The sequence below is a fragment of the Barbatula barbatula genome (genome assembly GCF_947034865.1).
Source record: "Barbatula barbatula genome assembly, chromosome: 13".
Classification (NCBI taxonomy): Eukaryota; Metazoa; Chordata; class Actinopteri; order Cypriniformes; family Nemacheilidae; genus Barbatula; species Barbatula barbatula.
Genome location: NC_136776.1, coordinates 11,159,357 through 11,303,535, shown reverse-complemented (window position 1 = coordinate 11,303,535; position 144,179 = coordinate 11,159,357). Strand labels below are relative to the sequence as shown.

General features: G+C 37.1%; 7 protein-coding genes across 13 annotated transcripts; 4 read left to right on the top strand and 3 right to left on the bottom strand.

The window, feature by feature from the left end:
- Window positions 1-14,381: 14,381 nt before the first annotated feature.
- On the top strand, window positions 14,382-27,863 carry armh3 (armadillo like helical domain containing 3). 3 transcript variants are annotated; one of them, XM_079471406.1, is made up of 26 exons: window positions 14,382-14,480; window positions 15,108-15,233; window positions 15,933-15,989; window positions 16,129-16,275; window positions 16,792-16,899; window positions 16,972-17,064; window positions 18,159-18,233; window positions 18,306-18,392; window positions 18,634-18,690; window positions 18,784-18,827; window positions 18,906-18,966; window positions 19,444-19,490; window positions 19,801-19,876; window positions 19,952-20,045; window positions 20,675-20,776; window positions 21,269-21,327; window positions 21,407-21,472; window positions 21,566-21,635; window positions 21,715-21,775; window positions 21,870-21,958; window positions 22,758-22,840; window positions 22,958-23,084; window positions 23,179-23,254; window positions 24,683-24,761; window positions 26,143-26,259; window positions 26,343-27,863. In XM_079471406.1, exons 2-26 carry the CDS (start codon window positions 15,132-15,134, stop codon window positions 26,433-26,435), a joined length of 2,070 nt encoding a protein of 689 aa, XP_079327532.1. In that variant the 5' UTR covers window positions 14,382-14,480; window positions 15,108-15,131; the 3' UTR covers window positions 26,436-27,863. The 3 variants fall into 3 exon arrangements, with proteins under 3 accessions (XP_079327532.1, XP_079327531.1, XP_079327533.1); XM_079471405.1 differs by having other exon boundaries at window positions 14,397-14,476; window positions 15,123-15,233; XM_079471407.1 differs by having other exon boundaries at window positions 14,398-14,480; window positions 15,123-15,233.
- A 1,664-nt stretch (window positions 27,864-29,527) lies between these two features.
- On the top strand, window positions 29,528-36,562 carry kcnip2 (Kv channel interacting protein 2). Its single transcript, XM_079472055.1, has 9 exons — window positions 29,528-29,838; window positions 33,590-33,688; window positions 33,775-33,899; window positions 34,310-34,379; window positions 35,059-35,129; window positions 35,307-35,414; window positions 35,564-35,668; window positions 35,739-35,801; window positions 36,196-36,562. The coding sequence occupies exons 1-9, from the start codon at window positions 29,766-29,768 to the stop codon at window positions 36,241-36,243; spliced, it is 762 nt and encodes a 253-aa protein (XP_079328181.1). The 5' UTR covers window positions 29,528-29,765; the 3' UTR covers window positions 36,244-36,562.
- Window positions 36,563-37,253: 691 nt separating this feature from the next.
- Window positions 37,254-46,570, top strand: arhgap19 (Rho GTPase activating protein 19). The gene is made up of 11 exons (XM_079471212.1): window positions 37,254-37,440; window positions 38,768-39,045; window positions 39,452-39,532; window positions 41,320-41,529; window positions 41,686-41,912; window positions 42,019-42,105; window positions 42,792-42,857; window positions 42,945-43,121; window positions 43,306-43,404; window positions 44,796-44,929; window positions 45,001-46,570. Exons 1-10 carry the CDS (start codon window positions 37,397-37,399, stop codon window positions 44,913-44,915), a joined length of 1,389 nt encoding a protein of 462 aa, XP_079327338.1. The 5' UTR covers window positions 37,254-37,396; the 3' UTR covers window positions 44,916-44,929; window positions 45,001-46,570.
- Window positions 46,571-47,577: 1,007 nt separating this feature from the next.
- On the top strand, window positions 47,578-80,000 carry slit1b (slit homolog 1b). The gene is made up of 37 exons (XM_079472069.1): window positions 47,578-47,999; window positions 53,865-53,936; window positions 55,040-55,111; window positions 56,067-56,138; window positions 62,021-62,092; window positions 62,170-62,241; window positions 62,734-62,805; window positions 63,087-63,250; window positions 63,359-63,503; window positions 63,816-63,887; window positions 64,384-64,455; window positions 67,125-67,196; window positions 67,393-67,536; window positions 67,689-67,852; window positions 68,471-68,494; window positions 68,609-68,753; window positions 69,791-69,865; window positions 69,971-70,114; window positions 70,235-70,378; window positions 70,483-70,649; window positions 70,885-71,023; window positions 71,140-71,208; window positions 71,523-71,594; window positions 71,777-71,848; window positions 72,230-72,301; window positions 73,712-73,875; window positions 73,949-74,073; window positions 74,173-74,267; window positions 74,349-74,488; window positions 74,638-74,734; window positions 75,041-75,178; window positions 75,852-76,077; window positions 77,023-77,153; window positions 77,235-77,389; window positions 77,467-77,767; window positions 78,733-78,944; window positions 79,213-80,000. Exons 1-37 carry the CDS (start codon window positions 47,830-47,832, stop codon window positions 79,455-79,457), a joined length of 4,587 nt encoding a protein of 1,528 aa, XP_079328195.1. The 5' UTR covers window positions 47,578-47,829; the 3' UTR covers window positions 79,458-80,000.
- A 14,749-nt stretch (window positions 80,001-94,749) lies between these two features.
- lcor (ligand dependent nuclear receptor corepressor) lies at window positions 94,750-123,509 on the bottom strand. Of its 2 annotated transcripts, none has more exons than XM_079471838.1 (7): window positions 123,389-123,509; window positions 104,654-104,719; window positions 102,298-102,377; window positions 101,253-101,376; window positions 100,075-100,407; window positions 99,860-99,956; window positions 94,750-97,263 (listed from the first exon to the last, which is right to left on the bottom strand). In XM_079471838.1, the coding sequence occupies exons 1-7, from the start codon at window positions 123,483-123,485 to the stop codon at window positions 96,228-96,230; spliced, it is 1,833 nt and encodes a 610-aa protein (XP_079327964.1). In that variant the 5' UTR covers window positions 123,486-123,509; the 3' UTR covers window positions 94,750-96,227. The 2 variants fall into 2 exon arrangements, with proteins under 2 accessions (XP_079327964.1, XP_079327963.1); XM_079471837.1 differs by having other exon boundaries at window positions 100,075-100,410; window positions 123,389-123,501.
- An 8,912-nt stretch (window positions 123,510-132,421) lies between these two features.
- Window positions 132,422-138,899, bottom strand: hoga1 (4-hydroxy-2-oxoglutarate aldolase 1). 4 transcript variants are annotated; one of them, XM_079471315.1, is made up of 8 exons: window positions 138,703-138,899; window positions 138,067-138,287; window positions 137,549-137,677; window positions 135,321-135,448; window positions 135,095-135,229; window positions 134,375-134,471; window positions 133,014-133,147; window positions 132,422-132,708 (listed from the first exon to the last, which is right to left on the bottom strand). In XM_079471315.1, the coding sequence occupies exons 2-8, from the start codon at window positions 138,266-138,268 to the stop codon at window positions 132,559-132,561; spliced, it is 975 nt and encodes a 324-aa protein (XP_079327441.1). In that variant the 5' UTR covers window positions 138,269-138,287; window positions 138,703-138,899; the 3' UTR covers window positions 132,422-132,558. The 4 variants fall into 4 exon arrangements, with proteins under 4 accessions (XP_079327441.1, XP_079327444.1, XP_079327443.1 ...); XM_079471318.1 differs by having other exon boundaries at window positions 134,379-134,471; XM_079471317.1 differs by having other exon boundaries at window positions 134,375-134,436.
- Window positions 138,900-139,278: 379 nt separating this feature from the next.
- On the bottom strand, window positions 139,279-141,241 carry atpv0e2 (ATPase H+ transporting V0 subunit e2). The gene is made up of 4 exons (XM_079471509.1): window positions 141,024-141,241; window positions 140,830-140,877; window positions 140,448-140,546; window positions 139,279-140,363 (listed from the first exon to the last, which is right to left on the bottom strand). Exons 1-3 carry the CDS (start codon window positions 141,125-141,127, stop codon window positions 140,453-140,455), a joined length of 246 nt encoding a protein of 81 aa, XP_079327635.1. The 5' UTR covers window positions 141,128-141,241; the 3' UTR covers window positions 139,279-140,363; window positions 140,448-140,452.
- Window positions 141,242-144,179: the final 2,938 nt, after the last annotated feature.

The window sequence follows — 144,179 nt, the reverse complement described above, 5'->3', positions numbered from 1 at the left end:
GCAGAAAAATAAATCCTCTCACAACCTCAGTCACTTTACTCTCGTCTACTGTGTGTGTGCCTCTCTGTGACACAGTGGCGGCTGGTGAAAAATATTCTCGGTGGGGCTGTGCCATACTTTTTTGTTTCCGTAACCATCGCAATAAAATTTAACACAAACTGCAGGACAGCAGTGCTCAGTGAAATAGTCAGTAATTATTTAATGCCAATATTAAAAAGTTGAGGCATTCGTACACAAAAACATAAACATCATGATGCACAAACACAAGCCTTTTATTTGCATTTAAACTGAACTTGTAAACAATTGACTATTTCTACATATAAGTAACATCTTTTGGAAAGGCTGTTGGTGCCATTGGTAGTAAATAGGCAACACAATATGCATGCTGTCAGAACAGAGTGGAAAGTGGACAATAACATTAAATTATTATAAAGTTTATAGGAATTCTTACACTGTATAAAGGATGTATAATATAGAAATGGATATCAAGTGGCTGAACTCAAACCTTTGACTGGAAGAATAGCATAAAGTATTTTATGATCAAACTAAATGTAACTAATTGTTAATGTGCTCCAGAACTGCAACAATTAATTGATACAAAACATATATACAGTAATATTAGCAAACACACTATTAACATTTTTTAGAGTACCATATATAACTGAATGATTTTTATGCTAAGGTCAACTATATACAAAGAAACGTGTGTGTGTGTGTGTGTGTGTGTGTGTGTGTGTGTGTGTGTGTGTGTGTGTGTGTGTGTGTGTGTGTGTGTGTGTGTGTGTGTGTGTGTGTGTGTGTGTGTGTGTGTGTGTGTGTGTGTGTGTGTGTGTGTGTGTGTGTGTGTGTGTGTGTGTGTGTGTGTGTGTGTGTGTGTGTGTGTGTGTGTGTGTGTGTGTGTGTGTGTGTGTGTGTGTGTGTGTGTGTGTGTGTGTGTGTGTGTGTGTGTGTGTGTGTGTGTGTGTGTGTGTGTGTGTGTGTGTGTGTGTGTGTGTGTGTGTGTGTGTGTGTGTGTGTGTGTGTGTGTGTGTGTGTGTGTGTGTGTGTGTGTGTGTGTGTGTGTGTGTGTGTGTGTGTGTGTGTGTGTGTGTGTGTGTGTGTGTGTGTGTGTGTGTGTGTGTGTGTGTGTGTGTGTGTGTGTGTGTGTGTGTGTGTGTGTGTGTGTGTGTGTGTGTGTGTGTGTGTGTGTGTGTGTGTGTGTGTGTGTGTGTGTGTGTGTGTGTGTGTGTGTGTGTGTGTGTGTGTGTGTGTGTGTGTGTGTGTGTGTGTGTGTGTGTGTGTGTGTGTGTGTGTGTGTGTGTGTGTGTGTGTGTGTGTGTGTGTGTGTGTGTGTGTGTGTGTGTGTGTGTGTGTGTGTGTGTGTGTGTGTGTGTGTGTGTGTGTGTGTGTGTGTGTGTGTGTGTGTGTGTGTGTGTGTGTGTGTGTGTGTGTGTGTGTGTGTGTGTGTGTGTGTGTGTGTGTGTGTGTGTGTGTGTGTGTGTGTGTGTGTGTGTGTGTGTGTGTGTGTGTGTGTGTGTGTGTGTGTGTGTGTGTGTGTGTGTGTGTGTGTGTGTGTGTGTGTGTGTGTGTGTGTGTGTGTGTGTGTGTGTGTGTGTGTGTGTGTGTGTGTGTGTGTGTGTGTGTGTGTGTGTGTGTGTGTGTGTGTGTGTGTGTGTGTGTGTGTGTGTGTGTGTGTGTGTGTGTGTGTGTGTGTGTGTGTGTGTACAGTGAAATAGTCAGTAATTATTTAATGCCAATATTAAAAAGTTGAGGCATTCGTACACAAAAACATAAACATCATGATGCACAAACACAAGCCTTTTATTTGCATTTAAACTGAACTTGTAAACAATTGACTATTTCTACATATAAGTAACATCTTTTGGAAAGGCTGTTGGTGCCATTGGTAGTAAATAGGCAACACAATATGCATGCTGTCAGAACAGAGTGGAAAGTGGACAATAACATTAAATTATTATAAAGTTTATAGGAATTCTTACACTGTATAAAGGATGTATAATATAGAAATGGATATCAAGTGGCTGAACTCAAACCTTTGACTGGAAGAATAGCATAAAGTATTTTATGATCAAACTAAATGTAACTAATTGTTAATGTGCTCCAGAACTGCAACAATTAATTGATACAAAACATATATACAGTAATATTAGCAAACACACTATTAACATTTTTTAGAGTACCATATATAACTGAATGATTTTTATGCTAAGGTCAACTATATACAAAGAAACGTGTGTGTGTGTGTGTGTGTGTGTGTGTGTGTGTGTGTGTGTGTGTGTGTGTGTGTGTGTGTGTGTGTGTGTGTGTGTGTGTGTGTGTGTGTGTGTGTGTGTGTGTGTGTGTGTGTGTGTGTGTGTGTGTGTGTGTGTGTGTGTGTGTGTGTGTGTGTGTGTGTGTGTGTGTGTGTGTGTGTGTGTGTGTGTGTGTGTGTGTGTGTGTGTGTGTGTGTGTGTGTGTGTGTGTGTGTGTGTGTGTGTGTGTGTGTGTGTGTGTGTGTGTGTGTGTGTGTGTGTGTGTGTGTGTGTGTGTGTGTGTGTGTGTGTGTGTGTGTGTGTGTGTGTGTGTGTGTGTGTGTGTGTGTGTGTGTGTGTGTGTGTGTGTGTGTGTGTGTGTGTGTGTGTGTGTGTGTGTGTGTGTGTGTGTGTGTGTGTGTGTGTGTGTGTGTGTGTGTGTGTGTGTGTGTGTGTGTGTGTGTGTGTGTGTGTGTGTGTGTGTGTGTGTGTGTGTGTGTGTGTGTGTGTGTGTGTGTGTGTGTGTGTGTGTGTGTGTGTGTGTGTGTGTGTGTGTGTGTGTGTGTGTGTGTGTGTGTGTGTGTGTGTGTGTGTGTGTGTGTGTGTGTGTGTGTGTGTGTGTGTGTGTGTGTGTGTGTGTGTGTGTGTGTGTGTGTGTGTGTGTGTGTGTGTGTGTGTGTGTGTGTGTGTGTGTGTGTGTGTGTGTGTGTGAAGCTACGGGAGAAGCCGCGCATATAGCCTACTGCTTCCCTTTTTCGCTAGCCTGCTGTTTGATTGAGAGGTCAGGTTGATCTGGGCCCAGCTCTTTCACCCGAACTTTCTCCGACAAAGTTCTCCTCTCAAACGGATCTTGGAGGAGAGATTTCACCGAGTTAGGGTTGGGTCTTGGAGGAGTAACGTCCGCGCTCGCCATTGTCGTTTAGTAAAAATGGCGCCCCTAGAGCCCAGTCCTTATTTTATCAGGGCTTGGGGCGATAAAATGATCGCCCTTCTTGGATTCTATTTAAGAACGCTGATTGGCTAAATTTTATGTCATACATTCATATCTTCAATTAGCAATTGGCTTAACTGCTACATAGACCCGCCTCCTTGGGGCGCTTTCTCTATCGCCCCAGAGCTGATGAAGCGGTCAGACAGGCAGAGGAAAGGTTGCAAATATGATTTTGTATCATATTTTACATGTATTACTGGGTGCATTCCATATTTAAAACACACAAATATTGACATACTGATGTTTTTCTCATTATTATTACTATTTTTGTTTTAATTGTTTTAATTTTTTTTTGTGGCTTAAGGGGGGCGGCGCCCTAGCGCCCTCTATTGGCCGGCCGCCACTGCTGTGACATAAGATAAACTAGCCTGCTAGCTCATCATGTCTCAGTCTAAATTTTGTTAATCTAGATTGTGTAAGCATTTACTTTTTAAATGTTATGGTTAAACATGTTCATATTTTACTGTGACTTGTTGTAGGCTGGTTATTAAACCAAGGCAAGTATGTGATGACATCATTTGGCGACTTTTAGGACAGCCAATAGCTACTTTCCTTACTGAGGAGTTGGCAACACTGATCATACACACCACAATAACAAAGCCATCGAACAAGAGGAGGTAGTGTGTACTCTTCTGAGCTGAGAATAAGACAATAGTACATTATACTGACCAGATGAAGTTTACATGTCATTCTCATGTCAATAAAAGCTTTTTTCATATAGGCCTACCTGTTCCTGGAATATTCCAGTTCTTGAAGACACTACTGACGGTATCGAAGTAGTTATTTTCACCTTTCCAATACGATAACTGTGGAAGACAAAGACAATCTGCAAATAATTTGATTTTGATTTGATTTGATTCAATTTATTGTCATTACACACATACAAGTACAGTGCAACGAAATGTATTATAATAAATCGGATGGATTGATTCAGCAAATGTTAGTCTGTAAAATCACATATTATATTAAATTTACAGACCTTGATCAAAAACGTGTAACAGTCAGGCAACAGTCTGCAAATTGAGTCCTTTGAGCGCAAATGTATTCTCATCAACCAGCCTGTATTTAAAAAAAAGCAACAAGAAACATGTAAAAAGCTTAATTTGTGGTGCTTATCACATTTCACAATTACACTTTTTTTGTGTCATTTACATGTTCTGTTTGTTTTAGATATCCAAACCTATAAAAGTCCCGCTCAAAAAAAAGAGCATTGTTCGCTCTCCACGTTGCTGCTGTCTTCAGAGTTAAACAAACTGGAAAACACAATAGTCTACAGTTCAGGCATAATGATAGATATAATTATAGATTAGAATACTAAAACAAACAAAAGTGTAACATTCTTTAACCTAGAGTTTTCTGTTTATGAACGGCTGCCGTAGCTTCTTCAAAGCAAATAAAGCATCGACTGGTTTCATTTTCAAGCGAAATTAGTCACCTGTTTCAAGTTGTGCTTCAATACCATGAGATCCTTCAGATGGTTTCACGGTCCCTCACCGGTAGCTTTCTTTGCAGATGACCATGGGTAGAAATTCTCCACTCTCCTCTGCATAATAGGACTCACAAACATGTTTCCTTAAAAAACATTGTCCATCCATCCATTTTCTACCGCTTATCCGGGGCCGGGTCGCGGGGGCAGCAGTCTAAGCAGAGATGCCCAGACATCCCTCACCCTAGACACTTCCTCTAGCTCTTCCGGGGGGACACCGAGGCGTTCCCAGGCCAGCCGGGAGACATAGTCCCACCAGCATGTCCTAGGTCTTCCCCGGGGTCTCCTCCCGGTCGGACGGGCCCTGAACACCTTCCGGGGAAGGCGTCCAGTCGGCATCCGTAACAGATGCCCAAGCCACCTCAGCTGACCCCTCTCGATGTGGAGGAGCAGCGGCTCTACTCCGAGCTCCTCCCGGGTGACCGAGCTTCTCACCCTATCTCTAAGGGATCGCCCAGCCACCCTGCGGAGGAAGCTCATTTCAGCCGCCTGTATCCGGGATCTTGTCCTTTCGGTCATGACCCAAAGCTCATGACAATAGGTGAGAGTAGGAACGTAGATTGACCGGTAAATTGAGAGCTTCGCCTTGCGGCTCAGCTCTTTCTTCACCACGACGGACCGGTACATCGACCGCATTACTGCAGAAGCTGCACCGATCCGTCTGTCAATCTCCCGTTCCATCCTTCCCTCACTCGTGAACAAGACCCCGAGATACTTAAACTCCTCCACTTGAGGAAGGAACTCTCCACCAACCTGAAGTGGACAAGCCACCCTTTTCCGACTGAGGACCATGGCCTCGGATTTGGAGGTACTGATTTTCATGCCAGCCGCTTACATTGTATCAATACAATTATAGTAAATTTTATAGTTGTTTTTTTATTGTGCGGCAGGTCCAGACGTCCAGCCACGCTAAGGCCTGACAAGAAACTAATGTTTAAAAAACTCTCGGGGTGCTCGATGTTTCTCTGCAGCAGGCGGCAGGTCCTGTGCTACTCTACAGCAGGTGGCGGCAGGTCTCGAATTTGCTCTACAGCAGGTGCCGGCAGGTCCTGACGTCCACCACGCCAAAGCAAGATTGCACGTTGTAAATTGTCAAGAGCCCTTCCATATATAATCACCTGAAAAAAGCAAAAGGTGAGATTGCGTCAGTGTGCTTTTTACCCTAACATATCATAAAATAAATTTGCATTAATCCTTACAAAGATGACTCCAACTATGAGCAGCACAGGAATCAGCAGAGTGACTGGTAGATCTTTCAGCAAAGCTATGATGAATTCATTGATTTCCTGTCTGATGTTCTTTAGTGGATCGATGACCATGCTGGTGATGGTGACTACGATCGCCTAAAAACAAGAAAGAGGTAAAACACAGCTCAGTGTAGGTTGTTTATTGCTGTTGTACACTGCTAATGCATTGTTAGCACGATCTAGGTGGATATTAAAATCTCTGACAATCAGTACTTTATCAACGTTAACCAATAGGTCCGATAAGAAGTCTGCCAACTCTTTCATTTATATATATATATATATACATATGCATGTTCAATGTGTCTCTTATTTAGTTTTGGAAACAGATACAAACCTTAATTGGAGATACACGTAAAAGAGTGTTGACCAGCAGGACCTCATAATACTTTTTGCATGGATCCTCTTGCACTGTCAATGTACGTCGATACCACTCTGAATCAAAATAAATCAAAGATTGAACATTGTCATTAATTATGTAAAGTTTTGTGTTGACTACCAAAACCTTGTGAAGGACTTTTGCGTGCACTTGCAATATGCAAAACGAGTTATTGTGAGCGAATGTAAACATTTACAAAGGAATGCTGTTAGACAATGTGAAAATATTGCTACATGTCCCCTAAAGGGAAAGACATAGCCTACACAAAGCATCTCACCTGACACAATTTCCAGCCAGTCTAACGGTTTCATCCCAGAACATCTCGCGTGTAAGCTTCCCATCTGCACATGGTCGTTCTGGTGCCCAGCAAGCTCGAGCTAGCAAACAAAAAAATGGATCCACCTAACTGTCATCCGTTTATGATCAATGCATAGATATAGCACATACAAAGTACAGGATCTCTTTTAACTTCTAATATAGAGAAAAACAAAAAGGATGAACTTACCATATAAAGATGGACCCAGTTCCAGATCACACTTGTAAAAAAGCCGATGCCCAACAGAGTTTTGAACCCGATCCTTCTCCAAAGACTTTTCCTTAGCGTATCCATCGCTTGATCGCTTTCGCAGCTCACAGGTCGATTTGCGGTCGATGGTGCAGATGTATATTGACAGTACACACTCTTCCAATCGTCAACACTGTCGATGTTGCAGAGTTTCTGACGGATTTGCTGAATCAACTGCAATAATCATCCCCTAGCATCGAGAGCAATAAACAGCTTGTTGAAGATTTAAATCACTTCTATTGTAGATTTGAGACCCTAGACCAGACACTTTACACCCACCCTGACCATCTCTATACACAGGCATCAACACCTCCAGACATCCCCCTCTCCTCCCACCCTGCACTTCAGATCAGTGAGGATAACGTACGCCAGATCTTTAGAAAACAAAAGAGAAGAAAAGCACCAGGCCCAGACGGTGTTTCACCAGCCTGTCTGAAGACCTGCGCTGACCAGCTGGCCTCCATCTTCTCACTGATCTTCAACAGATCACTGGAGCTGTGCAAAGTCCCTTCGTGCTTTAAACGCTCCATCATCATCCCAATCCCAAAGATACCAAAGATCACTGGACTCAATGACTACAGACCTGTGGCTTTAACATCTGTTGCCATGAAGTCATTTGAAAGACTGGTGTTGGCTTATTTGAAGGTCATCACTGACCCTTTGCTGGACCCCCTGCAGTTTGCCTACAGAGCAAACCGGTCTGTGGATGATGCAGTTAACATGGGACTGCATTACACCCTACAACATCTGGACAAACCAGGGACTTATGCGAGGATCTTGTTCTTGGACTTCAGTTCTGCCTTCAATACAATCATCCCATCACTGCTCCAGACCAAACTGACCCAACTCTCTGTCCCTAGCTCTGTCTGTCAATGGATCACCAGCTTTCTGACAGTCAGACAACAGTTAGTCAGAATGGGCAAAATCATGTCAGACAGCCGCGCCATCAGCACTGGTGCCCCACAGGGATGTGTTCTCTCCCCACTGCTCTTCTCCCTGTACACCAACGACTGCACCTCTAAAGACCCCTCCATCAAGCTCCTGAAGTTTGCAGACGAAACTACTGTTATCGGTCTCATCCGGAACGGTGAAGAGTCTGCGTACAGACAGGAGGTGGAGCAGCTGGCTCTATGGTGGAGGTACAACAATCTGGAGCTTAACACGCTCAAAACAGTGGAGATGATAGTGGACTTTAGGAGAAACCCCCCTGCACTTCCCCCACTCATAACATTGTATCAATACAATTATAGTAAATTTTACAGTTGTTTTTTATTGTGCGGCAGGTCCAGACGTCCAGCCACGCTAAGGCCTGACAAGAAACTAATGTTTAAAAAACTCTCGGGGTGCTCGATGTTTCTCTTCAGCAGGCGGCAGGTCCTGTGCTACTCTACAGCAGGTGGCGGCAGGTCTCGAATTTGCTCTACAGCAGGTGCCGGCAGGTCCTGACGTCCACCACGCCAAAGCAAGATTGCACGTTGTAAATTGTTAAGAGCCCTTCCATATATAACCACCTGAAAAAAGCAAAAGGTGAGATTGCGTCAGTGTGCTTTTTACCCTAACATATCATAAAATAAATTTGCATTAATCCTTACAAAGATGACTCCAACTATGAGCAGCACAGGAATCAGCAGAGTGACTGGTAGATCTTTCAGCAAAGCTATGATGAATTCATTGATTTCCTGTCTGATGTTCTTTAGTGGATCGATGACCATGCTGGTGATGGTGACTACGATCGCCTAAAAACAAGAAAGAGGTAAAACACAGCTCAGTGTAGGTTGTTTATTGCTGTTGTACACTGCTAATGCATTGTTAGCACGATCTAGGTGGATATTAAAATCTCTGACAATCAGTACTTTATCAACGTTAACCAATAGGTCCGATAAGAAGTCTGCCAACTCTTTCATTTATATATATATATATATACATATGCATGTTCAATGTGTCTCTTATTTAGTTTTGGAAACAGATACAAACCTTAATTGGAGATACACGTAAAAGAGTGTTGACCAGCAGGACCTCATAATACTTTTTGCATGGATCCTCTTGCACTGTCAATGTACGTCGATACCACTCTGAATCAAAATAAATCAAAGATTGAACATTGTCATTAATTATGTAAAGTTTTGTGTTGACTACCAAAACCTTGTGAAGGACTTTTGTGTGCACTTGCAATATGCAAAACGAGTTATTGTGAGCGAATGTAAACATTTACAAAGGAATGCTGTTAGACAATGTGACAATATTGCTACATTGCTACAACTTCTAATATAGAGAAAAACAAAAAGGATGAACTTACCATATAAAGATGGAACCAGTTCCAGATCACACTTGTAAAAAAGCCGATGCCCAACAGAGTTTTGAACCCGATCCTTCTCCAAAGACTTTTCCTTAGCGAATCCATCGCTTGATCGCTTTCGCAGCTCACAGGTCGATTTGCGGTCGATGGTGCAGATGTATATTGACAGTACACACTCTTCCAATCGTCAACACTGTCGATGTTGCAGAGTTTCTGACGGATTTGCTGAATCAACTGCAGTAATCATCCCCTAGCATCGAGAGCAATGAACAGCTTGTTGAAGATTTAAATCACTTCTATTGTAGATTTGAGACCCTAGACCAGACACTTTACACCCACCCTGACCATCTCCATACACAGCCATCAACACCTCCAGACATCCCCCTCTCCTCCCACCCTGCACTTCAGATCAGTGAGGATAACGTACGCCAGATCTTTAGAAAACAAAAGAGAAGAAAAGCACCAGGCCCAGACGGTGTTTCACCAGCCTGTCTGAAGACCTGCGCTGACCAGCTGGCCTCCATCTTCTCACTGATCTTCAACAGATCACTGGAGCTGTGCAAAGTCCCTTCGTGCTTTAAACGCTCCATCATCATCCCAATTCCAAAGATACCAAAGATCACTGGACTCAATGACTACAGACCTGTGGCTTTAACATCTGTTGCCATGAAGTCATTTGAAAGACTGGTGTTGGCTTATTTGAAGGTCATCACTGACCCTTTGCTGGACCCCCTGCAGTTTGCCTACAGAGCAAACCGGTCTGTGGATGATGCAGTTAACATGGGACTGCATTACACCCTACAACATCTGGACAAACCAGGGACTTATGCGAGGATCTTGTTCTTGGACTTCAGTTCTGCCTTCAATACAATCATCCCATCACTGCTCCAGACCAAACTGACCCAACTCTCTGTCCCTAGCTCTGTCTGTCAATGGATCACCAGCTTTCTGACAGTCAGACAACAGTTAGTCAGAATGGGCAAAATCATGTCAGACAGCCGCGCCATCAGCACTGGTGCCCCACAGGGATGTGTTCTCTCCCCACTGCTCTTCTCCCTGTACACCAACGACTGCACCTCTAAAGACCCCTCCATCAAGCTCCTGAAGTTTGCAGACGACACTACTGTTATCGGTCTCATCCGGAACGGTGACGAGTCTGCGTACAGACAGGAGGTGGAGCAGCTGGCTCTATAGTGGAGGTACAACAACCTGGAGCTGAACACGCTCAAAACAGTGGAGATGATAGTGGACTTTAGGAGAAACCCCCCTGCACTTCCCCCACTCACCATCATGAACAGCACTGTGATTGCAGTAGAGTCATTCAGGTTCCTGGGCACCACCATCTCTCAGGATCTGAAGTGGGACGCTCACATCGACTCTATTGTAAAAAAGCCCAGCAGAGACTTTACTTCCTCCGGCAGCTGAGGAAGTTCAACCTGCCACAGGAGCTGCTCGTACAGTTCTACTCAGCTGTCATCGAATCCATCATCTGCACCTCCATCACCGTCTGGTTCGGCTCAGCCTCCAAAACTGACCTCGGAAGACTACAGCGGATAGTCCGGACTGCAGAGCGAATCATTTGCACTACTCTTCCTACACTTAAAGAACTGTACTCATCCAGAGTGGGTAAAAGGGCTCACAAAATTACCCTGGACCCCTCACACCCAGCACACTCTCTGTTTGAACTCTTACCATCTGGTCGACGCTACAGAGCACCGAGCACTAAAACATCCAGACACAGGAAGAGCTTCTTTCCTCAGGCCATCTACCTCATGAACAGTTAAATGTTCACCTTTTGCAATAAATGTGTGCAATATTTTTGTGCCAGATTTTTCGTATATAGCACCTTAAAATGTGTATATTTTAAACACCTGTAGATATCTCATAGAATCTGTATATACATATCATACACCCTACAGTGCAATAAATGTGTGCAATACTTTCCCTCAGACATTTCACATATATAAACTCATAACTTGTATATTTTAAACAAAAATTCCGGAGCTCTTCTGTCACACTGCACTTTCACCTTTGTGTGCTTAACTTTTATTTTTATTCTGTACTTTCGTTGCCTTTGTTGATTGTTACTTGTCTTGTAACCTTACTTGTGTACTGGAAGCTTCTGTAACCAAGACAAATTCCTCGTGTGTGTAAGCACACCTGGCAATAAAGCTTGTTCTGATTCTGATTATGTAAGTCAACGGTAAGCAAACGAGTAGCAGAATGAGCAAAACAAGCGTTTGCAGAGTTTATAAGATAACATCAGTGACGTCACGTGTTTTTGTCTTGCTGAGCTAGGTGTCAGAATTCTGCTGGAAAAAACCTTTGGAGTATTACCGCCACCTTCTCTATATCTTGGGAGTTGACTTTGTATTGTTCTGTTATTGTTATTTGTAGGCGTGATGCCCCTCTCACCCAAGAGGATCCTGGCCGGGGTTTCAGATAGCGCTGCGTCTCCAGCTCCTCCATCTTCAACACTGGGCTCCTCAACCTCCAGTATAAAAAGAAGCATTCCATTCTCCAAGCACTATATCCTATCCTCCAATCCTGTACTTTTTAAAAAGTTTACTCTTTCTGTAAATGCCTTCTTTGCTAATTTATCAGCCGTTTCATTCCCTGCAATCCCTATATGTGCTGGAATCCAACAAAAGTGCACTGTAATACCCTCTGCCTTTAATCTGCACTGAACTGAGTAGGAGAAATTATATTAACAGCGTGGTATTCAAAAGAATAGTTGTTGCATAATGAAGATAAATGGGGGATATATTTTCAATTATTGTTGATAAACAAATATGTGTCTCCTCCTCGTCCATTTTGGCAGGGAGAGTGAGAGAAGTAGTAGTTTGTGGAGAGAGCAGCGGGTGTGGCTAAGTCCTCAGGACGAATCCATGTCTCAGTAAGTGTCTCACTAAAACTGGATTGAACCAGTAGATATCAGTGTTCCCTCAGAAACACAGTTAAAGTTTACAAACTTATTTAATTGTAATAAAATTAGTTAAACTAAAGTGTTTTAAATATTCAAGTAAAACATTGATATATTTCTATTAAAACTGTATCATATACTAAAAATATATAACATTTCTCAAGATAAACTCGAGAATCGTGGATCTCGTAAAATGGCATTTAAAGGCAGAATACATGATGTCTTAAGATTGGTGAAGATACGTCCTATTCTGCCCCTGATTGGGTAATACTCGCTGCCAATCTTTGGTTTGATTGGTTTGCTGGTTAATCACGTCCGGCTCTGAAAGTGGATGCAAAAATACAGACGAGAGTGGGAGGAATCGAATACTTGGCTGGAAAGTGTCAGCGGCAATGAATATCAAGTCCATTGCACAATGTGTCGGCGAGTGTTCTCTGTGGCTCACTGTGGCCTGTCAGATGTGCGACAGCATGCCTCGGGAGAGCAACATTCACGGAATGCTGGAGCTCACCGAAATCAGAGCACCGTCTCACATTTGTGTCTCAGATAGTGGCATGTTTTTTTTATCACCTACATTTTTTGATTGACTACATTAGATTTCATATGCTGCCTATTAAGAAATAATGTTAATAATGTACATTAATCATGTTATGTTATGATTTGTTTATTAAGGTTAAGTTGTACAGTCAGACACATAAGCATTACTTTAATAAGAGATAAGAGAGATATATTAAATACATATTTAATCAAAATATAGTACCTATGTGAATAAAATAAACAACTAGGCTACTTGTTATGCTTAACCAATTTAAATGGTTGCATCATTCAATACTATAGAATTAGTAAGTAGGCCTGACATGCTCCAAAACTGCACACTACTACTTCTGGTCCACTGATGTTATTATGTTCATGATGTTCATGGAAGATCCTTTGCAAGTCTTCTGCACTATATATATTTTTTCCGATATACATTTTTGAGTATCAAAGCATTTGTTTAATTTATAAATACAAAGTTATGGATCTGTTAATTTAATAAGTTAATAAAATATGGTTCACGTCACACAAGTTCCTCCAAAAGCTTATTTTTTGTGGTCTCCTCACATTTTGTTGTCATAGCTGTGTATTCAATATGACCACTTAAGTTGTGATAGTGAGAGACTGAGTGCATCTGTTCACACACTGATTTCAATAGCAAATATATTATTATAATGTCCATTGGTATCAATCTTAATATTTTTATGAAAACATGTTTTAAATTATGATATACCACCACTCGCACGCCATCAGGACTGTGGTCATCGTGGCCCCCGCTGCGGCAGGAGTCCCTAATTTTTCTGTATTGAAGGTGGCAACCCTACTACAGAGAAACTAACGCATCAAAATGCATGCGATATGACACGGTACTACATGACAAAATACACGATAACATTACCCCCTTACATTTCATTGTAAAAAATTGAAGGAAATAAAACACACTCAACGATGAGCTCAATACTTCACACATTTCTCGTGTGTAATGCACACACCACCACCTACTGACGACTCGAGGAACTTCACCGCTTCTTCTGATGAGATCATTTAAAGAAAGCAACAAATAGAAGCAACATAAGTTGCAATGGGAGAAACAAACTTTATACTTTTTTACCACTCGGCTACATAAATAACGTCATTTTTTTCCGTTTGTTATATTGAATGGAATAATCAAAACAGATGACACGCGGACCCGGGTCAACCGGTATTTCCGTGTTTTATGTGCAGGACGATAGCCTATCTAGCAAGTTCTCATTTGATTTCATTTCAGGTGTCTTAGTGATCGAAATTGCTATAGCATTTTAAATGAATTAAATGTTATGTTCACGCTCATCCCCTTTTACGCTCCATCTAGATAATTATTCCATATTCATCATGCACCCATCGTAAACAAGCATATTAATTGAGATCATTTATTGGGTATTTGTATAAAGACATTGGACCTCGTAAAAAAGTGACCATTTACAATATATATATTTTTTTATTAACCATAAGGAACAGTGCACGGACATCGACTACATGCAGCGCTGCGCGGATAGATCGGCCTATGACGTCGAAGTACAGCGAGAACGATTGAAAGGTTGAAAATAATAATGAACTTGAATCAAATAATAATAATAAATAAGATAATTTATGATTAATACATAAATAAATTAAAACAAATAACATAATAAAAGTGGGCCAATGAGGAAAAGAATAGATTATTAGCAATAATCGGAAGTGATGTGTAACCAATGGGCGTGGTTTCCGCCCACACCGGAAGTTGGGCGAACGAACGAAATTCTTCCAGTTAAGCAGAGGAGCAATGGAACAAAAACAGTAATCCCTCACGCAAGTATTAAAAAGATCACTTAATTCGTTCATTTACACCGATTACAAAAGCTAAATCAACGCGCGCTCGTGGTTATTATAACAAATTGTTATAAACAGCCATTCTTTGATCAGTTAGCACGAGTAAAACGCACATAATCTGTATTACACTTCGTTTATTTGTGGTCATGTTTGCTTAACGTTACGTGGTGCCTCGTAATTCTGTTTCTGTTCCTAAGTGAAGTATCAAGTATGTTCGTTAGTGTCTATTTAATGTAATTTAAGGCTGAGAGGCTACACGCTAAAGCCAAGCTGTCAAAACAGAGTCCAGCATGGACAAGTGAACATGGGTGGTTTCTTAAAAACCAAGTGAGCTGTCGATGTAAACAGTATTTGAGTTTATAAAATAGACCCGAAGTCTAGTGAGCTCCCCACATAGACAACAGTTTCAAAGGCCAGTGAGCCAATATCTAATCATATTGTCAAACCCTAGTTAGCTACCTACCTAGACTACATTGTAGAGAAAACATAGTGAGCGCTTTATCTACATTTATATGATCTTTAAAGCAAAGTTTGATGGTCAACATAATAAGACCAGCAATAGTCTTTCACTTAGAAATCACACTTATTATTGTCATATTAATGTGTGTAGGAATATGTTTTATAGGTGTAAGCCATGGCTCAGACTGAGAAGAAAGCAGGTCTGCTGAAAAGATCGTCCTCTTCTAAGAAGCCACTGAAGGAGAAAGTGGTGCTCATGTATGATGAGATATTTGCGGTATGTCATAGATCAATATTTCTTAATATTTGTATTACAATTTTGTATATGTACATGTCTGATTTCATATACACTTTTCCATTTGAGCCTGACCCCCAGTTAACTTCTGGTTTGTGTTGGGGTAGTGTCAAATAATATAACAATTTATTTTAATATTTATTAATATATATTTTTTATTGTATAATAATTGTATTAAATCAAGGATTTATTTGTTGAATGGTTATTTTATTAAATAAACAATTTGTTAAATGGGTCCTGTAGTTTTGTCACATTTAAAGAAACTGTATGGTACATTGACATCTGAGCTCGGTATCGGTGTCTAAATGTAAAATATTGAAGAGACAAATTTAGCCAAGTAACGGTTCTTCTCTGTGTCTTATGCTTGTTATCAGAAATAATCTACAGGCAATTTATTGTTTGTGAATATGTACCAGATTGTTAGTTGGGGTCACAAAAGTGCACATACGCAGTAACATTTGTTTATGTTGTTAAGATGAAACCGTGTATATCTACAGCGGGGAAATTAACTATTTGACACATCAGCATTTTTATCAGTAAGGTGATTTCTAAGTGGGCTATTGACACAAAACTGATAAAAATGCTGATGCGTCAAATACTTATTTTTCCCGCTGTAGATGCATTTGCACAATAAGATTAATTGTCTGAATGGTCTGATTTCTTTGTTCTTAATTCCTGCAGAAGGAAGATCCGACTAAGAACAACTCTCGCTTCTGGGATGAATTGTTTTTGATGAAGGTCAGTGGCATCTATCAATCTAAAACAGATATGTCAATTTCCACTAAGTTCACCTGTAATTCTCTCATAAGCACTTAAGATAAAACCATCCACCTGCTTAAATAAGTTAGTCTTACTGTCTCTGTACTCTTCTGACCAGGTGAATCTTGAGTATCTGGAAGGAAAGTTAGAGACTCTAGATGGAGATGAAGTGATGAAAATAAAAGACAACATCAACTGCTTGTTCCATCACTGTGTTCAGACGTTGGGTGAGGAACACCAGATCAAAGTGGTCAATGCGCTTCAGGTGAGAGGACGGGTCATGACAAGATCACAACCATCTATACCATCTATTATTAATTTGTATAGATTTTTTTTCTTGTTATAGACATTTTTGTTTTGAAATTCTGCCAAAAACAAACTTTTAAATGTGAAAATGATATTATTTTAATTATATTTTTTCATTTCTTTAATTAATTTATTTAATAAACAAATGTAAACACAAATTGTATATATAAAAACAATTATTATTTAATTATGATATACATAATATGTAATGAATAAATATAATATAAAAGTTTCACTTTTTGAATGGAATTAGTGAAATAAATCAACTTTTTGATGATATTCTAATTATTTGACCAGTACCTGTAATGTTTTGGTTTGAGGTGAAATGACCTGCATGAAACACAATATGAAATACATTGTAGCATTCTGAAAATCAGCTTTTGTGTTTGCGAAGACACACCCTGCATTGAAAAGGCAGGTGACAATGTAATGCATTGTTTACAGCAGTTGACTGTTCCTCTTTGTGTTTCTTTAGACTCTGTGTGCATTATTTCGAGGAGTTCACCAGAAGAACAAATCAGCCACAGGCTTTGACATCATCAACATGCTGATGGGCTTTGACAAGGCTGAGCTCAGAATGAAGGTCTGTCAGTGGCCCTCACATGATCTTGATGTTTGTGTTGAACGTGAAGATCTAATTAAATTCTCTTCTCAGGAGTTGATGGAGAGTTTGGACAGCCTGTTGTGTGGTGACGGATCAGAGAGTCTTAAGAGTTTATGTCTGAAACTGCTGCTGTGTTTGGTCACTGTAAGATCAGTACATTCATTACTGCATCACAATTCATTCTTATGTAGTTTTCTTGCTAGCAAATGGGTCATCGCAAAACATGATGGTGTCACATTTTTACCAATGAGTTTTATTGCAATTTTTTTATTTATTCGCAGTAGTGATTAGAGTTATTAGATGTACATTAATGGAACACAGTCATTCATTTTATTTAATGTAAAAATAAAATAGAATATTTTTTCTATGTCAACACATAGAAAATATGACAAATATTCACACTATGTTTATATACATGAGGGTTTAAACATTAAATGATTATTATTTGATTTACATAACGGAAATGAGAATGAGGAATTGCATCGCGGAAATGAGAATTAAATAATGTATTTCGGCAATGAGAATGAGATATTGCTTTGCAGAAATGACAATGAGATATTGCATCACAGAAATGAGGATGGGATATTACATCGCGGTAATGAGAATGATATATTGCATCACGGAAATGAGAATGAGATATTGAAGCGCGTAATGGGAATGAAATATTGCATTACAGTAATGAGAATGAGATATTGCATCGCAGCAATTTACATCTAGTCATTTAGCAGACGCTTTTATCCAAAGCGACTTACAAAGAGTTCAGGGAGCAGTTAGCGATATGTCATACAGAAGCAATAATACTATAGGTGCTAATACCAAGTTACTAGTTTCATCAAAAGCCAGATCAATACCTGTGGGGAGAAAGAGTTAGTGTTTTTTATTTTATAGATTTATTTATAGATAGAGAAGATAGATAGAATCGCGATAATGGAAATGACATATTGCATTGTGGTAATGATAATGAGATGTTGAATTCCGGAAATGCAAATGAGATTTACCCAAATTGTCATTTATTTTAAAATTTTGAGTCCAGGACAGTGAACTCGATACAGTAAAAATATATTAAATACATCTGAACACTTAAAATCTTAAACTTGTATTTCAAAAGCAAAGTTTTTTTTTATCTTACTTGTACATTAGTCAAGTGTCATTACATCTACAATTAATGCGTTTTAGCTCAGATCATTTTAGCAGAAATAACTGTTGTCACACATGTTTATGATGTGTTTGTTTTTTAGGTGACGGATAACATCAGTCAGAACACCATACTGGAGTATGTGATGATCAACAGTATCTTTGAGGCCATTCTACAGGTGAGATTGTGCACTGCTATATGAGGTGTATGACAAATTAACCGTATTGTCCGCTTTTACTGTCTTCTTCAGATTCTGTCTGAGGTGTCCAGTCGAGCTCAGCACGGTTATGATGCTGTGGTACTGTTAGCTCTCCTAGTCAACTACAGGAAGTATGAGGTTTGTAAGGTCTCAGCTCTTTGTCCTATGTTTGGAATTGTTATAGTGGTCTTCCTTATGTAGTGGTGGGATGTAGTCGAGAGACCGTATAAAAACACACTCAGAACACCTTAGAAACGGAATTTCAACCACCCACCCTGGCAGCATGCCACATGCTGTTTTTTACACAGATGAGCAATATTTAGGTCTGTGTTATTGGGAGTATGTTTCAGTTGAACCCATTCTGTCTTTTTAATTGTAGTCTGTGAACCCTTACATTGTGAAACTGTCAATAGTGGACGACGAGCCCACGCTGAATGTAAGTGAATGGGGCGTTCTTCAAGGTAATATTTATTAATTCAGTTCATTTATTGAGTCATATGGAAGTTTAATGTACCGTAATGTTTTTCAGGGAATGGGAATGGTCATCCACCATGCACTTGCAGATTACAACAGGTAACCAGATGCCTTTTTTTGTGTTAACAAACACTTGTACTGTACTGAAATGTCATGTCGTCTTGGTTGTTTCCACAGGCAGTATAAAGATAAAGAAGAGGAAAACCAAGGAGGCTTTTTCTCTGCTATAACCAGCATGGTATGAAGGACTGAGTAGTCTTAAAAAGTTTAAAAGAGTTGAGTCACAGAGGAAAGAAACCCTGTTATCGTTTTATCGTGTCATTTTTAGTCTAAGTTAAATTTTTAATGATGAAACACAGACCTCCAAATCTGGTTCACATACATATACATAAAGCCATCAATATATTCCTTCAGTAAATAATGACTTTGGTCACTTCCTCATAAAAAGATATTGCTTAGTTTAAGCGGACTAAAAATATATTGTTATGAGTTGCCCAGGATATTGTATTGTACTTTTTAGGTCAATTTTGAAGCAATTGGAGCCAGTCGCCGTTCACTTTTGTACTACAGTTTTTGTGACATTCTGAAGTGTCTCACATCTCTTTTTGTGTTCTTTGTAGTCATAAACGATTAAATGACATGAGGTTAATTAAGTAGGGTTATAAAATAAATAAAATAGACAGTAAATTAATTGTAATACTGCTTTCGTCCATAGGTGGGCAGTATGTTTATTGCTGATGCAGATGAAAAGCTTTCAGTGCAGTAAGTCCAAACAAATACATCTTTTAGTTGAACTGCATTTAATTTATTTTATTTGTTTTTGGCAGCTTTATTTTATAGTAGAGGGAATCAAATATTGTTTGTTTTGTTTTGTATAAAACAAAAATATGTTCTGATGTATTTGAGTAATGCCCTTGCACATATGTATTCAAGTCTGCTTTTACATTCACCATAAATCTCTTGCTAAAGGGCGTAATGGTAGTTTTATAATAAAAGCCTTTTTATTTATGGTTTAATGCTTGTGCCATTGTGTCAAATGCTCCATATGTCTGATGACTTTATTTTCCTTTAGGACGAATGAAGCCATCCTGCTGGCTCTGTATGAGGCCGTTCATCTCAACAGGAACTTCATCACAGTTCTCGCACAGGTCCGTACTTCATAAGTATTCTTATTTCTCATAATCTTGTTTGTGTCATTCATGCATCTGGTTTGTCGATTACAGAGCCATCCAGACATGGACATGAACGCAGCATCTGTGACACCCGTTCCAGCTTCACCCACGACACCGCTGGGTACCACGCCGCCATCTCTGGACTGTGAGTTTTGCTATTTTCTGAACTTGAACCTTCACTCGGTTTTAATGGTTGTACAATAAGACGAGCGGCATCGGAAGCGAGGCACTTAAGGGTTATTTTATTTCAATAATGATGTGAAGAACCGAGGCGTGTCGCTTTCTGAGACAGCTGCTGTCCATGGCCCTACAAGCTGAACTTTCAATTTGGGCTGTTATATACTACCAGCATCTTAATTGCTTACACATTCTTACTCTCTAACATGGGAGCCTTTAAAACACGAGGCTTGCCTTCTGCGTCGCTTCCTTTTGGAAATCCATTAGCTGTATGAAATATTAAATTCGCTTAGATGTGATGTGTGAACATAAAAACGAAGCTTTCGTTTTAAAGTGTCAAATTAATATCTGTGTGTTTACATTGTGTTTAATAAATAAAAGAAATGTAACTTATTAAGAAAATAAGTTTGACATTTTGAAACCTAGATTCTGTCAGAATCACCCCCTTATAATTGCAAAATTGATGTCCTTTACGTGAAATGGGATGCGGCCATGATCTTTGACTTAACTTGAAGCTCCATGTCTCCAGAAGCAGTATTGAGTAACCCTGATGTGTCCTAAGAAGCGATTAAAAAAATGCATTCTTTCTCTCCTCAGTGATGAATAATCCTGAACTTCCTCTGGACCCAAACTTGCAGACAAGTAATCTTCTTATAACGTTCCTGAAATATTCCTCCATCGTGATGCAAGACACCAAAGGCAAGATATCTCTGTTGTTCTGCTTACTGTTTCTCCTTATCCCAACCTGATGAGATGTATTTCTGTCCCCTGCCTACATAGACAGCTACCTACTAAGGCAGCATCGCAACGAAAGAAAACGAAAGACCGATGCAGAAAGTTCACGATGCAAAATATTCCACTCGCATTACAGTTTGCTATTAGCATAATGCTAAACTGTTAATTTGATACTTTTTTATCAGTGCTTCATTGATATGACAAGTGTTGTGTTAATTAACTTTTTTCTCGCTTTGTGTTCCTTCATAGAGGATTTTGCAGTGCATTTTGGGATTGTCATTAAATTGAATGTGCTGTTCAAAGAACAAAGCAGATTAGCCTTAGCATAGTCTGCATCTGAATCATGTCTTGAATGCTGCCCACTTAGGCAGTTTACTAGATTTTAGAACAGAGCTCTTATTTGTAATCTTTTAAACCATAAAAATGAATCTCAACTATTAGTTGTTATGTTTTCAGATGAACACAGACTCAACAGCGCTCGACTGTGCCTCATTATTCTGACCTGTATAGCCGAGGTAATGCTGCTTTGGAAATTTTGATGATTTTTTTACGTGTGTTCCCTACATTGATGGTCTCTCGCTGTCTGTTGAACAGGACCAGTATGCCGACGCCTTTCTCCACGATGACAACATGAACTTTAGAGTCAACTTGCATAGAATGGTAAGTAAATCAATGCTTTAATACAAAGCAGTCAACTGCCTCCTTATGTGTTCTCATCATGATTTCACCAGGCTGTTAATTCATTCATTTCAGCCAATGAGACACCGGAAGAAAGGGGCCGATAAAAATATTCCCTCTCGACCTTTAGTGTGTGCTGTCCTGGGTGAGTTCAGAACAAATGATTCACTGCACGATGTGAAATATGAGTGGTTTTGAATATCTGATCGACTTTGGTTTTGCAGATCTTATGGTGGAGTTCATCGTCACTCATATGATGAAGGAATTTCCCATGGATCTTTATACGTGAGTCTTAATGCCGCATTCAGTTTCATACACTTGTGATGCTTCTTTTACTGAGGAGGACACTGTGAGAATGAACGCATTTCTGTGTTTGTAGGCGATGTGTTCAGATTATTCACAAACTGATTTGCTACCAGAAGAAATGCAGAGTTAGACTACACTACACCTGGAGAGAACTCTGGTCAGGTGAGACTGACATTACAGTGTGCTTCTGACCATAAGACATGTTACACTGAATTCTGTTCAGTTTGTGTTCTTCTCTGTTCTGTTTTTTTGTATTTTTATGCTTTAATTGTATTCTGTCCCGTCCTATTCTATTTGTATGCTGTTTATTCTTTTTATTATATGCTTTTCCATTCTGTTCTGTTGCATTTTATTTCATATTTTTCTACAATCTGTTCTGTTTTGTTCAAATGTTTTTTATTTTGTTAATAGTTCACCCAAAAATAGAAATTCATAATTTTTCGCCATCTTGTCGTTTCAAAACTGTATGACTTTCTTTCTTCTGCAGGACACAAAAGAAGATATTTTGAAGAATGTTGGTTACCGGTACCCATTCACTTACATTGGTTTTGGGTCCATACAATAGAGGGAATGGGTTCCGCCACTGTTTGGTGACCAAAATTCTTTAAAATATCTTCTTTTGTGTCCAGCAGAAAAAAGAAAGACATACAGGTTTGAAAAGACAAGAGGGTGAGTAAATGATGACAGAATTTCAATTTAAGCTGAACTTTTACAATCAGATTTAACAATATCATTTTAATACTGACCTTCAATTCCAGAATAGTGAGTGCAGATGAACATAAAGTAAAAGAAGAGAAGTCTAAATATAGAACTGTCTCTCCATTTTCTACCCTAGTAATTGATCTGATAATACCCATTTGAATCCATGCTAACAGTTGCATAAGGTCACAGGTCTAAGGAGTGATGGTTTCCACTTTAGGAAATCAGTCTGATCAGATGGCTGTTAATTGTGTTTCTCTAGCTCTCATTAACCTTCTGAAGTTCCTGCTGTCTAATGAGACCGGCCTTCTGGCAAAGCACAATATCTTCCAGCTGGCACTCCAGGTAAAACAACACTGCCTGTGAGCAACAGTTTGTCGGGTCTTTGAGTACAAATACACTCGGGGCTCATTTGCGTTTCCAGTTTGTCACCTTACTTGACTAATAATTTCTCGTTTGTAGGTCGTGAACCTCTTTAACATGTTTATCACGTATGGAGACACGTTTCTGCCCACCCCCAGTAGTTACGATGAGCTCTATTATGAGATCATTCGCATGCATCAGGTTTTTGAGAACCTCTACTGCATGGGTAAGTCATGTGACATCAGCCGCACCACTTTAGTTTTGCCATGAATAGACGCGGGTCTGGTTTTGTCGCTAACCTGATCTTTATGACATCACAGTGCTGAGAGTCTCCACCAACACAGGTCAATGGAAAGAGCCGGCGAGTAAAGTTACACATGCGCTCATCAATGTCAGGTAGGATAAGTGATCTGACCGACTATATAAACTTCTTGACTCTGCATGTATAATGTAACTTTATGCCAGATTCATTGTTTTTTTATAAATGATTTGAAAATGCAATACGCCAAGATATTTTATACATAATTTCTTTGTTTAATCGCCGTTTAATTAAGATTTGTTTATATTTTTAATTGACATGTTTTATATATTTACATTTTGGACTTTCATTCATTGCAGTAGCAATATAAACAATGTATTATATTGTGTAATTATTATAGATTTAGTACACTTATATATGTGTATAAACATATATGTATATATTGTTATCAATAATAATCTGTACTATATAAACAATTATAACAAATATTTTACAACTGCAATATGAAAAAATATTAGATTTTTTTAAACTGCAAATTGATTTATATTTTTTATTTAATTTACATGTTGATTTTAGTTACATTTATAGCTATTTTGATATGTGATTTTGTCATTTTATTAAGTTTTTCCGTTTAAGTTACATTTAGTTTATTTTCTGTAAAATGGTTTTAGTACCCACTATATTTCACCGACAGCTCAACTCACAAATTAGTATTACAAGCTAACATTGTTTATTTGGCTTTTCATTTTATTTTATTTGTATTATGTAAGGCATAAACTTAAGGACATTATAATTATCAGTTATAATAATCATAGCAGAAAGGTATGAATCTAATTACATATGCGATTATTTATATCTATATTTCATATAAAATAGATCTGACAATACATCTGCAAATACGTCAATCTGATACATAGGTTTTCAGTATGAATTTGTATATAAACCAAACAGTATCAGATAGTCGTTAATTCCAATGCATTGTTACAAATCATAGTTTATTATTAGTCTTCTTATTCTGAATATATGTTTGTAAATTTGAGCTAATAATAAGAAAACTGTATATTAACGCTTAGATGAACCTTAAGAAATATTTGTAAAGTAAATATATAATTACATATATGTATTTTATATTTAGAAAAAATTATTTTGTCTGTGAATACAAATGAGTTCAAATCCAAGACTGAAGCGCTTAATAGCCGTGGTAAAACTTGCTGTTCCCTGCTGTTTAATTTTGGTGTGCGTGCGCCGAGGTTGTGAGGAGGACAGGGAATAAATTATTGATTTTGGAGGCTGAGGTAATGCTAAAGCATTCGCCAGCATTCATAGATGTCAGCGAGTGTTTGCGCCACACAAAAGAAGTCGAGTGCTTTTTTGAAACATACATAATGCAAAGGCTTATAGCAGAATTCAGAATATTTAAAGGAACCACACCTTTTCTATTTCGCTAAAGTGGGACAGGACGGTTGCAAACTCAGGCTTTTTTTAATGCATAACTCGCATGTTATACACAGACATGTTTAAATCCTTCTCATTTTACCAGATTTGTCTTTTTTTTGTACTTTCAGGGCGATTATTAACCATTTCAACCCTAAAATTGAGTCATATGCTGCAGTGAATCACATCTCCCAGCTGTCAGAAGAACAGGTATTCTAATTCCAAAATCAGCTTTTCTGCTTGGAAAAATGTAGCGACAAACCACAAATTGTAATTTATCAGGAACAACGGCGTTATAATATCAGACCATACACTCCACCGACTAATGTTTTATATCATGTGTGCGTCTATAGAAATATACCACACATAGCATGTTATTAGAGAAATCCTTCATTAGGTAAACACCCACAGGTGGTCGTGTAATTCCCCTTTGATCTGTAGGGTAATGAAGCCACGTTGCAGAAGTGAGGTCAGTTATACAGATGGTCACGCCAGCTGTGTCGCTCACAATCATGAATCGTCGACTCTTTCATGTCCTTATGCCAGATGCTACCTCGTGACCTCCGTCAGACCTCTATCCATGCTCTCCCACTCTTTTTTGGTGAATTCTCCATATAGATGCCCATTACTTTGCCACAGCAGACTGTTACGTGAAGCTTGTTACCTGCACGCACGAGCGTGAAGCCTCTTCAGGTATATGCGTGAAGAATAATGCCGATCGATGCCCCAGAGGGCACCAGTTAAGATGTAGACCTTAACTGCTCTACACAGATAGAGTCACAGTTAGCAGGATAGAGGTTAGTTTAACTACAGTCAAGTTACTAGCTAGAAGTTTAAAGTTTTAAAGTTGTTGGCTACTTGGGCTGCGCAAAATGTTAATATTATCGGAATTGATCGCAAATGTGCATATCGCAATGCTTTGTAGTAACTGAATGATTTGAATACTTCACTTACATAAGTAACTGAAGTTGTGTATAAGAAAATTAAATATAGTCAAAGTTTTAGGTCGTAAATGTGTTTGGTTTTCCAATTTTTAAATGAAGTTCAAATTGGTTGTTCGAACTTATAGCTGTAATTCTTAGCACTTTTTGGTTCAAATTAAACTCAACTAGTTATTGAGTAACTTCACAAAAGATCAGTGTCAAAATTGCGTGCTTACCTTTCGCAATTTATAATTGTAAGCACTAAATTATGATTCATAAATGTAGATATCACGTTTTTCAACACACGTAAAGATAAATACGTGAAGTAACCGGGAATTTTATCTTTCGAGCAGAGATGGCGATAGAGAGGCGAAAGTTACGAATTGCAGATTCAAGACTTTATTGTATCGCATTATTTACCAAATTTATATTCCACCCGGGTATTTCTCACCTACCTAATGTTTTTTGCATACTGAGGTTTCAGGCTTTTCATGATTGTTGCCTACCATATTATAGAAGTAGGCGATTTCGGACGCAGGTCAATTATAACGTATCACTTTTTTCATTAATATTGTGCAATCCTGTTTGTCCAACAATTTTTTGTATCCGTGCAGTGCCATTAGCATGGACGAAGGTCACTGACATCTACAGTTATGTTTCTCCTGTAGGTATTGGAGGTGGTACGGTCAAACTACGACACATTGACCTTGAAGCTGCAGGATGGTCTGGATCAGTTTGAGCGATACTCCGAACAGCCCAAAGAGGCCGCGTTCTTCAAAGAGCTGGTGAGGCCTGCGGTTTCTTTCAATTCTTTTTCTGTTCACGATTTTGTGTTTCTTGTGACGCGGCTGTGATTTTCGTCAACCAGGTGCGATCCATCAGTCTGAACGTGAGGAAGAACGTCTCTCTCAGCACGATGAGTCAAGACCGTCTGCTGAAGGAATTCTCCTCTATATCCTGAAGGATCTGAGACTGCTTCCAGAATGACCCCCACACTTCTGAGGCTACTTAACCTGACAGCAGACGTTACAGATGATAATACTGGATTTGTCCACAGACTGTATTAACAATGGGGAGTGTGTGCGTGCGTGTGTGTTTGGTCATGTTTCGATCAGACTTAACAAAGCAATCGGCCAAACTTTGCACAATGTGAATTTTGATTCTGACTAACCGGTATTCACTTTTCCTCTTTCCTTATTTTATTTGGCGGTCTGGTGCTGTTCATTGCCTTAGTACCAACCTGATGAAATCGATGTGCTCGCATGTTTGTCTTTTATTTTTGTTTCACATATACCTCTGTTTTGTTTCTGGCAGTAAATGCAACAAAACTGTCTGGGTCATATTTCACCCATCAAAAGGATTTGAAAATAAATTATATTTTGAAAATAAAAACATGGTTTGGTTTGCGACGGGTGGATCGAAGTATTTTCATGACAATGAAACACAATGTTAATGCAAATTACCGTCATGCAACGTTTAATCAAATAAATTAATTATACAGTCATAAATATTTGCATTATTAATTACCCTAAAATAGTCATGACGTAAAATGAACTGTTTTTTAATGTTTTTTAGCAAGGTATGATTTGTTATTGTTTTCTTATTTGGTGGTGAGATATGAGTCGGACATGTTTATGAGATGCACTAATTCTTCAATCTGACAGTCTAAGGATATTTTTCTCCTCAGTATTTCTCAGCATTGCCAGAAGTATCATGAAATGATTGTACGTGGTTGCAGTGAAAGAAAGTGAATGTTGACTTATGCAACACTGGGTACAGAACAAATGTATTCATTTGACATAAAACTGAAGCTAGTTATGATATGAGATCATAGAGCTGGCTGTTTATATTTTCATTTTGGTTTCGGTTTGTTATTTTAGCATAATAGAATCCAAGCCAGTTCAGTTAGTTAGTTAGTTAGTTCTTTGGTTGAAATCCACAGATGGATGAGAATTGTATAAACAAATCCATTTCTAAGTCGTTTTCATTGTAAGTTCTTCCTGGTTTTGGTTCATGGGTGAGAATTTCAGATTAAGCCTCGGCTCTCTTGGCCTTAGTATTCTTATTTATGGGTGTTTGTTTCTGAATTAAATCACATTTTGTACAAACCATGTAATGATGGTCAGTCTATTTGCTTTGAATAAGGTTGTTTTATTAATGGCTTAAATACACTACAAGACTTTTGCCCAGATTTTCAGTCTGGACTTGTTGCAGGAAGTCTGCGCCAGTCTGCAGGTTTGATCAGTCTGTGTGTTATGATGTCAAAAAGATCTGTTCAGATTTTTAAAGTCTTGTAGTGTCTGCAACCATAAGGCAAGCATCACTTCCCGCTGCTCATATGTATATTTAAACAAACCCCTATAAGCCAAGTTATTAAACAATTTGTGAGAAATATAAGGCTGGATAATTTTTCAGGGCAGAAGGAATTACTTTTATTTACTTTGTTTAATAATAGTCCTAAATAAGGCTGAGTAAATAGTGGATTTGTCTAACTAAATTAATATCAACATTCAGCAAAGTTTAAGAGAAGGTTTCTCCTCAGTTCTTTAGTCATTTAACGTTAGAGTCACATTATATAGCTATTTAACAAATCACTCCTATAAATCGGTTGAGGGGAGCCATTAAGAGACCACCATAAATACTGAACAACCATTTAATATCGATCACTGACTTTTTTCTTTTTTAATGTGCAGTCTGAACTGTGATTGTGAAGTCTAGGACAGAAGTTTTTTTGTGGTTTTACCCTACAGTACATTCTTATTTATGGGTGTTTACAAACTTGGGCTAACACCACATAAATTTGCCTGGAAACCATTTCTATTGTTAAAGGCGCTTTGTAAAAGCTGATTTAAATGCAATTGATTTTCCTTTTTTATTTCTTTAGGCTTATGAGATTGCAGAGCTGCTTCTGTTTATCTCACCCAACCACACTTACTTTATTTTGTGGCTCCTCTGTTTACCTGAACCCTGGCTCTCTGTTATCTTTTTCATTTGTGACTTTTTCACAAATAATTTCTAAGAATAGTATAAGCACAATATAAACCTAGATGATGTGTATGACAAAAAACATACAGGCAAACAGTGATCCAAACACACAGGCTATTGTGACATCAATGCAGCTTTCAGGAGATGAGTTTTTTATAGTGGTTTAAAAATAGTTCAAGCCAAAAACTAAATTTGAGTCTTTCATCCTTGAGTAGTGGCATGGTGTGTCTGATACATGAAATATTAAATAGATAAAAAATGTTGAAGCACAGGAAATGCATGACTTATTCACATTATTTTGATAACATTTGAAGAGAAATTGGGAAATATGAATTCAAGCTCTCGGGATCTTATGTTACAGTCTTTGCTTCAAAATGCTTTGTTTATAGAGGGAAACCAACCCAGATCACTAGGCATCCGCAGCGTTTTGGGTCAAGTGGTTATGTCACGTTAGAAAATCGGAAAAGCTTTGCAATAAGTTTCCATTCATTTTAAAAGCATTTATTAACATCCTAACTGATGTTAAGACAACACAACTAAAAACGTTCATTCTTCGTACGTGTTAGTTTGTGTATTAACTATAACTTTTGATTTAAAATGCGCATTAGGAGATGTTACATTAAGATTAGTAAATGCCATAAAAGTGCGCCTGCTACATTGTAAGTTCATCTTAGTGTTATTAAATGCGCCTTATTGTAAAGGTTCACAAAATGTGTTTTTGGAACATGTAACAAATGTTGTTGTGCTCAAATTTGCGACAAGGGTAAAAATGTTGAAATATTTTGATGTGGAACAAATTAAATGGCACAAGTTTATGTACGATGCGCGCGCAAAACGCGTTTGTTTTGGAAAGCCACAAAAATGAGCGCAGTTCGTTTGCGCGGTTTCAAAATAGCGCAATAAGCGACTACTCAGATTTGTTCATTCGGATTATATAGAAATAATATTAGCTCAAGCCCATTTAAAGTGATGATGTCCAGTTATTTGAAGCGCGTAAAACGCGTTTGATGTGGAACGCGCGCAGTGATGTCCAGCTCTAGGTGGAGACTCAGTAGTGTTTATGGCACAGAGCGCTGAAAGCTTCATTGAGATCACAGAAGCACAGCAGATGGTGTCTCGTCATAACCAACGCGAACTGATAGTGAAGTGAAAACAAGACCGCTCGTGTTTTGCGTAAATGGAGATGCTTGCGCTTCTCGTGGAAATATAACATCGCCTGTATTTGACACGCTTCATTGACTTACTACTGACCTTATACATCTGTGATTTTTTTTAATCAATCGGGATCGTTTGGTGCCAAGATAAAATGAAGATGAAATCTCGAGATGAGAGTTTTAATACTTCTGGAGAACTGGATGGATCCAATGACCTGCTCACAGGTAAGTAACATGTTTAATGACAACGATATAACTATGCGAATGGGCTGTATATGCTATTATTTATGGACATACATTTTTAAATGGGATATCATTGAGTCTGGATTGTGGATGTGGATTATACTCCCATCATACATACTATGATTTCAGTCATTCATATAACTCCGTCACTTTATAATGATGCAACTATCACGAATCCAATGAATCCATAACTCATTAGTCATTTAAGCAATGCGTTTTAACAATAGACTATTCTATGCAATGCAAAATAAATAAATCATGAATGACTTATTTCTCTCAGAATATGACCCTTACAATACATTTAAGACTGAAGTGAGGTTGATTCAGATGACATTACATTGTCCTTCTATTGTTTTGATTCATTTGATTTGGTTTTATTATGACAACTGAAACAATATTTATGAACCAGCTAACTAACTTACTAAATAAATCACTGATTAACTAACTAACTAACTAACTAACTAACTAACTTATTTATCGATTCAAATACCAAAGAATACTGTAGCTATAGATTATTGCAGTGAATATCTCTTTGCAGTGCTATATCATATAAGTGCATCATATATCACAAAGGGCCATGTAAGACAGGCCTGTTATTACATAGTCGTATCTCACACCTGTTCATAACAAACACCTTTATGATATTATGTAAATAATTTATGGAGACCAACTCTTTATCAGTGTTACGACTACCGCCATTGTTCCATCTAGCAAACAATAATGTACCATTCCTTTGATTGACCTCACACAACATTCTCTAAAAACAAACCCAACCGAAAACAAAATAAAAACACGAGACTCCATAGTGTAGGGATTGTTTCAGACAGTGATACCATGGTACTTTTTGATATTCCAAGGTACTTCATACCACAGCGTATGGTATTAAAAGGAGATCCTGGTGGTTTTGAACATTCATTTCAATTCTATTTTACTACTGTAATTCTTTTCATAAGTTTGCATTATAAATAGTACACTGTAAAAGATGTCTGTAGAAATTACAGTATTACTGGCAGTAGTTTGCCATGCAACCTACTGTAGATTTACATTTATGTAAATTTCTGGCAACAGTTTGTTCAAAGATAAATGATCATTAAACATTAACACGTTATACTTACAGAAAAAAAACTAAATAACAGCCTCATGCAAAGCATTCTGGGAACCAAAATTAGAAAAAACGATATGTGGATTTCTGGTTCCCAGATTTTCCATGAGAATGACAAATGATGGATAAGATATCTTCAATGTCTCCATGGACATCAATGTGATTAAACAGAAAGCAACAGCCTCCCAGAATGCTTTGCATGAGGCTGTTAATTTTCGTTTTGTTTCTGTAAAGATAAAGACTTATTAATGTTTAATATTCATTTATCTTTGAACAAACTGTTGCCCATCAATTAGATAAATATAAATCTACAGTAAGTTACTGGCAACTAGCTGCATAGAGAACTACAGCAAAGATGTTTACAGTGTTTAGATTGTAGAAACAGAGGAGAAATAAAAGTGTAGAAATAAGGAAAAATGTTATATGAAAACCCTGAACTATATATACATTGTTTTATTAGAACTGTTAAAATTATATCATACAGATTTAGCAATAATACCATAAAACGTAGATAATATTTCTACGTATACATATCTATAAGATCTATAAGATTGTAATGACATTTCCAATCCAGTGTTTTAGCAGCATAGTAATAACTTTATAAGGGTTTGATCAGTGCTTTGTGTTGGCGAGTTATTTAAAGTAAGTTTGGCTAATGGAGAGTGATCAGCCCTTTTCCCTTTTTGAACATTCACATCAGAAAGCCAATCTGTTGTGCCTAATTGCTTTTGCCCTTCACGGGTGTCTCCATGCCTGTCAAAACCGCACCGGCTCCCAAACACAAAGTCGAATTAACACTGAAGTATGTGAAGAAGCATATGCTATATGTCTTTCAATGAAATCAATCCAGCTCTCTATCTAAAGCTCTAATGGAAACCATTAACCTGAACCGCCCGAAGTCAGTCTGCCGTCTGGACGAACAAGCACAAATCACCAGAATAGTGGGAAAAACAAATAGTCAATGTTAACATGAAATAGGATTTCACTTCTGTTATATGATATACTTTAGATTCAGAAAGATTATAAGCAGAACATTTATGGATCTTTGTAATGCGTGTAACTTTTAATGTTATGTATTCTCACCATGTGAGCCCATTATTTTTTGTATGGGTTCAGCTGTTTATGCATTCATTTACTGTAATGTAGTTACAATACAGTAAACGGTTTGCTTGCACCTGCGCGCATGAGCTGCGTGTTCAGTATTGCATTGATTTTGTTTGTTTTTCCATCACATCAAAGCACTGGAGGAACAGGTGTACACCGTTTAGTGTTTTTAAATGCTATTTCAATCTTTATATTTTCATTATTAAGTTGCTGCTGTCCTTCTGAAACCTTGTATCTCCATATTTCGTCATTGTTTATTTTTGCCATAAATCAATATTATTAGTCACCATTGTTTGTCACTGGTTTGCAAATATATAACCAAATATTGTACCAACCGGTGTAGTATCTCCTCTTCTTTTCAAAACAGTTTGAAGATGTCTGGCCATAGAGGTTATGAGTTTCTGGAGTTTTGGTGTTGGAATTTGGTCCCGTTCTATGGGGAGTCTTTTTCGTTTAATGTTGCGCCAAATGTTCTCTATAGTTGAAAGATAAAAACTTCACATACTTCAGATTTTTCACATCTTTTTTTAAATAAAGTAAAAAAACGCCAAATTAAAGAAATAGTTAAACACGAAAACGTAATTTTACATGTTAATGTACTGTATTTAACTGGTGCCAAAACTGCCGGAATATTACCGTGCAGGATTAATTTTACAGCGCAGCCTAAACTTTGGTATTTGAACTGCTGTGTGTGAAGATATAAATATCTGTTCTCCTTTTCTCCTCTTTTGTTTGCTATTTTATCAATGACTGATGGCTTTAGAAAACCTTCCTATGGGAAACTGTAATTTTCGGCCTTGGTCATGGGAAAAGCATGGAAATATTCAATGTTGCCATCGGGGAATGTTTTGGAAATACAGCAGTAATAAAACACACATCACATCTGCTTATTAGATCCTGACAGCAGTATGTTAGAAATGTCATTTGTATATTCCCATGAGAATTAGATATCTTCAATGTCGCATGGACATCAATGTGATTAAATAGAAAGCAAATGGGAACTTTTGCATAAGTCTCGTCTCAGATATTTCTCGAGCTCAGATTTTTCAAGTTAAAAGTATTGAAGATCTCAATATGAACTCATCATATTCTAAGCCATTTTAAAACTGAGTTGATACTCAAATTAGACACAGCAGAACTCTAAAAGAGCAACTAAGGTTTCCTCTGAATTTGTAACAGTTGTATAACTTTTGGGGATGTATCGCACCCTTTCCAAGTATTGGCTGTTTTAAGTTGTTGAAGGTTTCACTGAGTTGGTGTTTCTCTTAAATAAGGTTTTAAAAGATCCTTAATTTGAAAGGAGTAATAAAATCTATACTTTTTATCTAATAAACCCATACCCTGCTAATGCGATGTACAATGTCCAAGGACAAGATGTTGTTATTCCATCATTGCTCGTTGCAGGCAAATTAATCCATTACATTTTATATGATTCAAAGCAAACTGTGCCAGCTAACTGTGACCAATTGTTGCTTTTTACATAGCTAAGCATTTTGTCCTATTGCTAATATTGTTTGTTGTTTGCAGGTAACCCTGCCTGGGGCCAGAGGAGAAGAAACATCAAACAGCGCTTTCTCAAGCTTCTGCCTTGCTGTCATACAGAGTCAACACCAACCATCAGGAAAAGCAAGTCACTGGCTGTGCTGTTAGTTTTAATCCATGCTTGTCAGTTTCTGTGTGAATGAGTTTATCTATATGTGTTTCTCATGTAGACAGCATAGAGGATGATTTTGAACTCCCCACCGTGTGCTGCAGGCCGGAGGGTTTAGAGAAACTGCTAGAACAGACAAAATTCAACAGAAATGAGCTACAGGTTCTCTACAGAGGCTTTAAAAATGTATGTTGATGTTTAATGATGTTAACTCCTGTTTTGTATTAAACTTGATGTATTTATTTGCAAAATGTTAAAAAGTGTAAAATATTAGTCCATTTGTCTTATATTTCTCTCACCTAAACTCTTTCTGTAAATTGTTTCTACCCACTCACGGTTTGGTCTAGTCTGGTCTGGTCTGGTCTAGTCTATAGTCTAGTCTAGTCTGGTCTAGTCTAGTAAACATCATAAAATACAATTCAATGCTATTTTTAAATGATAAAGCTGCAAATGTACAGAAAACATTTTAGCAAAACTTTATATAAAAATATTTTTTTTTATAATTTACATATTGATTTATTTGCATTAAACTCTCACTAAGTTGTTGGTTCTTTCTCTATGTGTGTCTGTGTGTGTGTTTTTTATTGTTTGGTCAGGAATGTCCCACTGGGCTTGTAAATGAAGACACATTTAAATTAATCTACTCTCACCTTTTTCCTCAGGGAGGTCAGTACAATACACAATACATTTGGTTTATGTTTTACTGGCTGATATGACGGTGGTCTTAGACTTTATACCGTCACCTATTGGTGGCTGTGGCATTAAACAGATGCAAACTGCACAAATACCTACCCTTGTAGAAATGTTGGCACCCATGATTTATCGGTGTCTGATAAAGAGTTTCCTGGAATAAAGTATGTTTCAACTGGTCAGATCTCAATGTCCTCCTTAGAGTGACCCACTCCAGTTACTTTAAAATATAGCCTCTTTCTAGGCAGCTGATGAGTCTTCGGCTCATTTAAGTGCATAATATTTCAAACAGATGTGTCAAACGTACAATAAATTCCTGTAGGTAGGTTTTTAATCCAATTGAATAAAAATACTTTAAGCACAGTAAGTGGAAGAAGTTAACTGGAAAAGGAAAATGACCCCATAATGTACTCACCCTCATGCCATAAATTGAATAATCATAATGCCATTGAATGAGGCTCAAGTATTTTTTCCAAAGAGCAAAAGAGCGCTTTCATCCATCAAAAAAGTAATCATGAATATGATCGGTTAATAAATGTTTTCTGAAAACAGGTTCGTGACAATACTTTTCTGTCAAAAATTCATGAAGACAATGTCACAATTTTAGTAATAAACTATTGAGGCTTTATCACTCATCGCTTTTGTTGATTTGCAGATTCAAGCATGTACGCTCATTTCCTGTTTGAGGCTTTTGATACACACAAGAATGGAGCTGTGAGTTTTGAGGTCAGTTTATGCTTAATTCTTATGCTTAACCAATTATAATGTAATCTTTTTTAATGTGAAAATATCAATTATTAACAAAACTATATTTATTAAATCGTGTTGTTATTTATAACATGTAACATGATGTTACATATTAAAATTCAATTACACTTACATCTTGTTTCTTAATGGTTTCAGGACATTGTGACTGGCATGTCAATCATTTTGCGGGGTACAGTCACTGATAGACTGTGCTGGGCTTTTAGTCTGTATGATCTCAATAAAGACGGCTGCATCACTAAAGAGGTACAGTGTCATACATATGGACCGTTTGCAATAATTAAACCCCCTCAAATTTAATCACATATGTAAATGTTATTCATGTTTATAAACCCTGATGTTTTACTATTTACTTGAAAATTGTAAGCTATTCTTTCATTTGAATGTTCTTTCAGGAGATGAACGACATTGTGAAGTCCATATATGATATGATGGGGAAATCCACATATCCATGTATGAAGGACAGCGCACCCAAAGAACACGTTGAAAGTTTCTTCCGGGTAATTTTCAAGATCTCAAGCAAAAATTATTTCGATAAATTACACTCAGTTTGATTTCCCCCATGCCTAGAAAATGGATCGAAATAATGACGGTGTTATCACCATGGAGGAATTCCTCGAGTCATGTCAAAAGGTACAATAGTTCACCCAAAAAATAAACGTCATCATGTCATCCCAAACCTGTATGACTTTCTTTCTTCTGCAGAACACAAAAGAAGATATTTTGAAGAACCAAACCAAACAACATTGGACCCTCCCATGTATAAACACAAAACCACTGAGACATTTCTCAAAATATCTTCCTTTGTCTTACAGTGAAAGAGAAAGTCATATGTTTTGGAGGTGAATAAACAATGACCATGTTTTCGATGACTATCATTATTTAGATCATTGTTTTTTTCACGTCACGTGATGCAATAATGACTCACCTCATCTATCTTAAAGATGCAAAATAAGCTGTGTGTCATATTTTTCTGTAGGCTACACGGCTATGATATATTGTTTTGTATTCTTTTTTCCCCAACCAGGATGAGGCCATCATGGAGTCCATGAACTTATTTGATCATATTATTTAGCTTCACGCAAACAGGTGTTGACAGCGTCTGTTTTGACATCAAGACAATGACTTCTTCCCTCTTGTATTTATATGAGCATGCCACATTTTTCTGCACCCTGTAAGGATGAAACTGTGTGACCTTAGGATTCTTTGCTTGTTGAGATCAAACTTAAATCACTGGCTTTATTACTGTCTTTGTATATACTGTGAATCTATAAATCACAGATGCATCAAGTTCTGGTATCATTTAACATTACACAACAAATATGCAAGTACTTTAGACTCAGCCTGTCATGACTTTTATTCATCTTTAGAAGACAATAAATAATTAGAGAATCAATTGTTTGCAAATATAATTATTTGCTCGTAAATACATGGACAATATATTTAGTTTAGTGCCTTGTCGAGTATTGTACAGTATCAAAACAATGATTGACAGTTTACTTGGTTCACAATGAAGAGCTCATATCAAAACGTGCATAGACGTGATATAAAGCATAAATATATATATATATATATATATATATATATATTTGTCAGATTTTTTCATTTATTTTATTATTCATCACAAACTGCACATTACGGTTACCTTTATCAATTAATATTGATTATTTTAATGGAATTTGACATTTAGCTTACGCACTAGCTTTTTAATGTATTAACGTATTTAAATGTATTTTATTTTTAGAATAAATGCACGATTGCTATGCACTACATGCACATCTTTATCTTTTGTCATTTCAAGTTGATCACTGCATAATGCGCTTCTTTTTTAAGAGCAACTTTTGCTGAAATCCCCTTTTGAATATAAAACCAACATTGGTCAAAATATTAGTGATCAAAGGGGGAAATTGTTTTTTTATGTCTTTTGTAAAACATCGCTGTGCAGTCCGATTAGCGTGTGACATCAAAGTACCGCTAGAACAAATCCGCGGCATAGCCCTCGCGATACATAAATGTCATGAATCGATCAATCCGCGCAACTGCGCAGCGCCGCATGAAGTGGGACACGCCTACTATTTTATCGTAACGCTGAAACATTTGAATGGACCAATCGACGCTCAGAACACCAGACGTGAGAACTATCCCCGCCTACCGTCCAGTCGTCGTCCAATCGTGAATAGGCAGCGTTCAACGCCTCAGCGGCGGCGGATTCAAACTGAAGATGAAACATGGCGGCAGAGAAAGACACCGATGTAAATAAACGAGACAGAAGGTAATAAAGATTACTTTATAACTATATTAACGCGACGCATGCGTTCTGTTTCAGAAAAAGTAACTTTTACATTCATAACGAAGCTGAATTTATGTGTCGTAGCACAAAGCGAAATGTTTGTATCTTGATTGTTGTATATTTAGGTGTGTAACGTTAAGTAAGTTACAATTACAAAGTAAGTATTTACCATGGTAACCAGCGCATTTGTGTGACGACACTTGGGTAATGGGTAACTTGATATTAGCATTAATGCCATTTAGACACCTATCAAATGCTGTGACCACTGTGTGTGCCCTATAGAGGAGAACGCAAATACCATTGTACTAACGTGACCATGACTGTACTATGGTGCTGATTCTGTGTGTTTGAAAGGGCGCATGTGATCTAAATAATACGAGTTATAAACACGACCCGTCATTGCGATTTTCCATATTACCATTTTACGGAACAAAAGCAGTTGATGGAGAGCATCTATCATTCCGATGCTTTGAAAGCTGTGCGAGTACAATGTACAAATCATTTTCTTGTATATTATCTGAGGCTGAAATGAGTTGTGAGATGTGCAGTCACGGGCTATGGAATTGAAACTTGGTTACCTACCTAACTTGGACATTTCTGACAACATGTATGTATGTTTATAATGGTGCCCGAAAGGCGCAAATAGTTCAGTTTCAATCATTCATATTTTTAGCTTTTGTTTATATTGCCATTGTTAGATACATTTTGACTAAGTTTCATTTATTTGGCTTGGGTTAATAGTTTTAGTTTGTTGACTTTAGAAATGATATTTAGGCCGATATTTAGTTTGATTCATTTAACGATTAAATGTTTTAATGTTTTAATTTACCAGAGTTGTTATTATAGTTAGTATAAATGAAAATCGAGACCATTAGTGCGTTTTCTCTGCATTTTTCCAAACAATAAAACGTTGACTGTGAAATGTAATAATTGACATGATTTATTTTTTCAATTTCTTTCCTTTTGCCTACATGTATGTATTTAAACGCCTATACTTCAGAAGTCCAAATGAGTACATCTGACTCTTTGTTATACTTTAATGTACTTTACATCACAATGTCCTTTTTAGCCATAATGTTTTATTTACATTTATGCATTGGCATTATCCAAAGTGGCTTACAGTGGATTCAAGCTATACATTTGATCAGTATGTGTGCTCCTTGGGTCTCGAACCCATGTCCTTTGTGTTGCTAACACATTGGTACATTACTTTATCAATGTTTATAACAGGTTTACAAAAGCGCTCTGATCCGATTTCAGTCTCAGACTGTAAATGTGGACCTTCATTTCCATGTCTGTTTTTACACAGGGGCACAGTATGCAACGTTGTGATCAGTCAAGACACAGAAACGGGGACGGGCAGTGATGGCGGGCCGCCCATCATCTTCAATCCCGATTTTTTTGTGGAAAAGCTGCGTCACGAGCAGCCCGAAGTCTTCACCGAGCTTGTGCTGAGCAACATCACACGCCTCATCGACCTCCCCGGTGCCGAATTCTCCCAGTTACAGGGGGATGAGGAACCAAAGACTCCAACCAGCACCGCAGCAGGAGGCTTTTTTCGCTCTTTCAACTTCCTCAAACGGAAAGGTCTGAAGGATTCTGGGAAATGTTGCTTCTTTGTATTATTTTTTCTCTAATGTTGTGTTTTTAAGCCTACGGTGGGCATTAATACTAGATTCTTTTAGTCATTTAGTCAATATGCCTGTGAGTTGTGAGGTTTTGGAGACAGCTGCTCCCACAGGGGATTTTCCTGAGGGAGGATTTAAGACCGTATTGACAAACTATCGAATAAGCTATATAACACTGGTTTATTTGAAATACAGATTTTTCAGCATAGACTTCACATTGACAAAAACATTGACTAATGTCAAAATATTGACTACATATTGACTAACACTGTTTTTGTAGTGTTTATGAATGATCTTGGTCCTATTTTTTCGTATCTGCTAATATTTGACTCCTATTCAATATTCTCGTTGTTTTCTTTGTTCAGATAAAGGTGTTGTGTTTGGAATGCCCCTAACAGAAGAAGGAATAGGCCAGATTTATCAGCTTATCATGTACCTCATCAAAAGTGAGTCTGGGATATTCATCTTCATATGTTTTCAAAGTCGCCATGTAATAACATGTAATAATGCACTATTTTCTCTAATACAGTAGAAGCTGTCGCACCTATGAAGTAAAAAAAGATTAATGAGAAATAAAATAGCACCATGGTACAGTAGCACCACTTGCGCCCTTGAAAGAGAAACACGTAAACTGGAGCGCAAATAGAAACAAAACCAATTAAAGGTCTTTAAATTTGCCTGGAAAGAGTGCAAATTGTTATAAAAAGGCACCAAAAGCAAACCTCCGTAACCTCATAGAAACTAACAAAAAACAATCCAAGTTTTTTTTTTAGTACGGTTGCTAAATTAACAAATAAACAGACATCACCTGACCTGGTTATTCTGCCACAACTTGGTAGCAATGAATTTTTTGATAGAAAATAGTAAACTCAACCTCCAAGTCTGTCCTATGAATTAGTACCAACCATCGCCCCAAAAAGAAAGGCTACAGTGTTTTTCACCTATAAAATGGGAAGATTCAGTTAAACTTATTACAACATCTAAACCTGCAACCTGCTTATTAGACCCCATACCAACTAAATTATTAAAAGAGTTACTACCCGTTGCAATTGAGCCCATTTATAACATTACCTGTCAAAAATAATAGAAAAAGAAGTGTCCACTCAGTTGTGCTCTTTCTTACAAAATAATGACATACACGAAACATTTCAGTCAGGCTTTAGACCGCATCATAGTACTGAAACCGCGCTGGTTAAAATGACAAACGACCTGCTTATAGCATCAGATAAAGGTCACATCTCACACCTAGTCCCGCCTACAATGGTTCAGATCTTATGTATCAGACGGACATCAATTTGTCCATTTAAATGGGGAATCGTCAAATCTAACGCAAGTAAATTATGGATTACCTCAGGGATCGGTTCTAGGACCCCTGCTATTCTCCATATACATGGTGCCAAAAAAAACATGGAATTAGCTTCCACTGCTATGCAGATGATACTCAGCTATATATCTCATTAAGACCAGATGATTCCTCCCAGCTATCCAAATTAGCAGAGTGCATTGAAGATATTAAACATTGGATGAACTGTAATTTCCTTCTTTTAAATTCTAAATAAACAGAAATATTACTTATCGGACCAAAGACACATAAACCGAATATTTTGGATTATAACATCCCTACCTACCTACCAGAGCTTCTATCAAACTACAACCCTTCACGCTCTCTAAGATCTCAAAACTTAGGACTTTTGATAATACCTAGAATAACTAAATCCTGCAAAGGGGTCGAGCTTTCTCATATGTAGCACCTAAACTTTGGAATAGCCTTCCTGACACTTCGGGGATCAGACACACTCGCCCAATTTAAATCTAGATTAAAGACACATCTTTTCAGCCAAACATTCACTTAATGCAAAATATCCAAATAGTTCTTAAAGAGAGAGTTCGCTCAAAAATGTAAATTCTGTTATCATTTACTCACCCTTTGGTCATTTCAAGCCTGTATGAATTTCTTTCTTCGCCAGAACACAAAGAAGATATTTAGAAAAATGTTGTTAACTGGTCCCCATTTACTTTCATTGGTTTTGTGTCCATATAATAGAAGTGAATGGGGTCCAGTGCTGTTCGGTTATCAAGTTTCTTCAAAATATCTTTTGTCTTCTGTGAAAAAAAAGGTTTGAAAAAAGGTTCATAAAGGTTTGAAATGACAAGCAAGTGAGTATATGATGAATTTTCATTTTTGGGTGAACTATCACTTTAAGGAGCACACTTATTTTGTATGTGTCTGTAGATCTGCATGTCGAGGGTCTCTTTCGGATTCCGGGGAATAGCCTGAGGCAGCAGATCCTCCGAGAGCAGCTCAATAGCGGGGCTGATATTAACTTCGCATCCGGTGACTTCCATCCCAACGACGTCGCCACCCTCCTCAAAACCTTCCTGGGAGACCTGCCCGAGCCCCTGCTCACCCATCGCCACTTACATGCCCACCTGAAAATTACAGGTCTGTCCATGTTCTCCCTTCATTTAGAAGTGTAGCACGCAAGTCCTGATAACATCACATTTTTGCTTTCATTTTGTAAACTTGTGCGTAGTAATGATGTGTTGGTTTACACTCTTATTTTATCAGTCCATGACATTGTGTTCTGTTTCCTGGCAGAACTGACGATGTTTGACGATCAGGGCAATAAGACGAGCCTGCCAGATAAGGAACGTCAGATAGAGGCGTTGCAGCTTCTGCTGATGCTGCTGCCCACAGCCAATCGCACTCTCCTGAAACTGCTGCTGGACCTGCTGTACCATACCGCCAAACAACAGGACAAAAACAAGATGTCTGCACACAACCTCGCCCTGATGTTCGCCCCACACGTCATCTGGCCCAAGAATGTATGCACTTTTTAAATCAGAGTTTTTTTGCTGAAGAACTGAAGCAGAAAATATTTTGATAGTTTTGGCCGTCATCTTAATACTACGTTTTTAAAACTTTCTTTAGATGAATGCAAGTGACCTTCAGGAGAATCTGAAGAAGCTGAACAGCGGAATGGCTTTTCTCATTAAACATTCACAGAAGATCTTTCGGGTACTTTCTATACTATAAACCTAAGTAATACATTTAGTTTTGATAAAGACCCCCTGTGGTTTGTATGTTCATGTGGTGTTTTTAAACCATGTGCAAATTGATAATTCTGAACCATTGCTGGGTATTCTCTCCATAAAACTGCAGTTTACCAAATGCGGTTTGAAACTGGCATGTTAATGCCGTCATTAACCTGTTACCAATCACATTAACTAATTTGACCCCTTTGAATCAGCCATGTGAGGCATAAATATGCAAAGATGTCGCGGGCTAAAATGATCGCTGCACTGCTGTGTCAGCTCTCAGTTTTACTTTCAGTTTCGCTTTGTTTTAGCAGTGTATGAACTACTGAGTGTGATAGAGTGGAGGTGGGGCTTATTTGCATATGCATGTATTTGCCTATACTTAATGAAGCTGAGGTGTGGAGTTTCATTCACGCTATTATAAGGCAAGAACAAATATTTTCACAGGAAAAACGTTTAAACATGGTCAAAGTTTTAAGATATATAATTATTGACCACAGGAGGACTTTAAGGGCTAAGGAAAATTAAAGTTACTGTCATAATTGCAATAGTTGTGTATATACGTTTATACAATTATAATAATTGATAGGATCTACAGGAGATTGTAGTTCATTTTATCTCATTGTCAAATGAAAGCTTTACCTGTTGTCCCTTTTCTTTGTAAAGGCACCGGCTTATCTAAGAGAACATGCCCGACTGCAGTTCGCCAACTCTAAAATCATTCACTCCAAGGTCTGTGCCATTTCGCTTTACTGTATTACATGCATTTAGTTCCAGATATTTTAAGGTGACTGTTATTTGTCGTCTGTTGTTGTACAGGATGATTTGGAGTTGTTGTCCGTCAGCGGTTCTCCGTTCACACAGGCGTGTAAGAGGAGCGGTGCAAAGTTGCCTTTAGACTCTGAGAATCACACAGAAGAGGCTTTGAGAGAGCTTTATCAACACGTCACTGATAACGTGCCAAACTCCGCTAAGAAGAAAAAGCTTATCAGACAGGTCTGTTCCTAAATATAGTTTAATACATTCACTTAAATTGATAATAATAATAATAATATACAAAATGTTTAGTTAAAATCAAAAATAATATATTTTGTATTTATTATTACCATAATTAAAAGTCTAAACAAATTTTCAATGTTTTTGTGTCATATAATTAAATTACACTTTTTGATGATTTTAGCTTGGAAAGCAGTCCACCCCAGGGACTCCAGTCAATGAGACCACGACACCTACTAGTAAAAAACACGCTCGCTCTCGATCCTTCGGGGGTCTCATCAAGGTCAGCAGTTTCTATGCGTTAATATGCAATTATATGAGATGCTTACAAAGTGCTGGACAATACGGTGTGTTGTTTAGTTTGTTACGATCATTGACATAGGCTGATGCAGCATTTTCACATGTAAAATGGTTCGCCAATATTAGCTGAAGTTCTTTACAAATTGTGGAAGGGATTGAGCTGGAATGGTCGAAATAATGTATTTTTGGACACAAAGGAAATTTTAAACAGTTCACACCAAGGACAATAATGATAAAAACAGTGGTAACTCTTTACTTAAAGCAGTTATGTTTAATTCTATATAAAGGGTTATTAAAGGATACGATGCATTATAAATCTTAATGTGCTTTGTAATATTGTTGTAAAGAATTATAACCTGATTTAAAATACATAGTGAAACAATTAATTGATAAGTGTTATTATGTATTTACTGTGGTTGCAATTATTCATGGCACTTTAAAATGCCTTATAAGATGCATTACAATGCATAATTATTAAAACTACTTTCATAATACTTTAGTAATTTAGTAAAAAGTTGTGCTTTCATTTTTACTGTTTCTTTATGAAGTTTAACATGCTGAATACGAAAATCACACCATCGACGGTATTCACAAAAAACTAAAGTTTTGACACACATTCATACATTTCGGTATTATTACTCGTTTGCAGAAATGACAAGGTACTGGCATGACACTGATCTCAAAACACCAGTTTAACATAACAGTTACTAGAAACTTACTTGATCGTTTTTATCTTTTATGACTAATACTGTCCTCACAAACCAAGTTACAGGCTTAGTCACCCATCATCGCTTCATCGCACATTCCCTGTGCTACAGAAATGTCTAGAATTTTCAGACATTGACAATTGGAAAATGTTTCTTAATATATAAAAAGATTTTGTAGGGATTTTGTTTATTTGCAATATATACAATTATAATAAATAAACATTTCCTTGAGCTAAATATACACTAAAACATTGATTCTACATGAAAATAGAAATTAGCACCAGAATTTTACAAGAACTATAAAAAAGTCGGGCGAAACAAATACTTGTTACACTGTGTGATACATAAATGCTTTAATAGTCATTATAAATCATTACAAATTTAAGAGAATGGTGGCATCCACACGTAACCATAACAATAAAGAAAAAAATCATTTCATTAGCATTTTTATTTAGTGTGATGAATGATAAAACATTGACAGAACGGCTCATTTGTAAGGCATACACATTTACAATGTGAACTGCAATGAGCAAACATTAATGTCCGGTGGTTGGACACTAATACAGTTATTGTTATAATTATCTTTAGAGTCTTGATGTGTAAAGGCCTTAACACTGAACTATAGTTGCATAAATAATGTGATCAATGTGGCTGTCTGCAAATATAGAGGAAAGTTTTGGGTGGTCAGCCGGGGGACAGGAGAGGTCGCCTTATGTCCCCGACATCCACAGCTGGACATTCTGCAGGTCCAGGGAAGGAGAACGTGAACTGTGAGCCAGTGAGCTGAGCTAAACTATTCAGGTGAGAAACCGTTTATAAACCCTGCTTAACATTTTCCAATGCAAAAAATTAATTAACTTCTTCTTTTCTAGGGCACTTTACAGTGTGCATTCTGCCTGCGTAGAAGCCGTCAATTATGACAACTGGCGCATATAGAGTCTTTATTTTTAATAATTGTATTTATTTCCTTTATCTTCTGTTTTGTTTTAACATACTAAACGTCTGGACATAACCTAAGAGATTAAAACTGTTACATCAGGTTTGCCGACCCATGATAACACAAGCTACGGAACATGTTTATATTTGCAATGTGTATTTGTGTAAATATATAGAATTGTGTAGAAATATGATCGCTTATATCTGGGCCATGTGTTAACTTGCATTAAACTTAGTTTACACTGTAATCCAACATAATAGAATAATAGACTTGATAGAATTAATCTTTTTTACAAAATCGTTGATGTTTGTTTCCATAAACATACTGGTTTTAAAGCTGTGAGAATAGAAAGCGATTTTATAAAAGTTTCTCAAAATGTGATGTGATGCCGGAACAGTTGCTTAAATGTTTTTATGGTGCTTTTGAGATCACAGGCATCTCTCTATTATTGTGTTGCTGTTCATACTCCATTGTTTTATTGGGAAATGCAGACGTGTTTCTTACTGTTTACATTTTATTTCAAGGGTTTGGGGTATCTTTCGGTGGACGTTCAGAAGGTTTTGGCATGTTGGAATTGTGATGGTATGGGATTGATTTTATATGTGAGGTCGGTGTGGTGCGAGTCGAGTCAGTTTTATTACACTGTATGTTAAACATACAGAGAATGTAATGAGAAGGATACAGTGGTCTTTGTGTTAAGTGGGCGTGTCGCATGCAGGTAAGCTGATGGTTGGACCAATAGGAATGAAAGGATGTTATGAAAGGAATGATTGATTGGCTTTGAGAGTGATGTTTCCTGTGAAGTCTTGTTCCTCGAGCAACGTGATGTTTTGTTATTGGGTACAGTGTTGTCATCCTGCCATGTCATTTCCTGTCATTGTAATATAATTACAAAATTAATATAAATGTGAAATAGCGTAGACTGGACTATTCATAAACTTTTCTCCCGATGTTCTTTTTTTACATTGTAAAGGCCAAATTCACACAAATCCAACAAACACAGACAGTCTTGTTTTGAATGAATAACAGTGCTTTGTTGAAATCATGTTTGTCGGATATGTATGAATTGGCCTTAAAAACATGAAGTGAACGTCATTTGATTTCTCTTTTATGTTTACATTTTGTTTAACAACAGTTTTGTTCCTCAAATTGTGTGAATTTTGTATGGCATGTTTTATATAAGTATTTGTGTGTACGGGTGTGTGTGATATTTGTAAACTTTTGTACAGACGGTACCATGGTTGGGGTTAAGCAGAGTTGGCATCTAATGGTAAGGCATCGGGAAATTCATTTATTCGGCCTAGTAAACCTTTAAAAAAATGTTACAAACATGTATTGTCGTATTTAAATGCATATCTGTTCTTTTTGGTTGCATTGGATAGGAGTGCAGTTTTTAAGAATAGATTGCTTATATCCTGATGCATTTCATCCGTGAAACATTTGCATGTTATCTGCTGTACCTCAATGGATACTTTTTTATTAAAACCTTTACCAGGACACCTGTGAAAGTGTGTTGTTTTGTCAAATTAACGAAGTATGAAGGTAAATAGCAGGTCACGTTGTGTCCACTAGAGGCCGCAGCAGCACAACTGGCGAGACATCGACCTCAAATGGCGTAAGTATTTCTGACAGGATTTTCGTCCGTCGAATTATGAAACAAAACCATGTTTATTTAATGAATTTTTTGTTTAACTACACTATCGTGTTTTTTGCTGTGTGTGAAACTATAACTGAGATGTTTCTCGCCTGTTGGCCAAATAAGTGTAAAATAAATAGGCCTCCAAGCAAAATAAATAACATATAAGATTAGAAAGAAAATGCGACTTTAACAATCTCGTGTATTTTTGTCATGCAGTTTATGAATTTCTTCGCTTTAGCAAATTCTGCCACGCAGAGGGAATATCTCATGAATATTAATTAGATTATACTGACGTTACTTAATATTCATTGCGTTGCACAAGCGTTTCTTACAATAGTACATGTTTGGTAGTCACCTCCATGTGTGTGTAAATATTTAAAATTTCTCAATTGTCGAATTAAGATATCATTTATATGAAAAACTCATTAAGACCACTATTCGGTTCTCTGTAATAAAGTATAAACTTAATTATAAAAAAGAAGAATGACATAAAGTAGGCTATGAATGAGTTCAACCCCACATTTCTGAACATATCCTGTAAACATTTACTGTATTTCCCAGTTACATCATGCACCTAAATCAGATGTGATATGTAATGTTATACATTATTATGTTCATACATCTTCCTCTCATTCAAACCCCCTGCCATCACGAGAGAGCCGCACCGTGGGCATCACCGCTCTGTTGACCGCAGGACTCCCATTACTGTGACTGGAAGAGAAGTGTGTGTGTGTGTCCGTTAGAAACCGTTGGAGGGTGTAATATTGACTGGGAGGAGTCCGACACTGTGATTTGTAGATGCTTTGATGGATGATTCCTATATGTGAATGAGGGAGGACGCGTGTGGGAGATTGTACTACTCCTTCTTTCAGAGCTCTTCCCAGGAGGAAAGAAATGGAGAGGGGACTGTAAAAACAGACTGTGGAAGAAGCACAGCACAAAGACAAGAGCAAAACCAGCCGGCGGAGAGGAAAACAGCCAGGGAAGATCATTACTTCCGCTCTTAATTTCTTTTGTCAGAGTGTTTTAACTTATTCTTTCTGTATAATAGTGTATGTTGGGACATTTAGTTCAGAGTCCAGCTGTTGGAGAATTGAGGTTTAAAGAAACTCTACGTCTTTGGAGATGCTGGTTAGGGCTGGTTTGTGGTTTTGGGGTGCGCTCGGTGCCCTGGTTCTCGCGGGTCAGTCGGACGCGTGCCCACCGCACTGTTCCTGTACGGGGACCACTGTGGACTGCCATGGACTTGCCTTCAAGAACGTGCCAAGAAATATACCAAAGAACACAGAGAGACTGTGAGTATCCAGTGAAAGTGTGCGGAATGACACATGTGCTGCTTTGTGCTTGTGCGCATGTGTGTGTTTCTGAATTTGTTGATGGTTTATGTAGGTATTGACTGTTTATATAATTGTGTCATGGGCCTTATTGCTTTGAAATAATAAGAAAGTTTTTTATGTGCTTGGTTTTTAAGAGTTTTATCTTTGTGGTGTTGTTGATATGTTTTGTTTACTTAAAAAAACTCTTACAGTTGGTGGTTAAAGATTTGGGCTGGTAACTGAAAGTTTGCTGGTTCGAACCCTGCAATAAACCAGCTTTAAAATGTTACAGGTACCGCATAAGCTATAGTAATGGATACCAGCAATTGCAGGAGAAAATCATTTGTAAAATTTAGTTGGTGTTCACAGCAATGAAATAATACAGTTAAAAAGTCTATAAGGCGAGACCTGTACCAAGATAATTGCAAAATTGACAACTTTCCCAATGACGGTTAATATAAACGAATCACAATAAATGATTTACATCAAATACAAAGTTACCACCAAAGCCGAGTCGCTGTCCACACTCCTTAAATTGTTTTCAAATAGTAAAGTGTTTATTTAAGTTGCGTTTTCGATCCAGAAACCTTTCAGTTACAAGACAAGATCTTTCAGCTTATACTTTTCTTTCCCTCTAAGTAAAACATTTCTTTTAATGAACTTTGTGGTTTTTAAATGTGTCCACGTAGTTCACACAGAGTCTACAGTGTTTGTGAAAAATACAACATTTTCATTCTGAAAAACATGGCACATATTTCATATTTGGCTCTTGTTTACAGTGTCTCGCTCTGCGTGTATGTAGAGGCGTGTTGGATGTGTCTCGGAGGTTCGGGTGTATCATATGTCAGTGTTCGCTGTCAAAACCATTGTTTGGCCTGTGACATGTCAAATGAAACGGATACCACCGGACAATAATGTCAATTGATTCAGAGGATGTAATTCCGGTTATTGCCCTCCTCAAATGCACTTTCGGATGTATCGGATGTGTTTTCTTCCTAAGGTCATTGCGCTGTTGACCAAAACCTCATCTATTACAAATCTTGGGACTTTTTCCATGTTCTAGGGTCTATATACTTAAAGGAACGATATTTCCAGATTACCTCAATCGGGTTTTAAGGCTAGGGTTTGTTAACTTAAACAACAGTTTTCTCAACCAATCGGATTTAAAATGATCGGGATTGGGGACGTGAAAAGCGTTCCTACAAGGCTATCTACGGTTGGGATGTTGATGACACTTGATGTTGGCGCATGGACTCATCATCCCCTTTAAGGGTCGGTTTGGTTTGTCTCTTTATCAAACCGATCTTTCGGATCCAACGACAGATGTCGATCTACAAGCCCATGCTTCATCGGACGAAACAAAGACGTTTATGTAGAGTTCAATGTGTTGAAGCTATTGTTGAACAATTAGGAGTGAAAGCAGTATTGATATCAGCAGTAGTTGTGAGATTCCCTAGGCGATGTGAAGCAAAGAGAGTCATTTATCAAGAAGACTGCACTGGCCAAATAATATCCCCCATCGTCCCCTGAGCTTTAGTCCAGCAGTGGTGAAGAATGGAGCTGTAGAGGCGCCGTTATTTGAGTTGGCCGGGGGGAGGCGGGGGGGTCGCGACCGAGGGCAAAAGGCTGCTGTGGGTTGCGGTATCTCTGTGCAACAATAGAGCTAATACTGGACCAGCGGGCTGCTGATGCGTTTTATATATCAGGCTCAATTAATTGAAGGCGCTTGTTATTAAATGAATCGATTGGCACGCATTGAAATCTCTGCTTAGTGTATCTCATGACACGAGTCCAATTTAAGCTTCCTTATTGATGCAGTTCAGAAGAGGTCGAGAGGAAGGAGGACATGACTGTACTGAAGCTTTGTATTGAAACTCTATTATAAAAGGTTTTTGGCAAACTCGTACAGGAGAGTCTCAGCATCCATTGTGGAACATTTGGGGTCTCTCTAACGCCACCAACAGTTTGAAGTTTGACAATTCACTTTTCAACCTAATAAAACTAAATGCACTTTTAGAAACACCTACAACTACATTTACAGCTATTGTGAATTTGGATCACATAATCTTGACATCTTGATGAGAAAGTTATTAATGATTTTCCTCATGAACATAATCTTGGCTGTTCATAACCGGGTTAGGATATTACAATCGCATTTGTATTTTTAAGTATGATCTGCTTTCGGCCTAGTGACGTTAGGATTAGCGGCGGGGCTAAATTCCATTTTAATTCCCATTTTTGTGCAAATTCATATGAAAACGAAACCTTGTAAAATATTTACATTTTCCCATGATTATCAAGGTCTGTTTAAACAATTATTCTAAAAATTGAAACCTGTCGCGCCATGCGTTTTTAAATTAAGTTGTAAATACATTGTATTTACGTCAATATATCTGTCACAGCCCTATTATCACGGTTGCCTGTATTCTTTCAGATTTCTTGCACATTTCACCGCAGAAAACAAATCATAAACCATTCCAAAGGTCATGTGACTTGATTTAAAACAATAAATGCGTTTGTATAAACATAGAAGCTAAACAGCTGCACATGTTTGTGTAGATTTCTGTTAAATCGAGAGAAATCATTTTCAGGTAATTTGAGTCTGAAAGCCAATATTTATATGATATAAGTGAAACCGTATATAACTTGTTTTTTTAAATGTCTCAGGCATTGTTCAGAGGGCTGGTCCAAATCTCTGGGCGGGCCACATTTGGCCCACGGGCCGTAGTTTGGGGACCCCTGGTTTAGAGCGTCTTTTCATGTCCTTTATACTTTATTCATAGTTTCATCAAAATAGTGGAATAAAAGTAAATTTGTAACTTTGGGTATATGTCAAGTCAAGTCAGCTTTATTTATATAGCGCTTTTTACAATTTTCATTGTTACAAAGCAGCTGTACAAGAAAAAATGACTATAAGTAAAACATAAAAGGTTATGGAATTCAAAACACAGGTCAAATATCAGACACACAATAAATTACTATATGCAGAGTTAATTAAATAAGACTATCAAATTCTAGCAGCCCCCCCGGCCAGGCAAAACAGTGCAAAACAGTATGCAAACGGTGGCGAGGAACCCAAAACTCCATTGGAGGAGAAAAAAAACCTCGGAGGGAAACCAGGCCTAACCAGGGGATTCCAGTTCCCCTCTGGCAAAAACTGCAGCCTCTGCACAAGCTCAACAGTGCTTGCACAACAAGGCGAAAATAAAAAAAAATTAGATTTAAATTTATCATTAATAATCTAATAGTGGCTGAAGTTTTGTAGGGACGTCACTTCCTTCGTCCAGCATTTGTCAGGTCTAGGAATGGATTGCGCCCTGCCCGCTCCGCTCTTGTAACCTTGGAACAATGAGACAAGACTGGCTGAGAGTAGAGTACTGTTCTGCACTCTTTGATGCAACAAATGCATCAGTTGTTATTGGAAGTGTCCCTGGTTCCGGTTGATCTAACTAGTGCAGCCTAGATCTTTGAAATACATATATTATGATAATCTAGTGTATGCAAGATTAAAAAGATGCGTCTTTAGTCTAGATTTAAACTGACAGAGTGTGTCCGCCTCCCGGACATTGCAGGGAAGACTGTTCCAAAGTTTAGGCGCTAGATAGGAAAAGATATATGACTAAAATACCCAAATTAACTGTTATATTTTACTGTATTTCTGTGCTTTTGGCTTCTCTGTTTATGCTTTTTTATTATTTGTTCAAAAACATTTATTTGCAACACACATTGCTTTTAAAATCCAATTTTTTTTTTCCAATTAAAGAAACAAAAATGTTTGCATTTTTGTAAAACCAATTTTAAAGATTTGAGCTCACACATCCATATTAAGACACTTCTGCGAGAAGTCCCTACAATAGGCCTTAATAATGTCTGTGGACACCTATTACCTGTAAGTGCTTTGTGAGGTGTGAAAAGCAGATAAAGAGATCAAGCCCCTTTTGTGTCCAATTTTCCAGGTTACTGGTCCCAGTGTTGACCGCAGATGCTGGACTAATTAAAGGATTAAAAGAGTCGCCCTGATTGGTCACACCTGGGCTCCTTTCCACAATAGCCTGTGTCCCAGGTGACACTATACTGTACAAGTGTACAAATGCATATTTCCACTACAAAAGAGGCGGCCGTCCAGCTCTTAACAATGGATTCAAGCCTTCTTCTTGTGATTTTCTTTTGTATCGGCCCTCAGAGCAGAACATTCAGGGTCCTGAACACAACACACATGTGATGTAGCATGTGTTTTTTGAGGAATAGATTGGTCAAAGTCATGTACCTTTGCCCAGAGGAGAATATAATGGCTGAGAGGTTGATCTTTTAAAGCCAAGGAGATGTTATGGAGTTTTTAACTTGGGCTAAGTTGTTTCTCTCAAAATGTATGTATGAATTGACTAAGAGTATTAATGCGATTAATGAAAAGAATAATAACATTTATGTGGATAGCCCAACTCGGGAGGTTGTAAGGAGAAGTGTTTGTGTTTTTATTAAAATCTTGAAAATTTGATCGCAGGCTTTGATATCTTGACATATTTGAGCACAGACATGTCTGTTTCGGTCTGTTTTTACCGTTTGCTCTCGATTTACAAACCTATTGAGACTTTAAGAACTTTGTGGTTTTTCTAGAGATGCACCGATACTAATGTTCTCCACCGATAGCGATTATTCAGAGTGATTCTGAAGATGAAATGAATATTTCTTGACTTTCTGAACGTTGTTATTTAAGGATTATTACTATTGAACATCACACTGGTTATGTTTCTTAACATTTTCTATATACAGAGCACACATTCATTGTATTGTCCTGTCCTCTTTTGATCGACAGGATATACATATAAGCCTGTCTGTTTTTAAACAATCGGGCGATATTCGATAGTGTGAAAAATGGCTTTACCAATGCCAATTCTTGGCTAATATGTGGGCGCATCTTTAATTTTCTGGTATCTAGATATACAGCTTGGCTCATTTAAAAAAAAAATGTATGTCTGCCACAGACAATACCTGAACAATCTGCCGGTTTTAAGTTGTAATTCATGTCTGCACCCCAAACGCTTATCACAGGTTCGATTCAGTCACATTTTCCCCTTCTGTAATCTTGTGATGTCTTCGCAAAAACCCTCAGGGTTCCCCAAATGACAAAGCCATTGATGTTTGTTCTGCAGCTATTGTTATGTTTTTTTCTTTCTTCTCCGTGCTTCTCAGTATGTACAGCTGTTTTGTGAATAGCAGCGACTGAGGTCTTTTACTCTGCCAGCAATTGTGTTACATTCTCTTTGGAAAGATTCAGTATGTTCTGGATAATTGCTTGTTATCTGTTTATTACAGCCATCGGTTTTACTGACTGCCACCGTCTGCATAGCAAATGCAGACCAGCCTGAGCTCACTGAAAAAACATAAATACTTACATTAAATTCAGATGAATTGGTAGAGTTTAAATGGAACAAAATGTATGATTATTCAGAAAAAGGGATATTGAAGCCACATCCGTCTGTCATTGACTTGAAAACAAATCAAGCTAAAATGTGCAAATGAGAAATGGTTGAGAATTGCCACATTTGTGTTGTACTGTCGGACAACATGTAACAAAATTGTTCTGTCTATTTTTACCATCCACTTCACATTCTTCATATTTCCGCCATCAAACATTTTTATGTCATGACATTGATGTGTACTACAATTTTAACAAATTTATGATCATTGAAGGAACACAAATATTTCCTGTGTCAAAATGACAATAAACATACGAACTCATGAAAAAAAGGGCTGTTATGCTCCAGAAATATAATTGAAAATGAGTTCATACGACACATTTTACTTCATTTGTGATTAACACTTCTTTTTTCTTTCCTTTTAAAGAGACTTGAATTTAAACAATCTCACGCATATCGGCAAGGACGACTTCAATGGTCTGAAGCACCTGAGAATTATGTGAGTTGAATGTGAATCTTATTTCCAAGTTAAACTGTGGACGGTATAAAGGCCGTAGTTTTGCAAAGGTTCAGACTATACTGTAAAACAAGGTTTTCTTCAGACAAATGATTGAGGTCATGGCTGGCTTTTTGTTTTCAGCAATCGACTTGAATCCTTTAATGCACAAAATACAAGAGTCTCAGTGGCTTTCACAACATGAGCAATAAATGGACCTCTGAGTAAAAGCTTAAGACAGGGAATTAAGAGGGTATTTACAGTCGCTGACTTCATTCTAGTTATATGATGATAAAAAGACCATTTAAAACACTTTGGAGACGGAAAGCAATCTGATCGCTGGAAGTACCTCTGGAGACACAACTCTGTAAATGCATCTGGTCCTTCGGGCCACATGGGTAAACTTTACTCCTTCTAAACAAACTACACTATATCAGTGCAATCCACACATGAGCGAGCAATCGTGGAGGAACAACCGCAAAACTCTTTTTTGCCATTGCTATCTGCGAATATAACCTAATCTGCACATATAAAGGAATAATAAATCAGACTCCGGGCTGGCGCAGATGTGTCCGATGTGGTTAAATATGCCCATCCAATGAGAGAGATAATCAGATCAGTCAAGAATGAAGCGTGGAGAGACAGATTTAATTGGATATTAAAATTAAAATAATCTGATGAAATAAAATTTATGAATTTCAAGCTAACAAAGCTTTGAAAGAAAATCAGAAGAAATGCGACGCTACAAAAAGTAAAACGCAGAAATACACAAATCTGTGTCGCTTATTGTCTTGTTTGTGTTCGGTGTTTAGGCTGCCTGAAAATAACATGCAAAAACATATAGGATGAGATAAGAAAAAAACTGTAGAGGATTTTAAGAATGGAAAGAGGGAGTGAGAGAAATACAAAAAAATGCATGCATTACAGTAATATAATTCTTATTTGGTAACTGTAATTTATTCTTGTTTTCTTGTCAAAAATCTTGATTTTACTGTTATAAGTAAATTGATAATTTCTTTTTTCCTTATTGTTTCTTACTAGGATCTGCATTGTGATATTAATCTTGTATACCTTTCAGTATTGTACATCTCTCTTGTTTTATACAGAAATCTGATGGATAATCAAATAGTTACTATAGACAGAGGAGCCTTCAGTGATCTCAAGGAATTGGATAGACTGTGAGTACAAAAAAACGTTGGCAACACTTTAGAATACAGCCCTTAATGTGCCGCATAGTTAAACAGAATTTACAGCGTAACTATTTGTAACAATAATGTACCTCTACATATCTGTAGCTAAGGGGGACAATATGCAACGTTTGGGGAATAAAGAAGTCTGGATATATTTATGTTATAAGTATTTTAAAACTAAGGGATAACTATTTTAATATAACGTGGTATGACCTGTAGTATGCTAAACAGCTATTTTAGCGTGAACATACATGTAATGTAATGTCAATATACCCGTAATTATATAATATAATATAATTAGGTACGGGGTTCTTATTTTTTTATATAGCAAACATAAGATAAGGGGAAATGATGTGTTCAGTTTTTGCGCAAGCAAAACGGCAAGAATGAAGCACGCAGACTGTCTATCAACTGTAAATTTGACTTTAGGATACATTTTTATGTGATTGATTTTAGGATTGTTGGTCACAAATAATTAGTATTTTTATTTTGATGAGTTTTAATGTGTAAAATCAATGTTGATCTTTTGAGACTATAATCAAGTATTTTGAGTTGATTGTTTATATGGCATAAAGTTGCTTCATAAATATATATTTTACCCCTTTATTCTCCAAACTTTGCATTTTGTTCCCTTTTATCTACAGACATGTAGAGGTACATTATTGTTTACATTTTTTACTCTGTAAGTCCTGTTTGATTATGCGGTACATTGCGGGCCGTAATCTAAAGCGATACCACAACATTCTTCTACTGTATAAAGCAGCTCCTGTTGTAATTGTTTGCTTATATAGTATGATTAAAATTATATAGTTGAATATTTTAAGTAATATAAAACTTTTGTCTTACTCGGGAGATTTAAGAAGATTCAATCACGTTCTCCATTTTATTTTCCTAAATTGGTTCTCCTGAATCATGAGCTAATATTGTCTTTTTGTCCCCTCAGGCGTCTGAACAGAAACCGTCTCCAGCAGATCCCTGAGCTTCTGTTTCTGAAGAATCCGGCTCTCTCCAGACTGTGAGTGATGTTTCATTATCACACACTCATCAGGAAATGATTCTTTACACAGAACCACCCATTCCCCAAAGATCTTTCCAGACATGTTAAGGCTAGCATGCCCTAAATTGTATCCATTTTTCTGACGCATTTCTTTTTACAATATACAATTAGCAACTGGTACATGCAGGACACAGATTTTACATTGAACATTACTTTTTTCTCATCAAAGTGAACAATAAGCCCTAACCCTAAAGTCAAATATTAGGTATTACTTATCTTTCCTTTAATAGGATATGTCCAAACATTTGATAATATTTTTAACACGAGTGAATTAAAACATGGCACCAATTCTGTAAAGTAATAATAAAGCAATAAGCCAGGCTTAGAACGTGGCACAACCAATCAGACTCAAGGACCAGAGCTATACATGTGTTATAAAATGAACAGTAACAATGTAAGTTGCTGTACATTTCACAGTATCCTGTAACTATTAAATCCTGTAATTTTATGACAGTAATAATAACAGTAATGTAACTTTAGTCAAAGTTTCAGGAGGCTGTTGTATTTTATAACAGCAAATATTAGACTACCGACAGACATACTGCATTAATAACGACACAAATATGACATTTTATTGTATCAAAATTTTCTTTATTTGACAATACATAATGGCATCAAAAATATTTTAATTGAATGTTTTCATTCTGTAAACATTGTTTATTTAGTCATTTTTGTAGTATTACAATTGGAAATGTAATCGACACAAATCAATAAAAATAATATAATTGCCCCGATTTAAAGGGTCATGAAACCTCGGAGCACGAGAGAAAGGGATCCAATCCCATATCTTAAAATATATTAGTCATTTCCTGTTTTATACAGTCTGTGGTCATTACACAAATCATACTTTCAAGCCACGTCGGTTTTATAGAAACCACTAAATGTAATATGAGTATTTATTATTAACAAAATGCAAGTATAACTGTTCTAGTTAAATGGAACCGTCCCCTTTTCTGTGTGTCGCAATTTCAACAACCGTCATATTTATCACTATATCATCATACAACAATTTTATAAAACTTTCTACAAAATCTTTCAAATGTTTCATTTTTAATTTTCTGGCAGCATGGGCACCAGAAATATTCCTAAAATAAAAAAGTCCTTTAAAATTACATGGTTTTCTCTGTAAATTTGCTGTGTATTTCAAAAATTATTTTTTAACTGTAAAATTACAGGACATCAAAATCAGTAAAAAGAATAACAGTAAAATTCTATACAATTAAGAAGTAACCTTTTGTAACTGACTCTCTTCTTGTATTTTTTCCTGAAAAAAATATGAACTGTGGTCTTCTTCCTGGGCCTGATGGAAAAAAAACAGTTAAAATGACTGTATTGTGATTCACAGGAGAAATATATTTACTGTAGAATTTTCTTGCCCATGATACTTTGCAGATCTACAGCAACCTGCTGTATACATGTTCTACTGTAATGATATGTATTTCACAGTTATAATGCTGTAAAAACAACAACTATTTGTTACAGTGAACAGACCAATCTTTAATGTTGTTAAAAATACATATTTTCATTTTATTTTTGCCTTCCTCTACAGACTAACAGTTGAATTATTGTCTAAATATGGTAGAGTTTATTTGGAGACTCACACAAAATACTGTAATGAAGTGTTTTCTTCTTTTTATTTGATAAGCCAATCTATTTTTGCTATCCATATAGCAGTGGCTTTAGTTTAGTTTACTTCTGCATTATAGTTGTTTTTCTCTGCTGTGCTTGACCCATCAAAACAGACCTGTGACCCGCTGGTTTCTAAACACTGGACTACACGCTAAAAGTTGATCAAAGAACCACAGATTTTTTATTTTGACTTCTGAACAACGTTTCTCTGTCGAGTTGGGGGAACGTTTGCACGGTATCAGTCTGTTAGGGCGATGGGTCAAACAGGAACCTATGGAGCAATGTGTGGGTGTACATAAGGAAAGACATAATGGGTGTGAACAAACAGTTAAGGACAGCTGTGTTTGCTTGGTTGTTCAGTTACGTTTGTTCATGACTCTTTGCATGTTGCCTCATTAGCGAGTTACCATATGGATGTGTCGCATTCAGTCAATTTGCCTGCGAACACCCCCATCCACCCACGCATACCTTTAGGGAGATACTGTATGTTTTAAAAGTAAGGTATATGTTTGTATGCCTTGGGTTGGTAAACATCAGAAAGTCTCAGTTCATGAAAATATGAGGCAGGTGTTTCTTTATTGCTTTTGAAATGTTATAGATATACACATCACACATCAGTAGTTCATGAGAACGGCAACAGACTCTTATACTTAAAATGTATTAATCTAGCTTTCGAAAGTAATTGGCACCATAGTGGTGTTCTCCATGCACAATTAATTACCATACTTCATTAGTAAAGGAAATAACAGGGGATGCATGCTAATTATAATTGATTCCTAATTAGTATGTACATTTTTCTCATCCCTGTCACTACGGCGTACCAAAATGATAATTTGTGCTAACCGACCGTGAACTTGTCTAAGAATTAGTGAATGTTTTTAACACCATTGACATCAAGAAAAGACTAATTACTCTTCAGCCTTTCCTAAAGATTATGGAGTAGCGTGAACAAGCTCTCTTCTTAGTAAGCTCCCTACCTATTCAGAGTTTAAGGGCATCTTAAACTGTACCGTAGCTGGGCTTCGTACTGGCAAACAGTAGGGAGCAAATGCATTCTTGATTATAAACAGAAGTTGGAAATTGGTATTGAATTAGGAATCAGATTTTACCTCAGATATTTAGAGGAGACTCAACAGAGTCATTACATTTTGGGATGGTTCTCCGTGGTAACATAATGAACAAAGAGTATCAAGCCGTTGTACAGGGTCACGTGTGTGTATAAGCTACACATTTCCTTATTAGATACTGGGGCATTAGCGTAGCAACATGCTAGCACCAATATCTACTGTGAGTTTAATATCACATGAACTACATGCGAGTAGACGTTATCTGTATGTGATTACAGTGTTACTATGTAGAAGTCAGTTCAATTTTACAGAAAAAGCACCATTAAAAAAACTATATATAGACCGTAGATAGGCAGATACCCTGAGAGAAAACGATACGAATTACAATGCTTAGAGTCTAACACATCAGTCATTGTATCACAGTTTCTTTGCCGTCTTTACACCCCAACGAATGAAGCATTGCCTTCTCAAACATTTAATATCTCTCCGTAAACAGCACGTCAAGCTCAAAAAGATAAATGCAAGAAAGAGGAGACTAACAAAAGGAAACCAATGGGACCACTCAGTCTCTCAGATGCCGGTATCTGTTGCCCGTTGCTTCCCAGTCTTGCTTCTATTGTCATCTTCTCTGCCCTTTCAAGGGTTCTCAAATAAAGACCTGGAGTGTAATATTTGTTGAGGTTGAGCACTCTTAGTTTCGGTAATGTTTGCCTTTGCCTCTGGCTAACTCTGGTCAGGACGGTCGCGAACGCAAACTGAACGTCTGTCTGCAAACATCTTTGATTAAAGAGGTTACCAGGGTAACCCTGCTCCCGCACTCGGTGTATGGATGCTTTTTCTTCCCAGGGTTTAGATCGAGGTTTTGCTGGCTTTCCATATAATATGTCTAAGGATGGATATGTTTTGATACATTGAACAAGTAGGGGAACACAGTTTGCCAACATTTTCTTAGAGGAATCAATGATAAAGTCAACAGAAGATAAGCATCCTAGTCCAGGCAATAATAAAGATGTGATAATCCAGAGGTAATGAGATCTATTTGGTTTGCTGTCTGGAGAAAAACCTTTGACAGCACGCAAGTGACAAATGGGTTTAATTAAAGCTCGTGGTTTGTTTTTTAACACTGAGATTTTCAAATTTTTCATGGAATTTAAGTAACAAAAAGATTCTGTGGTATTGCTTAGAAACCCCCAGCCATCTCTTCTGACATTTCATTATGGTACAATTGATGACACTTACAGAATTGATCACAGATTGCTTGTTGTGCATCTGGTTCATTGCATTGGTTCAGTGGTCTGACCTCTATCAGAACTCGAGCAGAAGATACCGAAATGACGTGTTTTATATTTAAGGGTCACGGTCACAGTAACCTTGAAGGTTGAAAACACATTGCACTAAATAACAATGTATGCAATACCAACATAGAGACTATTCACATCAAGAATAAATATTGATATTGTAAACAAGATTTTGGTCCTTTACTGTAGCAACCTCGTGTATTAACAACAACACATCACTTTCCCCCCTTTGTGCTTGTGTATATAAATCACATGGGAATTGTGTCGTTCAAATTGCATTCCAATGCCATTTTTAGGGGTGTTTCGTAATTTGCATACCTTGGCTGACCCCGGCATTAAAATAAGAGCGTGCAAATAAACCATGGTATCAGCGGGTCCAGTTTGTTCTTAATAAATTCCCCGCTTAGTTTCTGCTTTTAACTTTTTTACTGCTTGGTGCCCTTTAAAGTAATTTAACTAAAGCAGCTTTTATTAGCAAAATAACCCAACGCCCTTTTTTTCGTCCTGAAGGCTCTTGTGGAAGAGCTTTACAGCAGGATTCAACATAACCTAAAAACACATGCGTTAAGAAAAGGTCATCAATGGTTTTCAGATGGAGAGAAAAGAGCTGAAATGACATTTGGGAATCCAAATGCTCTTTCTCTGAATGCCAACTTGCTTCTTTATAGACCAGAGCAGGATTAGATATGCAATATAGATATCTTTTTGAATTTCATAGCATGGCTTTGAGATTAAATGTATTTGTTGCCATCGTAAAAATGTAATTCTTGGAGAGAATACACTGTAAAAAACTGTAAATCTACGTAATTTTACTGTATTCATTCATTTTGTTTTGTGCAGCTAAAATAAACACGAAAATAGTTTTATTTAACCCCACTTGCCAAAAAATCACTGTAATAATCTGTAAAAAAGAGAACTATATACTGTATTATACTGTATATACTTATTTAATTAACTCTGCATATAGGAATTTATTGTGTGTCTAATATTTGACCTGTGTTTTGACTTCCATAACCTTTTATTCTTTACTTATAGTCAATGTTTTCTTGTACAGCTGCTTTGTAACAATGAAAATTGTAAAAAGCGCTATATAAATAAAGCTTACTTAATTTGACTTGACTTGTATAAATATGAAGGACATTTTTACAGTAGTTTATCTGTATTTAAAATGTTGCACTGGATTATGTTGTGTTTTAACATAAACGTAAATGTCTGTAAAAATAAACAGATAAAGATCTGACAGAATATTACCAGTATATTTTTGTTGTTTCTTTACAGTGTATTAGCGTTTGTAACAGGTTTTTTGTAATTGTAGATGTCAGTATGAACTTTCTCTAGAATTCTTGAAATCTCGAAGTTGTCCATGCCGTCTACATTCATTGAATTCTCTATACGCTTACTATATGTCACCTGCTCTCTCTCTCTGTGTCTGGTTTTATTTCTTCTAATGAACTTGGTGTAGCTCGGTTTATGTGTAAAAATAAATACACATGGGTACACTGTAAAATATACCCTTAAAAAAGCAGAAATGTTCTGGCAGCTAAAATGATTTTGAAGTAAAGAAATGTTTTTCATGTTATTTTACACACAATTAAATTTGCAAGCCTATTACTGTAATTTGACATGTTTTAATGCATTTTACAAACACGTGAGAACTTGGTAAATTAAAAAGGTAAAATTCCTTTAAAAAACTTTTTATAGTGGACTTTTCCAGAGCTGTAAACAACTATAGAGACGTACTGTTTTTTTATTGCTTTTATTTAAATTAAAATTTCTGCCCATTTGAATGGATATGTGTTTCTTATATTAATATAATGATTGATGTGTTTTATGTGTTTTTCATTAGTGACTTAAGTGAGAATGTCATTCAGGTCATACCAAGGAGAGCATTTCGAGGCGCTACGGACATCAGGAACTTGTGAGTTTTATAAAACACACACGTTTGAGTAAATTACATGTTTTGTGTTCGATCTTTACTGTTTGTGATCATTTCAGACAGCTGGACAAGAACCGCATCGGCTGCATTGAGGAGGGAGTGTTTCGTGCCATGAGAGCCCTGGAGGTCCTGTATGTAGACTTTCTGTGTTTTATACATGACAACCAAAGTTTGAGGCGATAGTTCACACTAACATCACTTTTTTATTTATTTATACTCATGTGTTTCAAAACGTGCGTATGACTCTCTCTCTTCAGTGGAACACAAAAGATATTTAGAAAAATGTCTCGGCGGTTTTGTGTCCGTAAAATGAAAGTCAATGGGGGTCAGTGATGTTCGGTTACAAACATTCTTCAAAACATCTTCTTTTGTGTTCTTCAGAAGAAAGTCATTTAATTTTAACATGACGTGAGGGTGAATAAATGATCAAATAATTTTCAATTCATTTTTGGGAGAACTATTCCCTAAAAGCAAATTAAGTGACTTTATGAAACAAATTCTGTTAAACTTTTCATTAGGTTATGTTTCACAGCTTCAAATATATGGATTTCATATTCGTTTTATAAATCATATTATATGAATTTCATTTTCTTTATATTCTTTTCTTTAATTAACCTCCACAGTACGCTGAACAATAACAATATCAGCTCCATCCCCATATCCAGCTTCAATCACATGCCCAAGTTACGTACATTGTGAGTACAGAGCTTTTTCAATCTCATTTCTCTCAGTTCAAGATCGCCAAGGACATTCAGCATAGACAATTGAATTTCTTCTCATTTGATTTTAATGAAGTGGCCTTGTCTCAGATATTATTTTATGTACGCTGATGTATCATTTGACGTCTTGTAAAGGATAAAGTTCATCTCATATTTTGCCGTAAAGACTGAACATGATCCAAATAAATAATACATATTGCCACCAAATCAGTACAATCCCTCATTTTTTACACTTTTCCTTTTTTTTTCTTCTGTAGTCGTCTACACTCGAACAGTCTGCGCTGTGATTGCCATTTATCATGGCTGTCTCAATGGCTCAGACAGAGACCAACGCTGGGACTGTACACGCAATGCAGTTCTCCAGCAAACCTACACGGCCTCAACCTGGCTGAACTACAGAAGAAAGAGTTCACATGCACTGGTAAATCTGAGCTCTCGACTTGTGGAACAGACTGATAGCAGGCTGAAAATAAGCAAACAATAAACCAATTACACTGCTTTTTTAAACCTGTATCATTTCTTTTTCAAGGTGTTTTTGATTCAAGCCCCCAGTCGTGTAGTCTAGCGTCTGGTTCTTGCCCCCCGATGTGCACCTGCAGTAACAACATTGTGGACTGTAGAGGAAAAGGTCTCACAGCCATTCCAGCAAATATGCCGGAAAGCATGACTGAAATGTGAGTGTTTCAGGTTCGGGTAATGTTTAACATGTGTCTAATGAAAACACTCCAGTAAACACAATGGAAACAAGGATATAAATTAAAACAGAATATAGTGATACCAAAACAGCATCTCATTTATTAGGCTCTTTTTGTTTTACACGTATTTTGAAAGATTTACTGAATTTAAAAGATCTGCTTATATCTGTAAGTTTCAAGTACTCCAAGTACATCAAGGATGTTTAGATACTGTATCACACAACCGCCCGTGGTTTTGTTGTCAAAGCCAAACGTTTGCAAACAACTATCACATTTTCCTCTTTGTTATAGACGGTTAGAGCAAAATGGTATTAAATCTGTTCCCCCAGGGGCGTTTGCCCCCTACAAGAGACTACGAAGAATGTAAGTGAGCAGCAGTTTAAACAAACTCTGACTAACACAACAATCACAACATTTTGGTTAACGTCTTCTGAGGTTTTTGGAAGTTCCACACTGCACAAATTACATTCTTACTAAGCATTTGTCTTGTTTTATAGAACAACTATACAAACACACATCATATCTTAAAAAAAGACACATTGTCTTGACAAGAAAAGTAACACATACGATACTTCATCTTGTTTTATGAAAGAAGATGTAAGAATTAGGTTTATGTTTAAAACAAGCAAAATATCTGCCAATGTGGTGAGAAAAACAATCTTGAATCAATTCAGAAAACTAAATTCAAGTTTATTTAGAAACATAAACGTTCCTTATTTTAACTTTTTCTGATTTGAGGTTTTTGATATTTTTAGAAAACAAGACAAAAATGCTTCTCTGGAGAATCCAGTCTTTGCCAAATAAATCAAGTTGGTTATGAAATATTATCCATCTTCTAATTCTGTCTTTTACTCCGTAGCGATTTGAGTAATAACCAAATTTCTGAAATTGCCCCGGATGCTTTTCAAGGCTTGCGGTCACTCAACTCACTGTGAGTTCAAATGTTTTATTCACTCTTTGGGTTTGTTTGTTGTGTTTATTGAATGTGTTTAAAATGACTGAAAATAGCTGGAAATGTTGTCAAAATATATAAAGAAAACTTTCACATAAATTTTGATTAAAAGAGTATCAAGTTCATAATAAGGGTAAGAAAAATGAATTTAATTCAAAAACAAGATTAAACTTGCCTAATTAAGACCTTTTATTGAAGGAAAAATCGAGACTTAATATCTTGTGTCATTTTGCTTCTCAAGTAATTGTTTCTTGATTTAAGAATGTATAAATATTTGTACTGGAAACATGACATTCTGTCTTTCAGTCCTTCAAAGCTGAGCAATGTTAATGTTATTACATGAATAACATTATAACATGAAACGTTTTGGCGACGTGGTTTGAACACAATGCGACATCTTTGCTTAAGTCGACTGAAAGTGCATTGTTTCCGAGCAAAATAAATACAGTTTGACTTCAGAAAGTTTCCACAAAACAAATGATAAAATGTATCATATGGCCAAACCACAAAAGCAGAAATTACAGTATTGCTGGTAGCAGTTTGCCAGTAACTTACTGTAGATTGACATTTATGACATTTACTGGCAACAGTTTGCTCAAAGATAATTAACAAGTCTTTATAAACAAGAAAAAGGTTGATGACGATTTCTGGTTCCCGGAATGCTTTGCATAAGGCTGTTATTTTATAGTCATTTTCTGTAAAGATTAAGACTTGTTCATGTTTAATGTTCATTTATCTTTTAACAAACTGTTGCCAATAAATTAGATATAAAATATAAATCTACAGTAAGTTACTGGCAACTAGCTGCATAACTACGGCACATTTTTTAAAGTGCTGTAAATCAGTCCAGATCTGTCTGTACCAGCAAATTCCTAAAGATCTGACCAAAAATGCAGCAATGCATGAGTGCATGAACCAACACAATCCCACATAGCGTGAGGCCTCCAAGAGATCTTTGGTGTCAAGAAAATATACAAATCAATGGTGCAATGTCTTGGTCTCCATCAAAAACCTGAAACCTTGAGCGAGAGAACTGAATCCTAATGGTTTAGGGCTTTCCGTTGGTTTAAAGACCTGGCTAGCTTTCATCAGAGTAAATTGTGATTCCTACAATGTACCAGAGAGTACATGAGAATGGCTTTGTGTTAGGAAGTCAATCTGTGCGTCAATCTCCCATAGAGACTTAAATAAAAGGGTATGAAATGGCCAAACAGCTCCATTGAAATCCTGCAGATGGACTTCTGTATAAGTGAGTCTCATAAAAGCTCACAAGCATCATGAAGTAATATGATTTCTGCAATGAGATGTGCTCAAATATTTTGATGTGGTATGGCATGAAGAAACATTACAGATAATGCCTCTATACTGTAAGAAGTGATTTCCATTGATGAGGGGAAAAACAGCTTTCGGATAAAAGGAATTGTACTTTTATTTCCAAGGCAGAAAATGCAATTTTCAAGGGAAGTGGTTTTTGTGTGGCAGTCAGGGGCAGAGAACATAAAGCATGATGCATTGGCCCGAACACAAAAGTAATGGGACACTAGAGGCCCTACGTTCATGCTAGTCTTCTGTAAATAATTATTGAAGCAATACATAAGCAATACACTTCATATAAGATAACCTGTAAAAAAACACGTTTTCCTCTTACTTTTAATTAGCCAAAATGATTGTATTTAAGCTGTCTAACATCCGTCAATAGAAAGCTCAGAATGTCATACTGTACTTTTAAATTGTTAGGATCTGTTGACATTATTGTTGTGCGAGTAAAATACACATTCATGATAATTTCACGCCTTCGTGATGTTTCGTTACATTCTTGCAGCCCTCGTGGAACTGTATATAATCATTTTATCTCTTTATAATTGCTGTTTATATTTCAAACATATATTCATAAGTGTGAGCTTGTTATTAATTTTGTTGAATTATGCATCAGTGGAGCAAGAAGAGCTCTTTGCAACCATCTGTTATGAGAACATCTCACCAGGGGTCTGATGTGGAAAGCGTGTGGTTCGTGTAAATGTAAAGACACACGTCTGGCCTCCAGGGATTGCCATCCCCAGCATATCATATATGATTTCACCAGCAAACATCCACTTATTATATCTACAGCAACTCAGCGGGTGTTCTTCATCACATTGAAACATGTTTGTGTTTTTCCATTAAACAAAGATCTTTAACGTGCATGTGAGTCATGTTGATATTTATAAGTGGTGCTTGCAACGGCGACACTGTTATTATTGCAGAAAACCTTAGTAAAAAATATGAATATATAATATTTCGAAGAACGTCGGTAACCAAACAACACTGATTCTGAATGACTTTCATTGAAAGCAATTTCTTAAAATATATTTTTTAGTGTAGAGTCAGAAAGAGTCAGGTTTTGAATATTATAGAAGCTGAATTAATTATTTTTGCGTGAACTATCCCTTTCAAAGTAATGCAAACCACCCCAAACTTTGGAAACTGCAAGGCTTATACTTAATATGCCTATGTATGGACTTCATGCATATTTTATTTGTATGCAAATGTATGTATTGCCTCACGTCTGAATATATTTTTACGAAATCTGCATTAAACCCTGCGGACCTGGTACGATTGAGACAGTTTATCAGCGCTGTGATATCTGATGTTAGTGTGCTTTTTCACAGGGTTCTTTATGGGAATAAGATTACAGATCTGCCTCGAGGTGTTTTTGACGGATTGACCGCATTAGAATTACTGTAAGTATTGAAATGCGTAATGCAGTTGCCTGCGGTCACCTGTATGCCACTGCACATTTACCGCCCACATGAGAGAAATGCCATAACAGCCTTGCTTAATGGTCTGGGAAGGCAGCACTTTTAAAACTGCCAGCTATATGCTTATTGTAATGTTAGGTCCGTCTATGTACTTTTGACCCATCTTTCATTCTTCCAGGCTATTAAATGCCAATAAAATCCACTGCGTTCGTGTGAACGTCTTCAAGGACCTTGAGAACTTGTCTCTATTGTCTCTGTATGACAATAAGATCCAGACTTTAGCCAAAGGGACGTTTGCGCCGCTGAAATCCATCCAGACACTGTATGAATTTTTTATGTTCAAATACAATCGAATTGTTTATCATATTGTAATATTTAAAGTAAGCATTACGCATTATAAAATCATACAACTGCTGGTTGTTTGCATTTGCAAGCTTCGACCAATACGTGATCTTATCATTCGCTCTCTTTCAGGCACTTGGCTCAGAACCCATTCGTCTGTGACTGCGGTTTAAAGTGGCTGGGGGACTTTTTGCGTTCGAACCCGATTGAGACCAGCGGCGCGCGCTGCTCCACCCCGCGACGCCTCGCCAACAAACGCATCAGTCAAATCAAGAGCAAGAAGTTCAGATGTTCAGGTGGAAAACACAAACATAAACCCATGACATACAAGCTTGATCTCAGGGGAAGATTAAGGTGGCTAATCCAGATGAATTTATACAGCATGAATAGTACAAAAACGATTATCAGGAAAATTAAGTTCCACCCCTAAACCCGCATTTACACCTTCCTGTCACTGGGGCGAAAGCAGATTATATTAAAATGTACGAATGAGAACGTACAAATTCGTACAAATGATCCACCCTTGCCGTAAAATTGTGTTGGAAGTACGTTGTGATGCTTTGGTTGCTATTATACAGAATATCAGCAGAAGTAACATGTCACTATTTTATGAGTTTTCAGGAATTTGTTTATTTTATTTGTATTCTTTTTTATTGCATCCAAAAGCACTTCCTTTTTCAGTTTCTTAAAACTACATAAACATTAGAACACATACAACCACGGAACATTTCAATCCCAGTCAAAATGTTTAATGATTATCTTTAACATAATGTGGAATTCCGTATGTGGAATTAAAAGAGAAATAACCAAAACAGGAAGTGCGTAGGGACCAGTGTTGTTTACATCTTGCAAAATGGTTTGTGTTGGGTTTCATTACAGCTGTATTTTCCTCTTTACATGTGTTGCCATAGCAGCCAAGGAACAGTACAACATTCCAGGTGAGGTTTTTTTCTATCTGTCGAGCATCTACTGTATGCTATCAGAACAACCTTTATAGTTTAAGTCATATATATTCAATATGGTGCCTGAAAGCCTCTTTGTATTATTTTCAGGTGCAGAAGACACACGGTTAAACAAGGACTGTAACAGCAAACCTGTATGCCCACCGAAATGTCGCTGTGAAGCTTCCGTAGTGGACTGCTCCAATCTGCGTCTTACCAAGTTCCCCGAGCATCTGCCTCTCGCTACCACTGAACTGTAAGAGCACACATGAAAAAGTGAAGAAAAAAACACATCAATGATACAGAGAGCGTTTTAAGACAATATAAGCGCGTTGTTCAGGTTGTTTCCACAGGTAACTCAAGCATTGCATGTATTCATGTATTCACTCCCAGGATGCAATGCTACCTTCTGCCATGTTGGGTAGATTTTCGTCTCCAAATGTGTTTACTTTTTACATATAATGTAATTTATAATGCAGTGTGTTAATAATATCTAACTAAAAATACAATTTGTGTGATCTGTAGTTTCGCACTGTTAGCCTAGCAGCGTGCTAACATTGACAAGAAAACCATCGACATTAAACGGTAGCTCCACCCAAAAATTACTCGCCCTCTAGTTGTTCCAAACATGTATATGGTTGAACAAGATAGATTGTTCCAAAAGAGATATTTTGGAATAATGTTAGCAACGAACAGTTCCGAAGCACCATTGACTGCCGTAGTAGGCAAAATAAAAATGGTAGTCAAAAGTGCCCCAGAACTGTTTTCCTACATTCCTCAGAACCCAAAAATTACTAAAATAGTTTTCCTACCAAACAAAGAAATACATTTATACACACTATATACAGTATATATATATATATATATATATATATATGTATATATATATATATATATATACCGACTAGAGGGTGAGTAGTTCGTGACAGAATTTTCGTTTTTGGGCAGAGTTACCCTTTAACTATGAATTTTGGATCAAGGTAGTTTGTCTAGGTACTTGACCCTGATAACACGCAAGCATCTGGGAAACATATTTTTTTATTGTTTGCTAATCTGCAATACGTCTCCGAGACGTAGACAATCAGATGTCATATAAACTTCTAGTAGATATCTGTAAGATGTTTATTTGTTGACGTGTATAAAACTTCGCTTTTCTAAGATGTTTAGCAGGCGTTTTTACACAGCAGCAGACATCTCACAGACGTACCAGTTCTATCTGGGGACAAGTCAGCTCTGTGTTTTTAAAGATGTCTGTTATCCAGCATTAAACTTTTTCTTATTTTCTGTTTTTAGTCGTCTTAACAACAACGACCTGTCCATCCTGGAGGCGACAGGACTCTTTCGGTCTCTCAACCACCTTAAGAAGATGTGAGTTTGACATGTACATGTTATACAACATACTGTATGATAAAAGAATAGTAAATACATAAATAATTCTGCGCAACGAAACTGTGCTTGATGCATGTGTCTCAGAAACCTTAGCAACAATAAAATCTCAGAGATTGAGGACGGAGCTTTCGACGGGGCGTCGTCTGTGCTTGAACTTCACCTGACAGCCAACCACTTGGTGTCTTTGCGTGGAGGAATGTTCAGGGGAATGGACGGGCTGCGCATGCTGCAAGTGTCATTTCAACTACCCATTTCCTTTTTGAGAATTACTAACTGGCATAGCATAGCTATTTACGGTTGAACATGACAACAGTCTGTATCCTGAAACTCTTTATTTCTTTTTGTTAGGATGCTCAGGAATAATCTCATCCGTTGCGTCCACAATAGCAGCTTCACTGGCCTTCAGAATGTTCGTCTGCTCTCGCTTTATGACAACCAGCTTACGACCATCATGCCTGGAGCCTTCGACACCCTGCCAAACCTTTCCACCCTGTAACGGCCTCTTGTTGTCACTACTACTGGTTTCTTGTGATATTTTGTAGTATTTGAGCTGCTTTGTTCAGGTTTAATTATATTTCCAATTCAATCTACTTTAGAAACCTGCTGGCAAACCCTTTTAACTGCGATTGTCGTCTGTCATGGTTGGGAGAATGGCTCCGTTCTCGACAGATTGTGACGGGGAACCCTCGCTGTCAGAACCCTGCCTTTCTTAAAGAGATCCCATTGCAGGATGTGGCGAAACCAGATTTCCGCTGTGACAAGGGTAGGCTATGACAGTTTTTAAGCATGTGTAAAGGACCTTAATATCCTAAGGTGGGCTTTTTCTACCTGTAAGGGACCACCTAGCAACTACCCAAAAACCCTAGCAACCCCCACCAATGTCTTAGCAACCACCCAAAACACTATATCGCTGCAAGTATTTAGGCCATCATTCATATGAGTGTGTGTCTGAATCTTTCTTTCTCTTTCTCTCTGTATGTGTGTTTACACACTTTAAGCCATCATTGAAGACGACACTAGCTGCATCCCCAAGCCAGAGTGTCCCGAAGAGTGTACTTGTCTGGATACGGTGGTGCGTTGCAGCAACAAACACTTGTTCGGCTTACCCCGTGGCGTCCCACACAATGTCACTGAACTGTGAGTCATATTCAGGGGTGGGCAGTAGGCTGGAGTTTATGCAAATGCTTTGGATTTCCTGTCTGGCATTATTTCAATATGTCATTAACTCAATGACAGACGTCCTGTCTCCATAGATACCTGGATGGGAATCAGTTTGTCACGGTGCCCAAAGAGCTTTCAACGTTTAAACACCTACAGCTCCTGTGAGTGTCTTACACTTGAAACATGACCTTTGATCGCTCTAGTAATGTTACTGCGGTTCCACATTCAGCCACCGGGGGGAATCAGACTAAAATATTCGTATTAAAAACTCAAATTTAACATGAAATTTCTGTCTTTACAAACATGGCATACCCCAAAGAATAGTAACACTAATCGCTAGTACAAAAAAATGAGTACACATACAATTTGTGATAACTTGCCCCGACATTTTTCCTGAGAACCGATTGTCATTAAATTGTGTTCATTAAATCTAGAAATACATACATGAAATAAAATGTTTCTTTTTGCATTTTAGGGACTTGAGCAACAATAAAATAAATTCTTTGTCCAACTCGTCCTTTGCCAACATGAGCCAGCTGACCACACTGTGAGTGTTCCACGTGTTTTTATGGGGGATTTCCATAGACGTAATGATTTTTATACTGTACAAGCTGTATATTGTATCCCCTACATCTAACAATCACACAACCTTTTTCTGCATTTTTAATTTGAACAGGTTTAGAGAGATGTCTTTTTTTAATGTGTAGTTTGTGTTTTTGTATATTACAGGATCCTGAGTTATAATGCCCTGAACTGTATCCCTTCTCTTGTTTTTGGGGGCCTGTCCTCTCTACGGCTGCTGTGAGTGTATCATACTTGTATTGCTTAGATATACGTTTATATAAATCAGAATATTATACTATTGTCCAGGCTGTATATCTCCAGCCTCTATAGAATATAACAGTCTATAATAATACAAATAGTATGTATAACATAAAAATATTTTTACATTTGCCAGATGTTTTTACAGTTTAAGCTAAATATTTCATTATGTTGTATGCATTCCCTGGAAATCAAACCCATGAACTTGGTATTGTTGGCATCATGCTACATAGATCTTACAGAAACTTGGAGTGAAAGAGTGACACGTTGGGATTGTGAAAGTAATGTGTTGTATTGAAGATGATACATTTTTTTCCTGTTCTCAACCTCTATCTCTTGCTGTTGACTTATTTCCCTCAGCTCTCTTCATGGCAACAATATTTCTGAATTACACCAAGAAGTCTTTAGAGATTCTTCATCTTTATCTCATCTGTGAGTCACACACATCTCTGTGTCAGAAAAGTAGCATGTATAAATCCTTAATAATGTTTGGTTGTTTCATCCCATGGATGGGTCAAATATGAACCTAGAACAGTGGTTCTCAAATGGGAGGCCGTGGCCCCCTGGGAGGGCCCCAACATGGTTCCTAGGGGGGCTCAGATTTTGCGGCATTTTATGAAATATAGAAATGTACATAGATTTTGTCCAATCAAACATTTGAAAAATAAGACCACTAGCCAAAATAATTGATGTTGAAAAATTACAATTCGTTCATGAAATCTTGAGAGTTTATTGTAAATATCTGACCAGTGGGGCTCATTCTCTTTTTTAAAATGCATGTGCCCTCATCATTTTTAGTTAAAATCTGAAAATGCACTTCTGCATTATCCATCTCAAATGACGTAGGTTTGGGCGGAGCTTCCAACCCCTTTTAACTCCTCCCCTTTAACTATCAGTTGGCTCCCATTTCCATTTCAAAATGCAACGTTTCTAAACATTAAATCAAATCGCAGTTAAAAAACAAGACACGCCCACAATTTTTTTCGCATTCAAAATTCTATTTTACTTGTAAGTTTCCTAGAATACGGAAGTATAAACGATCGCAATGTCCGGTTCACGGAAATATTTGTGTTTGTCCATATTTAATGCAATCTTGGGTTGAAACAGCTTTTGTTGGAATAACTCTTGTGTGGTGTTCAGTCATGTGCAACACGGTTTCATTGTTTACAACATTTTTTGTGATTAATGTCAATAAATGTTGTGACTTTTCAACCGCAGATATTTATATTTATTTGGTAAATGTATTCCACCCATATTATAGATTGTTATTTTTTAAACACAAATAGAATGGTAAGTTAAGGTTACAAATAATGAAACCCATATATGCTCTACTGCTTATAACTGGGATAAAGTAAACATCTATTCATTGATTTCACATATATTTCATTGTGATATTGATTTACAACCCCCATAACACTCTGGGTCCTCTCGACCTGAAAACATTGTAACGAAAGTAACAAAAACATAAACGCCATTCAAGGTGAAAAAGAAAATTCTCTGACTGCTTTAGAAATGTTACTGCAGTTCCACATTCAGCCACAATGTGTCTTTTATATTTATATAAAAAATGAACACGAAATGTGGGTCCAATCAAATATGGCATACTCATTGCTAGTAATAGAAATAAGTGACAACTTGATCTGACAACCAACATTCATAAAATAGTTTTTCAATCAGATAAAAGGATCATAGAATGTATTCATTCCAACCTGTGTGATCGTATGGTAAAACTTATAAAAATGTATTTTAAGCATACTTGCATATCTTTTAATTATGGGTAAAAAATCCACCTAATCCGTTTTTTGTCTTCTTTAAATCCACATGTTTTGTTTCAACATCTAGTGCCATTGGTGCAAATCCGCTGTACTGTGACTGTCGTCTGCGTTGGCTGTCCGACTGGGTAAAAAGTGGGTATAAGGAACCCGGCATCGCCCGCTGTGCAGCGCCACAGGGCATGGAGGGCAAACTGCTGCTCACTACGCCAGGCAATACCTTCCAATGCACAGGTACAGTATGTACAAGATCAGAGAAAATCCATTCATGTTTTAAAACAGTTTTGAGCAATCTCTTGTTCCCAAGGCCCCGTAGATCCATCTGTGTCTGAGAAATGCAGCCCATGTGCCTCAAACCCCTGCCAGAATCATGGCCGATGCAACAATGACCCTGTACATCAATACAAATGCATGTGTCCACAGGGTTACAAGGTGATTTTAAAGTGCATTGAACCATATAGCCGTGATGTCATGTTTTACTACAGTATGTGTGTTCGGTCTCAGTTATTTCTGCTGCTTGTGTTCGTCCAGGGAAAAAACTGCGGGGTCCCAGTCGACGCCTGTGAATGCAATCCATGTGTAAATGGAGGCACCTGTCATAGCGAAGAGGAAAGAAAAGGCTTCAGGTGAAATATCAAGTCTTGCTGTTATATTCACACATCTGCACAGAAAAAATCTGATGAGAACGTCTTCATGTCTCTCACCAGCTGTACGTGTCCACCGGGATATGATGGTCAGTTCTGCGAGGTGGACGTCGATGATTGTGTCGAAAACAAGTGTGAAAATGGCACCATCTGCGTGGACGGAGCGGGAAATTACACCTGTGTCTGTCCTCACCCCTTCTCAGGTAAATGTGACAGCAAATTACAATGGTGACGGCTTATGGATGGCCTGGGGGGTTTGTTTTTACCTGCTAAATCACAGCACCCCATGTTAGAATCATTTGGTCGGATGTCAGAGTTGGTGAATGAAGTGTACAGTAATTGAACATTTCAGGCCAAAGATGTGAAGAGTATGAGGAAGATCTGTGTTATCCTGGTCAAAATCCCTGTCATCGTGGATCTACTTGTATTCCAACAGTCACAGGACCCAAGTACGTATTACACTGCTTAAATATTTTTGGATTTATGGATTTGTCAAACTTATATTAGTTTAAATATTATTACTGAATCAATTAATGTAATCTTATTGATTTACCGGCTGGTCATAATACTCATAATACAGTAAAACGTTTTTAAATCATTATAATGTCATTATTTTGTATCATTTCTGATTTCTTGTATTACATGATATTCAGATCGTTTCACTGTGTATTGTACTGAATTTGAGATGATGTTAAGATCTATAAATATTTGGCCTTGGTGTGAATGTTCACAATGTTTTGTGTGTTTGTTTTTAGATGCATCTGTCCTCCTGGTTTTGTAGGAGATGACTGCGGTATAGATTATAATGAATGTGAGGGGCATTATTGTCAGAACGGTGCACGATGTGTTGATCATCTGGCAGGATATTCTTGCGTTTGTCCACAGGGATACAGGTGAGACAACATACACCAATTCTTGCTTCTGATATAAAATGCTTTTATGTTTGTTTACTATATTGCAGTTGCAAACACTTTTCCAGTTTAGTTTAGTTTTTAATAGGAAAAGAAAACTGTAACGCATTTTCAATAAGTAATAATATTTATTAACATGAACTAAAAATGAACTCTATTTCTACAGCATTTATAAATTTCATTTTTAATCAAAAGTTATCGTGAATGAACAATAAACAATTGTTTTTGTATTAACTAAAACATATTTAAAGCATATTATACATATACATGAACACCATGTTCATGTTTGCTGATGCATTAACAAATGTTTGTTATTTTTTTTTGATAATAATTCATTTAATTTTATCTTTATAATCAAAACTGTGAACAATCCTTTTTATGATCTTGGCTATGTAAGAACTACTGTATATCCTGATGTAGAGGGCTTTTTCAGGAATTAAAACATATTCCACAAATATTCCAAATCATTACGTTTTCATTAGAATAAATAATAATAATTTTCTAATATTATTATCAAAAACCTATTAATATAAATATTTTGAATAACCCTTTTTGTGACTGCATCATCAATATTTGCTAGATTTTTTTCCCAAATCCTGCATATTCTTGCCCCAGTATGAATAAAGAAATGTGCTATTGATTTATTTATTTGCAGTGGTCGATTATGTGAAGTGTCTCTCTCTCAGTCCGGCTGTGAGTTGTTGCACTGTGAGAACGGCGCCCCCTGTGCAGAGAGTGAGGGAGGTGCAGTGTGTCAGTGTCTGCCCGGGTTTGGGGGACCACACTGTGAAAAGCTTCTCAGTGTCAACTTCATCGACAGAGACTCTTACCTGCTGCTCAGTGATCTTAAAAACTGGCCCCAGACTAACATCACCCTACAGGTACAAAACGCGTACCGTCATAAGAAATCACACATATGCATAGTTCATATGTTAAATGTTAAATTATAATATGCAGCTGGATATACCTGTATAAAATATATCTTATTATATATTTTTTTATTTTCACTGACCTTATGGCACATAAACATATGAATGCAGGCTAAATTAAAGAAAACAATGTGTAAGTTATTGTTTTTATTTATTTCTCGGTTGTTGTATTTTACATTTTCAGTCAGTTCAATATAACTAAGTTCAATTGACTCATAAAGATAATGATGATTTTACTTAAACATTTAAGGCAGCTGGATTGGTGAATATTTTTACAGTATAGGTTAGATTCCCAGGAAAGACTGAAATAATGTATAGCTTGACTGTTCTGTAGCTTTGGATAGAAGCATCTGCTCAAGTTTAAATGTTCTCTCCTTTAAACACACCTGCAATTTAAATAATATTTTAAAATGCATAATTTAATATACAAAATAAAATTGTACATTCATAAATCGTAGTAATGTTTTTGCATTCAACAAACATGCATTTGCATTTCAAGTTCACACGCTGTACACATTTAGTTGAAAAAGTTTTTATTTTTATCAAATAATCTTTACGAAGCCCTTCATAATGTGTTTGAAATATCGTACAGATGTTGTGCTGTTCCCAGCGAATTCACATCCACATTTTGGTATCACGAGGTTTTCCACCATGATCCCCAAAAAGTCAGTTTAGTAAATATTATGAATTGTGTATAAATAATACACAAATATCTTCAGGTGACATTTAAAATTGATAAATTAACAAAAATTTGACACATGACCTGTTTTATGACCCAGTATCAAGCTACAAGAAATATTATTTAACATTCGCCATCCCAGGCTGTTTGTCAATTGAGATATTGAAAAGGTTTCCCTCTCTTCTGAATGCCACCCATACTGTAAAATTTGACTGCAGGTCTCCACAGCTGAGGACAATGGCGTCCTTCTCTACAATGGAGTCAACGACCATATTGCAGTTGAGCTGTATGAGGGCCATGTCAAAGTGACCTATGATTCGGGAAACCAGCCGGGCAGTACCATTTACAGGTGCGTCAAATAAAGGTCAAGCTCACCTAAAGGCACGTACGTGTGAGAATCCCTAACTCGCCTGATTTTCTATTTTCGCAGCTCTGAAATAGTGAATGACGGAGAGTTTCATACAGTCGAGTTGGTTACTTATGACCGAATGGTCAATCTGTCAGTTGACGGAGGGCTTCCCACGACTCTAGACAGTTTGGGACACGTCCAACCTCTCACTAAAGACGCCCCGCTATATGTAGGCGGTAAGATGAATGCACCCGACACCACCAATTGGCCTTTTTTTCCCAAACTTCTCCTTTAATTTATGTTTTACCATCAGGTATGCCTGAAAACACCCAGTCGCTGTCGTTCAACCAGTGGCCGCCTGTCAACGGATCCAGTTTTCAGGGCTGCATTCGGAATCTGTACATTAACAATGAACTGCAGGATTTTACTCATACTCAGATGAAGCCCGGGGTGGTGCCGGGGTGCCAGCCCTGTCAGGAGCTCCGCTGCGTGCATGGACTGTGCCAGCCGGATAGCGCTGTCGGGCCTGTGTGCCGCTGTCAGCCGGGATGGGGAGGACCGCACTGTGATCAAGTTCTTCTTACGGCTGCTCTCAACCCTTGCCAGAAAAACAAGTGAGTGCTTGTATGTTCATGGCACCTGTTTTATTCACTATTTGCTATTATGTGTTATTCTGCCTGCGGCTTGAAAAATTCACAGAGGTTTAGTTTAAACGGGTGGCTGAACAAGGTTGCAACCAGCGTTTGGGTAAAGTATTACAAGAAACATGCGTTACGTAATTAAATTACTTTTCTGTGTAATGCATTACTTGAACAATTTAAACATAAAAAATTGAAATACTTACTGAAAAACATGTTGCAAGTTTCTTTTCCATGGAATGAATTTGTGTTGCATTCATGTAGAACTCATGCATGCGCAGGAACAAACACAGGATGTGCAGGAAGTCAGACAAAGAGATTGCAGACCAGTGCTTTACATTTATACGATAAAAAATATTTTTGTTATTTTGAACCCATTCGTTTGTCAAACATGAATAAATGTGTTTAGCTGTGCTAATAGTTTTGCACAGCATATTAAAGTCACCGTGAATGAAAATGTACTACTGAATATTGTCGATTTATAAATTACTCATCCCGGCAGTTCTTTTTTTTGTTCATGTGCCCTCATAATCTTTATTCACAAACGTAAACCTTCCCCCTCGAAATGACTTCCTTTCACGCTATTGAGGACTCGATTCTGGCCCTCCCCTCCAGCAACATCTGGCAACGATCCAATCAGTGATGGACAAAATCAATTTCGCCTACATATGTTTATTCATTTTTCATTCATGTTTATTCATTCATGTATTCGTTCGTGATGAAAGTGTTGCGTTAACCTCAGCATGTTTTCTATCAATTTGTAAATAAAATAAGATGAAATAAATATCATCAAATGCAATGCAAGTGTTATAACGTATAAAATTCACCATTATTTTGATTAGATAAAAAATAGGGAGAAAATATAATCTTAAGCAAACAAAACACTTAAACTATTTATACGATGCAAAATGTTGATTCATTTTTCTTGAATTTCCTGTTAGGTGTGTCCATGGTAGGTGTGTTCCAGTAGACGTTCAATCCTACCGCTGTGAGTGTGCGGGGGGTTTCCACGGCTCCTTATGCAGTCAACCGGACGTCCCTCCCAGTCCCTGTACAGCACTAAACTGTCAACAAGGCTTCTGTGAGTTATCACAGACTGGACAGGCGCAGTGCATCTGTGACAGTGGCTACAGCGGACAGTTATGTGACATAGGTAACTCGGTCACATATTAAACTCATATCCACGACACATTTATTTTAAAGTGACTACAAATAAATAAAATGACACACCCTTATGTTATTCCATATGACGGAGGGATTGGTTTCTATTGTATCTACAAAAGTAGACATTTTACGATAGTACAGCAAAAATAAAGTCACGAGGGTGAATAATGATCACAAAATGTAAGTTTTTGAATGCGCTGTTCCTTTAAAATAAATATGCATGACATTCATGCTCACTCGTGTGTGTTTGTTTCCAGTTGCTCCCTGTAAGGGCGAGTCTGTGAGGGACTTTCATCGCGTACGCCGCGGTGACGTCCAGTGTCGGAGCACCCAGGCCCTGTCCTGGCTGGAGTGTCGCGGCGGCTGCAGGGCGGACACAGGCCTGTGCTGCACCAGCACCAGAGTACGCCGCAGACGCTACAGCTTCCAGTGTGACGACGGCACGTCATTTACACAAGACATTGAGAAGACCGTGGAGTGTGGCTGTGATAAGTGTGTGTAGACACAAAGAAGGATCAGAGGCTGCAGAAGACACGTTATGTATCTGTGTATCATGGACCATAATATCTGTGATGTAGGAGTTTGAAGAACCGTTTAAGAGAAGAATGCATGAGAATGATGATGCCAGAATTCATTTTGACATCTAAATTTTGAGTCATGCTGTCCGACGAATGAACTATTACATGTCTAAAGTAAAGAGCTAACCAACAACTGGATTAGATGCTTAGATTTATTAATTCAGTTTAACAGACAACATGTTAAAGGGCATTATAGCATTTACATAATTTTTAACATTCATTGTAATTTATTTGTTTAACTAAGTTTGATTGTAATATATGCTGTTTTTAATTTCGATATAGTATTTTTGTATGTTAAACACCTACTTTGGTGATGTACAATTTTTTTAGTTTTCTACATACGTTTGTTTTACAAAGTAGTTGTTGTGTTTTTCATTCAATGCAGTCTGGTGCAAATGTTTTGTTGTTGACATGTGATATTGTTTCTATTTATTTCATTAAAGTTTTTGCCTCATTTTTTTGTGTTTAATTCGGTTATTTTTGTTTCGTTTCTTTGGGCTGTTTATGCATTTGCATTGTACAAAATGCAAAGTAGGAATATTTCATAAACCGTCATTTTTCATACCAGGCTAATCGTATTTAGTGAATTGTCATTTTTGACACGTATGTCTTAAAATATTCCAATATATATGGCTCTCATTTCCAAACCAGTAAACAGATGCACACGTACAGTTGCGAGGGTGCTGATGCTTATTGGCTGTAGTCAAAATAACCACCTACACGTCTCTGTGATATATATGTTACAAGTCCCTTCTTTCATGCAAATCAGTGTGCCATATACAATTTTTATTATCTGACCACCAAACCATTGTGTCAAACAATAATAGCCCCACTTTCCTTAATTTGCTCTATGGCTTGATGTTGTCATTCGCATTTGTAGGCTTGCAATGTTGTTAGTATGATAGTGATACTTGCCTAAGCAAATAATAAGACATCCGGATACTAGGAAAACATATGACAAAATACCCAAAAATGATGAAGCTACAGTGCCAAATAAAAGAATAGAAAAGCTGACCATGCACTGCAGACCTTGCACTGCCACACAGTGCTTTTCAGCCGGCTCAAGTGTACAGAGCTATTTTTAACAGCCCTCAACAACCCACACTGCTTCAAATTAACCATGATAACCTTTGTACCGAAGTCCTCTAATCCAAGCTGTCTTAATCATTACAGAGTTTCAGGAATGTCTGTTGCTATGAAGGCTTTAAAGCGTACTACCAGCTCACCTCAACATGAGTTCACCTCAACATTTCGAGATTCCCTTTAATTCTGCTTTTTACTAAATCAGAGGCTCCAAAAACTGTTTTCAAGATGCTTCAATCGTTTCTTTCATAATTAAAAATGTGATTGTGAATTTAGTGCTTGTAAAATGATTGTCTAGGGTTGATGCTGCTGCGTTCCAGACGCCTCGGATTTAGAATATTTTCCACTTCAAGTTTCATCTTGGAAAGAAATTTGTGGAACCACGCTTTTTTGAGATGGGAATTATCCGAAATATCCTAAATCCAGGGCTGGACTGAGACAAAAAAAGGGCCCTGACATTTTTACTCAGACCGGCCCACCACGATGGGTCGGACACAACCAACGAGTACACCATCCTTGCGGTCCCTGTAGATATGCATATCTACTGTTCCATTCCCCCAAAAACCTACAAAGCTGAGAACTAAGTGCCATGGACCAGTGCAAGTGGACCAGTGTACTCACTCTCTCTTGACTGACTCCCTGGTGATAGACCTTTACCTACTTGTGGTGTGATTCGCGCAAATTGAGCGTTAGTTAGGGAAGCCAAACAATCCAATAGTGGGATGAGACAGCGGGGTATTACAGAGCTCGCGCCCCGCTGACATGTCATCTGCGCGATTCAATTTCCTATCGCCAACCGATGGGCAGCGTGGCACCAACCAATCCGCTGCACTGACCAATTAAAACATATACAATGTTCATTTGGCGCCACTCATTTACATTTTACCCATAAACCTCTGCTATTATTAACATAAATAGTTGAGGTAAAATGGCTAGGCGCAAAACGTACTACAATAATAAAATAAATTACCTGAACATGTAAACTGTCCTATATAATTTCCAGGAGGTTGGCGTGCTCCTCAAGACTACGATATTGGAAGTCATTGAAGTTTCTGCTTGGAGTCTGTTAAGAGATGATTGGGCAAGCCCAGTGTCAGTATGGAAAATTAACCAATGGGCCGCTGTCCCTGCTTTATGGGCCGGTCGTTGGCAGATTAAAAAAATATAATATTATATTATATCGGCCCCCAAGTGCGTTGGCCCACCGGGCCCGGTATGCCAGATTACCAGCCCAGCACTGTGCTGAACTCAAGAATGACTCCCAGAAGTATCCAGGCTGAAGAGGTAGATTTAATCATATAAATAAAAAGTTAAAAGCAATATTTGTAATGGAGGGGAACTTGCCGTGGTATAAATGTACTCGTCTCTGTTTCCACGTTAAGATGAGATGTGGGTGGTGGTGACAGGTGAGTTGAATAATTGTCGAATATAGAAAGGAATATTCTGGGTTATGCTTGTCAGTAAGCACAGAAATGATTTAGATTCATTAAAGAAGTCTGGGGATGTTGTACAGTACTGCAAATACTGGAAGACACAGTTATCAAGGTTTCAAACGTACACACTCATGACTCCCATTGCAATCCACAAACATTATGGGGCGGTTTCCCGGACAGGGACTAGTTTAAAACAGGACTTCGTTAAATTAGGATATCGAAGGAGTTTTTAAATACATACTTTACAAAAAAACATTACTGGTGGACATCTTGAGACAAAACAATCACACTGATATATTTTAAGATATGTCGGCGCAAGTTGTTTTCGATTAAGACACCTCTACCATTTAAGTTAGTCTGGGACTAGGCTTAAACCCTGTCTGGGGAACCGACTCTACATGTGCTATCATAAGGATGGTATAGAACGTCAATCTTTCAACTCGAGTTGAAGGTAGCCTATAAGAATGTTTTAAAAATATCCATGAAGCCCCTTTACAGACATCCCAAACACGGGAATTGTGTTAAAACATAACCAGAGTATCAAAAACAGATGAACATGATCTAAAAATGTTCATGCTTTAACACCAATATGATCTAATAAAATATGACATAGTAGGACGGTTCCAGCGTTATGTATGTGACATTTTCAGTCAAAACTTGAAATATAAATTCTCAAAGAACATATTTATAACCAATAAATTTAAAGATGATCTGTTTATATTTTACTAAACCCCTGATGATACGAGTCAGGAAGTTTCTATTTTAAAGAGAAAAAAAATCATACATTATGGATGTGACAAACAGGACACACGTTTTTGAGAGACCACATACTTTGTGAATTAATGTGCAAACCAGAAGCTATGGCTCTTTATAGAACATCAAATATTTATTTTATTAAAATGTCATGTGCCCATTTATGAGGAGAACGGACTGTTATGCATGTGACAATTCACTTATAACTGTGCTTAAGACATTTTTTTTACTTTTTAAAAACAGACATTTGCATAGACTGACCCATTAGTCAAAATGTTAGATAATGCGTCCCTTGTATTTGAGTTGCTAAAATGTTCAGATATTTTTATTTGTAAACAGTCCACTAAAAAAAGACAGCAGACGTACTTGTTCTGTGTGTGCGAGCATAATGGTCTTTATGACAAAAGACGTTTTTTTTTACGTTGCTTAATTGAATCCATTTTCTGCAGTTGTTATTGAGTAATGGGGGCACTTGCTGAGCACCCACAGCTGTGCACAGCACGAAGGCCTCTATGATTATGGACCTGACCTTTCCACTCACTGACATATGTCAGTTTAAAACTATGCTGTGTAAGTGTTGTGCGTGTTCACATTGTTAAAATATGGCCCTATCAAAAAATTGGTGATGTCAAATGATTTCGTTGATGTAATGTGTTTAAGGTCACCGTGCATGACACGCACCATTGTCATTAATCACAAACAGTGCAGGCTTTCGACATATCTTGGTGTTGGGAACTGATTATTACCTAAATGGCACATTAACATAATTGGAAATGTAATGGGAAGGAAAGTAGCCAAAATGTAAAGGTCATTAAGTTTGGTCTCAGACAGGGAAACGGAAAACAAGTATTTTTTGGTAATGATGTGTGCGTTTTATTTATTCTGGACCGCATAATCTCTCCAATATGATCACATTATTCAGTATTCACCTTTATCAGTGTTTACTCTTATTTTGACCTACTGTTTATTTCCATCCAGAAGTTCCTTCAGTAAAAGCCATGGGAACTGAGAACATAAGCATTAGTAACATATACAAGAAGAAACTCGACACGTTGTTTTCACAACAAAAATTTATTAGAAGAATAGTGGTTTTCATAAGAAGGTTCTAGCATCCAGTGAATACTAACTTGCACAATGTTACAATTAAAATGCGTTGAAAAATGGCATTTTCTTCCTAATGGGTAAAATATAACCAGTAAACTCCACACATGCACAAAGACGGATCTAATCAGCATTTTGCTTAACGGTCAATGCAAATGAAAAGAAAGAGAAAACATTTTTTCGTTTTGTTTTAAATTAGACCACAGAAAATCTAATCGGTTTTTCATTTCCTTTTTTCTTTTTTAAAAATCACATACAATAGTAGACAGCTTATTATTCATTAGCCCAGCTTGTAAATAAGAATTTGCATAAAAAAAACGAAAAAGAAATGAAAGAAACATAGTGCAATCAAACAAAAAAGTTATTGTGATCTTCATAAGTGCTCTAACACAGACATCGATACAAGTCTAGAATAAAAGTCCAATACACAGTACAAAAAGGAAAAAATTAATATACATAAATAAATCTACAGTACAAGAAAATATTAAACTATACAATGTTTCTGTCAAAGAGTAAACAGTATATATTGAAATGAGGTCTATTCCAGTTTTGGAGCGCCTGTTTTCCGACCACTTGACTGAATCAGAGCAACCAGTGTTAAAAGGCAAGATGCCATTTTGTAAAAAGCACTCACTATTAGCTAGACGGTCTGAGGTATATCGAAAACGGAAAAGATTCGAAAAAAGCAGCACCTTATCCCAAACCGGCAAACCTACGCGTTTTAAAATCTATTACGCTCTGTCTCGTAATAGGAGTTAACATGTAAGTATTTGAATTAAAAAGCCTGAATTTTCTAATCCAAGTATGTGTGTATATAACACGCCCACAGCCGACTGTTAGCCGTCTCAAACTTATACCCGTGACAACGTGTGGAAATCTGTAAATCGGAAGAAAAATGTCAAACAACAAAACCACAAAGACACTAATATACAAAATTGGGAGATAATGCTGCCCAGATGTTTCCCGTGAGTTAAATCATACAGCTTTAATATAATTAATTTAGACAAAGGTCAAACACAACCTTTTCATTAATCCTTTATTTTGATAGCAGGCACACTAAAAGCTCAAAAAACATAGCAAAAACAAATCTGTATAAACGTTGGCTTTGTTGTACAAGCACAAATGAAAACCAGAGTGAAAAGTAAACCGTATCGGGAGGCAGTTTGTTCAGGCAGTTTTGTCGCTGAAATACTTACATGCTAAAAGAAGAGACAGAAACTAGCAATTCCGGAGCGCGAATGAGAAAGATCAGGCCTCGCGCTTTGGAGGTACGTCTATAAAGGAGCGCTTAGACCAGTCAACCACTATCATCGAAGGGTCTGAAGTGGTGTGTGTCTAAATAGTGTTGTATTGTCTTCAGGCATTTTAGGCACAGTGTGTGCAGAGGAAATCGTAATGAAAAGCACTGCCTGGCTGAGTGTTGCGCTTCACCTGAAGTTTTCGCTTTGACATTCATTAAGTATATTGTAGGCCTACTTAAGTCTGGATACAAAGAATACAAAAACTAATAAGGACAGCGGAGAAAAAAGCGACGACAGGTTAAAAACGACTCGCGTCTTGCTCATTTTTCCCCCCCAAAAAAACGTACGGTATTCGTAATATTTTTACAGCTAGGCCGCAGAATCAAGAAAGTACCTGAATAGATTGAATCAGTGTGTCGTTTGTCCCTGAGGGATTCGTAGTTGTGGCTTAGTAATAATAGGATAGATTTTAAGATAAATAGAGAATAGGAATAAGTTTTCTTTGATGCTCAGAGGCTTATCTTTTCAGAAATCGCATGATTGAGAATCGTCAAAGTAATGGTCTATCCACACAACGCTCGAGCGAAAGTAAAAGCAGTTTCGCACACTCATACACACCCACGGCGACGTTTCACTTCACGCGAAAAATCATAATCTTCATCATTAAGATAAAGCAGTTGCAGCTAAGCACACGCAGGGCACGTTTCCACACGAATAAGGATGATTTTCGGACATCGTCCAGTAGAGATCCAGTGTTCACAAAATGATTTTACCCATCTGACTTTTAAACGTAAAGTTCATAACATGTACACTTATGTAAGCAAGCAAAAATAACAAGCAATACCAAAAATCCTGTCTGATACCCATTATTAGGGGGAATATTAGTTTACATCACCGACTGATGTTGCAATAAATACTTCAAAATCACATTTCAAAAAAATCCTGTTCGTCATCCATGAGGTGTTATACACATCTTGCCTGAACGAAGAAATCAAATCAGGAAATGGGTACGAGATATATACACATCCACCTTAAAAAACTTTGACATGTCCCCTTATATATATTCCGTTTGTACAGTATTGTGAAAAACTGCACCCTGGCAGAATTAAATGACTTAAAATAAGTTAATTTCTCCTTTCTTTAGCTCACTTTAGGACTAACTATCATTCCCCTACGTTGATGTCAAAGGAAAGGCGTGAGCAAATCAACACAAATGAACTATACAAACGGTTATAGCCATACAGGAGTCTAAATATACTGCACTGAAACGTTTGTTCCCTGAATCAAATGAGGAAGAGATGAACTCTTTCCAGAAGATAAGAATATAACTATACAGAACTTTATATACAATTTACTGTGATTATTGTGTGTGTGTACATATATATATATATATATATATACATTAATGTGTTCTTAAATATATATATATATATATATATATATATATATATATATTTAAGAACACATTAATATAATCTATAGCTTGTCCTAAAGTACATAAATGTGTGTGAGTGTGTGTTCAAAGTTTCAGATTATTCTTTTTCCTCCTACATTCAGTTTAGCTGATGATGAAAATGATATACAAAATGATGGAACCCAACATATGACAAATGTACAGACTATGGTTTTCAGTTTGAACTCAACAAACTAAACTGAAAACCCATTTTATAGCTTAAAACCGTTTTCTTGGTGGTATTCGGAAAACGGACCAGATTTCTGCCACTCTTGGAGCCATTAGTGTTTTAACATGATTTTCTTTAATAATACAAAATGCAAGTCTGCGACTAGAGTTTTGAAAAAATAAAATGGTTTGGTACTTTACCAAGGACATTTCTACTGGACCACAATACCCACTCCTATCAGGCGACGGATCATTTTGGCTTCACTTTAAGACGGCGTTTCTCAAATGCAGTCCTCGGGGGGCCCCCCTCCTAAGATAGTATAGATGTCTCCCTATATAAAACACCTGATTCAACTTATCAGCCCTCACTCCAAATGTTAGTTGTTATGTTAATTACTCACCCCAGTTAATACACTAACCAGTTAATGAGTTGAATCTGTTTTTTTATATAGAAAGACATTTAAAACATTCTGGGAGGGGGGACTGAACAGGACTGAACACTGCTTTAAGACATTCTGTTGGTGGTTACTGCATTGCATTTGCATAAAACTGAAATCTGCTCCACTTTGCAGCATCGGCAATGGTCTCTGTCTCTTAAAATGTTGTAGTTGCAATTGCCAAAAGTAAGTGTAATTTTTTTCAATGTTAAAATACTTGCTTCTATCCAACTCTAAGCAAACCATTTGTGGCTCAACCAATAGCGCGAGTGTGGCATAGGAATATTTATTTGACTGACCAATGGTTAAAGCTGAGTGTGTTAAAAACAAACGATTGACAACAATCATGATTTTGCAGTTCTGTTTGTTGACACTAATTATAATTCAATAATTGTTTAATTTGTTTGTTCAGATCAAACACGACAAGAAAAAAGTAATGAAACTTCCACAACGTTACAACAGGTATTGAAATTATTGATAATTAACAGACGAATGCGGTCCTCTCGACAGCATGGATGAGGGTGGCAGTGAACTGGGCTCTATCTACATGTGGAGGCTGTCAAGATTTACATGGATTTATTATCCGAGGTATTCTGTGTTGTAAGGTTTTTTCTTTAAGTTGAAACACATCATCACAAGTTGAACAAACAGAGGAAACAATACAAATAGTCTTTGTGGCCTTGCAGATCTCGATGGACCAAACAAAAGTGTTTAAACCTCAATTTTTTTGTTTCCCCAGGTAATTCGTACTTTACAATCTTTGCTGTTCATAAAGCACTGAACTAAGGGTATTTGGCTGATCTTTTCCATTTGAAAAAGTTGTCTGGCTGTTGGGTGACCTTCTTTCTTGGGCCTGTAACAAAAAACCCACTTTTTGGAGGGGACCTAAATCAATAGTATTGCCTTGCTTGACTCGTTTTCCCAAGCTTAATGAGAATTTGTTTTGTATTGCACAGTAATCAAACTAAAGACAATTTGGAACCACCGCAGTGGTGGAACTATTGTTACAAAGTCATTCTGGAATATTACCCTCTAGATATGGGACTTTTTGCGGTAACAAATTAAACTTTGTGAAAGAAAGGATCGCAAACCACTTTCAGATTTTTTTCAGTAATCACAATATCAACAGTATGAAGAAATATCATAAAACCTTTAGCCAGTCTTTAGCCGAGCCTTATCATTCCACTCTCATGCATTAACCTGAAGGAGTAAGGGAGACCGGTATCCAATCATTATACTACACTGAACCCAGAAACTTTACAATGTCAAGACTCCATTCTCAGAATTTACAAAACTTGAAAAAGTACTTGAAATATTAGCACAACTGAACAGATAGCAAAAGGCATTTTTTTGCTCCAGAAAACTTGGACTCACAAAAGTTGCGGCAATGCACCAACATCAGTGCATGAGTGCGACCATAATAAATATGCAACAGGTTTCTCGAAACACAAAGATACTGCCCACAGACTGCATTTGGCATGTAAAAAGGGCATAGACTAGTATGGAATGGCGTGACTATAATATATTTAAGAAATGCACAAGAATAACGCATTTTCAACCATGATGCTGGTTCACACTGCCCCAACATTTCAAACATTCTAAAGGGGCCTGTCGAATTTGTGATCTTAAACACAACAGTCAATTTCACACCGCCTCAAACAACGCACTCCTTCATAAAACCCAGTTTGTTGGGCTTGCTGAGACAGTGTGAAGGAGCTGGACAGGGTCTGTGGTCAACCAGAATCTTTTACCAAACACTGGTCTTCGCAACGCAATCAATCAAGGATGAATAAAAAAAACATTTATATCCAAAAGAAGAGTCATTCCCCCTATCCAAAAACTGTATGAGGTACACGTATGTTAGTGTGGAACGTATGGAACTGCTTTCTAACCAAATGGGGTATTGACACTCTTTTGGAATGATGAGCCAGTGTTATACCTGCATCTGAAATGCTACATACAGGTTCCAGCGGGTAAGCCGGTCAAACCATCGTTACATTGCCAAAACCTGATCGACAAACGCCATTAGGGACTGTCAGTCCCACAAGATACAAGTAATTTTTGCTTCACTACCAAAGGGCGACGTTATATAAACCATTTGGAAGTTGAGGTAGCAAAACTAATAATTCTATTCCTGCAAAACTCAATGGATTGCAGGGTTGAAACAGTCATGGATGACGTTAATATTTAAGAGCAGATTGGTCATCAAATTCAATTCAATGCCAACAAGCTATAGGGGTGAGTGCAGCAGAAAGACCCAAAGTTAAAAACTCAATGGACGCTTGTTTGGAAATATCATAACTTCCATGTTTCAATCTTTCATTTTCTCCATTTGGGTCTAACAAATAAGAGTTAAATGACAAAGGAAAATTACACAAAGATGTATGGTATGGTAGAAAGCAAATAAAAACGCTGGTATCTCACAAAAATAATGCACAATCCATGTATTAAAAGTAAAATGTGAATATTTAAACAAGAATTACAATAGGCACACCTTTATGAGTGAATGATCTTGCAAGATTGTCATGGCAACACAAGCCCTTTCACAGCCAAAAGCTTTCAAGTTCTTGAGCAGAATGTTGGCCATTTGACAAAGCCCATTTCCACACATCTCCATTCGACCTCTAACTGAGCAAGCCATTGATCGTGTTAAGAGGAAAGTCTTCACTTATTTGAACATTAGTCTAGACAATTGATGTAGTGGTTGGATGTTGACTTCTCATGGCTATGTTCCATATAATTCAGTTTCACTTATACCTATTCTTGATCTTATGTCTCATTTCATCCATCTTAAAGGTGAAGTGTGTTGTTTTTTTATTCTTAAAATCCAGCTTAGTTTGCAAAGACCCATTCATTGGTTGATTCAGAGAAGGTTTAAATGATGTGGTGCTTTTTAAAGCATTGCAAACCTGCCAACATTGTTTCAACTAAAAGCAAAGTGATCGGTTTGTGCAACCAATGGCAGACAAGAGGGTTTTAGACTACTGTTCCAACAATTATGCTGGTGGCACAGATATGACACACTTCACTTTTAAACGACAAAATAAAAAATATGTATATCATTAATGTAATATGTATAAGAAAACGATAGATTGTAAGTCACCTTGGTAAATGATTTTGATTGTTGTTATCAATTATTGATAGCTATGATCGACTTGTGGATAACTGCGGTTTACTAAATTGTCCAGATTACTCATTGTGTACGTACAATTGAATGCAATATCAAATTGAAGCGAATCAACGACGATTGGACGTTGCTAAAACAGGCACTCCAGATGAAACCACAACGAATAAACACTAAAAAAACATGATGTATCAGATTGATTCTCTGACGTAAATGGCTTAAACCAAGTTGCACTTCAGTGCATTCCAAGCTGAAGTGGCAACACTCGTAACTGCATATTCCAACATTATTTCCCATGACATGTTTCTCTGGGAGCTTATATTCAAAATACGTCTTTTACCGTGGCTGCAAGAACCATGACAACAGCTATTTTAAGCTTCAGGGCTGCAAATGATAGACCTCAAAATTGAATAAAATATTCAACTCTTTGACTAAGTTAAATGTTGTGCCGTAAAGCTGTCTAATGGGAAAACACCCCCTAAAGGAATTAAATATGATGACACAAACAGTAATTGTGCAACATTACTCTCTTTAGTGCATAGATTGACAATATAATGGTTATCTTTAGTCCAAGGGGACGAAGGTGTTTGCTGACAAATCAATTATTCCAATTTATAGCAAGTGTGACAATGTAATAGGCCGTGTAGTAGACCAGAAGTTGCTTTATCGCTGCATAAAGGTGTGCCTATTCGCTTATTGAAATTATGAAAAAAGCAAAAGAAAAGCAGTATGACCACTTGAAACGCTCATTAACTTGATATATGACGCTGAGATAAACAGGGGGACGCAATGCATTGAATCCTAAACGACAAAATATACAATCGCATCATTTTGAACAAGACATGCCGTAAGATAAAAAAACAACACTTTGGATTTGGAGTGCCTCTATTTCCATACATGCCCTAACCTTCACAACCAACAAGTTTTAGATCTTTCAGACCAACAGTCTTATAAAGTATATATATTCCACGCGCATGTAGTTTTGTGTGTATATGCGAGTGTTTGAAGTGTGTGCTAACTTGTAAGTCATGTGTTCTATTTCTATCGTGTGCTAATGTCAATAATTGCATTTAAAAAGAGACCCGTGGTTTAGTTAAGCAAAAGTATATATGTATATGTTTAAAATACAACAGACGAAAAAGAATTACGACTAGTGTTATTTAAAAACTGCTTCCATAAAGTAGTAGTTGTGATTTGGAAACACGTGTAAAAGTCAAGAAAAGGTCTTGGTTTTTACAGCGACACGTACAATCAGCTGCTCTGGAGAGATCTAACCTGAGGTAATGCTGTTATGTGGATTTGCAGTGGAGGTTGAACACTTTTCTAACTAAAAAAACATATTCTCAGAAAGAAATCATCAGCGACTTGAGACAAAACAAATGGCACTTCATATGATACAGAAACTGAGGTTATAGCTGTCTGTAGCATTTCGATTTCATCCAGAAAACAAAACAAAATGATAAACAGTAAAATAAATATAATATATTCATTTGTGTACAGTATGTATAGGTTTTTCTTCCATATAAAGGTATCTTTTGAAATATTTGGAATGCAGTTTAAAAACAAGTGTACAGAGACCACACAAAGACAAACAGAAGGTTAACATTTCCACCTGCCCCATATTCTCCCCTTCAGACCTCCATTTCTGTATTTTACACACCTGCCTTGAGGATCAACGTTATACGATAACGTTAATGACTGGACTGGTTGTTGGCAAAACGAAACCAAATGTTTTTGGCTTTCATAAAGTACCTGAATGAAAAGGGTGTAAATATTGGTCAGTCAGACACGTCGCCTGCCGTCTCTCTCACAGAAGACAAAAACAAATTTTTTTTTGAAAAAGGAAAATTTCCCAGAGTTTTACTGCTCCTTTTCCACGTGCCCCTGAACGGTATTTAAGTGTGTGGCACATAAAGGTGCGTTCATTCCCAAGGATGAGGTATATTGTGCAAAGATACTATCACATGTCTCTGCACATCTTGTACAGGTAGTTACGTCTGCGTCGTGACTGACAAATATTGCAAACCCTTCTGCGGAATCTATCCTGAGATACGAAAGTACTGAAGGCTACAGGTGTACATTTCAGAAAAGCGAAGAAAATAAATAAACGGCTATTGTAACGCCAGCAGCAAGAGGAGAAACGAAAACAGTCTGTTTAAGGTATGAAATATGAAAGTGCTGTGTTTTCCAAGCAACGTGTAATGGTTCAGTACATTCATCGTGTTTCATTTCGAAGTTTGAAACTGTCGCATAAAGAGGAGGAGGTTTTTTGGACAGGAGGAGCTGTTAACCCTGTGATAAAAATACATTAATCATTAAAGCGAAATCAAATAAATATGTTGAAATGGCATGCACCTTAGTTATTCAGACAGCTGATGATACCACTAGATTAACAATCGAGAGGCTCAAGATTATTCTCTACAAAAGGGCCAAAGATTGTGCCGCAAAACAAATTCACGTTATGGCCTTCAGTGCAATAAATCATAAGTGCCAAGGGGAAAATACTTGATTATAATAGAATCTGCTCATACTAGAAAAGCGAAAAATTGAATTGATACTCATGATCTTGGTGTAGTAATTTACTAATGTGGGAAACCTTAATATTAGAGATGCACCGATAGTAAATTTCTCCTCCGATACCGATAGCCAGTTCCGATACGGATTCTGAAGATTAAATTAAAATTTCTTAACTTTATGAATGCTATTCATTTATATAATATTCAACATTAAACCGGTGATATTTCTAAATATTTATATACACAAATTCATTGCATTTTTCTGTCCGTTTTGATTGACAGGATATATTGGCCCTGATCTGCCAATAGCCGATTGTGTGTAAATTTGTATAAACCGATACTGATCATTGGCCGAAATATATGCGTGCATCTCTGATTATAATAGAATTTGCTAATAATAGAAAAAAATATATAATATTTGATACTAATGATCTCTTATACTACTCATTTTCTAATGGGGAAAACCAAAATAATAGAGATGCACCAATACTAAATTTCTCCACCACCGGTACCGATAGCAGATTATTCCGATTGATATCTGCTGATACTGCTTCTGAAGATTAAATTAATATTTCTTAACTTTAGGAATTTGCTTAATTTATATAATAATACTGAACAACACACTGGTGATATTTAAAAAAATTCTATAGAAAGAGCACAAATTTATTGCATTTTCTATCCTCTTATGAATGACAGGATATATCGGCCCTGATCAACGGCTGTTTTTAAACAATTGCCGATAGTGTGAAAAATTGCTTTTAGCAACAGATACTGATTATTGGCCGATATATCGGTGCATCTCTAATTATAACAGAATCAGCTCATAGTAGCAAAAACAAATGTAGTAGTTTTACCTAATGATCTTTGACTAGTAATTTACTAATGGGGGAAACATAAATATTAAGCAAATGTCAGTGGTATTTCAAATCACATTGATTGATAAATAGCCTGATTGATTGTTAATTGACCAAACTAAATTCGAATTAGACACTTTAAACGCTCAGCATTTTTAAAGTGTTTGTGCATTTGATGCTGGATCACCTAAAGTGTTCTCCATTGTCAATCTATTATTAAAAGCCTACTTTTCAAAATTCTTTACTTTCTACTAGTTTTGCAATGATGTACAGTAGTATGCAATCAAAACTGGTAAAACAAGTAAATTTTCAGCACAATCGCTGGTTTCCTGCTGTATATCTCTACCATATAAGGTTCAAATAAAAATTATTTAAACCAAACCAGTAAACTAAAATAATTAAAATGATTTGTTAACTGATAAATGTTTGGGATAATTAACATAAAATAACAGCTTACCCCGAAGTTGTAGGAAATTTCCCAATATATACATTTTCCAAGAGCCAAGTGATTTTCCAAGTGTCAGATTTGAAGATTTCATAAATAAAATCTGGTGCTTAACTGGTGCATGCCATTTACATCAATGATTCAAATTAAATAATACAATAAATAAAGACATTACATTTGTGTTTTTAACAGTTTCATCAGAAACCCTGAAGTTTAAAAATATTAGTTTGTCACAGACTGGGTGAGCACCAGGCAGTGATAGACCAGAATGCCCTTTCAACAACATCAAAGCGGAGCATGCCATTCCAAAAGCCTTCGTTTATATACATTAAACGACACAGTTTAGATTGGAAAGAGGGGCGATATGACAATAGACAATAATGGCAACAATAGACAAATCTGAGAATTCAAGCTGTCGACCACTGTATATTGAAGAGGTAATTTTCTTTTACCCAAAAAAGCGCATGTTTGGGTCTACGCTTCAGGATGGTGAGGGCTGTCAAGACGTTCCCTTAATGCTATCTGCTACTGCAAAAGCTACTTTGAAACACGCATCCAAACATGATCGCTTTATTTTAAAACAAAGTGCTATTCTTTTTTTTAGAGGTCTCAGAAAATTCCCAACTGGCCAGCTGTTTCGAATGATAATATCCCACCGATATCTGAAATCCATGGCTTTGCTCGACCCATCCTACACCCGGTATAAAGCCCTGCCCCTGACCCAACTCACTGACCGAGAATGCGTCACAGGTTCCACTTCAAGTAAGATCTGCATTGTTTCTCTAAAAACATGATCGCTATATTTGTCTCAGTTGCCCTGAGTTAAACATGAGGAAAAGAAACCATTCAGAGACAAGAATTGGTTCTCTGTCGAAATGCTAATTTAAAACATAATAGAGTTATGTGGTCATAACCCTACCCTATACCCACTTATATTCCACCCTCCCCAAAACCAACCCTCGGCAAAAATGCTCTTTTTTATAAATATACACGTCAGTGACTGACTATAAGCAGCGATGAGGGAATGGCGAGCCAAAAATTGACTGAACACACCCTCCCTCGAATAATTTAAGTAGAAAGATGTGAATTGAAAACACGTTCCTGTTCTGTGTGGTAAAAGTCGGCATTGTCCCTTCACGGGAGTATAAATCCATTTACGAGCGAGAGACTCTCACCAAGAGAAAAGTGTATTGTAAAATTAGTATTATGTAATATGCAAGACAGAACAGTAAGTGCGTAATGCAAGCAATGTCGAGGTAATCAGGTCTAATTGCCAGATTTAGGCTCTGGCGAGCGCCAGACTGAAAGTGTTGTGCAAAAGAAAGCGCTAGAGTTAAAGAAAGGTTTAGTTACAGTAACGTAAAAAAGATGTTTTTTAAACATCACAAACATGCATCCCTGAATGACTAATCTTAAGCTTCTTTTTTTTTAAATGGACATGTCTAATTCTTAGTCTGTTTCAATGGTGCAGAGTATAAAAGGAGGAAACTATGAAGGGTTGAAAGAAAATGTTTTACCTGTTAATAGAAAAACGGGGCCCTACCGACAGAATCCTGGTGAGAATCCTTGTCAACTCGAATTTGAAATGAATTTGTTTTAAAGACTTATTTTATAAACCTACCGATCAGAAGAAATTCATTTTTGAAGGGTCAAATTCCTTGCACGCAACCCTCCAAAGCCCACTTCTCATTTCTTAATATATGGCATGCCGTCCAAACGCATCAGCACTAATGGTGCAGCTCAAAAAGTTCAGATAAAGGGGGCGAATGAAGGGTTTATCTCTTTTTTCTATAATAAAAGGTCTCTGTCTTTACTCTCTTATGGCTTTAATACGCATTTGTTGCTTAACGTTGTAAAAAACATCAACAAATGCTCGCAGCGTCAACATGACCACTAAGATAACTACCAATTTGTTTCTTATCCCAAGTTGTCAGGCTTAATTCCTCCCATGTTTTCCTGCAGTTGTGCTCACCCAGATACTGCAAGTAAATTGGCACAATTAAAGCCCCGTCCTCAATTAGGAATCCTTAGTTTTTCTTCAGTCAGATTTTGAAATGTTTCCATTTTATGAGGTGTTCTGTGTATTCTACTCGACTTTGTCTCCACTTGTGACATCCACGTGCGGGGTAGCGGGGGTCGACGTGGATTCGGTTTCAGCGGTGATCCCAGAGTCCTGCCCATCGGCCCTCATCATCAGTTTAAGCTTTTTCTTTGGTGGGTTCTTCAGTGTGCCCAACCTCTCTTTCACCTTATACTCCAAGGTACTGTGGGGAATACCGTAGATGTTTTGCGCCTTGGAAACGCTCATCTTCCCACCCATTACCACAGCAATGGCTTCCTCTAGTATCTCGCTATTGTACTGGCGATACCGTCCTCTTTTCTTTCGGGGTTGCTTGGAGCCTGTTGGATCTGCCTCTGGATCGGATGTTGGGTACTGAGGTCCCAAACTTGGTTGGTCGATGTCTGTGCCCCAGTACTCGCCTATGGCTCCTCCGTCAAGAATGCCTCCAAGGGCTCTGCGATTCTGCTTTGGCAAGATGGCTCTCAGCTTCCTGCTGAGCGCATTCTCCGAGTGCACATTGGCCATAGCGAGGGAGCCGTAAGTGTAGAGATCGGAGGTATTCCCGTGGGAGTCCCATGACAGATCCATGCCTCGGACTTGCGGAATCTTCAAGTCCACTGGAGGGGAATGCCCTGTTTCTTTCTTTACCATGATGGAACTGGCATCAAGGGACTTTGTGCCTTTGGTGAATACTCCATGGTTCTCCTGGTAAAGAGCCAGGTCATTTAGGTCACTAAGGTTCCCACTCACTTGTTTAAGCTTCAGAAGGCTATCCAAGTGGGTTTTTCCCCAGGTTCCATCACGTGAGAGAAGGGACTGGGCTTGGCTATTGAGGAGACCCACAGACTCTAGGCTAGCCAATGAAAGAGCTGTCGGTTGGCAAATGAGGCGGTGTTTCTGGCTCAGGAGCTCCTCTTTTATAAGGAGCGAGCGGGCCAACGGTGGCTTGAGGTGTCCAGAACCAATACAATTCTCCCTTATCCCATCATGCAAGCTTCTCGGTGGCAAGCCATCTTCATCATCAATATCTCTATAGTTGTGATCAGCTCTCTGGGAACGCCTAAATTATGGAAAAATGAACGCATGTTCATATATGAGAGTTGAGTATGTTAAACAACATTATTGTCAATTGCCAATAAATGTGTTCATTGAAAGTGCACAGACAATCTTTCATTGTAGAGCCCTGGTCCGACAGCTTATCAGAATTCTCAGGCCAAGTCCGACTGAAGCCCATGTTTTTAACTCTGCATTACACGGCCTATTGAAGCCGTTAAAGTAGTTAAGTTTTGTTTTTAATGACAAATTATTCACATTTCGTTAAGTGTCTTTACTAAGTTAGTTTAGAGAAATGTTTGGAGTAATTTATGTGGGTGGCTCAAGTTCTGAAAAAGTTTGATTGCCAACCATGCCAGAGATGCAGATTTAAGTGCATGACGGGAATGACACTGTTTAAACTGTTGCAGCCATTAAAACAGTTGTTTTCAATAGTCAATTAGATACATTTGGTTTTCTCTCTTTATTATGTTACTTTAGATTTTATTTTTATTTCTTGTTTGTTGCTCAGGTGATTGCCATCCGCTCCAGAGATGTGGATTTAAAGGTAACTCAAGGCCGTTTCTAAAGGAGAGGTAACTTAAAGGAATTGTTCACTTTCAACATACATTTTCATGATAATTTACCCACCCCTGTTGTCATCCGAGATGTTTATAACATACCAGGATTATTCTCCAACTCTCTTCTCTCAACAGGTAGTGGTCTAGCTTTTGTTGAAACTAGAAACTTTGTATTGACACCAATCGTACTATTGCTCTTTTATGACATATCGCTTATTGCTCCCTGAATTCTTTGCAAGTCGTTTTGGATAAAAGCGTCTGCTAAATGACTAAATGTTAACGTATATGTAAATATAGTTGACATCAATGGACTCCAAACGGTTGAAGGTCAAAATTACAGTTTCATTGCAGCTTCAAAGGGCTTTAAATGATATCAGACAATGAATAAATGTCTTATCTAGAGAAACGATCGGCAATTTTCCAAAAAAAATGTATATGCTTCAAAAACACAAATGCACGCCTTGCTCTGTTCTGCAAAGCACGCTCACAACTTCACGTGATACTTCATTACGTTTAAAATGTCACACTAGATAAGACCCTTATTCATTGTCTAGTATTGTTCAAAGCCCTTTGAAGCTGCACTGAAACTGTAATTTTGACCTTCAACCGTTTGGAGTCCATTGAAGTCCACTATATGGAGAATCCAGTTTTTTTTTGTTTTCATCAAAAACTTTAATTTCTTTTCGACTAAAGAAAAGAATACATAAACATCTTGGATGACAACGGGGTGAGTAAATTATCATGAAAGTGTATGTTGAAAGTAAACAATTCCTTTGAACTCTGAGTCAGCAACCATAGTAACTTACCTAACCTGGTACGGAACAGGTTTTCTTTGGTAAACCCAGAGTTTATTTCTATCTCCTCCCTCTTTTAAAGCACAAGTGGTGTACCTCATTCATTCATTACCATATAAGTAACTAATGTCATATTTGTTTTTATAGAGGATTCCGAACATGAAGAGGCTGCATTAATTCATAGGGATGTACTTTGATTTCAGGAGAGCAATTTAGGACCCGAGTGGAATTTTCATTTCCCTGTGCATTTTTCTTAAAACTGTACTGCTTTCCTTTACAGTGATAAATCAAAATATATCTTATCCATCATTACATCAAAAACATCAGCCATCTTATGTGTATTACATCAGAACATAATTTTCTATGGACGATGAGAAATGACTTAGTGTATAAATAAAGTGCACGAATTAAAAAATTTATAAATACAGAATTATATGTAGAAATGAAGCAATAGAGGTAATAAACAATTAATACTGACGTGCAGCCATACCAACTCAAATCTCAGAACAGGGATCGAACCGGCGATCAGTCTAACCTTGAACGAGAATCTGACGCCCTACAGGTATGCTATATACCATGACTTCTCATTCGCATAATTAGAGCACTGATCGGGAGTGAGAAAGAAATAATAAAAATTATTGTCTTATTCCTGTCATTTCATTCATTTAATGATTAATTTATTGGTATCTATTTATTAATTGAAAATTAAGTAATTTTCAGCACATTAGTAAAGCCACTGTATGCAGAGTGGAAAGTGTGCCACGCCCTCAAGTGCTTTCTGACGCCATGTTACTTTTTTTGGTGCCGTTGCAATGGTGAATCGTAATATCACAGCTCCAGTGATAATGGCTTGTCGTAGTTGTGGCACAAGCGCTTAACTCAAGGTAAGCCTACTCCGAGTCAATTGAACTAAACTCAGTTTCTAATTTCGAAGTAAACCAACTCGGAGTTCAAGGTTCAACCCGGAGTTGGATGTACCTCCTTATTAAAATGGGCCCCCCATTACTTTTATGATGGATGGACATGCTTTTGGAGCATCTTGAAGCGACCGAGTGAAAAACGTCATTGTTCCCTATGGATGCTACAAGTGGCTGATGAAACTAAGCGGTCTGAGACAAAACGCAGACGCAATGTTTGGTGTAGGTTACGACCTCAATCATAGGCTTTGTAAATAGAAACCCTGTGTTTGACACAACATCAGTTGACCTTAATGGAATGCTGTGCCAATTTAAAAAAAGACCGTTCTTACCCCTTAATTGTGGGCACGATTGAGAAACCATGAGAGCTTTTTAGTGAGACACTACCATGACTGTGGTTCTTTTTAGTTGAGAGGTCAAGGACTCCATCTGGAAATACAAAAGATTTTATTCAATTTGATCAGTTGCTTTTGCTTCTTAAGCTTTCTGGTATAGCTGCTACATTGACATCCTTCTACTTTCAACGTTACTACGGCGGCGGTCTCACCTTGGTCACTGGGTTCTGTCTCTGGCTTCTTGACGGTGAGGTCCAGTGGCGAGTCCTGGTCTGCCATGAGAAGCTTGCTGAGGACGGGATTCTGTGCGGAGGCAGCTGTGCCGGTACCGGCGCCGCCACAGACGGGATCAGGTGTGGAGGCGTCCGGCTCCAGCGAGGGGGCTTTCGGCAGGCTTTGGTCCTTTGTGCCGTTGGGCTGGGGGTTGGGTACGTCCTGAGTTGAGCTGGTTTTTGAGGTATATTCCGCAGCGAACTGTCGGATCATTCGCTGCATGATCTCACGAGCCACTAGAGGAATGTGGGGGTCTGTGAATCCTGGGAGGTCTGCTGGGGGAAATTTTGAAAGATGTAATGCTAAACATTTAATCTATAGACAACACATTCATTGGATAATTTAAAAAGCAATTAGGATTCTGTAGAAATTAAAAGGTAATTTTGTACTAAAGAAGGAATTACATAATTGACCAGGCATCATGGGAATGCTGTACTGCCCGTTCGATTCATTAGAATTTTAATTTAGTTTTTCTTTTTAAATACTTTCAAATCAGGGGGTGCTTGTTGCAACTCCTTTTGTATTTGGTTGGTTTGGTTAATAAAAATAGAAACAAATATTTTCAACATATTTTGTCATAATATTGTCTGGGCCTTTGACCCCTCCCAGTACACACACATTTTAATGGTTCTCTTTTGTAAAATTGTTATTAAACAGTCAAGTGAAGCATACAGTATAAGTTAATATTTGACTCCAAGCACTTCTCACATCAGTTTTTCCCATTTTATATGTGGTCCTTAAAAAACAGTATATTGAACTGTTGCACAAGACACTTGGTTGCCATTCTACCATTGTTAAAAGCCAAGCCGATGGATTTGGCAGATGCCTGCAGAAACATTCCTCATAGGGCAACAAAGTTCTACAGACTTCTTAAAGAAAACCGTGAACACTGTCATAAAGAAACACAATCCTTTTGAACTTGTATACCCATAGATGTTGCCATATGCAAAGTGCATTTATAAGGTTCTATTTTTGTTTAAATCTCACCTTAATTACAAATTACCTAAATTACATCAAATGATTACATTTATAAACGTATATAATAAATCCAAAAGATGTAATTCCTTTTCATACCATAATGATGTGTGTGCATAAAGTGTTTGTAACAGTTTCTTACCCTTTCTGTAGAAGACAACATTGAGGAAGTCCTCTGCTTGCTTCTCAAGTTTGTTAATATTAGACTGCTCTTGCTTAAAGCTGTCTGCTTCTGATAATACTGGGTTGTTCAAACCAAAGTTTTCCTAAATGGAAGATAAAGAGACAAAGCAATTAAATCAGACAGGCAAAGCAAACGCACTTGAATGCACAAAGAATTTAAGAGAAGGGATGTCAATAGATTAAATAAAATCATGCTAAATGTAAAAATAGAGATGTTCGAGAAGTGTAAAACATTCTTTTTAACGCTATGGATCATCCTGTGCATTCAGTTTCTTTATTAAAAAAAAGATGTCGTCAAATGTTGATTGCATTAAAGCAATGATTAAATTAATGGGATTCAACTTTTTCTCATGCCTAATGTAAAGTAAAATGATTTGATGATTTTACAAGGTCAGGTTGAAAAGCTCAGGCTCAAATGTTTTGTCTTTTAAGGACAATATTATAAATGTAAAAAATTAGCGTTATTTGATAAACATTCAAACCCAACCCCAGTTGACTTTGATGAAAATTGAATAATTATGCAGTAAGATTTTATAAATGCATGTAGATTTTGGACTGTAGTTACAGTGGCGGTAACAGTGCATTAAATAACTGAGGTTAAAGATGTCTGAATATTTCAGACGGAAGATTCGATGATTTAATATTAGCGGTATTGGTATCACATGGGAAATTATGTGATGTTCTTCTAAAATGTTTTCAAATAATAGCTTCGACTAACAGTTGTATATGTATACATACACAGGGTCACAGGGTTTAATATTAGTTGTGTATATTTTGGTATAGGTTTTGAACAAGTTATGTTGAGCTGTGGTTAGTAAAAGAAATGTAACAATTCACCCATTTGACCCATTTGACCCATTTCCAAATGGGAAAAATTGTGGGAACCTATTCAGCATCTATTGAGTGTTTGATCGTGTTTCAAAATCTGTTGAATTTATTTAAGGTGCTACACTGTTGAAATCATTAATGCATTGTTTGCAAGCACACAACATGAAATGTATTACCTTCACTTTTTCATGTCTTAAGCAGCAAAAGAGACAATTTTCATTGAATGACCAATCTGACACTCCCTCTGGCTCACAATCTGCAAAAAAGTAGTGGGATTAAGGTGGTATCCATTTACAAGCAAACCGTACCTTCAGTAGTGCAACGCAAAACATGCTTTAATATCCCAATGAAACACATTTTTTTAAAAGTTGTATTTCGCTTTTTACTGCTGCTTTATGAAGTTTAACATGCTGAATATGAAAATCACATTATCATTTTTTAACCATCGGCGGTACTCACAATAACCCTAAAAAATATTTTAATATATTTATACATTTCTGTATTATTACTCGTACGCAGAAATGACAAGGTAGTGCCATAAAATTGAGCTCAAAACAGTATAACGTAACAGTTAAAAATATAAAATAAGTCGTCCAAAACTTCATAAGTGTACATTTGATTGTTTTTGTCTTTCTCTAGGACTAATACTGTCCTCACAAACCAAGTTCCAGATGTAGTCACCCATCATCGCTTCATCCCACAAATGGGATATGTACCCATTTTTAAATATGTACAAATTTGTAGCTTTTGTTTGTTCACAGTATACCTATGTATCGTAATTAAAGATGTATGCTCAAAATGTACTCATGCTAAATATACATTAAAACATTGATGCTACATAAAAATATATACTACAACAATAATTAGCAAGAACTATAAAAAGGTTGGGCGAAACAAATATTTGTAACACCGTACTCAGACGTTTATCTGTATTACATTTACATTTAGCAGACGCTTTTATCCAAAGCAACAATAAGCGATATGTCATATAGGTGCTGATACAAAGTTACTACTAGTTTCAACAAAAGCCAGAACAATACCTGTGGGGAGACAGAGTTAGTGTTTTTTTATTTGTCTGTCAAGTATTCACAGAAGATATGGGTTTTAGTTTTATTAATGTTGTGAGAGATGTGGTTGACCGGACCGAGTTGATTACAGGTAATATTCTGGCTACGAGTTGTTGTTATATTTCTCATATATTTTTTACATTGTATCCGTTTTCTGAAATCTCCCATTCTGTAATTTTAGAAGGTTGGAGGAGGGGCAAAACAATGAAGAGAGGACCCATCAAGAAAATCTCTGAAATGCATGTTTCCAAGCAACTGACACTCGTGGCAAAAGGTTTCTAATGTGGAATAATTGCTGGATGTGAAATATGCTCTACAATTCAAGTTGACATGACACTATAGTGTGTTATGTCTCTCTTTAATATTCAGCAACATGGCCTGTCCCACAAAGCACAACGATACTAAAAAAATCACACAACAGTCTTTTGAAATGAAATATCTTGATATCGATGTATCTGTGAAATAAGCAGAACTAATGTGTACCGATGGATGCGTAATTGTCAGTGACTATAGTCTTTAGTATCTTGGACATGCTTGTGTGGATTTTAGTGGATCAAATCTTGGTGGAACAATGCTGAAGATTGAATGGCAAAAACAGATGTGTTGCCATTATTTGACCTTTGAACATCCCAATTGTAAATGTTATCGCCAAATGAGATACGTGTGATCCTTTGGTCTACAGTGCAAGCTCTTTGTTTTCTCATTTTTAAGACTTGATTTTACATACCCAAAAAATAAAATGTAGCTTAATCTATTCATACCATTCCATATTTGTTGCTCAGTTACGTGTTTAAATTTAGTCAGCTTTACACATTTGAATGATTTAACTCTTGGTAGAGATAAAATCACATTCACCCATTGATCTGCTTTTTATTCCTGCTCAGTCACACGTCTTTTAAGAACCAAGCTCTAAGCTATTTTAAGAAATACAGTCCTCTACTTTTAATTTCCTTTCATTATTATTTTTAACCCTGTCAATTACACAATAACCCTTACGCTTTTGTTTTTATAGCTCAGTTGGTAGAGCATTACATTAGTAGTGCAAAGTTCACAGGTTCGATTCCCAGGGAACATACACACTGATAAAATGTATACCTTGAATGCACTGTAAGATAAAGGCATAAATGTATTTTGGCGGAAAACTGATTGAGGAGCTTCACATTTTTTGTTTTGTGTACAAAAGCTTTTAATATGTCTTTTCATTTCACACCTGGAGAAAATCACTCAACTCTTCTGTCAAGTATTCTGTCCTTGAGCTGTACAGTATATTAATGTGTTGTGTAGCGTCAAAAATGTTTGGAATCATGTCAATGTGAGGATAAAGTTCGTTTTAATTGCTTTAAATATACCAAGCTATAATAGTGCCAATTGTGGTTTTAATTTGATTCATCGAGCTCGGCCTTTATATTACGCTTAACTTCTTTTGGTCTCCTGACACGTCTTTTAAAATGAACTGAATACTGACCTTGAAAGAGGGTAAGATCTTTTACAAGTCCTGGTCCGAACAGCCCCTCCAAAATGCTTTCAAACCCTGTACAGAAGACAAAGGTACATTCTTATTAGTTATATGGAAGATCTCTGTAAGTAGAGAGTCACACTTCCACCCACACCCACACCCACTGCTTTCAGTTTTATAAACCGAATCAATGCCTTGCCCAATATAATACTGCCACTCAATTTAATTAACTGCAAATCCTGGATCAACGGCACAGTTACACGAATACACTGATGATTCCTTGAAATTGAAAGACAAAAGATAAGTGTTATGCCTTACAGTAGTGAGAAGAAACATTTCAGTCGACAAATATGGATAAGTTACGCTCTGCTTCAAAAGAAAGGATGATTTTCATTATCACATTTAACCTGTATTCATTTGTTCTGTTGAACACAAAAGAAGATATCTGAAAGAATGTCACTAACCAAACAGATCTCATTCACCATTTACTGCCAAAGTTGGGAAAATAAATACGATGGGAGTCAATCAGGGGATGAGATCTGTTTGGTTACTTACATTCTTTCAAATATCTTCCATTGTGTTCAGCAGAACAAAGAAATGTATACAGGTTTGGAATCTGAGAACATTTTCATTTTGGTGGGGGACTATCCCTTTAATATTTACACTTTGCACATGACATACCATAATGGCCATAAAGTTGCTGAAGCAACACCCTTCAATTTTGTTTTCATGAGACATGTGATCGCAAGTTTTTGTGGTTTAAGATTCTGCAGTTACAGATGCTAAAACACTAGGTCTTTCTTACTAGCGCGAGTCATTATTCATCAGCTGTTCGCACTGTACCGCCTTAAGCGTGCATTCCTAATTGTTGCTGGCTACAAAGAAAGCTTTGAAAAAAATAAAGGCACTTCAAACTGCTCCAATATGTTTGTTAAACGCCTCGTATCACTGCGAATATTGCATCGGTCTGTACGCTGTAGTAGATAATGATGCTATCCATAACCGGACACGGCGAGGCGCGACAAAGGACTTGCAGAACGCATTTGAACCCATTATAATTTTTGATTTTGCCCACACTGGATGCAGCGCGGCAGTCGCGTCCGGTGTAGACACGGTGTCAGTGATGATCACACAGAATGCGAAAACGCTTCTTATTAGAAAGATCAAAACTGCCTCCATATCCTGTTTCTTAGTAATAAGCTTATTATATTGATTTATAAGTTGTGCTGTAAGGCTTGATTTTGCGGAAAATGCCAGTTTGAAGTAATTGTACTTCGACCAACATTTTTTTTTTTTGTAGAGTTGTAGACATAAAACATTTAAAACTTTGAAGAAAGCAAACTTAAGTTGGGATTGCAGGGTCTTAAGGATTCAGTGTCGTCATACTGTGATGTGGTATTGAACGTCTTGTTATAATATTCCATACAAGAAGCGCTAATGTGCTGCAGGGGTGGCTGGAGAACTCTGTGGGATTTCAGAACAGACCAACTCATTCAAACCAACAAAACTTACATTCAGACCAGACTATCCTAAATCATGCATACATCTAGAGAGGATGAAAACACAACAGCACAAACAGGGTGGGGAAATCTACCATGAACAGTTTTATGAACGGGCTAATCAATCTGACACCAGGGAGGGTCGCATCAGCAGCTTTTTGTTTGAACTTCCTGGTGACCATTAATAGTCTATATATAGTGTAGTGCATGAATTAATAATTTACCCTCGCTGGGCAACAAGCACCCATGTCTCTAACCAGTAGATAAGATCGATATATTGCACCCAGTCGAGATGTCGGAGATTGTTGAAGGACACCGTTCTCAAGATATGTTTGGAGTGTGGTTCGTACACAAGCTAATTGTTCAATTTTAAATGTAAAAACTCTTTATTTGATAATAAGGTTGGTTTCTTTTGAAGAACATAAACGTGCTTTGCTTTTAAATCTGTCACTCAAATGAGTCTAAACACAATTAACTTATATCTCAAAAGTGATCCACATTAGAGAATTCGAACTCCAACCTCATGCTATGTTCTTCATGTTGGATTTTGTTTGTCTTTTTTTGCTTAAACTTTTCTTTAATTCACTAATTAATAGAAATAGATGGAAAATTAACGGAAAACAGAAGCAAACAGTCTGGAAAATCAGCAAGTTTGAACTAAATACAATTTTTTCGAGACACAGAAAATGTCTTTATCAAGTTTGATAAACCTCTAAATAATCTAAAACCACAACGCATTTAACAAGAAAGCGTGTTTACAGGTAATTACTTTTAATATATTAATAAGGTGTTTAACCTTTTAGTGTATACATAGACATGTTGGACACAGCCTGATTGAGAATAAAATCGGACATTATGTGAGAATGTGTGCTTATTGTTAAGTAATGGATTTAACATTCTGTAGTTGCTCTTAAAGCGGTCTTGTATTCAACAAAAGTGAAGGGATATGGAGTACGGAGCCCTGCGTCAAAATTAATTTAATTAATATTAATACGTTTGAACCAGCGTAACCGTGAAAACCGAAAAATGTGAAGGCCGTCCGTCATTTTGACGGATTACAATGAGGGCAATTGTAATTTCCCTTGTCGAGTTTGTAGCATCCAATAATTTCCTTTCATCAGAACGTGATCGTGAGTGGGCCTAGACGTGATTGCGAAGGGACAGGAAGGATCAGCGAAGACTAGCGGTGCGGAGCCAGGCGAATGTATAAACAAGGCATTAGATTAAGATGGCCCGCCAACGTCTAATTTGTTTCGCCATAGTTTAAAAACGAACTAAAAATATTTTTACTTTTCACAGCGATTTCTAAAGTTGTTTGAGGCGTTGTTTCTGGAACTGATTCTGCAAAGCATGCATCTGTGAGCATGGTCTCATACACACACATGCGCGTACAAACCAGTGGTGCGTGTTTACAGACTTTTTTCTTCAGAGAGCAAGAGCACCTTAATGTTGGATAAGCCTTAACTTTCAGTGAGTGGAAAAATGTCTATCTGCGTCTTCTCCGTTCAGTGAGCGGCAGAAGCAGCACATTCATGACCAAACAGCAGCTTAAAGTTACTTGTAAGTAAATTAATGAATGAATGATTTAAAAACAGCATTTACAAGCACCTTTCATTGTTACAGACTGGACATATGAACATAATAATTAACAATGACTAATTATTACAGACAAATGTTTATGTCCGTTAAAATGAAAGGCGCAACCTCTGGTTGAACAAATGTAATGCAGTTATTCTGGATTCACAATAGCTATAACACACTACTGTACTGCACTACTGCTTGTTTGTACTAATTGTGATATTAATAATCAAACTAAAATTAAAAAGAATTAAAAAATAGCAAATCCATATAAAGAAATAGGACCCCATAATAAAGGTTTTGCTGTCTATGTATTTCCTGACTTCTGTAACATTTTAAGGAACCGAGCACTGCCCAGAAGATCAATATCATCTTACATAAAAGGAAAAGGAAAAAAAGACCAGCTTTCTCTCTGGGGGAGAACAATACCTTCATTAAATCATTAAAATCTGCATATTAGAGACCGTGCACGCTGGCTTTCCCGTGGTTTATCTTAACCCTAAATTAAACCCTCCCCCAATCCTTAACATTTTTCATGCAGAGGGGGTAGAAAAAGGGTTGGGGGTTGTACTTCAGGGGAAATCTGTGTCAAATATAACCATCCCTATCTGGTATAGGGTCATTCCATGAGAGGGATAAAAAAGCCAGTAGCATGACCGCCTGGTTAAAAGCAACCAAAACAAGACACTGTGTCAAAACAAACTTGATTTTGAGTGCTCAAAAAAAAACACACTTACACCAACACACACAAACAGTAATCTATGTTAATTCTTAGGGATAGTTGCGGCAGCCAATAAATTTAAGTACGGAGATAAAGAATCCCATCATTCACCTGGCCAGCTCAATAGACACCCCAAAAAAAACTAAATATAATCCAAACTCGACCCCCCACTTCTTTAGCTCATCCATTGTTGTGTTTAAAGGAAGCGGTTCTCTGTGTTTCAACTGCATTTATCCAATTTCACTCCAAGCATGTTCAATTTGGGGAGGGGCAGAAGAAAGTGGGTCATTCGCCTTTGTTTGGTAGAGGAGTTAACCCAGTAAAAAAGCAACACTACTGCTCTGTCAGAGAGAGAAATCTTAATAAATAAAGAACTCCCATCGTGACCCTGAGGGGTATTCTTTAAGTTTATAAAAAAGCCGGGCATTGCAATGCCTGCCTTAAAATTTTCTGACAGTAAGCCGTCGGCTGAAATTCAGCGTTGCAAGGAGTCACGCTGAGCGGTTCAACCATTCTGTTGGGGCCAATGATTTATTCAGCTTGCCATGTGCCAAAAGCAGAACGTCTAATTAATTATCCAATTTAATTATCCAACAGATGATGATTAGGAATTCAATTGTAATGCAAAGACACAAGATCTGATTTGATATATAAAATAAGTTTAATGCAACTAAAAAAATTATAAAATGTATAGCTGAAAACTGAGAAATGTTGTTTTTGCTATTTTCATGAAAAATCTTATTCTTCTCACAAAAAACAGACAATATGTGAGAATGTGGGTCTTTTATTCAACAGTGATGGGATATGGAGTACGTATCCCTGGGGGACACCACTTAAAGCAATGTTTCACAGGCAAAACAAAAGTTTCCAATGTTTTACTCACCCTCAAGGCATCCTGACTGAATATGACTTTCTTCTTGAAGAATAATGCATGTCGGAGTTATAATACCACATATCATTTTACTTCCAAGCAGCAGAATGGGAGTGAATGGGCGTCGACTTTTTGAAGCTCCAAAAAGTACTTCCATCGATCAAAGATCTGCTTAACAAAAGTCTTTGATGTCTCCGTTGATGTCTAGCTTCCATTATCCCTAGACTGCGCGTGAACCAGAAGCTTGTTCTTCCGGCAAATGTCGCAGTATTTCCGGTGACGAATGCTGCATTTTTTGTTTTGTTCCAATAGTATGCTGCCGCCTCTGTGCAGGAGCTTTCGTCACCGTCATTTGCAGGAATAACAAGCCTCAGGTTCACGTGCAGCCGAGGGATAACAGCGCTATTAAAGCTGATGTTTAGTTCTGTCATTATGGAACTGCCTTAAACGCATCAAATGCATTGCTTCAGAATACCTTTAAGACCACAGAGCCGTGTCGAGCAGTTTTTTAAACGATGGATGCACTTTTTGGAGCTTCAAAAAGTCAACACCCATTCACTCCTTTTCTACTACTTTTAAGTAAAATGATACACTACGTGGTATTACAACTCCGGCTGCATTATTCTTGAAGAAGAAAGTCATATTCAGTCAGGATGCCTTGAGGGTGAGTAAAACGTGGGGACCTTTTGTTTTGCCTGTGAAATAACCCTTTAAAGTGATGTAAAAATTAACTTGGAAATGAATGCAGTAAACAAATTCAATGTAGTAATTTCTAATGTTTTGGATTCACAAATATAATACAGTATTGTATGGCTTTTTTGTATTAAACACTTCTGTTTTAAATAATCAAACTAGTTGCACATTTCCATGTAAAGAATTAGGACGCCATCCTGAAGGTTTTGTGACTTCTGTAACATTTTTATAACGCGTGTGTGTGTGTGTGTAAATAATATTTATAATATTTATGTTTTCACCAAATAATGCAGATTACATCAAATATAGAGTGAATTGATCTTAGAACAGTTTATTATTTCTTTCAATAGACATTTTACAACAAATTACATGAAACACTAACTCTAACTGGACACACATTGGGAGCTGGGTTAAAAGGTGCTGTCGAGAAGCTAATAAGCGACAATTACAAACATGAAAAGAAGCGTGAAGGCTTGATAATGTCCACCCTAATTTCTCCCAGAGAGGAAAGTGGAGTGACACATTTTTAAAGAAAAAATGGTGCTTGCCCATGCAAAACTCACCCCCAACAACACTGAAGTGTACAGGGAGGACATCATTATTCTGCTGCTACTGTGGTTTGTGGTGTTAGAGTTTTTGAGTGGCTGCAATGTGGTTGCTTACTGACCCGGGTCAAAAGAGCCCACAGAGCATTTATATTCTGGTCTTGGGTCAAGTCCCTCCTTCAGACTGAAAGATAATTTTTAAAGTTGAAATGGTAAATTGCAGTCTCTTAGAAAAGTAACAGCACAGTTTAACAAGCCACTCATTAATCTCCAATGGAGAAACAGTATGCGGCTTTTTTTATCCCCTTATTGTTAATTATGTGTAATAGTGATTACTGCATTCAATCTCCTCGAAATAAGGACATTTAAGAATTAGAATGAAGGCAAAATAAGCTTAAACAAATGTAGATACACATACAGTATACACACGATTATACAGATATACAGTAGCGTTTCACCTGTCATCTGTTTTAACTGCTTGATATAGTGGGACTCTGCCTCATGAAACTGCTCGTTTTATTTATTGCTTAAGACCGTCATGTTGCTTACAGAGTACAGATGTCGAGGTTGCCGATGGGACTACCTTAAAATTTTGACCGCTTCTACTGCTGCCATGAAATTCATCTTTGAGAAGTTTTGTACAGAAGGATGTCCGGGAAACACATTTGCATCTGTCTCTGTCGTACGCAGATGCATACTGAAGGAATTAGCAGCACACACATTACAAAAACTGTTGTGTGTCAATAGTATTAAGTTATCTATTATATGAACTTCACTGAAATATCCTGAAACATTTATGAATAACCTACGCTTTAATCCATGCATCCTGACAGATTCAATTCAATTCCAAATAAACTGTAAATACAAAGGCATTGCCTACTGTTGACCTTGCACCAAACATTTACAAAAAAAGAAGGCCGCTAAATAAGCAAACAGCATTTCTATAACATGCAGACAGCTTTTCTATTTTGGTCTTTTGTGGTGTTTTAATTGAAGGCAAAGTAAAAAATACAACATTGAGAGATTGTATCCCGTATTTTATCCTGTTAAGACGAATGGTAAAAATAATGAATTTATATTTCTATAGTCTTTATTACTCTAATATTTATTACTAACATACAACATGCCCCATGTAGTCAGAGTCAATCATATCACGTAATCGATACAATAATATTCTTAAAGACACACAATCACAAAGCTATCGGTTTCAATCACTTTGTATTGAAAATACGAAAAAAAATCGTTTGCAATATTGTGTCTGGAAGTGTGATATCGCGCACACGAAAGTGTTTGCTTTATTTTATCCCGTTAAAAATTGCAACCACCACAATAAATGCATTGTATACAGAGTGCAACATCACCTGTTAAAGATAAATAGCATATGCGAGTGTCATTTTGACTACTTTCACAACGCTCTCCATCCTCCTCCTTCATACACAGACACTCCTATCAAACTAATTAATTTGGAGTGCCGTGGAAAAAACTAATTACAAGGTCACGGGGTGCAGATATTTTCTTATTGAAGAGAGAATAGAAGAGGGAAGTTTGCAGCTCCAGACTCGACAAACATGTGCTTCCCAACCTCAGGGCGTAAAGGAGGGTCTGCACGTTGCTTAGAGACACCGGGTGAGATCGCTATACTTCTCTTAATTAGCCTTTCCTCCATCCTTTTGTCTCCCGCCGCCTGTCAGTCATTTCACCGACTATTTATAGCGTGTTTGCTTTGCGCTTGAAAAGTTGCTTTAAAAAACTATTATTACTTAATCAAAAGAACACAACTGCAGTTTCATTGATATTAATTTGAATGCACAAATCTTGTGTACAAGTTATTTTGTGCAAATCAACTCTTCATATTTCTAATCATCATATTGATGGTGTTATCTAGTCATACTTGCGTTTGCTGTCTTAACTGTTACATACAGTGCTGCCTTTTTATACAAAAAAAGCAAAAAGCTGCACTCATTTACATATTTCCTGTTTATGAAATAGTACTTCAATGTAACTTTTAGTGAATCATGCAGCACAAATGTCCGTCTGGCCAACAAACTATGCAAATATTAACAGACAAACTACATCCAATTTCATATGGCCAGGCAGTCTGTAACAGTGACAGTTTTGGAACCGAAATTTAGTTTGGTCGGTTGAATGTGCTTCTAATTCCTGCCGGTCGCTGCACAGATAGACCAAGAGAAACCACAACTCACGGGGCTGTACCGGCAACATTTTATCTATGTTTTACCTGAATAAGTCTGTAAACACTACTATAGACGCCCTACGTGCATAACAGTGCGCAAAACGCTCCCTGCCGACTGAAAACTATTCAAAATCTAACAGCAATAATCGCTTTTTACTTAAACGGTCCCTTACACTAGTTTGTGCGCGTGGCGTGCCTGTGTGTGTGTGTACAAGCGTCCTTGCATGCATGTTTGTTTGTAACTAAGTGGGTCCGGAACGAATTCCCTCCCGGTCCGGAGTCCAGAATTTGGGAAGGGCTGGGATTGGGAAATTAAACTTGATTTGTAAAATATCAGGTATCAGAGCAGAGCATTATACTGTAGATTGCTGATATTCGGAAAGCAGGGGGGACAATGGTTAATATAACATGAAAAAAAGATTGTTAAGAAAAAAGATATGTATAATTTATTCATATCAATGTCGGCCAAATCCAAATCTCTGGATCTCAGAGTGGTCAAATATTGGCCGATTTATACATCAATGTATCACAAATCAAGTTGCATGTCCGTTATATAATTATTATTTACAGCTGTGTTTAAAGCTCGAAAAGAACTTGCAAAAAACAAGTTTCCAAAGTTAGACAACCTATCCCTTTGGTCTCATATGAATTAATAAAACACCAGTCTGACATTAAACTTAGTGCAAAAACAAGGCTCAGAAAAGGTATTTTAGGAGATGGGGTCATCTAGTAAGCAGATCATAAAGATTAGCACTTAAATCTTATCTTTAAAGAGGACATAAAAGCAGACTTTGATTTCATCCGGATCCATTTTCCTACAACCTGAAATATTAAGCTTTTCCAACCAAAAGAAAATTGCATAAAAGTACATCATAAAGAAACCGTAAGAAATAAAGCGATTTATTTATAAAGTATAACAGGCTAAAAATCACATTACTTTTTTTACTATTGACGGTACTCACAAAAAAACTTAAGTGTTTTCACACATTTCTACATTTCTATACTGTCGTCACAAACCAAGTTCCAGACATAGTCACCCATTATTGCTTCATCCCACCTTCCCTGTGCTAAAGACATTTCTATAATTATTGTGACTAGGGTGTATAAGATATTTTTTTTCATAATGTTATATTCTCCCCACTTCAAATTGTTTTACTTTAATGAAATGTTGGAATACTGTAGATTTTTTAAGCTAAAAGATTGAAAGGAGGAACAATGCAGATTTATTCTTACAGCCTTCATTGCTCATACTTACCAAAGGTGCAAATAATAGTGGAGGGCACTATATGTATATATGCATGTATGTCTATAGAGTATATGTATGTATGTATTTGTTTCTAAATATCAAATAAATATGCAGAGTGCACACTTTTATGGGCACACAAACTTTTATCCTAGATGCAATTAATCGCGATTATTCGTTAAACTTCACGCTTCATTAACACAACGGTACTTGCAATGGGGAACTAGAAGAACCGGAGAAACAGTGGTATCGGGGCCCCTCTCGACCTAGATTATCTTTGAACTGGAGAGGTTTTCTGTAGCTCAACTTTTACTAGGTCATGGGATCCATTCCCAGGGAAAGCACATACTGTACTGATAAAATATATGCACTCCAAGTCGCTTTGGATAAAACATCTGCCAAATACATAAATGTAATGTAAATGTTGGGAAACTTGAAACATTCATCTGTACTATAAAGGATCAGCCAATCAAATGACACATCAGGATGTTGGCATTCCACGACGGGACCTTTAAGGTCACCAAGCCCCAACTGCTGGGATGGCACATTTTGTACTTGCATCACTCGTCTGAAAGACTATCGACGACGAAAGGCAATTTTTAAGCTTTTGATGGTGGTGATTAGTGTGAAAAGCGATGTTTACTTGGTCATTAAGTACCAAATGTACAGCATTAAGTTAAAGTACTTCTCTGGATTTCAGTCTGCTGTAAAGGTTATTAATGGATCATGCGTTCCAAAAAACATCATACAGTGGAGGCATCCAAACTTGTTTTTACCATTCTTTATCATTTTGAAGAACGATTTGATCAATATACGACATACTCTGAAAGGTGCTCTGCATCCGTGAGTCACCAAATGGCTTATTTTCAGCATTGGCACATGTCAAAGTGATGTGGTGGGCTCCAAGCAAACCCACATAACATCTGTAGTTCATTTAGTAAAATATCTTTGAATGAAAGATTTGTTTAAAAGCAAAGAGACCCAGCAAACAGATAATGAAAGGCCTTTAAAAAAAAGCTTCGGCCTTGTGTAATCATGTTTGTTATTGTTTGAGCAATTCACATTCAGCATAGATTAATACAGTTCAATCTAGCTGATTCTAAAACCTTATAGTATTTTTGAAGGGCATTTTATCATGGAACGCTATGCAACTCTTTGGCTTTGATTCCTTACAGATACACATCTCAGTGTTTTCCCCTAGGTTTACGGTTTTGCGGACGGTTTCTCTATATTTTCTTTGCGGCGGAGGTCCGGACAATACTTTCTAAAATAAATCATATTTAATCAATTGAGCACAGTCGAATATGTACATAAAAATATATATTATATTCTGGTACCCACAGTATGTATGAAACATAGAAAGGCCTAGTAATGTTTTGTAGGGTCTGGTGCCAAAGCAAAGTCCTAGTGGCCGATTTTAACAATAAAAAAAACTACTGACAACAAAATGTAACCACTGAAATGAATTTATCACGAGCAGAAGTACTTACAAAGTTACTAACAAGTAGCCTTTCCATGCCATTCATACTAGAACTGCTTCTAAATAAGCTCTGATTAAAACATGATTCATTATGAAATGCTCTTAACATGCTTAATATTAATGCTATTAATATTATTATTCTCACATGCTCAATGTAGATAAAAGACGTTATGGTTTATAATCTGTCACAAACCTATATAGCAAACAGACTGGCTGACTGACAGCTAAAACTACTTTTTCACTGCTGCATTTTCATTTATTAAGCGTTACGGTAACCCTAAGGTAATGGTATGAGAAACACTGCATTTAATGCACTTTGGTTCTCACGAGTATGACATCAAATGACGAAGACCCACTGATGCACTGAAACGACCATTAGAATAAATTAACAGAAGTGAAAAAACATATAGAGCATTGTTTAAGTTTAAATCAAAGATGGTTTTACAACCTACAAGCTTTGCGTGCTCAAACATGTCATGGAACGAGAATATGGAATGTAATGAATCTATGAAAATGTTATTCAAAAATGCATTTATGAATTAAGTCATCTTTGGGGATGAAATGATCTCACATGCCGTTCTTTTTAGCTGGACAAATTACATTTTCTGAGAAGACAGTGGTTAAGGTAAAATGCCCACACTGAAAAAACAACCAGTAGTATAAGTGCACTTAAAAAAACTGTGCAAAAACTTGTCAAAAAATAATTACAAAATGTACTTGAATTGTGTGCAAAAAAATAGTAAATGTACTTAACACTTAAGGAAATAAATTATTTTACTTTTTTAAACTGTGTGTACTGTTACTTTTTGCACACATTTTATTAAGTAAATTTACTTAAATTCTAGTTGTATTTCAGAGTGCAGTTGTTTTTAAGTCAGTTCAATATAATTTGTTTAATTGGCTCATAAAACTTATTTGATTTAACTTAAAAACTTGTTAAAGAGCATCATACATTTTTTGTTATTTCATGATGTGTGTGTGTGTAAAAAAATTAAGTAAATTTACACAAATAATTGTTTCATTGCACATGTGTAGATATACAAGTTTTTTGTATAAAATGACCTTAATTAACCGTGTCTGAACAATAAAGTTAGCTCAGAAATGACATGGCCACTCCAAATCATTAACATAACCAATATAAGGCACAAATAGAAAAAGGATTGTGGGTAATTTTGCACAAATAATTCCCGCACACATTATTCTCTATAACAAATGAAGATGTAGTAAATGAATCACCACATTTATATATCGCAAAAATACTTTCTTTCAGATTGTAATTAATCCTCTCTTTCCGTGCGTTCAGTGTGCACTCACAGTGGGCTGCGTGCAAAGAAGGTGCAAGTCTCACGTAATTCTAAAGTTGGACTGCTGCATAATGCTGTCAAAAGATGTAGAGCGCTACATTGACACGCAAATAGCCTCACGCCGTTTCTGTATAAAACAAAACTGCGAGAGAACAATTTAAAAGTGTTCAATATTAACAAAACACACGCCGCTGGAGAGATACAAAAAGCCGTTCGCTGTTAATACGACACCTTTGACAAGAAACACGATGAAGGCGTTAGCAGCTGTTAAAGGTGAAGAGTGATAAAACTACTTAAAACAGACTTCATAAACATCACCTTACAGCGTTATACTATAATCCTTCTGTAATATGGACGTTTCAGACTGCACGTTTACACATTTGTACTTATTCTTCTTTGTGGTAATCTCACTTTTATCAAAAATAGACAAAGTAGTTATGACTGGCAAATGTTCAAAAATGAAAAGAGGGTCTAATATGGCTTGTTTTGAGGAGGGTGGGGAAAGACCTTTTCTTTTTAAAATGTGTTTAAACCATATGATTTCAAAGAAAAACACAAAAGAAATTCAATTGAGTTTAGTAGCTAGGGATACACAGATGTATGGGGGATTTATTAACTTGTGGAAAGACATAAAAAACTGCTCTATTTTAGGCCTTGTGTAATAATTCAAAAACACAAAAGATTGATCTTTCTGCTTACATTTTTCTATTATCTCTATGGTACAATACAGGCGATGTGATACTATTCACCACGTACAAGCACTCTCTCCCACAAGATAAGCTTTTCAATGAATTCTATAGGTCTCGCCACTGAGAAACCAACAAACTCAAAAAGATTACAAGAAGTTTAAAGACTGGTTGCAGAAGGCAGAATTAACATAAAGTTATTATCCCACATGAGAGTTCTTGTGCCATACAAAAAAATGTCTGGCGAAAAAGCAAATATGTGCCAAGGAACAACCACACAAATGTCCTATTTTAAGCACATCTCTATAGCTTTGTGTTTGACTAATAAATCGCACAAAACAACAAACAGTCGTTGCATGGGCTGAACCCTAAAAAAGTGCCTCCACTTCATATTTCTTTCAGCCAAAATACATTAACATAGACTATATTGCTTTTAATAAAATGTTGGCTTTATGAGAGGTTGAAAAACATTGACAAAAAGTAATAAATCTACTAAACAGATAACAAGTGTTACAAGGTACCGTATGGAAAATCCCTTCAACATTTGTTGTTTAAAACAAAATATTTCAATTAAAAGGACAAAATAGTTTGCTGATAATTGAGAGTTCTGCAAATAATAAAACCGCTTCGTTTGACTTTTTAATAAGTGGCAGCTACTTAACAACGGCGCCATATATCAGGACTGGCTATTAATCCTCATTTAACAGCACAAAGACCCTAAAGACAATAATCATCAGATCATATGCGTATAAAATCATTTCCAGTGGAGATGCAGCTATGTAATTGATATGAGATTTCAGCTGGCTAAAGGGCCGTTCTTCTTATCATGTGATTTTCACATGGATTCTTGCTCTTCACTGAAACAAAAGGAATAATTCACATGCACATCAACAGAGATGTTGGGGAAGTGATGAAACTACACATACAGCTGATATGATGAACCAAACCGACACATTAATATTACAGTATACTGAAAGGATTTTTCATGTGTGGGCAAAAATATTACTATTGTATCTTAAACATTTTTTTTTACCAGAATCCAGAAAAAAATGAAACGGCATGTAAAGTGCTACACAGAAAGCAACTAAATGATTTTAATGGTTCGATGTATTGAAATGACATTCAAAATGTTAATGACCAAACGGTTTTCTGCAAGTTAAATGTGTTTATTACAAAAAGCAAACTATAAACATTACAAAACAAATGTATGAACAGACATATGTTACTGTGCACAGCATAAAGCTTTCATTTCACAAAATATAATATTTGAGGAAAATAGTATGGAAACCACTTTTTCTTCTGTACTACAAAACATCAGGATTCCAAATTTTCCTTAAACATTTGTAGCTGCACAACAAAAATATTTCATTAAAGACCCAAAATCCCTGCACATGCAGCTTTCAGGGAATCCCACGTTGAGCACATAATCTAAACTCATATGGGACACTGTAAATGTTCCAGGGGGTTTAATGGCAAACAAGTTGCAGTGTGTCACATGAGAGGAAGACTAAAAGAAGTGAAACCATAAGGCAGATTTTAACACATTTGGATTTGTTTAGCTAAAGCACTTTATATGGAGAGAAAAATGGTGTTATCGCAGTTCCCGTTACCATATATCTGCAAAGAACAACTACCTAAGGTTATTACACAAGACGTCTGCTACTAATGTTTTTCTTTTGAAAAGCACAGATCCCTTTTTTTGTGTATATTGAATGGCAATTCAGTTCTTTAAAAATGTTCTCAAAAAGTGAAACATCTCAGAAAGAGGAAAAACAAAAGAAATGGTTGCGGGGGCAGTGGACAAATGTACTCTATCGATATTTTTCCGGCATGAAATTTGTTATTAATGTGACAATTATCATCTTTAAGAGCACATCTGTAAAACTGTATGAAGGTCAATGAGCAAATCATTTCTATTACATAAAATTCCTAAACCAGAACGAACAATAAATATAACCGCACAAAGCCCACAAGTCCCGAGCAAATGAAAGAAGACCAATCCAATAAAAAAACATGTTGTTTTACAATAACACATTAAGAAAAAAGATATTAATAAAACATTGAATAAAATATTGTTTTCTGCTGATTCCTACTTCTACTATGTTCGCGACCACAAAAATACTAAACAGAATTCACATGAAATGAGAAATCCAATGTTAAAGTCAGAACTGGGATAAGCTAGAAATTTAATTTGACAGAATGGGAATTCCTGGGGCTTTAATACGAGACCATGACAGACTTCCCAGATGTCAGAATATTTAGGCACAGAAGTCTGATATATTAAAATCTTGACGTTTAGAAAGGTTGTGTCAGTGCTAGTCTAGTGCTATTGCTTTAAAGTGGTTTATATGTTTTATATAGACGGCTTATGTAAATGTACTGGAAAGCTTGTATTAGGCATTCAGGAAGAATCAATAGGTTTTTGTGTCATTGGTGAAAAGCACAAATTAAGTTGCTTGGTGGTGCAGAGGCGCTGTAAGACATATGACACTATTATTAATAAACTTCTATACAGAAATGTACTGTATCTCAGTGAATTGTTTAATATTTAATGTCAAATAAAGAGTAAATGCATTACATAGGTACAGCGATTAGATGCATCTATATCAAATACTAATGCAAGCTATATTCCTGTAAATCATGGGTACGATTCCCAGGGATTATACATGTAAAAAACACCAGATACTGCCTAGTCAATTTACAAGTTGTGTGTATTTTGAATTAACTGTAAATCACTTGGAGAAAAGTGTCTGCCAAATGCGTGGAAGCAAATGTAAAATGTAGATATTTCATTATTCGAATGCTTGATCATTTTACATTAAATCTTTAGATTTTTCCCCCTTACACAACTTTTCAACTAAGATACAAATTCTGTCATTTTTCATGTATTTATAATTTGTCACAGTGGTCAAAAAGGATGCATCTTGAATTGACGCAGCCTACATGCCAATTAAACCTGCTGGAAACTGTCGTCAAATAGGTGCAGTCGCTTCTTTAACAAGCTCTTCACTTGGGGGTGGATGTTCAAGAGCATATAAGAAACATTTTAAAGTCACTCCTAATACACGGCGAAACATTCTGAAACCGCAAGACGCAATGTGCAATTACAAACCAATCATAATTTCAAGAACAACTGTGGAACTTGTAAAAAGACTAGGACATCTAGTCCGGGCAGTACTGAGATGTATAAAATGTGTTAAATGTCAAAGGAATATCCAAAACAGCCCTATATATTTAAGTGAGAGGTTTCAAGGGACATAATTGGCCATTAGATTGTTGCTGATATGTGATGAAAGGGGGAAAATGAAGGATGCATAAGGAAGCGTTCGATGAGAGAGGGGGAGGCAGATGACGACTAGAGACAGAAATAAAAAGTGACATTTTTCCTGATGGTAATGGTTCACACAGCAAGCAGCTCTGACCTTCAGTTTTGTTTGAATTTGTGACTCTCTCATGCATGACACCAAATGTGCGGTGACAAACCCACACAGAGAGAAATGAAAAGGAAAGCCAAACTATCTGACCCATCTGGTCCATATGTCAGAGCTATTCGCGTGGGTACAAACAATTAGACAACACATTTACAAAAAACAAAATTCACTAAAAAACAATGAAAACTCCCCACGATTAATCATTGAACAAGAGTAAAAATTCACACGCATCAAGTTAAATGTTATGTGGTTAAAAGCTTGAAGAAAGAACAAGAGAAATTATACGGGCCTACTTTACAGTTATAAAGTATAGCAATGTCGTTCATTATCAGACCATAAGCTGCAAATAAAAAGGAAAATATCACAATATTTGTTTGACTTCCAAAATTTGGAATGAAACAAACTGGTTTGCAGACAAAGATATAATTCTTGTTTCGAAGCGTTGCAAGGGCGCTGGCACGCAGAAGAGCACCGGGTTCAGATTTTGGACCATTGACCCTTGAAAAGTTTGAGGAAATGATTTATGACGGTTTCTTAAGTTATCAACAAAGCACAAACCGAAATCTTGTCTTGACAGTGTAAATCAACTTTAAAATACTTCTAGGTTTGAAAAATAAGTGAATGGCGGCTTCACAACTTCATCCAAAGCTTAGCTGTCAATATACTGCAGTTTACTATTGACAGACCAACCCCAATTGTTAAGCATGTTTCCTCAACACACACAATACGAATGAATCTATTCTAATGGAAAATGAAAGGATGTCTGAGCAGACTGGATACAAGACACAAGAAAGAAATTCAATACGCCTCTACACAGATTAGACGTACATTTTATTTTCTAACTTTTCCAGGACGTTCCCTCGTCACTTGTGATTTCAAATGCACACAAATATAATATTTTATATACACACAGACAGCAATTTCTTCTAACATAAAACGTTCATATATAACTGTTTAAAACGTCTTAACTAATGATTTCATTGATGTGATGACAAACACTATTTTTTAATCTCAATTGTTTTACCCAACACCGGCTCAATGCCTTGTTACTTCCTAAAACTGCCCATTGATACAGATGTAAGCACCTTTTTTATAGCAAGAGGGATTACTAAATTCAAAGGCACCTGTCATGTCAAACAACATAAACAAAGCTTTCATAGTAAAGGTAAATGTAAGCGTAGAAGACAGGATCGACAGCATTAAAATAGCTTGATGTGTTATTCAAACAGAGGTATGGGTAAAAGCTTTTGGGTCCCTGCTGATTCACACATTTATGCCATAAATCGCATATCTTAATTCAGCATTAGACGGACGTTATATTGTTGTGGTCAACATAGAAAGTGACCAACCTTTAGCCTACACAAAATCTGCAGTTAACAGATGCCAAAAACGCCAAGGGTTTGCTGTCTGACATTTAAAGGGAGATTAAGACAAATCTCGGGTTGAAAACTAGGAAACCTCGAGGTTAAGACTCGATAATCTCCCAATAACATCAGATACGGCGATTTAAAGGGATTAAAGAAAGCTAATGAAACATCGGATGTAACGGGGGAGGGGCAAGAAAGCGACCGATTTTTGGACGATTTTTGGAAATCCCAAACTATCAAATAACGAAATGAAACGACACTCGCGTGCCCTTTAAAGCGAATTCAACACGCACTATTTCGTTATTTTCTTGCTACATTTACGTAAAGTCCTTAAACAGGTTTGACCCACTCAAAGCGAGCGATCGATTAACGCAAAAAGGAAATTATACGGACTGAAATATCAGCGTATACATTCGTCAAAAGCTTGCAAATGTTATATTGGACAGTAATTCGCGTAAGCGACACAAGATGCTGAGGCCGCGAGCACAACTAGCCAATATGCGCAGTGTCATTTTCTTTGTCAACCCCCACCTTCCCCTAAAATACAAAATAATTTTCTGACATTTCCCCATTGCAGCAATGCGCGCTCCCCCAGCGCCGATCATTTGAGGGGAGGGAACGCGCACAGTAGCACATCAGCATGACAGCGGGGCGGTGACGCGCACAGCCCTCCCCCAACCCCAAATAATACAGTAGCCTACAATAAAACAGGGAGCGCGCACACTGGCAAAACGGGCGCGTTTGATTGGTCCGCGGACAATTCCCTCTGTACACGTAACACGCCCTGCTTACAATAAATAAACATTGCCCAAAATTTCCTTAAAAAATTTAACTTAAGGAAACGACGTCAGGCAAATAAACCGGTTATTACACAATGACGTTAAAACCTAGATGCGCACTTCGTACGCAGTGTTTGTCTAAATAACGGCCGCGCAACTAAACTCATAACCGCAATATTTGCTAAGGTCCAGCGGGCGCGAGCGGCTACAGGAAAAATCGTTGCGAGACAAAAAAGCCGCTTCGCTCGCCGTCAAAGGCGACGGGTTTACGGCAGTTCCCCTACGCCAAATGTATCCAAGCAACCTTTGGATCTGTACCGGACCATTATGCATGTTAGGTTAAACGAGCTTACCTACACAGTGAATGAGTTTATGCCGCCACGAGTCAAGTTCCTGCCGAAAGCCGCGCCTCTCGATCGTGCATTGCTGCCTTCTGCACAGACTCGCCATTTTCTATCGGCCCCTCCCGCGGGCGCGCACCTTCTGCTGGGAGCTTCCCATCGTCCGACGTCATCAGCACTCAGCCCCTCTCTGTGGGTGGGGCGCGGGTGTGGGGGGCTTCGCTGCAGCAGCAGCACGTCCCTCCCATATCCAAATATTATTCAGCCTATCGTACCAAATAGCGTATCACTGTGCAAAGGACTCCACGGTCATGTCGTTCCTGTCATTCATTTCATTAAAAACTCAAAATGACGAAGATTAAACATTAGCATACGATTCACAATTATACAGAACAAACTCTATTGATTATGATCAGGTGAAATTATTGTCATATTGTAATTTGATTTTATTATAACAGATCATTAGATTTATGACCTGAAAACCTATATGATTGTTAACATTATTTATGTAAAGTAGTAATATAATTAGGATATTATCACAGAAGTTACACCCTATAGCAGTATTGTGTGATTTAATCTGCATTAGTCTTTCATTTGTTTATTTATTTATGTATAGCCTCGTGTTACTTTAAAATTAGTCAATCAAAAATTAAATTGACCATTGTGCTTTACAATACCAGATTTACAAAAAGTAGCCCAAAACCATTTATTTTAGTAAGACCAGTGTTTTGTAACTTTGCAAAAGCTTGAGTCATGTAATGTAGGACGACTTTGTCACCAAACTGAGAGTATGGAAGGTAAAGGGGATACATGGCACGTAAAGGTAATGGATGGAGTAGTAAAATAATGGTGACCAAAATGTTCATTTAAGTTTTTAATATTTTTAGACAAGTTAAAATAAATAGAATAATGAAATCAATAAATAGAAAATTGGTTATTCAATATTTATACTTAAAGATGGTACAGCATTCCGAAAAGCATAAGCAAAAAGTCAGTATAGGAATAATCTAACAACACATACAAATAATTATAATATATGGATTCCTATGTTATTAAATGCATGCAATCGTTGATTTTTCTTCATTTGTAATTAAAGACAAGGAAATATTTAGCATAATGCACAACATTTAAAACATTTACAGTTTGTTTTATAAACTTATTGTGCCACATGAGATCATCTTGTTTCCTTTACGTCGTGAATCCGTAATGAACACAAATTTGAGCAAAAATGTTGATGCACAAAACATTGGGACACTGGACTCAATTGTATGCGACACAAGGTCTTTCAATACAACATAGCTGGTATTTATCAAGAACATCATTGTGTATTATCATAGTAGACGTAGAGTATACAAAGTCCAGTGCACTTTATGAAGGAGAACATGCATGAAATCCTTAGGATGAACTCAACTATAAAACTTTATTTTTAATTTTTACTTAATCATTGTGTGTTTTACTTTATCGGGAATAAATCGAATGACTTGTATATTTAATTACTTTATCTCATTATGTACGTCTCATGGCCAAAATTACTTCCCAACAAGATGAATATGATGGAAATTTAAGTGAAGAAAGTATGTCTATTATAGCGCTTAAATGGAGCCGTATGAATTCCAATTTCAACGGAACTCTAAATACTCTGCATGAATTACATGGGTTTACTATTTAGTCAAGGGGGGATCGACATCATAATTGAAAAGGATATATTTTATTCAACCAGCTGCCTTAAACAAAAGCCCTCCTCTGCCAAATGCGTGGAAGCAAATGTAAAATGTAGATATTTCATTATTCGAATGCTTGATCATTTTACATTAAATCTTTAGATTTTTCCCCCTTACACAACTTTTCAACTAAGATACAAATTCTGTCATTTTTCATGTATTTATAATTTGTCACAGTGGTCAAAAAGGATGCATCTTGAATTGACGCAGCCTACATGCCAATTAAACCTGCTGGAAACTGTCGTCAAAAGGATATATTTTATTCAACCAGCTGCCTTAAACAAAAGCCCTCCTCTCTATAGCAAATCCAATTCCAAGTCTCTATCACCGACACTGAAGTGAGGCAAAACGATCACGTTACAGAGAATCTTCCACAGGCATCTTTAGAGACAGCTATACACACAAACAGAGGCGCTATATGTACCAGGACTCCATACCCTCAAGGTCTTCTTTGCAGTATGGTGTAAACAAAAGGCATCAGTCCCCCGGACAAACACAAAGCAGTCACTCACAAGTGATCTGAATGCCCTATTTTGGCAAAACAGTTTTTGTTGCGATTTTTATAAAGAACAACGCTGCAAACTGATTTGTTGAAACTGGTTCCCATGGAGACCAAACTGACCTGTTGATTGGCTCTGTGTCATGTGCGTGACCTTTTGTAGGACGTTTCTAAAAATTGGAAATGTACATGAAATTACTTTGAAAGCCCCAGACTAGTGGCACACAAGGGCTACATTATTAACTCTTCTCTGGCTAATGCACTTCTTAGCCTGGTCTCATGCTCACCGCTCAAAGCATTTAGGGATAATCTGACGTTCAAATACCAACGCGGTGGGGGAGGGGCTTCATAGACTGTGTTTCAGGGGAATATTATAGGGGCCAATATAAAGGATTATGTATTGGATTTGTAACGTGTGCAAATTATGTTTATGCATTGATTGCTTTGAGGGTATAGTTTAAAAAAAAATACAAATTCAATGTCATTCAAAACCTGAATGTGACCCTTTTTTCTGTGGAAGATAAAAGATGATATTTTGAAGAATGTCTCTGTGGTTTCGTGTCCATACATTGGAAGTCAATGGGAGTCAATGTTGTATGGTTAACAATATTACTTTCATGTTCTGCAGAAGAAAGAAAGTCGTATGGGTTTGAAATGAAGTGAGTTGAATTTGCTTTTGACTCTCTTCCACACTGAGCATTGACATTGCGTCAACAGATCTCTGTGACCCTGGACAACAAAACCAAATCCTTGATATATTTACAGTATCTTCATGGAACATGATCTTAACTTAACATCCTAATGATATTTGGAAAAAAATGGATCATTTTTTGTTTTGTTGACTTTTGCCAATTATTCCTGTGCACCTAAAGACTGGTTTTGTGGTCCAGGGTCATATATACATTGACAACCAGAAGGTTTTGTTGTTATCAAGGAAACTTTATAAGGATTCTGGAGGCCCTTGTCCATCTGTAACAACTACATTCTTTCGGAAACGTTGACTTTACACATAGAAAAGCAATATAACCAATTGTGCAATGAAAGGTCAACTAAAAAAATAGCTTGGCAGCTGCAAAGCATTCATTATCACCAAATATTTTAACAATGACTTCAACACATCCCCTGTTGTCTGGATATGTGATATAAAACGTCTATAAGACTGTGCCAGCATGATAGAAATTCATTCTGCGATGTTAATGCCTTCGACAAAATCTCAGACTCCACATTTGGAAAAATAGCTTAATGCAAACACCTGCAAATATATTCCAGAGTAAGTACGAGTTAAAGCAATTACAGTATAAGTGAAACAGCAGGAATCTTGTTAACTTTAAATATTAATAAAAGAAACACATATCTTGATAATTGCTACAATGAATCTTGGGGTTTTGTGATGGAATTATTTCCTTTTGTATTTATCAGTTGAGCTACACCAACAAGTAAATAATGATGAAAAACAGCGGTTCTGGATGCAGAATACCGTGTTGCTAATGTGCCGTCTAAGATATTAATTTGTATTGACTTAAGTCAAGCTTGACACCGTTTTGAAAACCGAACGAACCATTTCTGTCAAATAACCACTTGCAGTTAATCAAATGTACATACTGATGTGTGCAATGTCGACAGCTTCTGCGAGTAAAATATACCCAAAAGCGCACTCTTAAAAATAATTGGGTCATTTGCAAATTGTTGTTGAGAATCAAAGCAACGGTCGGACTCAAAATCTTCGCAAATGTAGCTACAGTAAGTCCTCATTATCTGGCAACCGTCACTTGGAATTGGTTTGATGCGGTAATGATGTGTATTGCACAGATTGTACTCGCAGGATACAACAGCTACACTGCCATATCTTCATGTAGGTTTTAATTGAAAGTTCACTTCAATGTTCAAAAACAATGGCTTTGTTGGATGTTTTGAGCACAAAATGACATGCATAAGTATGCAAGGTAATTGTTTATTCCTCAACAACAGTTGAAAACACAAATATTAAATACACAAAATAAATCACACAAACATCCATGTTATCTACAAACAGGGGTTAAGCCCTTTCCCCCCCCCCCCTACAAAATCTCCTGGCTAAGAATCTCTTCCTAGATTAAGGAATAGGTAGCTCTGTAAGAGCCAACAGATGGAGAGCCAAATTTAGTAAACCATTAGCTGGCAAAAAAGCTATATCCCCCTCCCTCCTCTTCACTCCTAAATCCTCACACACAAAAGCCTGAAGACTTGCTGTGCTGTTTGCAAACTTGCATTAAAGCCCGGGCGGAATCTACTAATATTTTAATGCATTTTATGTCAAATGTGGAGAATTGAATGATTAAATAAATGTACCGTTAAAAAATCGAATTAATTTATTTTAACAGGTTGTTTGGGATAACTGCAGCTCTCGTGTTTGCTGTGTCTCAATGTAATCCTTTATGTAGGTTTTAGGCTTCTGTGCTCTAACTATCTGCATTATGGTATATAGTAGATGTATACTGTACATATAAAGACACCCCGATTTTGTGAGATTTGTTAGCCGCGTCTTCATGTCCAGAGGTGTCGGGGAAGTCAAACAGTCTTTTATTATGATTATTGTATTCGAAATTAATATAACAAACTATTGCTATAGGAAACTGATCGCCATTCTAAACACAGCTGTCTTTGTTGCATACCACAACCAACATGTGCTTTGACATGACTAAGGTTGGGGGGAGGAATGTCATAAATATTCAATAATAACCATCACAATTATCAACTACCATTTATACGTAGTCTCGCTGAATGTGTAAGACATTTGCTAGGGGTTTTTAGTATCTGGTCAGAATTCATAATTTATCATCTTTCTTGATTTGTAGAGTAGAATCAAACGTAATGTAAAATGGATGTAAGCGTAACACTGGAGAACAGAAAAACATAGAGCGAGACTTTAGAGGGGGTTTTCTCCAGGATTAAAATAAGCTGTGAAAGTGTAGACCACAGGTGGCAAAGGTTTGGCTGGTTGGCACATCTTAAAACACACTCCCCCTTCTTTCTAAAAGCCTAAAAGACATGTCAGCCAACCCTGTGTTAGCAAAGCCAATGACTGACAGGCGGAGAACATGTCCTGTTATTATTTCTTAAAACATTTCCCCGAAATCTCTCAAGTAGCGGGGACAATTTAATGAGTGCATCTTGGTCATTTGTCGTCACTTATTTGTGTAGCCTCTCACAGAAACAGAGGGAAAGAAACAACAGATTTTTCTATAACTTCAAAACATTTTACTTGTACACATTACATTAGGGCAATTAAATATCTTTCAGTTATTTTTAAAGAAACTTGTCACTCATTTTCTTAGTTTTTGGATTGCAAAAACTCTTAGCACGGTAGCATAACAATAGATTCAAATATAAGTGAATACAACACAAAGTTATTACCAGAAATATGTTTTCATACAGTAAATGGTATGCGGAAGTAATTATCAGCATTTAAATATCCTTTTGGTTGCCAATCCCCGTTCACACCTTCCTGTTTCCACAAAACTTTAGATTGTGTTTAAAATGGACTTTAACCCATCCACCCGCTCTGTTGACACAGAGACATTTGTATTCACCATTATTTGCATCACCTTACGATGTGGTAGCATGTGAAGTGCTGCAACAGTTTAACCGCTTTCCTAAGCATAGGGTCTGTTGCCATGGCAAAATACTGAAATGTTCAAGCTGTTCTGCCTACACCTGCCATTCAAAGCGGTTTTTAATGTGCAGCATTCTTGGTTCAGGCAAAAACTTTATGGCCAAATTAAACTTTTGAGCTGAAAAATCATTTATAATATTAAGGCCAATGTACACCTTCTCTGACATGGTTTACTGTATTGCTTATTCGCTTAAATATTAAATGCATTACTTTAAATGACATGAAGACTGTGATGCATATTTTCATATGGTTCGCCCCAGCGATACTCAGTACAGTGTGGGGCTTTATTCTTACAGTAATTTACTTTCTAACCTTTATTAGGATTTCCATAATCACATAGTTGGGCAGTTGGTTCTGCATTACTTATCAGTTGGTGATTTCCAGACATACTATCCGGGCCTTCAAAGGAAACAAGAGACTGTTTTTGAAGGGATGTCAATGCGGCAATGCTTTTTCAATGATCTTTGTGTTTTATGTGTGGAGTTTACTGAAAGAAAATTCACAGTTTCGACATTTAGGGGGCATTTTGCAGCATCGGCCATTCATTTCTATTGGAATGTATCTGGTGAAGGGGTTTACGGTCTCATATTGTGTGTTAGGGTCACTCGTGGTAAAGAGAATAAAGACAATTTTATATAAACTGAAATGGTGTGTTTTGAATCCTCCAAAATTACTTTATCATGGTCATAAATGGCAAAAATGCTTTAAGGTGATGGCCATTTGTACAGTACACTTTCTGACTGCTATTGTGAAGAAACTCAGTTTAAGGCGTGAAAATACTGTTTGAAATTCGCCCACAGATAGAGAGGTTGCCATCTCCTCATATCTCTGACACTACATCCTCCATGTTTGCATTGTCATGTGAGCTTCTTGTTCTTTGACCCATGTTCTTCCAAAAATAGTTTAATGTACATCAGATACACATGAAAAGAGCCCGTCTTACCGTTTCGTATATTCTCTATATGTTTGAGTTTGGTGCCACCTCAACTCTCATGGCCTCATAAAAAGTGTTTATCTTATGCACACTGCAGAATCGCTAGCACTGGACCATGCAAGTATTTCTGATTCTGTATCTACTTACTTCACGTATTAGTTGTTATAATTGCTTCCAATGTTTCCTTATCTGTAAGTCGCTTTGGATAAAAGCGTCTGCTAAATGACTAAATGTAAATGTAGTTTTTGCAGATTGTGATTTAGGAAAGTAGATGTATTTGGAGTCTACCTCAACTACAAGTTTACACAATGTTCTTGTAAGGTTTTGTCATTGTTCTGCATGTGTCGGTTCTTTAATAAACAGTTTGAAGAACTTAAATGTTTTTCAAACGCATGAAGAACTCTACATTTGACTAGTTAGTCAAAGCTGTTTTGACCCGTACACCACAAAACTATTACTGTATTAAAGCTTAAATATGCTTCAATAAAAGGAAGTTAAATATACACATTTGAATGTTTAATGTTATAAAAAGAGAAAATTATGCGATGTATTATTATTATAAATAAAAAAATCTACGTCTCCTAAATATCTATAATTTCTTTATTAGATCTTTGTGCTTCTCTTACATTTTCACCGATATTTAATAAAATGGTTATCGTGATAATTGATTTGCTCAATTCAAAATACTATGAAAAAATCTACATAACATATAAGCATATTTGTTTACATTTCTCTGAAATCACAGAACCACAGAATGGGTTGGTTTAAAGTGGTGTGACAATTTTCATTTTTAGACAAACTATCATTCACTCAAATTGTTTCAAACCTGTATAGATTTCTTTGTTTTGTTCAACACAAAAGAGGACATTATGAAGAATGTGGGTAACTAAATAGTTTGGGGCACCACTGACTACCATAGTAGATTCTAAAGTAGTAGATTTTCCTACTATGGTATTCAGTAGTGCCCCAGAACTTTTTGGTGACAAATATTCTTCCAAATATCATTTGTTTTGTGTATAGCAGAACAACAAAATGAATGTCTGAAACAACTTGAGTGAGTAAATGAAAGTATATCATTTTATGCTATTAAAGCAGTCATATTTAAAGGAATAGTTCACCCAAAAATGAAAATTATTTTATGAATTACTCACTCTCTAGTTGTTCAAACCCTGTATACATTTCTTTGTCTGGTTGAACTCAGGAAAAGACATTTGGGTGAATGTTTGTAACCAAACAGTTCTTGGACCCCATTGCCTACCATAGTAGGAAAAATGACAATGGTAGTCTGAACAGTTTTCTGCCCTACATTCTTAAATATTTTATTTTGTGTTAAACCGAACAAAAAATCATAAAATATTATACAATGGTACTCAATAAGGTCCAAGAACTGTTGGTTCTACATATATTTCTCTGTGTTCACCAGAACAAAGAAATGTATACAGATTTGAAACTTGAAGGCGAGTAAAGGATGAAATAATTTATTTTTTGGGGTGAACTATCCCTTGCAAATGTTTAAACATTTAAAATCTGTATTTATTGTGTGTATACTGTATGTGTTGTTCACAGTATGTTTAAAGTTCGGGTGGGTTTAGGGTCAAGAGTGTAATAACATGCAGATACTTGAAATTTTACAATGTAACAACACATACTGTCTTGCACACAATAGTTGCATTGTAAAAAAATTTTTATGAAAGTAAAAAAGTAGTTTAAGAAATATTGCTCAAAAGGATGGGAAAGTTATTCAACTACATTTTAAGCATGTCCTCTGTTAGTCATGACTAACAGAGTATTAGGTCTGTCTACAAAGGTGGGCATGCCATGTATTGTGTAGAAATGTACAGCGATGTGCAAAGAAATAGTTAAACCAAGGTTTGGCAACAGGGACAATCAGACAAGAACTTTACAAGGGAAAAATCTTCATGTCACAGCGACAGCACTGTAAATAGACTGAAAATGAGGTAAAGAGAGGAGATAATGACTGCTCTTCGTCTTGAGTTTTGTGTCATTTTGCTCCCAGCGAGAAGTCAGATGTAGCCATATTTTTTTCCTCATTCCTTCGACAATCTACTCTTTGGCTCAGCATGATTCATATACCAATGCTTTTTATCCTTTTAGAGGTGATCACAGGTTTACATTTCATCCGACAGTCCTAAAAGGGCTTCTAGGTGGGTTAGAGCGCCCACTTGTGGTTGTACCTTAATATGTTGAACAGGTTCATCTAATAATGTTACAACAATACCAGAGCACTCAAGTTTTTATTTTTTTATAGTTTTCTGAACATGATGGTAATTTACATTAAATGTATTTAAAAGTAAGACATTATTAATTGTTACGCATTCAAGTCATTGGTCCTAAATAACAGTTTATGGCCAATATTTATAGCCAACCATTAGATGTGAAATTTACTCGAAGCTGATCTAAATCTGTCTGTGATAGTGGCTGCAGGGGGGTCCGACACACCCCACCATGATATCCAAACCACTCCATTGCTTGTTTCAAAGCCGGGACGCCGAACTGCCGAGTTACCTATGAAAATAGAAACATTGTATTTGAATGAGTCAAATCTATCATGGATTCTCAGATATAACCTGTTGTTGATTCTAAGCAAACTCTTCATGATCAATTAATTCTATGAATTATAAGTTAGGTAGTTGTTTTGAATGAATTCGTTTTTTAAAGCATATTTGCACGACGGTAACCATCTTTCTCACGGCCTTTGTTCGACAGCTCCTTTGGGGGAAGGGTTGCTTCCAATGTTTATCGTGCCTACATAGCAGTAAACGTAGCTGTGGTATAAATGTGCCATGTTGCTATGGTGACGTGATGCTCACTGCTGTGTTGGGTTCGATGAGGCGATACTGTAGCTCTCTGGCCTCGTCCCAGCGACCTGAAACGCACAGCTGTGCCAGCTCGCACACCTGCTGACCCAGGACATTTGCGAGGGCGCACACGCCTCCCACGGCCCCTATACAACAAACACACAGGGACTTAAATGTCACATTAGTGCAATATCTCCAGTGTTCGTGCACCTTGGCCTGGAACGACCACATGGAAAAAAGCTAAATTTGAAGCTGCTGCTTTTTTGATTGACAAACTACAGACTGTTTGATTTTGATTGACAGGTTGGCTCCACCCATGCACAAAAAAATGGGAGAGCAACTCACCACCCCCAGTTTTTGCAAGTGACAGCTATTTTTTTGAGTTTATTAATTGACAGACTTTGTGGAAAGTCTCCCACGAGCTGACATTTGATCAACAGTAATGTTTCCAAACAAGTTGAGAAAATGCTCTACATATACTCTATATACAGCCATGGAAAGAAATTGAGGTCCAATCTTGATTTAATAAGCATTTCTAGATGTTTCGTGTCCATTCCAGTCCACTGTCTGTTGAATTCAGCAAAATCAAACCTCAGGAGTGACAGTCATCCAACAGCATTGTGAACGCATGACAAGACACTGTGATAAAATCACATAAAAGTATTTTTAAAACGTTTCCTGAATCCATGAAGAGTTTGGTTCCAAAATGAGAACTTTCTTTTAAAATGTTTTCTATGTTATCATGTTTTTATTGTGTAAGTTAGCTTTATGTTTTGAGTTGTTATGGCTTAAATCAAAACAAATCAACAGCAGTTTGATTGATATTATGTACAATAAAAAAACATGATTTTTTAAAAGAAAGTTCTCATTTTGTAACCAAATTCTTCAAATATCACTGTTGTACTGATTAAAATTAACTATGAACTTTGCAGTATTTAATGTCTGAAAACATACAGTGCATTCTTTCTGTTATTTTGACCCATTTCTCGTTTTTGCAAATTAATGCAAATATAAACATTATTTGAATTTGAAATTTGGGAGGAATAATATTGTTAGTAGTTTACAGAATGGAACAAAAATGATCAATTTACATAAACACATACATTATCTATAAATGTTTAATTCAGAAAAACTCAAAATAATTTTTTTTTTGCATCATTACAATTTAGTTTGTTCACAGATTGCATGATGTTTTCAACATGTTATGCATCTTTAAATGATTATCATGCTTTAAGATTTACAAAAGATTACATTTAATAATAAGATACAATGCAACTTGTGGGATTTAAAATAAATCAAAAATTAAAACATAAAATGGGGAAAAAAGTTAACAATAAATAAGTGAACTAAAATGATAGTTAGACAGTTCTCACCTACTGAGTACGCAGCCATGAGGAACCCAGCTGATCCCGCCAGCACCTGGAAACTCTGCGATCTGGTTTTGTGCACAATCAGAGCTATTCTTGTGATCTATCAATTATCAAACATCAGAGCGTATTAAGGTGATAGAAGAAAGTGAAAATAAAGACGGAGATGGTGAGAATAAAAAAGAGAACTTATGCAATCTTACAGTATGTAATACAATTAAAGGTGAATGTTACTGTATGATGCTCTTAGCTTGACTGAAACGATAACACGTTAAGAGTCAATATTGTTGACTTCTTTAATATTGTTGGGTATTAAGGAGGGAAGAAGTGGGTATCAACAGCGTGAGAACTTACAATCCATACAATTTTGGGGCTGGTTTATGCCCGTTTCAGATAACGTAACACATGGGGATGAATTACATTAGTTGTGTATTTTTTGCACTGCTGGCATCACTGATTGTGATTCTAAAAATACAAATATCCAAACAGATTTGCTAAACTATCTCCCCATCTGTCACTGATTAAAGACACATGGCTTGCCCTAAACCCATTGGTTGAACAAATGTTGTAGAGCGACGTTTTGATAACACCGCAAAGCAACAGTAATAATAATACTGATGCACTTCAAATTGTGGTAAATACCGATATTAAACATGCAAAATCCATATTTTTTTTATTCTTTGTTTGTGTAAAACAATTGAATAAATATAATATATGGGCTCTTACATCCCCACCACTATCTTTGAGGCCGACAATATTTGGATGCTGGGAAAGTTGAATGATGGCATCCAGAGGCAGGTCGAGACCAGTGTTTGCTGGCACACTGTACAAAATAACTGGAACTGAACTGGAATCTGCCACCTTGGAAATGACAAAGATAACAGTGCATTTAATAAAGGCACAATGAGAAGCACGGTTTTATTTTATGATAGTTTACAATCAACAGAAACACCTGAGTGTAGTGGTTTATAAGAGCACGGCTGTCCATTCGGCCGCGGTAAAAACATGGTGTTACCACTAACACACAGTCAGCGCCCACATCTGCCATTCTTTGGCTCATTTGGATCGTTGCCCTGGTGGCTACAAGAATAGACAAAAAAGCAATACATGGCTTGACAGTGTGCCATCATGTATGGCAGGTTTTATCTAAATTAAAAGAGAGATACTAAAGAACAAGACTGGTGCGCTTGAAACCCAGATACAGATAAAAACCAGTAGCTGCATGCATTTGGCTGTCCTCTTTGAATTGAAACCGTAGCAGCAGGGACGTGCACAGGAATTTTGAGGGGCAGTTGCTCTGACCTGAAAAAAGGGCAACCCCCCCCCACAAAAAAAAAACTCACAGGCTATATGAAGAACTGAGAATAACAGGATCTTTATTCATATATATATAAAGAAGTAAAACACTGAAATACAGCACTCAATCACCTTAACTAATACTAATAATAACACAGAAAAACATAACTCCCTGAAATATCTCTCCCTCTCCTGAATCAGCCTCTTTTCAGTGGGCATCTTGGCTTCAAACAATACCCAAAATAGTGAAAGGATTTAGGCATTTAACCATTTAGAATAAAATAATTAATGTGATGCATAGCTTCCATCATTAATTCTTCTTGCTCAAACGAAATGTGAAAAACTAACTATCAGCAGAGACGTAGCTTAGTTTGCCTAATGCCTACCTTCCAAAAAAAATAGTAGCCTAGGCTGCTTGTCTGCAAGCTATCTGTCTTATTATTTAGGCTAAACGCGCAGCTCGTCGATTACTTTTGTTTTTCTGTGCTGGCATGTCGCATGTCCCTTGACTACAAACGTCCACTTCACAGCGACATCCATGAAAAGTGTCTCTACTGTTTTTTTATATAAAGTTGTGCTCTTTTGTCCATTCCGGACTAAATGATGTCTGACCTTTCAGAAAGTTACCGTTATGATGTGACGAAGCCAGCATGTGGACTCCACTTCCACGTCGTGGAGGCTTGTTTACGTTAATAACCAATGATATATCAGATATTTATTTGACACCTCTTTCAGCCAATCATTTGTTTGACCGGAGACCTTACGGCGTCAGACGCTATGCTGCTGCGTCCCAATAAATGTTCTAAAGCGGGTTTTGTTTAGGCCGATTCAGGACAACTCCAAAAACGAGTACAAATGAGTGTCTGGTTTGAGGCTGCCCCGGACGCCGGACAGGGGGCTTAAAATCCTGACTGTCCGGACGAAATCCAGAAGTATGGCCACCCTAGACAACGTTGAGTCGTATCACCCGATAACCGCGACAATCTCCTTCTAGGGCCGCTCATGCAGGCTCAGCTCAGGTGCCGGTCGCGTGCAGCGCTGCACCCACGTAAACAGAGTTTGCCCTTCCCCTTCTGACTTTTACTTTAGTTGCCCGAATACGGAAGTGAATGAGGCTTTTCGCGTTTTTTTTCTCTAGACGTATGTGAAATTCTGCATCCGTTGTATGATTTATTTATTTTCCACCTCGGAAGGGCAACGTGAGTCGAGAAGGGCATATGGGCAGTTGCCCGGGCAACCTGAGCAACCCCCCTGTGCACGTCCCTGTGTAGCAGTGTTTATTTTAGATACTCAATAGGTGAATATTGCCCAGACGTTTGTAATAAGGTTGTAATTCTACAGTACTGTGCACAACAAGCAGTTTTAGTGACAAATAATATTTACTTACGAAAATGCACGCATACACACTCACACACCAAATATCACACAATCACACAAAATATTGTCTACTTCCAACTTCAGCTGCTTAAAGAAGCTGTTTTTTCTGATTTTTGTTTTAGTTTAAGACTCTATCTATATTCTAATTGTTTTCTAAAAGACTATTGATTTCTAAATATTGCTGCTAAAAACTATTGCTTTTCTTTATTATTAACTTCATTACTGAACATTTAAAAGCTATCGTTTAAAGTGTTATGTATTTTGGTAATACATTTTTTCGAAATATTCCTTGACCAAAAAAATTAAATCCAGTGTCATAAAACATGGTTAATAATAATCGAAGGGCCATTTATGTGCTATCAAGGTGTCTCATGACCAAGACCACAACATGAAGGCTCCAGTTTTAATGAAAATGGCGACAAACGTATATTGTTGATGTAATTAATAGATGAAATAAACACATGAACTGCTGCTGACCATGACACGAGACATATAAGTGAGACTTACATTCACAGCCAGATCCAGCCATGACTAACTTGTCTATAGGCAGGGCCCGTCTCACTTTCTTCACCACCTCAACCCGTTCCTCGGGGGTCAGGTATGGGTATTCTCCATTAGAGCCCTGCACTACAAGACCTGTTGATGACAAATAAAAGCAACAAAAGACTTTAATGTGAATATTAGTAAATATTGAACATTGGAAATCAAGCCATTTTTTCTGCCATTAGACTGAAAATGTTATGTAGTTTTAATAAAAGCCCACTAGGTAACGCCCTCTACATGGTGTAATGATGGACTTTTACCTGCAGGATGACGTGAGATTAATCTCCTTACTAACAGATGTTAACTATTGCCAACATGAATAGGAGTCACACAAAATTCACATTACAGCAAATATGGGACAGAAGTTCATTGGTTTAAACATTTCCTTGCACTTTTTGCTGCACATGCCTACTTTTTTGTTGTGCGTTCAATTAGATGGCAGAAATTGTTTTTTTTAATGTAATCTGATCAAATAAACTCACCTCTGAACGGTATTTCAGCATACTTGTTAAGATTGTCATTGAGTCTACGATAGTCCACATCTTCACTGCGAGTAAACGGAGTGGCGATGGGAGGATAAACTCCACTGATGTCCAGTCTCTGGACTGCCCTTTGACTTGCACCTCTCCATGTTAAAATAGCTGATCTTCTACATGCAACACTGACATTTCGGAGTGTAAACATGCTAAGGGTTTTGATTCGTCTGTAGAGTAAAAGCATATGGTAAACGTAAACCTGTCATGTGCTCGCAGTTAATAATTAACACAGTTATCAAGTCTAAATATTGACAAATATTTGAGCGAGCCTCTGACAAAATTGGGGTAAACTTGCACATGATAAATGTTTTATTTTAATAAACCTATTGCAAAAATAATAGCCTACCTCATGAAACATTTAATGAGAATAGAAGTGGATGTTGCTTTACCATTTATATTATGTTTACATGCATCTAAATATAATATATTACTTGAAAGCATTGGTAGGTTAGGGTTTTTGAGTTTCTATTGCACCACTATCGTACATAAATACAAAGCCCCCTAAAATAAAGGAAAATTTAACAGTTATAATTCAATTAGGAATATACAATAGTGAAGGCAACTTTGTTTTGCGCACTGTACCTTGTTGATGCAGAAGTCCAAAGCTGGCACACTCTCTATGCAGTTTATCTGCAACTATTCAAAACAGAAACAATGTCACAGCTCTGTATAGATCGCGCTTTTATGAAGCAGATTATTGTGGCAGACAGAGACGTCTTCACGTTTTAACTCCAAAGACAGGAGGCGCGTGCTAACTTTTACACGCATGCGCGTTACCGCCGCTGTAGGTTTTGCTTGTGTCAATAGGATGAATATTCATTAGGGTGATTTAATATTAACAAGTTTGTCATTCAGCGTCAGCCAATCAACAAGCCATGCGCGGCTATAGGCCTAGGCGTGTCATATTACGTCATTAATGTTATGAGAAACGAGGAAAAACATTATTGGTAGGTTTACATGTACTTTGAAGTTTTTTTTAATAAATTCACTTTAGTCCAGCAAATAATTAAACTGTTCCAAGCAAGTCATACGTAGTGACAGGTTTTCAAAACTTTTACTTCTCTTTTCTGGGCACTCTTGGATTGCATTTGCCTTCTCTAAATGTAGTTTTCATCTATTCTTCACGGTATCCCCCATAATATGCACAGAAATGTTGTTGATGAACATTTATTAAGTTGACCTGTTTGCAGCATATGTATGCAATGATATTAAATATTTCATCTGTATCATCACATGACTGTATCACTATTGTGATACAAAACAACACCAGAAATGACCAGTTATTCACTTCAAACATATCCCAACATGGCAATAACAGATTCACATTCACTACAGATTCAGTATGCATCAAAAACTGTATGAATCAATACATGAGTCTCATTATCTCAGGCAAATATTGAAGGATTTAACAGATATAGACCGGTCAGTAAAATATTGTAAACTATTGTCATTTTCCTGGATTTCTACTTGAATTGGTCATGAAATGTTATAAATATTAACAAACACAATATTTCTCAGTCATTGTCTTTCATGTCTTTATTGAACACACATCATGACCAATTCAAGCGGAAAAACATCAAAAAAATTGGCCACTGTATATAATAGTTTCTATAAAAAGCGGCACTTTTTATTTCTATTTCCTCATAATACATTTAATGAGTGTTTAAGTCGATGCTGCTACTTCCACTTCTATTTGTGAACATTATGTACATTTATTTAACTTGTAGGCATTACTTGAAAGCACAAGTAGGTTCACTTCTGTTTTATTTTAGGATCATGGTCTTTTATTAACATATACAAAAACTTTCGTTCATCCAATAAATAAAATATTCGTCACATTTGCAAACAAAAAATTATGTTAACAAATAATAACAAGAAAATGTGGATAAAGTATGTCACAGATGCGAGGAACATTTCATGAAAACTGACTTTCATTAACAAGTACTTTACAAGCGTATTACTTTACAAATGCACTGGACATCACAATAACATCACTATAACATTTCTTTGTACATATTCATCATCGTATCCATAGTATTATCGAAATGTTTAGCTCTCTCGTAATTGGAATTCATTACTACAATATCAGGACATATATAACCCCTTGTGTAACACATTTTACATTAAAACAAAGGTACACAGGGCTGTTTTAACTGAATAACTTTGTGTATTATTTTATTAGTGTTAGGGTTCGAAAAAAGACTGATGAAATAAATGGTCCCACTGGAATTGGCAAATGACACCTGAAAAATATGAAAAACAATTATAAACACATTTATCCTCAAACAAATTCAGTTCACAAATAAGGAGATTGGTGCCCTGGTTACCTTCATCATTCCCAGAAGTAACGCAGATACCAGATGGTCTCATTCTTCAGCTGAGGTCCAAATAGAGGGTTCACTTGGGCCAGTATAGCTATTAACCAGCTGCCATCACATTGACACAAACACAATATTAAACATTGAAATGGATCATACAGTGCTTCATAAATTTACAGTATCAAGACAAAAGGCAAAGATGAATTGAACCAGCATCCAGAGTAAACATTATAGTTGGCTAGTATTGATTCTGCAGAGTAAAAAGCTCATAGCACAGAATGACATCCAGTGATGAATGGATAGATATGGATAGAAATACTTCATAACATCAAAAGACAAAATAGTTACGTATTATGCACAACATCTTTCAAAAATGTTGTTTTATACTCACAATAAATAGCAGCAAACCGCAGTCAGCACCAAACAGGTGATGATAACCCTGTATCAATAAAAAATATTTATCAATCACAAATCAACACAGATGCGATATCATGAATATAATACAAATGAAATATGAACGAATTCATGTGTTGAGAGATGTATCAACGCCGATAAACAGGCTCGGCCTCTTTCAGCATCACTTACCCTCTGTTGGGTCCTTTCGGTACCAAAAACGGGGCAACAACTCCCACTAAACCCCACAGCGTGGTGAAGCAGATCATAGGCAACGCCACCGAGTGATAAACCATCGCGACCCGTTTATGAAAATAATACCGATTTAGAAAGAAATCCGTTTTTAGGGAATTCTGCAGCTCAATTCCGCACTAATCCTGCGCACACGCCTGCCGCTTCCTGATTGGGAGACGGAATTGCATGACCGCATGCTATTGGTTAAAAAGAACTGTCATTCAATAGAAAAAATCAATGACGTAAGATATACGTCATTCGCTGCGCAGACCAAACGGTACGAGACATCAAACTATCTCGAGATTTTGCGTTATGTTGCAAATAAATGATTCTTATTTAAAACACTTATTAAGATTAAAGTTCGGGGTATGCAAAATGTTCATTGTTTATTTCATATTAACTGGATTATTAGATGGGACATAAACATGCAGATCTATAACACTTTTAACGGTTTTAAACGTAAGTCTGAACCAGATATTGTACTCTGTTGATATATAAGATCTTGTAATTTGAGAGAAATTAATATAGCTTCCTTAAGGTTGTATATTGCAAGGTGGTGCAACATAAATTGAATTAAATAGGCTACAATAACAGGTGAAATACATTTTTATAAACAATTTAAGCATTATAAAACAAAACACTTAAACATCGTACATAGATACTTAATTTAATGAGTGGTAGCCTATAGAAAAAAGGAAGCTATAACATTGACTTATGGGACCATGAAATAATTTTCACACTAATGTACTGTTATCATGATCCATCCCAAAATCATTCTAGTAGAAATGATCAAACAGTACCATCTAGTGGACATAAAGCGTGATTGCATTCACAAATCTTTGCACCTTTCACAAACGATAGTTTATATAAAATATCATTATTAATAGATTTAAGGCCAGTTATAAGTCAAGGCATTTCAATGCTCATTTGAAGTAATGTAATATATTTAACATATTAATCCAATTCTTATCCCAAAGAATAGGTCCTACTTCATTTTGATAATTGAATATATTTATTTATTAAACAAAAATATATTGCATTATTTTCACTGAAAACATTTAGGTGCTCTGTCAAATTAGGAGCAGAAGATGGCTTAAAAGGATATATTTGAACCGAGTGACTATGGCATCTGTTTGAAAAAACAAAAAAGACCTCATAAAACACATGAATTAACACAGGATTGCTTTATTAGGAGCACAGGTACAGTGAACACAGGCGTTTGATTTCTTACTTTTCAGACACAGCCAGTAAAGAGAAACATAAATTATGAAAGCGAATAGTCTTGAGTTATTAATAGACCCAAATATACTAAGTATATATTTTTATAGCCCTGCATTTTCCCATGCTTCTCCTGTCACCTGCTAAAAGAGACGAATGAAATTGTACCCTGTACGTTAGTAATTTCATGTAAATGTTGGAATGAATCCCCTGTAAATGTCGGTAAAAATGTAAGAATGATATACAGTAAGAAAAAATAAAATAGGCCGCTTTGGGCCAAAAACGGATACTGTCTCAATTGATATGACAAAGCTTCATAATGTACACATGAAGCTCACCAGGATCGATTCTGGGATTTCAGATATGCCTATAGGGCTGATCAGTACTCTGACCTAGACCTAGACCGAGATATCCTCATATCTTCACAGTGTCATAAGTCATAAATACTCAGTTCTTCTTCTTCCATCTGCCCCTCCCATATTGCTTCCTGTCTCGCCACTTACCTCTCAAAAAAGGGGAATAAGTCCAAACAAAGAGTCAAGGAGCAGCACAAACTTTCCTATGAAAGGTGTAATAATGGTCCGAGAACCACACCTGGGCCGAGCAGAACGGGGCTTCTAAAAGGAGACGGACCCTGTCCTGCAAACCTTTTCAAGAACTCACTGGAGCAGAGCCAACAGGGAAAAGACTATAGGCTTCGGCGTGGCCATACCTGCACAATCGCGTCAAATCCTGCACCTTTGTGTCCAACCCCATTGGTGCTGGATGCGTGAAAGAACCACAATATGAAAAGTGTGGTTTCCCTACTGCACGTCCAAATATCTTCCAGATGTGCTCCACCACCTCTAGGTGCCCTGATCCTCGGGTCAGGACTGCTATTTTGTTGAAGTGTTCTGCACCTGGATGACAGCTCTGCTAGGCTTAGAAGTCTTTGGCTGAGCATGTCGTTCTGACCCCAATGACTTCTGGGGGCAGCCCGGGCAGCAACACTCTGCTTCTGCCTGTCACAATATGAGAAGCTAGGTGGTGACTGTGCCCAGCAACACTAGAAGACTGGCTTTGGTGGGGGAGAGCGCCTGCTTACGAACCTCCTGAAACCTCTCGATAGCCAAACTAACAGCAACGCAGAAGAGGCCAGAGGATGTCATGCCCCCAGCCTGACCTGCTATCATACTGTATATGCTCCAATGCCATGGTGACTTGACATGGCTTGGTGGGCAATACCTTAAGAGTGGAAGCAGTGGACGGGGAGAGAAACCCAGCATCGCCCCATATCAGGTCTCTTGCCCCTCATTGTGGAGGGAAGACATGAGCAGAATACAGCCGCTTCCATGTCATTGAGATCTCTTCATGGCGATCAGAGAAATCGGGAGGCTCCTATTTTTTGCTAATCTTTCAACAGCTCACACACTACGTGTTACATGTGAGAGGATAAGGGGGGTAATATTGAGACAGGATATTGTTTGCACACCTTCTTTGATTCTACCCCCTCAAAATTAAGCATGTAGTCAAAAAACATTAGTTTGATGCGTGCATATGAGTCTCGTGTAGAATTTATTCATATTTACATAGACATGCTTATATGTCCGGTGGTCCCGTCGAGTCCGGTGGTCCCGTCGAGTCCGGTGGTCCCGTCGCGTCCGGTGGTCCCGCCGGCGTCCGGTGGTCCCGTCGCGTCAAGTCCTGCCCTGCCGGCGGTCCCGCCGGCGTCAAGTCCTGCCCTGCCGGCCTTCCAGCCGGCGTCAAGTCCTGCCCTGCCGGCCTTCCAGCCGGCGTCAAGTCCTGCCCTGCCGGCCTTCCAGCCGGCGTCAAGTCCTGCCCTGGCGGCCTTCCAGCCGGCGTCAAGTCCTGCCCTGGCGGCCTTCCATCCGGCGTCAAGTCCTGCCCTGGCGGCCT

Excerpts from the sequence above, each read along its gene's own strand:
- arhgap19 (XM_079471212.1), top strand. The coding sequence starts at position 37,397 with ATGGCGGCAGAGAAAGACACCGATGTAAATAAACGAGACAGAAG. Across the intron at positions 39,046-39,451 it reads CAACTTCCTCAAACGGAAAG|ATAAAGGTGTTGTGTTTGGA; the intron begins GTCTGAAGGATT and ends TTCTTTGTTCAG. Across the intron at positions 43,122-43,305 it reads AGAAAAAGCTTATCAGACAG|CTTGGAAAGCAGTCCACCCC; the intron begins GTCTGTTCCTAA and ends TGATGATTTTAG.
- kcnip2 (XM_079472055.1), top strand. The coding sequence starts at position 29,766 with ATGAAGATGAAATCTCGAGATGAGAGTTTTAATACTTCTGGAGAACTG. Across the intron at positions 29,839-33,589 it reads ATCCAATGACCTGCTCACAG|GTAACCCTGCCTGGGGCCAG; the intron begins GTAAGTAACATG and ends TGTTGTTTGCAG. Across the intron at positions 35,130-35,306 it reads ATGGAGCTGTGAGTTTTGAG|GACATTGTGACTGGCATGTC; the intron begins GTCAGTTTATGC and ends TAATGGTTTCAG.
- armh3 (XM_079471406.1), top strand. The coding sequence starts at position 15,132 with ATGGCTCAGACTGAGAAGAAAGCAGGTCTGCTGAAAAGATCGTCCTCT. Across the intron at positions 17,065-18,158 it reads TGCTGCTGTGTTTGGTCACT|GTGACGGATAACATCAGTCA; the intron begins GTAAGATCAGTA and ends TTTGTTTTTTAG. Across the intron at positions 18,828-18,905 it reads GCACTTGCAGATTACAACAG|GCAGTATAAAGATAAAGAAG; the intron begins GTAACCAGATGC and ends TTGTTTCCACAG.
- lcor (XM_079471837.1), bottom strand. The coding sequence starts at position 123,485 with ATGGCGAGTCTGTGCAGAAGGCAGCAATGCACGATCGAGAGGCGCGGC. Across the intron at positions 104,720-123,388 it reads TAAACTCATTCACTGTGTAG|GGTTTGAAAGCATTTTGGAG; the intron begins GTAAGCTCGTTT and ends TCTTCTGTACAG. Across the intron at positions 100,411-101,252 it reads TGTTGTCTTCTACAGAAAGG|CAGACCTCCCAGGATTCACA; the intron begins GTAAGAAACTGT and ends AATTTCCCCCAG.
- atpv0e2 (XM_079471509.1), bottom strand. The coding sequence starts at position 141,127 with ATGGTTTATCACTCGGTGGCGTTGCCTATGATCTGCTTCACCACGCTG. Across the intron at positions 140,878-141,023 it reads CCGAAAGGACCCAACAGAGG|GGTTATCATCACCTGTTTGG; the intron begins GTAAGTGATGCT and ends TTATTGATACAG. Across the intron at positions 140,547-140,829 it reads GCGGTTTGCTGCTATTTATT|CTGGTTAATAGCTATACTGG; the intron begins GTGAGTATAAAA and ends ATGTGATGGCAG.
- slit1b (XM_079472069.1), top strand. The coding sequence starts at position 47,830 with ATGCTGGTTAGGGCTGGTTTGTGGTTTTGGGGTGCGCTCGGTGCCCTG. Across the intron at positions 69,866-69,970 it reads CTCAACCACCTTAAGAAGAT|AAACCTTAGCAACAATAAAA; the intron begins GTGAGTTTGACA and ends CATGTGTCTCAG. Across the intron at positions 70,379-70,482 it reads CTGCCAAACCTTTCCACCCT|AAACCTGCTGGCAAACCCTT; the intron begins GTAACGGCCTCT and ends AATCTACTTTAG.
- hoga1 (XM_079471315.1), bottom strand. The coding sequence starts at position 138,268 with ATGTTTACACTCCGAAATGTCAGTGTTGCATGTAGAAGATCAGCTATT. Across the intron at positions 135,230-135,320 it reads TTATAAACCACTACACTCAG|GTGGCAGATTCCAGTTCAGT; the intron begins GTGTTTCTGTTG and ends GTCATTTCCAAG. Across the intron at positions 134,472-135,094 it reads TCAAAGATAGTGGTGGGGAT|ATCACAAGAATAGCTCTGAT; the intron begins GTAAGAGCCCAT and ends GATAATTGATAG.